General features: G+C 39.3%; 2 protein-coding genes and 1 long non-coding RNA gene across 4 annotated transcripts; 2 read left to right on the top strand and 1 right to left on the bottom strand.

Annotated features, from left to right (window-relative positions):
• The first annotated feature begins 29,986 nt into the window (after window positions 1-29,986).
• LOC124266952 lies at window positions 29,987-51,457 on the top strand. Its single transcript, XM_046701804.1, has 15 exons — window positions 29,987-30,072; window positions 30,462-30,560; window positions 30,854-30,957; window positions 34,229-34,357; window positions 34,642-34,776; window positions 35,015-35,079; window positions 35,441-35,502; window positions 36,272-36,381; window positions 36,806-36,995; window positions 38,391-38,456; window positions 39,063-39,220; window positions 47,843-47,982; window positions 48,461-48,619; window positions 50,885-50,969; window positions 51,422-51,457. The coding sequence occupies exons 1-12, from the start codon at window positions 30,000-30,002 to the stop codon at window positions 47,954-47,956; spliced, it is 1,305 nt and encodes a 434-aa protein (XP_046557760.1). The 5' UTR covers window positions 29,987-29,999; the 3' UTR covers window positions 47,957-47,982; window positions 48,461-48,619; window positions 50,885-50,969; window positions 51,422-51,457.
• On the bottom strand, window positions 33,482-48,235 carry LOC124266953. Its single transcript, XR_006895906.1, has 3 exons — window positions 48,220-48,235; window positions 34,750-34,755; window positions 33,482-33,811 (listed from the first exon to the last, which is right to left on the bottom strand). It is a non-coding gene; the product is annotated as an uncharacterized LOC124266953 (long non-coding RNA).
• A 3,142-nt stretch (window positions 51,458-54,599) lies between the features above and the next one.
• LOC124266922 lies at window positions 54,600-83,728 on the top strand. Of its 2 annotated transcripts, XR_006895897.1 has the most exons (6): window positions 54,600-54,709; window positions 55,631-55,765; window positions 57,402-57,483; window positions 57,959-58,079; window positions 70,667-70,961; window positions 83,618-83,728. XR_006895897.1 is itself a non-coding variant. In XM_046701767.1 (5 exons), the coding sequence occupies exons 1-5, from the start codon at window positions 54,615-54,617 to the stop codon at window positions 70,882-70,884; spliced, it is 651 nt and encodes a 216-aa protein (XP_046557723.1). In that variant the 5' UTR covers window positions 54,600-54,614; the 3' UTR covers window positions 70,885-72,214. The 2 variants fall into 2 exon arrangements, 1 of the variants encoding a protein (XP_046557723.1); XM_046701767.1 differs by lacking the exon at window positions 83,618-83,728 and having other exon boundaries at window positions 70,667-72,214.
• The last annotated feature ends 57,739 nt before the right edge of the window (window positions 83,729-141,467 follow it).

The raw sequence follows: 141,467 nt of genomic DNA, 5'->3' as shown, positions 1-141,467 counted from the left end.
GAAGGCATGCTTGTCACCCCATGGTGTCTACGAGTCATAGCCAAGGTCTAAAGCGCACGTGCATGACACCTTGAAGGAAGAAGTGTGGGTGAGTGAGTTTCGTTTTATGCCGCATTCAGCAATATCCCAGCTATATGGCGGTGGTCTAAATAATCGAGTCTGGACCAGACAATCCAGTGGTCAACATCATGAGCATCGATCTTGGCAATTGGGAACCAATGACATGTGTCGACAAAGGCAGCGAGCCTTCACACCACCCGATCCCGTTAGTCGCCTTTTAATGAAGGAAGAAGAGCAAATCAAACTATTTTATTTCCTTTTTATTTCGATTTCACCTCTTCAAAACTCTAAACTAAAGCACTGACGATCCATTGATCATTGTGTCTCTAAAACTAACTCGCATCTTAGCAGAACGATCAATAGCCAGGAAGACTCAAGCCTATCCACACGCGTCAACTGGTCTTACTCTCCCACGGGCAGATTAATTGGTGGGGCAGCTTACGCAATAATCAAAAGCACGCCAGGCAACATCTGAGTGGCTTTGTCGTGTTTGTCATCCTTGATTACAGGTGTGTGCTCATCATCCACCGCTGGTGATGAAGAGGAGTCACGACATGTTAAAAGGGACATCTGGCAAATTAGAAGAAATGTTCCAAGGTGTTCGTCAGTAATTTATGCTAGCGTCGCTTGCGGTTCTCAGTCCTGGCAGGAGACAGAAGGACGGTGGAGGAGCAAGACGTTTACAGGTGAGTTAAACCCTTGTCTCTGAATCAACAACACGATGATGGCACGTTTCGCGTCTTGCTGTACCCAACATCGTTTGCTGTTTTGCTGTATATACCATTGCATTAGGTCGATTCTAATTCTGCAGCAATTTAATGAAGACACTTTTCATCCAAGTCACTATGTTTTGATACACTGTCTTCCGGCTGATTGGAAGTCGGGTATCTCCTTATAAACAGGGGAATATTCATTATACAATTGGTTTTGAATCAGGACAAGCTCACTTGGAATGTCGACGCTCGGATTAATGGGGTGTTATTGCATTTTCAAATATTTAGTCGAGAATTTAAGTACATCAAAACTTCAATTATTGTTTACCAGAACACGTACTTGCATGGCGACACACTGGCTTTGATCACTGGCATGCAGTTGTATCCCATCCCTGCTGCGTGGTGGGATGGCCTAGTGGGTAAAATGGTTGCTCTTGACGCCGAAGGCCCGGGTTCGATTCCCACATGGGTACAATGTATAAAGCCTATCAATTGTGTCCCCTGCTGTGATATTGCTGGAATATAGCTAAAACGGCGTAAAACCATATTCCTTCATAGTAATATGACGCACGTGCGTAACACGTGACTTCTACTTTTGAGCTGATTATTCACAATGTTTGGTTAACTGTGCAAAGTAAATTGTGTAGTTTTCATGCATGGACACATTAAATATAATCTCCAGCTATATCAAGAACACCAGGCGTACAACTAGCATGCACCCACCGTCAATGCCACCAAGACAATAAACTACATTCGCTCAGTCGTCAAAGCTGATACTCGTAAACTGCATTATCAGCTTATATAGTACAGTCAGTCGACAGCAGACCGGTATTGGAAGCACAGGGAGACACTGTCCTGCCTCTCATTATCGATGTTGTTGAATCCCTTGAAAGATTTCAATTACGCCTAATGTCCAGCGTCACGGTTTTTATACTGTACATCATTCCTCGTTTGGTTTTTACGCTGACAACGGTATCCGAGCGAAACTGACTAATGGCTTTTGTGGTCAATAATTTATACAATGGGAGCACCGCTTTATTAATTTTCCTCCCTATGTATATTTCAGAAGAATTCTTTCTCACACCTTCCTGTGTTTTTTATGTCACTAAAAGAAAAAAACACCTGAAAATACAGCTGATGAATGATCTTTAAGATATATTTGCGGATGTCATCGTGAAGCTCCCGTCAGCTTCAGATATATTTTTGAATGCTTTTATTGATCCGGAGAAAAGGTTTTGCTCTGTACACCTTCTGTAAGTACATACAGTCCGGGAACAAGGCTAATTGGAAATTGGCTAAATGTCCGATGGTTTGTTTCGTTTAAAACATTTTAAACCAAATTATATGAGGATGTCCTTGAACTAAGGGTAGGTAAATGCAGTAAAGTATCTGTGCCGCTACAATATTTACAGGTACTCTGTGAGACAACGTCACGTTTGAAGAGCCTATGCTAAAAAGGGGTGATGATTTTAATAAAGTTTATGAATTTAATAGGTATGCAGCTTGCATAATTACCATGCACAGGGACTTGGAATACCGTTACTGGTCGTCCACGACCCTTTCCTGTTTGAAGGGGCGAAGGAACATATCATGTTTAGGGTAACTGCACCAAAAGATTCACCAGTGTTGGATCCCCGTACGTTTCAGTTCTGCCCGTCTCCCTGTTCTTCCATCCATCTATTTGTCTGTCGTTTTCAAAATATATAAAATCTCAACGTGAACGTGAAACTGACAAGGTGCAATGACGAGTAAAGCTGTGTCTCTGAAGGGTAGGGTAGGGTAGCCTAGTGGTTAAAGCGTTCGGTCGTCATGCCGAAGACCCGGGTTCGATTCCCCACATGGGTACACTGTGTGAAGCCCATTTCTGGTGTCCCCCGCCGTGATGTTGCTGGAATATTGCTAAAAGAGGCGTAAAACCAAACTCACTCATCCAATTTGGAAACTTGTTAAGTTGAATCCCATAAAGGCATGGAAGTTATAGTTTTATGAAAATGGGTGTTTTTCACATACTGTTTGCCCAAGTTCTTGCAAGTTCTGGGGTTGATGTCGCAGCTCATCCCCAATGTTTTAGATAGGGTTCTGTAGAACAGGAAGGTCAGTACTAGGGTGACCATTGACGGGAAACAACTATTGCGATAGCGATAATCTGTTGCAACATACTATTGCAACAGTGATAGTCTATCGCGAGCAACTATTGCAATAGTTTTTTCTCTCCTTAAATTGTCTCATCATAGTCATTTCCCAAATGAATGCATTGTTTATATGAAATAAAACAAGCTGAAGTCTCTTTTAATAACTGACAAGAAACGTGAAACCCAGATCAAGTTTGTTTAAGAGGTAACTGGCGCGGATAACTCTAAATCAAAGTGAACGAATCTTGTACTTCCCGTATTTTGCACTGCCTCCTCCTGTGTCACACCTGACCCTTCCCATCGGCAAACAATGTGAAGCGTGGCTCATCATGCTTTTCCACTGCCTGTGGTAGAATCTGGTAAACCGGGCGGAATACAACCTAAAACAAATATTCCAGAATCCGTACGTTACTAGGGAAGCGTAATCCCAAATATGACACATGTTAGATAAGAATAGGAAAAAAATAGGATTGTCTCCTGGGCAATACTGACGGTCTTCAGACTTGCCCATACTCTCCCCGTGGCTACCTTTACTAGAACTGTTTCTTTGGATGCCAGCTGGAGCGTCCATTACAGTGTTTTTGAGATTAATTTGGCATTGATTCAATGCTGCTGACAAACGGAAACTTCACAAACTGCAGAAAAACAAACAGGAAGGCACAGTCAAACAAAGCAAAGGAATTGAACGATATATATAGACACATACTAAAAGAGAGATTACTGGTATATGTTGTAGATTTTGTTGTGGTCAAAAAGTCAAGCGGATTCCTCTCACAGTCACATCCTGGCAATTCCAGAACACTAATTGTTTTGACTGTAGAGCTAAGAACAACGGAGCTACGGCCTGTTAAAGAGGGAACTATTTCTATGGGCACTGGAAAACCAGCAAGTGGGGATTGTTGCTAGATGTTACTGGTGCTTCCTTCACCTATCTCACCAGCTATCTCACCACTAACAAAATGCGAATGTTCGTGTTTGTGTCGTAATTGTGACGTAATTATTGACTTTTACATGACAGTAATGTGAAGCAGAAATATTTCCTGTTCAATTATCTACAGATTGGTACCTTGAAACATAAAATTCATTGTGTTTTCGCAGAGCTGTGATGTTTTTATGAACCCTATAAAAATGCGTTTTGACAAATTTGACCAACTTTCAAGGGCAATAACTCCGACACTATTCAAGATATCAACATGCCTTGAACAAACTACGTAGTCCGGAGTGTGGGCTTTCTAACAGCATATCGAACACGATTGTACTATATGTCGTTCTGGAGAAGAAGACAGGCACCGTCAAAATGTGAGGAAATGTGAAAAATCGCAAAGTTTGTGTTTGTGTCGTAATTGTGACGTAATTATTGATTTCTACATAATACAAATGTGAAGCAAAAATGTTTCTCATTCAATTATCTACAGTTTGGTATCTTGAAAAATGAAATATAATGTGTTTTCGCAGAGCTGTGACATTTTTATGAACCCTATGAAAACGCGTCTTGGAAAAATTGACCAAATTCCAAGAGCGATAAATCAAAAACTGTTCCAGATATCACCATGCCTTGAACGAATTAAGGTGTCCAGAGTATAGGTTTTCCAACGGCGTATCGAACACGATTGTACTATATGCCGTTCTATGCCGATTTTTAAACACAGGCAGCGTCAAAACGCGAAAATCGGCAAAGATTTCAGTGTTTTCAAAATGGCGGAAAAGCTGACCTGCCGGCCAACTTCCGATATACGTTGAATCGATGGATCATGATATTGTCTACATTGAATGAAACTTTAGTCAATTTAACTCTTATTGTTTTGGAGATATTGAGGTTGAAAGATTTTGACATTTTGGGTTATCTGCCCTTACCGAAAGCCGGAAGTCGGGATTTTTAAAAAATTGTATCAATTTCAGCATACAGGCTATCATCCTTGAAAGTTTCATGAAAATCGCTCCTGAGGTTAGTTCAGGAGACCGGGTACAAAATTCGTACAAATGATAATAATATTCGGATAATAACAGTAGGTCTTCCAGACTTTCGTGCCGCCTCCGTGGTGTAGTGGTTAGAGCGTCCGCCCGGAGAGCGGAAGGTCGCGGGTTCGATCCCCGACCGCGTCATTCCAAAGACGTTAAAATATGGTACTTGTTGGTCCCTGCCTGGCGCTCGGCATTAATGGGTACAACAAGGACTGGTCGGCTCGGAGTCAGTATAATGTGTCTGAATGGGGTATTCATGCTTCACTGCGGCATGGTATCTCAGTGAGCTAACACTATAAAACCAGCTTTAGTCTGGGCTAGTACAAGCAGCCGCACATACACATACACGCGCATGCACGTCGTCATATGAGCGAAATATTCTCAAGCACGACGTTAAACCCAATTTCACCTCACGTCACCTCCAGACTTTCGTCTGAAAACCCGAAGGTTGTAATACAGTTTCCACAGCCCATATGTTTACTCCGGTAAAGAATAATGTTGCTTTGAACTGTTAATGTTAATACATGACAGTGCTCTGACGTCCCGAACGTACATAAAACACAAATATACCCCGAGTTAAAGGTATCGGGACATGGAATTGATTCATTGATAATCTTGTGAAGGAATTTCTGGATTTGAACCAGAGAACGAGTGTGTTCAGTGGTCGAAGAGACGCAACGAAGCAGCTGTTCGAATTGTGCGAAATTTGCAAGAAGCATGACATAGTCGGGGAAGATGACTAGCAATGGTCACTTTTAGAACGCCTCCGACTAATAATCTGAAAACCACCTCTATTCATCGTTCGTTCTGGAACTCGTTCAACATTCAACGCCTCGACGGAAAATGACAAATGGAGAACTATATGTATGCCTCAGTCTAGTACCTCGAAAGTTTCATGGTCCATATAAACAATATTTGGCACTTATGGCGATATATCAGCAATCAAGTTGTAGACCGATACCGTAGTGACAGCCAGTAACGACCCCACGTCAAAACCCAAGGATTTGACAACTCCTCATCGACAACCTCCTTGCAAGACGTCCATCCCGATGTCAGATTTACGGTTGTTGCAACTGAACGGCCCTGGAGGGACGTTTCAACACGAGAACGCCTCACGGTGTTCGAGCAGTACAGCAGTAGCTTAATCGGGGCGGTTGAGTAGCCTAGTGGTTAAAGCATTAGCTCGCCACGCTGATGACCCGGGTTCGATTCCCCGCATCGGTACAATGTGTGAAGCCCAGTTCGGGTGCCCCCTGTCGTGATATTACTGGAGTATTGTTAAAAGCGGCGTAAAACCATGCTCACTCACTCAGGAGCTAATGTATATATTATGTAAACATGGCAGAAGATTGTTGGCAGTTATTGTTAGTTGTGGAGAAACTAATGTTTCTAACACTAATGTTAGCTGACTGGTGCAACTGCAAGCCACAAAGGTGATTTCTTAATGAGCTATGACTTCGGATATACTGTACAACTGACGCCTAACTTACGTCATGTGACCTGCTGTGATATGGTGTCTCCCTGGTATGAGCAGGGCGTGAGTGAGATTAGTGTTACGCCGCACTCAGCAATATTCCAGCTATATGGAGGCGGACTGTAAATGGTCGAGTCTGGACCAGACAGTCCGGTGATCAACAGCATGTGCATCGATCTACGCAATTGGGATACGATGACATATTTCAACCAAGTCAGAGAGCCTGATCACCCGATCCCGTTAGTCGCCTCTTACGACAAGCGTGGGTTGCTGAAGACCAATTCTAACCCGGATGTTCACGGGTCGATGAGCATGGCGGAAAAAGCGCAACTACAGTATGTCGCTCAGTTCCCTGGGATGAGTGACGAAACTGTGAACATCATGCAGTTGTTTGTCAGAGTAAATCAGAAAGTCAATCTCAGTGACCAAGCATCCTAACCTCAAGTACATAACGACAAATGGCCGTCACAGTCGACGTGAAGGGAGTAATTTCAGAAGATGTTAATGAACCTGGGACGATTACAAGTATTCGTCTTCATTGATCACTTGATCATTAAAATCTTATTTTAAAGACGAGCTAAAAAAATGCTGACGTTAATTAATAGATTGCTGTCGATTGTCACCGTCAGTCTAAAAACGTATCGAATCGATATCTCGAATGTGCGTTTCTTCATTTTTTGGGAAGCGATGATTTCGTTCGAGAACATGAATTGAAACACACCGACTGTGTAAGCTATAAAAAAACCACTCCAACATTACAGGGTCAAAATGATAAGAAACAATGCTTCTGTTTTGTAAACAATCCAGTCTGGTTCAGACAATCCAGTGACCAACAACATAAGCATCGATCTACGCAGTTGGGATACGATGACATGTGTTAACCAAGTCAGCGAGTCTGACCGATCCCGTGAAGCATGGGTTACTGGAGACCAATGCTAAGCCGGATCTTCACGGGTACGCTTGAAGATCTATCCATGGGGTAATCAAGTACATACACATATTACTGTGCTCACCTTTTAACGAACCGAGTTTTTGTTTCTAAATAAAATAAAAATGGAATTCTCCTCTGAGTTTTAATCTTCCAAAACGAAACGTCTTTTAATGGAATTGTTAGGAACAGTAGGTGTTCAGTTCACTGAGCTAGTATATGCAGCAGGCTGCCCGACAGTATATCTCCATATATCCATTTATTTTATGAATACACAATGTCATTTAGAAAGTGATCAGTTGTAATATATGTTATATTTTGGATAACACTTTCTCAGTAAAGTACAGATTCTAGTACTTTTGTTGGTTTGAGTCCCATGCAGGATCCGAACCCACACCCTCAGAGTCAGGCACCTAATCACCAGCACACAAAGTCAGCCGCCTAACCCGCTCAGCCACATGGAAGTCGAACAACTGGTAGTCTAGACCACGGTGGAAGTCGCGGTGGCTCAACGGTTATCTCCCATTCTTCAGACAGCTTAAAACAACATTTACGGTCTAATGCACAGCAATCGAAAAAGTTGTTACCTTTGATAGAGAAATTGAAGAACCCAGTTAAGTATTTCAATTGAGAAAGGGAACACAACCACATTGACATATGTATGTATATAATTTATTCATATGATATCATCATGTTGTCATGAATAACATGTAATGAAATGTTCATACATTGTATGGTTTGAGTAGGGAAATGAATTAACTTTTATGCAGTATTTAGAAAAATGTAAAGGTATGTGTAAGAAATGATAATGATGTCTCAGAAACGTTTACAAGCCAGTTAGGAGTAAGACAGGGCTGTATTTTAAGTCATTTTCTGTTTAGTTTCTTCATAAATGAATTAGCAACTCAAATTCATCAAAATTGCAATCATGGCAATCAACTACATCCTGATATTACGCAGCTGCTTTTGCTTTTATTCGCAGATGATATCATATTATTTTCCAGTACTGTTAATGGTCTGCGGAGACAAATTGATGAATTAGAGAATTATTGTGATAATTGGAAATTAAAACCCAAGCCCTCTCATGGAATAGACACACTAAACAGGCAGCCATACAATCTCAGAAGGGTTTTATCTGTATCTATAACCAGTTAAATGCTTTAGGAAATGTTTCATTTAAGCCGCTTTTTAAAATATTTGATGTTAAAATAAGCCCAATACTACTATATGTATCTGAAGTTTCATGATTTATTTATAGAAACTGGACGCTGTACTAATATTAATCGACAAGAGAGACTATGTCAACTATGTGATTTAAATACTGTCGAGGATGAGTACCATGTCCTTCTTTTTTTCTGCTGTACTCAGATCTTGGAAGAAAATATTTACCAAATCATGTTTATAGATATCCAAACGTTATTAAATTTATATCATTGCTAACAAGTACAAACATTTACATACTTCAGAATTTATCAATGTTTATATTCCATGCAACATTACAAAGAAAGAAAAATAATAATATTTGAAAAAATGTAAAAGTTACTACTCGGGCGAATATAAATGTATGTATGTTTTATGTACTATAGGCCTGTGGCCTCTTCAGTACGGAATAAAAGGTTGAATCTCAGTTTAAAAAATCTCTCTACTCTCCTGAGCACTGAGTAGGCTAATTAAGCTGTTCCATTATTGCTGTAGGGTGAGGGTAATTAATACCTCTACTCAGGTGTCTGAAGAATGATCGACTGTCTGAAGAATGGGAGGACACCGCCTTACTCTGAGGTAAAAGTAATCGTAAGTACTAAAATCTGTACTTTACTTAGAAAGTGTAATATAATATATGTTCCATTTATTTTAGCCGGAAGTATACAGTGCAGGTCTACAGAGAACTGCTCGTAAAATGTTGACAAACTGATGGAGCAAATACTTCATTTACCGATCTTTATAACATAAACGCACCATGAATTTCCGTTTTGCGCAGTGGTTTCACGGCATTTCGTCTTCTCTGTATGGCAGAAATAGTATATGTGCCTTTTTATCAGCACTGTATTAATAAGATCAACTGTGTATCTAATTAAACCTGTGAACAATAGACATCGGCATCAGTCCCTTATTAAGGACAGTTCCATTTCTTAATATAAGGCATCAAACAATGGCTGTAAAGGAAAGTGTGGATCATTATTTAGTTGATGAGCCATTAAAAGATGTCGTGCCGGAGAGAATGAAGTCATTAACAGAAATATTACAACTGTGAAAATTCTTCATGTCATATTATCGCACTTTGACATCGCCAGTGCAGGCATATGGTGAGGAGTCTCCGTGTACCGCCCGTCATCCTTTCTTCTAATACTCTACCGAGCATGTTTGTACCGTTTTAACAGAAAACGTTCCCCGGCGAACAGAATCAGAACGAAGTGCATGTTACATATAAGCCTTTACTAATGCTTCGGCGATGATCAAAGGGAAACAGTGCATTTAGATGAAAGGTGAACTTGTTTATCTTATCAAAACATCCCTCAAAGATGGAGAAACTAATTGTAACTAACGTAGTACAACGGACACGTGTTAAAAGGACACGTGTTTGATTCCTTCAGGTAAATGTATACCAAAACAATATACCGTATGTCAATTACACAGAATCAAACCGATGCTTAAGCAGAAATACAATTTTGTGAGTAAATCTAGTTCAGTGAAGATAATCGTTTAGTGCCTTTTGTTACTAATAATGGTTGAACGCATTTATTTGGTGCGCATCGACGGCTACATTTGGTCCGACGTAGTGAGTTCATGCCGTAGTTTAATTGTATTTTACAGAAGTAGTATATTTGTAAAATATCGCGGTGAATAATGCACGTCACTGTCTATTGCATGCAAAAACCTTGTACATAGCTTGAAAACGGTGTAAGAATCTACACCGATACGTCATTCCATACGTAGTATGCTCCATTATTTGGAAGAGTGGGTGAGTTTAGTTTTACGCCGCACTAAGCAATATTCCAGCTATATGGCGGCGGTCTGTAAATAATCGAGTCTGGACCAGACATTCCAGTGATCAACAGCATGAGCATTGATCTGAGCAACTGGGAACCGATGACATGCGTCAACCAAGCCATCGAGCCTTACCATCTGCTCCCGTTAGTCGCCTCTTACGACAAGCATGGGTTGCTGAAGACCAATTCTAACCCGGTCCTTCACGGGTCTATTTGGAAGATCAGCCACATTTGAACTCTTTGGTATTAATCTGTAACACACGTTATATTTGGATCACATTTTCTCAGTGAAGTACAAATTCTAGTTCTTGTGTTATTTTGAGTCCCATCCGCGACTGTCTGATTCTACAAACTACTCAGTACTCATGTAAACTTAAAATATACTACAGGCCTGTTGCCATTTTAAGTACTGAATAAAGATTGATTTGAAATCTAATACCAGATGTGTATGCTATGCAAGGTATTTGATATAGGAGCAAATGATTATCCGATACTGTTATCGATTAGTTAAGGAAACCGGAACGTTGTTCTGTTTTACGTTTGATAATGGGAAAAGTATTGGCTACTTTGTTTGAAATATATATTTTTCTTATAAGGTAATCTTTTCATTGTATGGCAATTTCGAGTTTTTGTTTTTCCAAACTTTACCCTTTGCATCGCATTCTGCTTTTGTAATAAGCTGGTAAAAACTTTGAAAAACACTAACACTACTACCACCGCTACTACTACTGCTACCGCTACTACTACTACTACCACTACTACCACAACCACCACCACCACTACTACTACTACTACCACTACTACTACCACCACTACCACTACTACCGCTACTACTACTACCACTACTACTACTACCACCATCACCACTACCACTACTATTACTTCTACTACTACCACTACTACTACCACCACCACTACTACTACTACTAGTACAGTGATTATTCTCGTCAGTGGCTCTGCGGGTCGTCGATACTGGATCTTGTACACGTTTATCTGTCTGTCTGGTTATAGAACCACCAGGCTCACCTAATGAACTTATAGTTCAATATCTGCATTAAACGATTTCTAGAACTGACGTCAGGGTGGTTAGTATATCAGTTTGTAATCGTTAAGGGGCGATAGGGTAGCCTAGTGGTTAAAGTGTTCGCTCGTCACACCAAAGACCCGGGTTCGATTCCCCACATGGGTACAATGTGTGAAGTCCATTGCTGGTGTCCCCCGCCGTGATATTGCTGGAATATTGCTAAAAGCGGCGTAAAACCATACTCACTCACTGTAATTGTTAAATGAACAGTGCATGTCTTAGAACATGCATTCTTACCAGTGTTGAATAGTTTGTTCACATTTGTTTAACAAGTAATTACATAATTTAACAGGTTTATATTGTCTTACCAGATCCATCATGAATTCTACAACCCCCAAACCGCCTACCAAGTTCGATCTGGGGTCGACGAAGGGAACTAACTCTCACGTCTTTAACTTCCTCGTGCCTGTGCTTGCAGCACTTATAATCATCGCGTACCTCATCATCATCATCATCTTCAGACGTCACTGGGGGAGACAACGAGCACGCTGCCTGGAGAAGGTCGTGGACGACACACAGCTGATCGGCTGTATAGTGACGATGTGTGTGTCATCTCACCAGCATCTAGCCCTGGCCAAGGATTGTCTTTATCGAGACTCTGTAGCATGGCCAACCCCTCCCGATTATTTCGCCATTTCCTTTTAATGCCTACTACAAGGAAGATAAGATTGCCATGTTGTTGAAACCAGAATGGACGCGCACATTCTTGCACTGTCCTGCACATTCTATAATGAACCATCACAGACTGTCGGACAATGTGCGCCAATGCTTGTAGTAGCAATATAGACCCAGTTCTTGAAGTAAACACCCGGTGTTCCATTGTTACAGACTCGACTGAAGACACTACTGTGCTTCATCAACATGGAACAATCTACACCCAGCGTAAGCTGTCACTGTCGCTAGTGCATAAAACCATCAGCTGAATATGTCGAGCGCTATGAACAAAATTTAGCGAATGAAACAATTCTCAGAGTACAGAATTGGCAGTCAGGGTGAACGACCGGTTGCTGTACACCTTATGGTTACAATGATTATTGTTCTAGTTCCCGCTGTTACGTAGCCCGAAAGTAGCTAAATGTGGGCGTTAGAACATAAAACCAAAAATAAACTCGGCCCCGTTCTGAAGGCGATCCTAACTCATTTTCTTTAACAGACTTGTAACAGTCGTAGCGCTACGATCGATTTTACTGAACTTTTACTAAATGTATCCTATTAATTCTGTGTCACTAATTTGACAAAGTGGCAAGTCTTTCTACGTCAAGCAGAAGTGACAATCTCAGTGAAAAGTAAGTGAAGCCGTAGGAATATATTTTTAATGGATCAAGCGGGAAGAAGGTTTTGTGTCGAGTGGTTTCAGATTTCACAATTGTATCGAACACAGACGTATTTCCTGTGCATTTGAAGTGCCTGTGATTCTAAGAAACAAAGTATTCGTGCCAAGGCTTGGGAAATAAACGATTTGTTGTAAAACAGTTGACATGAAGTTACTCGACCCGAAACAATATGTAGAGACGATCTCATTAGAATCAAAGTACCGTTGTGAATAAGCGATCACCCAATCTCCCATAGATCTACGACTGTCGTAGTGTTACGATGATCCAAGCTGTCTTAGATCTACGACAGTCGTCGTTACTATGATCCTAGTTCCCTTAGATCTACGACAGTCGTAGCGCTAGGGTGATCCTAGCTCCCTTAGATCTACGACATAGGTAGCGCTACGATGATCCAAGCTCACTTAGATCTACGACAGTCGTCGCGCTACGATGATCCAAGCTCACTTAGATCTACGACAGTCGTAGCGCTACGATGATCCAAGCTCACTTAGATCTACGACAGTCGTAGCGCTACGATGATCCTCGCTCCCTTAGATCTACGACTGTCGTAGATTTACGATGATCCTAGTTCCCTTAGATCTACGACAGTCATAGAGTTACGATGATCCTCGCTCGCTTTGATCAACGACAGTCATAGAGTTACGATGATCCTCGCTCCCTTAGATCTACGACAGCCGTAGCGTTACGTAAATCCTAGTTCCCTTAGATCTACGACAGTCGTAGCGCTAGGGTGATCCTAGCTCCCTTAGATCTACGACAGTCGTAGAGTTACGATGATCTAACGACAATGGAGCGTCGACATTTGCGATATTGGTTATGGAGATAAATTCGTATTGGTGATGAGAGGAAATAGGTATCGCAATCTCACATTTGTTTCCTACTATGAATATGTTCCCATTAACCATAGCAAAGGAACTTATCCAAACCTAATTTTAACTTCCTATTTGGACACACTGACCACCAGGGACTAATTACCTGGACAAAACTAAACGCAAAAAGAACCACGGACTGTAGTTTATTCATAGAAGCAAACATGGCACAAAATTGACTCATTTTGTAATGCTGATAACTATGGTCGTATGAAGTGAACGTGTGCGGTCATTTTCAAGATTCTGACATACAATCCTGAAGAAATCACATAAGTAACAATAACCAAATGTCAGTATCTTGTGTAACCTCCACCAACTGCAATAAAAGCATTATGCATACCAAGAGCTTGTTATCGTTAAGCATATGAAGAGGCCCTATATTTGCTTATCAATAACAAAATCAATTGATTTTCCAAGTTACTGAACTGTAAGAACAAATTACTGAAACATGATATTTACTTAATGACGGGTACACGTATTGCTCGTAATGGTGGCCTTTGATCGTAGCACGTGAACATCTAATATCAATGTATGGAGCGCCCGAAGGGTCGAAATAGTTATACAACAAGCATAATTATGATATGAATATAAATAGCTAAATGTGGGTCAAAATCTCTGACTTTTATCTGTACATATTCCCCTTGTAGCGCCTTGAGCAGGCATATCTGTCTGGATTGTGCGCATTATAAATGCACATTTATTATTATCATTGTTATTATTATAGGTGTTGCCATACCTTTATTCCGTGTGTATAGTATATCGTACATATCTGTAGTTTTGTGGTGCTTGAACTTTCCGGGCTGGTGCCGGTATATTGACTGCGATCCTACCAGTCCTTGTGCAAACGACCATATATCAAATGGTTAAAATGAACGACAAAATAACGAGGCTTCACAAGAGGTATAATCAGTGCTGTGTAATCATGTTGTCTTGTGATTTTACAAACTACATAATTTATTGATTAGATGAAAATACAGCAGTGCTCGCTTAAATATAATTTGATTGGTAGGAAACGGAGTTTGTACCATGTTCACTGTTTCACTGCGGATAAATAGACAGGGTCCCGATGCACAAAGCGGTCGTAGTGTTACGACCTATCGTAAGTCTATACGTTATCATGGGCTTACGAATGGCGTACGAATACGAATGGCTGGGTACAAAATTGATGACAAACACACACACTTAGCTTACCTTCATTTCTAAAGACAACAATTTTGGATTTATCTAGATTAACGGAAAGGTCATACTCGATACAATACTTTTCCAAAACATTGATACGCTTTTGTAGGCCACAGATAGTATCGGAGAGGAGTACTACGTCGTCGGCGAACAGCAAGATAAATACTTGTGTTAGTTCTGGGTGCATCTGTATACCAAGATAACAAGATGACTCAATTTCACGAGCCAAATCATCTATTAAAATAGAAAATAGAAAGGGGCTTAAGACACACCCTTGACGCACTCCAATATTACACTGGAACATTTCGGAAAACATATTATTTGATTTAACGAAAGATTTGACACAATCATAGATGGATAGGACACAATTCCACATTTTGGTAGAGACGCCCTTCTCATTTAATACAGACCATAATTTTGCCCTATTCACCAAATCAAACGCTTTTGAAAAGTCTACAAAAAAGCATATAATTTCGCTTTCTTAGATATAATTCTGTTAATAATAGTTTGTAAAATGAAAATGTTATCTATAGTCGAGTAACCAGCTCTGAACCCTGCCTGCGACTCGGAGATCTTGCAATAAGCATCAGTCCAAAACCTGAGCCTATTATTAATAACTGACACCTATAGTTTACTAAAGACACTGAGAACTGTAATCCCTCTGTAATTGGACACCTTATTTTTATGAACAGGAACTATTATACCCATAGACCACTGAGCTGGGAATATACCTTTATCAAAATATTGAATAAAATACCGGTAGTAAGATATGGAATAATAACATCCGAAGAGTGCTTAAAGAATTCAGCAATAAGCTTATCATCCCCCGCTGATTTGGAACACTTGAGTGCATCCATTCCCACCATGATCTCATCAGCCGAGATTGGCGAGTCAAGAATAGCAGTGGTATTACTATCAGTAAACTTAGACTCATAACTATTGGCCATACTATCGCTAACTGATGATCTACCAGGTGTCATATACATACTGCAAAAATGATCATGCCTCTCCTGTAATGAAATACTGGGGGTAACTGGAACTGTGGATGAAAAACGTTTTAATAACTTCCAAAATGCCTTATTATTATATAAATTACACGTATCTCTCAAAGCTATACACAATTTATCTTGGTAAGCTCGCTTCTTATCCCTCGTAACAGAAGAAAATTTATTTTTTGCCCTTAGATAATCTTTAAGAGTATCATCAAGTCTACATCGTCTATAAACACACAACAGCCTCTCTCTCTCAGAGCGATAATAGCTACACTCAGAATCATACCAAGGTTGAGAATTTATAGTGCCATCACGACATTTACGTTTCATACATCTACCAGCTTCACATATAGCATCAGTAAATAAATCAACAGACTCAATAATATTATCGAACATGCGATCTAGGCATTCATCAAACATTGAATTGTTTTTATCTGACAATAGATTTTCGCTGAAAAGTTCTGTGTTAGCATCACACCATACATAGCGGTAATCATCTCGGTTGTTTGATGAATCACTATCCTGAGCGTGCTGCACGGGCTGGTCACGTAACTGAAATTGACACGTTAGCGGTAGATGATCACAGTCGGATCGAGAGAAGATGTTGAAATGTTGACAGACATTGAAGATAGCGGGAGAGTGAGTGAGTGAGTGAGTGAGTGAGTGAGTATGGCTTTACGCCGCTTTTAGCAATATTCCAGCAATATCACGGCTGGGGACACCAGAAATAGGCTTCACACATTGTACCCATGTGGGGAATCGAACCCGGGTCTTCGGCGTGACAAGCCAACGCTTTAACCACTAGGCTACCCCACCGCCCCAGATAGCGGGAGAAGCAATAACGTAGTCAATGACACGTCTACCACAATGGCTTATGAACGTGAAGTCACCCAAGCCAGCGTCGAATCCACATCGACCATTCATAATAAATAAGTTTAATACAGAACACCAATTTAGCAATTTACGACCGGCTTGATTAAGAGTTTTATCACAGGAGCGACGTGTATCACTGGGTATCTATATAATTATATGTGTGATGGAGGAGAACATGCGGCGCTACGTTTCTCAATAATCTGAATACATGTATGTAGCGTGAAACCCGCAGATACCTATAGAAGAAAGTGTTTGCCCTACCTGTAACAACCATGTCCCGTGTCTATGAAGGGGATATAATGTGGGAATGAATGACATGTACTTTTCTCTGGGCCCGTTTATGATGATACATATTGCGATCTTTCCCAATAATCTCACTGGCTATCAGATTGAGGGTACTTTTCAAACATAACCGGTATTTTTATTGTTGTATTTATAAAGCAACAGTCTTGGAACTGTCCCCATATACGTCTGCCAGATACATCGCACACTACCCCTTTCTCCCTTGATCTTCTCAAACGACCGTTGCAAAGTTCGAAGAATCCTGGTCAAAGTAGAAAAGTCTTAAGACTGTTCCCTACAAATCTGTAACATACACATTGTACCCTAAATGGGTAGAGCTTCCTTTCGGGGGAATTTCAGAAGGACAGCGATACCATTATCTCCAATGTTGTAGAAAGCACTCCATTTAGGAAAAAAATAACCCACTCAGATATTGCATTCTTGTTGGAATCAATATTTTCGGCACCTATCAGATCTGAACTTGAACATGCGAGGTCTGCGTCTATGTCAGGCTAAAGGTCTGCACGATGTTTAGCAACACTGGGGCGTAATAGTCATGGGCCTGCTCCAAACAACGGAATATATATCTTGTGAGAGGGACTTCTCCAACAGGGAAAATTACAGCAGTGCAACATCACATTTACTTGTGTGACATTTCTTTTACAGAAAATTGTTGAATAATGCGTAAACACAATGATCACGTTTGTATTGTTATGGTCGAGTCAAATGATTGAATCAGACAATGACCAGCCGACTATACAAGACGGTCACACAGATTGTATCCTAGGGCGTGGTTTGTTGGGAATTCCCAAGTACTTCTACCTACTCTTGGAGCAATTGGTCAAACCTATTTTAAGGCCAATCGATATTTGTCCAACAACGAGGATTCCAGTGTATAATGGAAAGGATTTTGTCTTGCCTGACTAAGCAACATTCGGTCAGTCGTGTCAATTACCAGGGTGAACAGACGCTGTTTACCATATGTCCAAGAAGGGGCGTGTTACGACGTAAATTGTAATAAAAACGCAAATTGTAATACTTGCAGCAAATTGTAATAAACTTGACGTAAATTGTAATAAAAGCGTAAATTGTAATAAAAATTGACAATGTAATAAATATTTACGTAAATTGTAATAACAGTCTTAATCACTCGTAAATACGCGGGTGTTTGTTTTTTCGTTGCATTTCAAACATCAAATAAGCTTGTTAGGGCGATAACTCACGAAAGAAATGATGGATTTTGTTCAAATTTAGTACCAAGGTATATTGGCAAGATTCACCGACACAAGTGAAATGGAGTTACCTTGAGATAATTTTCAAGGTCACAGCAAAAATCTGAGGGTTTTGCCAATATAAAGATTGTTAGCGCGATAACCCAAGAATGAATTGACAAATCTTAGCTAAATGACGAAAATGATATTCGTCCTGATATATAATCGATATAAACTGTCCTCTGTATCATGTCTTTTCGCAAATATCTTTTGAGGTTTTGATATGTATACATATAAAGTGGGGTGGGGTAGGGGTGGGTTTCTAACGGGTATATCTAACACACTTGCATGCATGTAGAGTCGGAGAGGTGGGTGGGTGTTCTAACGGGTATAACTACGAGGGACGTTTAAATAGTAGTCAGCCTCACCTAGAATATGATACAAATGCAGCTGTTTTTATGTTTTATTTTTCTACATATTATCTGTCAGCCTCAAGCAAATTGGTTTTGCTATGTTGCAGCCTCACGATCCCCATTTTGTGAGACTTTGTATCTTGGCTTGGTACTCCCAAAAACGTAAAATCTGCAATAAAATGCATCACAAACTTCAGGAAACAAAATATGCTATGTTTGAGATTGGTAGAAGTCGGCTAGAATCAAACTTAGATATTAAACTGCACAAAAAAGCAATTTCAAAACTACAATCGCTTGTTCAAATGACTCCCCATTCTGTTTACTGAAAGAACTCGAGAAAGAAATGATGGATTTTGTTCAAATTTGGTACCAAGGTTTATTGACTGGAGATTGGAGATTTACCGACACCACTTGAATTTAGTGACCTTGAGGTCATTTTAAAAGGTCACAGCGAAGGTGTAACAGTTTTGCACATGCCAAGCTTGGTAGCCGCGAACTCAGGAAAGTATTAATAGATTTTGATCCAATTTTATATCAAGGTGTATTGGCGGGATTCCCCCAACACCAATTGATTGGGAAACTTGTGCTCATTTTAAGTTCACAGTGAAAAGTGTTTTGCACATGTCTAACTTTTAGTGCAAAAAATACAAGACAGAATTAATATGTTTTGCTTAAAGGTAGTACCAAGATGCGTTGGGAGTATCGTCTAACGCCAGTCGAATTCAGTGACCTTCGGATTATTTTCAAGGTCACAGCGAGTATTCTTGCGATATCTCCAAACCTAATGGATGGAATTTGTTCGCATTTTGTATCAAGGCATCAGATGACAGTTTCGGTAACGTTTACATAATTTTCAGGGTCAGACAGAGGATAATTGTGACATTCAGATATCGACATGTGGCGGGGGTAATAGCTATGTCTGTGACAAACGCTTTGTCATTACTAATTTTCAAATTTTTGTTAGCATATGGTTTCTATAATTTCATGTTAATTCTACCAGCTGTGAAATTATTCGTGACACGTCTTAAAACCCCCAGAGATTATTTGTGTATGTTTCGAAAATTAAAGTTAATTGTTTTTCATTATGGAGTTATTTTCGATGTTGACGCAAGGACATATTTTACGAGCAATAGCTTTCAATAATTTAATGTTATTTCTATTACATTTTGAAGTTCTTCATAGCATATCCCAAAATAACAGGATATTGTTTGTTTACGCTTTGAAATGTACGTTTCTTTTCTTCATTTTCGAATTATTTTCAATGTTGACGCAATGACATATTTGAAGTTAATTTAATGTTTTAATCATATGTGATTTATTATGATTTATGTTTCGATCATACATTCATATATTGCGTTGTCATAGTTTAACCTGGTTCGTATTATTTTCTTCATCATATTACTACATATTATTGTATTTTTATGAGAGGGAATTTTAAGTTACATTTGCTAAGGATATCATAAATCGCTGGCGCCTGGTTATTCCTTGCCACATAGCAGTCAATCTGTCTACTCATTTGTTGTATTTGATTGATGCATTTAAAATAAAATGTAGAAATGATATTGAATTGCATCATTTGCTTCAAGGAATCGATCAGATGTGCTCGTTATCAAAGTAAAGTCAAAACTTCTTTCTGTAAGGTATACAGTGGAAGTTGACACCTTAATTGTTATGGGTAGACCAAAGAAATCATTTATTTAGTTTCACCGCTCAAAATACAACAAAGAATTCAACGGGTGGCATTAACCTCAAAGAATGATAATAACAATGCTTATAACATACGAGGGCAAACATATCGGGGATAATTTGTTTTCATGCGATATGCACCGGGTAAAATATCACTTTGTCATGGTGACATGACATCATGAACAATGTTATGACGTCACGTTGCTTCTAAGAAGCCGCCTTCTAAATACAACGATGACGGGGAGCCTGCCTTTGTTGGAAAGTAGATTATCGCGTAATTTCCGCAATTAAAGACTTCGGTAATAAATAGAAAATTATATTCGTGACCATAATATGCTAGGTTAACGACCTAAATATCGGCATATCCCTTCTCTGGTTCCGAAAATACCAAGATTTAGGCAGTTGTGTTGTAAACTGATATTTATCTTCTATAAAGTCGGCTATATTCAAACCATGAGAAATGTCGTCAAATAATGTCTGATGACAGTTACCAACGTCCCAATAGTGTCCATATATTTTAGAAATCTATAACAATAAAGCACAACCTCACTACTTTTTTGATAAATGACAAAGGATTAATCAACCATATTAAAAGGTTTTCAGGCTTGAAGGACGAAGCTCATTAAAATGTATTGCCAGCTCCCTTTTAGAGACTGATAAAAGGTTCGAAAATGTGGGTCATAAATGCATGAAAGTTTTTATTGTTGTTCATACTCGTTAGGCCTCCCGCCTCTACATGTATTTGAGATATAACCGTTAGAACCACCACCACCCCCTCTATGTCTTAAAGTATGCTATATATATAACCGTTAGAACACACCACACCATTTTTCTGCCCATTTATTCAATTGGGCTAAATCATAGTTGAGAGTTGCTTCTATGGATTTTACATATTTCCCGCAACGACGATTGATGTGTCATCGGCCAACATTATTGTGATATTTTGTAAATTTCCAGGTAAATCATTGATATATACAAGGAACACAAATTAACCAAGGGCAGATCCTTGAGGAACCCCTGCAGTAACATTTAGTTTTTTATAATGTTCCATTAACAGAGACACACTGTCGTCTATCAGGGCCCCGGTTGTTCAAAACTCGGTTATCTTTTAACCAGCCGTTAAGTACATTTAACCGACTGTTACCTAATAACAGAGGGTTATTTTGTTGTTCAAAACTCTGTTAACTTTTAACAGACTGTTAACGTGACGTTAAGTTAACACACCTAAGGACCGCCGCTAACGTTTTAATAGTGTGGTTAACTCAAATGGCGTTCATGGCTAACACTGCTTTCATGATGCCAGTTCAGCAAAGAAAGGATAGGGTGTATCGTGGACTGGACTTCGATATTGGAAATTATTCTGACGAAACTGTATCTATGCACATCATAGGAACTAAAATACATGTTGTACAAGTACATGATGCCTACGTTTCATCTTTTAACACTTGTGGAAAGGTTTATATATGCTTTACTACACCAAATGTGTGAATTTCTTCTGTAAATATTATTCAAACAAACACTTTCAAAGAATATAACACGTACACCCTATACCCACGTATGATATGATATTGAACAAGGCTACATGTAGATAATTAAATTAGTTTCATGAAAAAATATCCGAACGATTACATTATGATACTGAAAATGTAATCGGCGGGACATGGTGATTGTGTATACTCTTATTCTACCGACCTTCACCTCAGAGAATTTGCCAAATACACTCCCATTTTAAGATAGAGAAGAAGCCAGAAATGCCGATCATTACCGTTGTCGTTCTGCGTGATTTTGCGTCAGTCATGGCGTCACGCAGCACAGAAACTTAACAGTTTCGTGTAAACACATCACATTCCTGTATTGTATCTATTTTTAATTTCCTATTTCTTGCTCCTATGCTCTTTCCATGCAAATGGGTGTCTTAAAATTTGAGAAAATGCTACACAGTGTAAAGTCTGAAAGCTTCTTTGTTTACATTTCAAAAAGGTGTTGTCTTTCGAGCACAGCGGTTGTTTCCATCTTTCGTTTCACTTTATCTAGACACTTGGTATTGGTGCCAAAGAGACCAGTTGTAATTAAATTCTAAAATGTATGAGGAATTCGGTAGGGCTGGGACGAGTAGGAAACGATGGAATCGAGAACCCGCATGTACCTCAAGCTATTTAATTTACGTCGGTTTAACCAATATAGAGAGTAACACCATTACTTACATTCCTCGTTATAACAACGAACGTTTTGTTCCTGTTGCTACTGTAACTTAACTACTCACTGCACATGCACAGATAAATTACAGTCATTAAAACTATGCTCCATTAATCGGACAATACCAATGATGTAAAAACCCGTGAATTTCCGGGTTAGAATATGGATCTTCAGTAACCCATGCTTGTCGTAAGAGGCGACTAACGGGATCGGGTGGTCAGACTCGCTGACTTGGTTGACATATGTCATCGGTTCCCAATTCCGCACATCGATGCTCATGTTGTTGATCACTGGATTGTCTGGTCCAGCCTTATTTACAGACCGCCGCCATATAGCTGGAATATTGCTGAGTGCGGCGTAAAACTAAACTCACTCACTCAATGATGTAAATGTGTGTTACGTCAAAAATGAAAAAGACAAGCTATTGTCTGCCCTTGTCACTACAGAGCTCTCTCCCTTTTCGGATACTCGATTCCTAGAAATAGGACTCGATTCCAGCTGTACCCGACCCGGATTCGAGTACCCGAGTACCCGTCCCAGCCTTAGAATGCAGTGATTCATTTGTCGCCGCTGAATATGAAATACAAGTGATGTAATTGGCGTTTCAATACCGGCCTTCGCGAAACGTGATTTTGTAAACACTATCCAATAGGGCGCAAAGTGCACTTGGGCGTTCGTGTGAGTGTATTTATGAAAACATTTGAACACGATTCCAGGCTTATCGGCAACGTTTCAGAATTATTAGTGATTTTATTAAACAACCGGGCCCAGATAGGTAGTTAGTTAATTAACTAAGTACGTTTCCACGAACACCATCATTTTCTAATTTGTGCAATAAACCTTTATGCCATGCCCTGTAAAAAGCTTTTGAAATATCACAAAACAGCATACAGTAAAGGTAGTGATTTACTAGGACTGAGCATATATTATGATAAATGTCTATGTTGAGATGTAGTAGAATGACTAGCAGTAAAACCTGACTGGAATTTACTTAAAATGTTATGTTCATGGAAATGGTGGTGCACATGCTTTACCATTATTCTTTCAAGGATATTCCAAAGGATAGGTATTAAACTAATAGGTCTGTAATTAGTTGGGAAGGATGCATTTCCTTCTTTAAAAATAGGAGTAACATTACCCGTTTTCCACAATGTAGGAAATACAGTCACTCAGTGATATATTATACAACAAACAAAGAGGTTCAGCTATAGATGTACAAATTCGTTTTAACACTCTCATGTTAATGCCATCAGGTCCACTAGATTTGTTTGCTGGTAAGGTCTTATCAGATACCTCCTTTTCGGTTACAATGACATTTGTTATACTGTTAACACAGCGATGGCTAACAGGTGGCAAAGTCTTGCCGCCATCAGTAACATTTGAAACAGATACAAAATATTCATTTAATGGTTGAGCTTTATCCAAATCTGTAAAAACTGAAGGTATCCCAGAATCATCAGTGACAAGAAGGGGAATGGGTCCCGATGAAGTAGTAACCACCTGATTGAGTAGACTGAGGTGATAAATAGTTACCAAAAATAGATTAAAAGTTTCCCTTGGCTATTCTTTTCAGATTATTTAAGTTATTCCTTTGCTTTTTGTATTTAAATAGCTCAGAAGTATTCAGAGATCGAAATGCTTTTTTCCTTAGACGTTCTCATTTCTTTTAAGTATGTTACGAGGGGCGTTGAAAAAGTAGTCAAACTAACTATATTCTCGATGTCCAATGTTTGAAAAAAGCTTCCATTTTGTTTTGAAGGAATCATTAGCAAAGTCATATCCAAAATTGCATGTGGGTAATGTGGTTAACGAGATATTAGTCATCACAACATCGGGGTATTATGTTTCTTGCAAATTTGCAGAAAATGGAAAACGATCTCCCATTTGGTATCTAGTAATAGTAATAGTCCGCTTATATGGCGCTCACATCCAGGCACATTGCCTGCTCACGGCGCTACGTACATTACTATCCCCGATCATAGGACACTATCGTAGTTTCCGATACTTTTTCAACTCCCTGGGGACTGTACAGCCATGCTGCCTGTTAGGCGCAATGAACTAAACACTCACATTGCCAGCACATACTCACGGGTACCCATTTTACAGCTGGGTGAACTGAGACAGTGTAGATCTAAGTATCTTGTCCATGGATACTACGCAAATGTGCCCATCCGGGACCCGGGACCCGTGATAGGGAGACGCCTTACCACTGCACTATTGCACTACGTCTTGAATAATGGTATACCCTCAGATAATATCATATAAAATATGTTCAGCATAGTATTGGATGACTTCCCGTCATCATCAACATTTCACAGATTTGAATTGCTTGATTTTCATTTAGACGGGGACTGGTTTTTTAGGACACCCTCATTTTAAATTTTCAAAAACATTGTGTCCAGATATACAACATATTGAGAGGTGACACTTGTGTGACCATTCAGTATTTAGTTTGAACCCTTGACACCATGTATGAATAAGTGAAAACTTTAGGATGAGTTATATCCTTATGATGACGTCAACTGAAAGGGGGTGGGTAGTGTCTCCAAAACAACCCCTTTTAGTAAACATGAAGGGGGAGGCACTTGAACAAGCGATTATAGTTTAAAATTGCTTTTTGTGCAGTTTGATATCTAAGTTTGACTTTTACCAACATACAACATGTTTTTTGCATATTTTGTTTCAATTGGTGTAGGGGGATTCCCGCCAATACACCTTGATATAAAATTGGATCAAAATCTATTAATTCTTTCCTAAGTCCGCAGCTACCAAGCTGGGCATGTGCGAAACTGTTACACCTTCGCTGTGACCTTTAAAATGACCTCAAGGTCACTAAATTCAAGTGGTGTCGGTAAATCTCCAATCTCCAGTCAATAAACCTTGGTACCAAATTTGAACAAAATCCATCATTTCTTTCTCGAGTTCTTTCAGTAAACCGAAGGGGGAGTCATTTGAACAAGCGATTGTAGTTTCAAATTGCCTTTTTGTGCAGTTTAATATCTAAGTTTGATTCTAGCCGACCTCTACCAATCTCAAACATACAAAAATGTTTCGTGTATATTTTGTTTCCTGAAGTTTAATTTGTGATACATGGCATTGCTAGTCAGCTAGGCTATTCCATTTGTCCGAACCACAACATACGGAGACAGATCATTTAGCAGAACGGGTGCTGTATTCTGGAATTGATTACCTCAAAATGTCAGAAAATCGGAAAATATCAACAGTTTCCGATCTTGTCTCAAAACCATCCTCTTCAAACGAACATTCGACTAAGCGCACATGAGCAGGACTCTGGATATGTAGCGCTATACAGTTGTCTTATTTGATTTGATTTGATTTGATATACCCGTTAGAAACCCACCCCCACCCCACCCCACTTTATATTTATACATATCCAAACCTCAAAAGATATTTGCGAAAAGACATGATACAGAGGACAGTTTATATCGATTATATATCAGGACGAATATCATTTTCGTCATTTAGCTAAGATTTGTCAATTCACTCTTGGGTTATCGCGCTAACAATCTTTATATTGGCAAAACCCTCAGATTTTTGCTGTGACCTTGAAAATTATCTCAAGGTCACTCCATTTCACTTGTGTCGGTGAATCTCGCCAATATACCTTGGTACCAAATTTGAACAAAATCCATCATTTCTTTCGTGAGTTATCGCCCTAACAAGCTTATTTGATGTATGAAATGCAACGAAAAACAAACACCCGCGTATTTACGAGTGATTAAGACTGTTATTACAATTTACGTAAATATTTATTACATTTTACCGCAACGTAAATTATTACAATTTACGTCAATTTTTATTGCCATTTGCGTATTACAATTTACGTCAAGTTTTATTACAATTTACGTTTTTATTACAATTTACGTCAAGTTTACAGTCACTGACAAAATGTGCAGTGAGTGGTTATTCGTTTAACGTAGCTCTGTACGTAACTTTATGTACACCACAGTGCGTCACCTGAAGTGATGCTGGCCTTAGACGTGCACCATTTTGTTGGAACCAGAGACCATATACCGATGGTAGTACCCAGGATAATTACGTCGGTTAGGGACCGTTCATAATTTATGGCTAGTGGAGGTGATGATGATATTAAGGGGGGCACCCATTTTGTTCTGGGGAGCTAGAGGGGGTCAGCAATTTTGTACACACGTACTAGGCAATTTTGTACATAAATATATGTTTCAAATTATGTTTAGAAATTATGGGAAGGGGAAGGGGGTCATTCAGTTTGTACATGACATGCAAGGGGGTTCACTTATTTTGTACATAAATTTTAGGGGTGGGGGGGTCATTCACATTGTACATGCTTCTCCATAAAAATCATCACCATCCCCCCTAGCCATAAATTATGAACGGTCCCTTATGACAAACCGAGACACTTATCCTGCAGCATTAGAGTGAGTGAGTGAGTTGGGTTTTACGCCGCTTTTACCAACATTCCAGCAATATCGCGGAGGGGAACACCAAAATTAGGCTTCACACATTATACCCATGTGGGGAATCGATCCCCGGTCTTCAGCGTGACGAGCGAACGCCTTAACCACTAGGCTACATCAGCGCCCTCAGCATTAGAGCCTTGGTCTTAAATGTAACTGTAATGAATCATTACACAAGATGCAGCCAACTTCCATTAATAAATACCACCATCTAACATAGGTGTTTACTTTATGCCAGTCAGTTCACGTCAATATTGAACACATGCAAACATAAAAGAGACACGTTTGATAAGTCACTTGTTCTGTATTTACCATGTGGAAATGATTAATGATTTCATGGATCAGAAAAGTTTTTAACAACGCTAATCAAATATCAAAGTGTAACATTATTTACGATCGAGATAAATCGCGATCTTCAAGGCACGTGTCATCCGACAAACTTCAAGCTATTGTTAACGCTGTAAACAAGAAGGGAATACAATTAACGTGAATAATGAATGTAAATAGTTTGTACTGAAGGAAGTGACAAGAAGGTACAGTCTGCACTGACCATCATCCTGAACTTCAGGGACAGGGGGTGTGGAGTAGCCTAGTTATTAGCAGCGTTGGCTCATTAAGCCAAAGACCAGGGTTCGATCCGTTTGTCACCTTGTACAGACAGTATCAGCTGACAAGGCTCAGTTCCAAGCAGGAGTTCCTTATAAGACTTTGATGATGTTTGATGAGGCAGTGTTTACGGTGCTTGCTCATCATCACTTATGGGGCGGTGGGGTAGCCTAGTGGTTAAAGCATTCGCTCATCATGCCGAAGACCCGGGTTCGATTCCCCAGATCGGTACAATGTGTGAAACCCATTCGTGTTGTCCCCCGCTGTGATAGTGCTAGAATATTGCCAAAAGCGGCGTAAAACCACTCTCATTCACAAATAACAAATACAATGTTTCAAGGGGGCTATCACAAACTTTATGACAATCAACAAATACTATATTCAGATTGTTGTTTATCTACAATGCAAGAATTCAGCCCTACTTCTGATTGTGCTGAGGTTACACTGAATGTCGTTAATGAGACCATTAGGCTCCAAGCACCAAATAATTGATCATGTGTTCAATAGTTTTGCAATCACAGCTGCCTGGTGACATAGGATGTAAAATGAATTGTCGTGCGAATTAAGAGTTTGTAAGCTCAGGCCGAGATTATACATTGATTGCTGCGAACAGCCGGAAAATAGGTACACTATATGAGAGTTGGGCAAATGTGGATGGATGCTGTGCTTCATACAAAGTCTCAGCAAGGTTAGATTAAATCTTCTAAAAATGTTGATCGATCTGACAGCCTGGACAGTGTGACATGATCATTTATTATCTAAAATGGTTATCGATCGCGGGTGGCTCATCGGAGATATCGATTCAAGGAATTTGCGCCACGATGCTTTTGTTAACGACAATAGAGATTTAACAAATGGCATCACAAAACTCCCGGTCGCTGAACATGGTTTGATCTACGTTTCACCAACAAATATCACGGAAGAGGAAATGATTGTTAGTTGTAGCAAAAACATTAGCAATATATTCACCCCTGCAAGACTATAACATTCAACGCCTCGGGGAAATGATACATGGAGAACAATATGTATGCTTTAGTCTATAGGTACCTCACAGCCTGACGTTGCTCGTCGATTCATCATCAACATAAAGGGGAAGTGGGGTAGCCCAGTGGCTAAAGCGTTCGCTCGTCACGCCGAGGGCTCGGGTTCGATTCCCCCATGGGTACAGTGTGTGAAGCCCATTTCTGGTGTCCCCCGCCGTGATATTGCTGGAATATTGGTAAAAGCGGCGTAAAACTAGACTCACTGGAATCCTGAAACAGATCTGATGATACCAAAACGTATATACGTCTTTGGGTGATGCAAGAATCACACGACTTCTATCAAGTAGCATTTAAACACACCCTTATCACCAGCACTCCTTCTTTCGATTATATCATGCGTATAATTTAGAACAACAACAACTTATAAAGACAAACACTCGCACAGACAGAAATAGGAGTGGGTAAAGTATATGGTTATGGGGCATTTCGAGGAACTATATTATGTCAATATGTAATTACTTTCTGCTGTATTAACATGTCACGATTTGACAAAACGGGAGCTCCATCGATTTGATAATATGTTCTAAATCGTGTTTATCGAGGAAAATGTTTCATGTTTGCAGTAAATTAGTGCGAATCCATTATCCGATTGTCTGGTTTGGCGAATCGACCTTAATATCAAAACCTTTGCTATGTAAAGATTGACTGTATAAATTTTTGGGGTTCATTGGGAAAAATCGAAAATCTTAAGTGCAAATTTGTGGTAGGCCTGTCAGTCTCTGCAGGAGGCAAGAAGAACCACATCTGCCAGGAATCGGATCAAGTATGAGAGAAGATTATTACTTAAACCCACATAGCATATACCAGATTCAACAAATAGCTCGGTGAAACTGTAAGACACAGCTAGAAAAATACGAGTTAGACGTTAAGCCAGAAGACATCAAATGTGTGGAACTAGGCAAGCGAACCTGCACCTTTGGTAGCATATTTCATTCCCTCTCGGTATTCGACCTTGAAGCGGTGGGCGTTATCTCATTCTGTGGCCGTGGCTAACTTTTGTACATTTATTTTGAAATGAATACAATAACAAACGTGACGAGTGAGTGAGTATGGTTTTACGCCGCATTTAGCAATATTCCGGCAACATCACGGCGGGGGACACCAGAAATGGGCTTCACACACTGTACCTATGTCAATAATCGAAAACGGGTCTTCGGCGTGACGAGCGAACGCTATAACCACTGGGCTACCCCACCTCCCCACAAACGTGACGAAATCAGTCAATCCGAATATAGGTAAGTGCCCAAAATAGAATGTAACTTTATATACAATGCAGAATCTGGTCATTCGAAGTATGACGTCATTGTATGCGTCATTTCCATATACTTACATGCTAATATTGGTTATCCATAGTTAACGTGGGTTTTACCTTGGTAAACACGGGCGGTCCGGGCTTTGAAATCGACTGCTAGAGCAGTACACGGTCGTAACCAGCTATATTTAACGAGCGCTTCGATTAATATAATAATAGATTAGAGTTGTCTTTCTTGAATAGCTCTCGGGCACGGGACTTACAAAATGGCTGGTTGGGAAGGACGCCACTTTGCAAAATTGGCCACGATTATATTGATCTTTATACTCCAAATATCTGGTATGTCACATGATATCCACACATGTAATGTATAAATGTTGTTTATGAACAATGATATGTAATACAACCATAATCAATGGAACAAAAATCGATACATCTTTATGTTTTATGTAAACAAACTGGAACAATGTGTCGTTTTTGTTTTGGATGTATTGTAAGAATTACCATTCTGATTTTTAATGTATTTGTATGCACGGAATAAAATGTGTCATTTACCATGATATGTAGATATATTTCATAAGTTAATCTGATGTTGTGCAGCTATTTTCACATGTGAAAAGATGTTAAAAAAGGTGCCGCCTAATCTACGATCATTCTTTTACTTTAACCCAAAGATATCAATGGATGTGCCATGGAAAGACACAATTGTTCTGCACTATTTTATACAGCACACAAGCCCCTCTTCAAGGACTTTCCCTCACATGTGTTGCTCCGACACATATCTGTGTCAAGACATCTTCCAGTCTGTGTCCTCTTCCGTAAACAAGGTAATACAAAAATAAAAATAATTTATTATTATCATCACACATTTTCCACATAATCTTTCAATAATTTATAGTGTAAATGCACATATTTACAATGATTTAACCTCTTTTTGCATATATATTAAATTGTAGATACCGGGGTAAAATTTAGCTCAGTTAATGAAACATCTTGAACTTCGAATACATGGTTAGGTTTAAGTGCATGATAAAACTGAAATTCAAAATGAATTGTTAGTAAATATGTGCACAAGATAAATTCTGTGAATGGAAATGATACAGAAAGTTTTTGTTTTCAGAAAGTGGATCAAATCTGGAAAATATTTTATTCAACTTGTGGAAGGACAAAGATATATTTCACAGTTTATCATCATGGGAGATTGGATCATTTACAGTCAACAAGGTACTGTTTATTTTTTGCTGTTAATAAATGATTTTAACTTGAAGTGCTTTTATGATAAATTGATATTCTAGAGACATTCACTTTTTCAAATATGATTAGCTTGTCCTCTGGACTAGTCTTAAAAACAGTGTATTTCTAACTCTGCATTCTCTCAACATTAAAAAAATATAGAGAACGATTCATTTTCTCAGCGATAGCTGGGTCCATAATACGCTGAATAAGTGCCTCCCTGTTTTAACTTAAATTTAAGAATATGTTATATTTTTGTGGTAATAATATAATAAATGTATGTATCCTCAAAGATTTACTGCAATGTCTGTGGCACAGATGGCCTGGTGTTTTACTGCATGCAGGATCCATAGATCTCAGATTTGATCCAGTCATGATCCTCGTTCACTCAGCTTCCAACCATTGCTTATATTTCACTAAAGCAGCATCTGAGCCTTGAGCTTTTTGTGAGACAGAAATGTGTGCCCTGAAGACCAGTAAATGCAGAAAGAATATATTTCATCCAATGAGACATGCAATAATATTCATTGTGGCTAATTCTTGAGAGGAAATAAAAAGGTACTGTATTTAAGGTATTTTTACAGTACAAAACACTACTTCATTTCATAACTTTACAGGACACTGATATCTCTATTAGGACAATAGAAATAAATTATCGGTCTCCCCTGGAACCTGAGTTGGTAGGTCAGGGTAAAACTATAAAGGCCTGTTTCAGTTGAGACTTCCCCCTTTCCAGACATTGACATAAGCTGTGTCTGAAATACTGATGAAAGTGCCATTACACCAGCTCAGTCACTGTATACATTGGTAATGTGTTGCTGACAGAGAACAACAAACAGATAAACAACTGATCATATGAGGTATTTGGGATTACACTTTCTTAGTAGAGTACAGATTCTAGTACTTCTGAAGTCGCTGTGGCTGAGTAAAGTACAGATTCTAGTACTTCTGAAGTCGCTGTGGCTGAGCGGGTTAGGACGGCTGACTTTAGGTGCCTCAGACACTGACGGTGTGGGTTCGAATCCTGAATGGGACTCAACCCAACAAAAGTACAAGAATCTGTACTTTACTAAGAAAATGTTATCCCAAATATAACATACATTACATTTGACCACCTTCTAAATTGCATTGTGTAATCAAAACAACTGATCAGTTTGTCATTCCTTGGCTCCATTCCACAAAGTGATCCTAGCACTCAGACGATCACCACTCCAATACCTTTACATAGACTTACAACAGCAGTGATCCTAGCACTCAGATGATCACCACAATCCAATACCTTAACACTCAGATGATCACCACTCCAATACCTTAATAGACTTACAACAGCAGTGATCCTAGCACTCAGATGATCACCACTCCAATACCTTAACATAGACTTACAACAGCAGTGATCCTAGCACTCAGATGATCACCACTCCAATACCTTAACAATAACAGTGATTAACTCAGATGATCACCACTCCAATAACTTAACATAGACTTACAACAGCAGTGATCCCAGCACTCAGATGATCACCACTCCAATACCTTAACATAGACTTACAACAGCTGTGATCCAAGCACTCAGATGATCACCACTCCAATACCTTAACATAGACTTACAACAGCAGTGATCCTAGCACTCAGATGATCACCACTCCAATACCTTAACATAGACTTACGACAGCAGTGATCCTAGCACAGCAGTGATCGAAGTAGTGCTTTATTTCCGTACCAGGGCACAGTAAATATTTAAATGGCATAGATGAAATATTTTCCACGTGCCCTGGCGGTATGATTAAAATTATAAAAAATATACTCACCATGATTCATTTTATGTCAAATGCGATAAATTTGATCAGCTCAAATGATTCAAAACCTATGTTTACAACCCATTAAACAGTTTAATGGTGGCACTCTCAATCAAACAGCTTAACATTTTAAGTTCCCGTGAGCATAGGAAGCCCCTTTTTTCGTAATAACTTTGTTTGTTGGTTAGTTTATGGGTCCAGGACAAAGCTGAACTATTCTCGCAGTCATGTTAGTGTTCAGGAAATCCAGCTCTCATGGTTACAGGTTTACATAATGTTTACTGATTTATTAAACAATAAACTGAAATGACATAATTGTTTTAAGTTTAATTGGGTCATTAAAAGGTATGGGCATACTTATTTTCACAAAGACGCACCTAAACTATCTCTGTGGTGTAAGGGAGTGATGGGGTAGCCTAATGGTTAAAAAGACCTGGGTTCGATTCTCCACATGGGCACAATGTGTGAAGCCCATTTCTGCAGTCTAAGTAAACCTAGGCTCAGTATTATTCATTACACTGCTATACTGAGTCTAACAAACCCCAGTAGAAGGTTGCGTTAGCTAACCTTTTGAATTGACCAATCAGAACACAGCTTACCAAATCGTGAAAGTTAACATTTGCACATACCGTTTGAACTTTTACCTCGAAAATGTTTGCACTCGAACGATTCCGAATGCTATTTTCTGCACGATTACTTTCGAGTGATACATATGGAGCATGCCATTATTCACAAAATAGTGAGTAAACAGTCTCTGAAAATAGTGTTTTTGTCAATATTCCAGGATGTCATTTTTCGGAAATATAAGCTTACAGTAACTATGTCATTAGAAACCTCTTAAGCAGAGGTTGAGAGATTAGAGAAAATCCATTTTGTAAGTCCCGCCGAACCCTAAATAGTAGCCGTTGTCTGATTGGGTAAATCGGTTCGGCCGTTTTGCATTTGATTGGCCGGTCATAGGTCGCTCAGAGGTTAGCTAATGCGACCTTCCACTAGGGTTTGTTAGAGTCAGTAAAGCAGTATAACAAATAATACTGAGTCTAAGTCCATTTCTGGTGTCTGGAATACTGCTAAAATCTGCATAAAACCATACTCACTCACTCACTCTGTCTGGTGTCGTCAGGCAAATTTGCATTTCCATCACTGAACAGTCCCAGCGTTATGATGGCTCGGTGGGACGAATCCTTAAAACTTAACATCAGACTGACTGACTGACTGAGTTTAGTTTTACTCCGCTTTTAGCAATATTCCAGCAATATAACGGCGGGGGACACCGGAAATGGGCTTAACACATTGTGCCCATGTGGGGAATCGAACCCGGGTCTTCGGCGTGACGAGCCAACCCTTTAACCACTAGGCTACCCCACCGCCCCCTTAACATCAGAAAGGAAATGGACTTCTCAAAATGGATAACTGTGTAAGTGTTATCATGTTTCTGCATTGTCTTTGAGGTTTTGTGTTATCATCAGGAGACCTCAGTGGCTGTGCCAGTCCCACCAGTGTTCCCTGGCCTTCGGTGTTTTCTAGGGGAGACAATCATGTATGACTATGAGGGCAAATCAGCAAAATCCAAAATATCCAGATGGTTTCAAGGATTGGTATGTTAAAGCCACGCACCAACCTTTTGATTTTTTTATTGTTCAGGGAATGTGTATGATTCATATTTTATTCATATGCAAACAAGTCAAATAATTAATCTTTAAGAAATCTGCAAAATGCCATTTCCAAAATAGTAAATCTGAATTTGATAGATTTTTATCATAAAAAGTCTTGGATTGACTAACTGTAACTTGGGATATTGTAAAAACACTGTGTTTTTCACATGTACATCATGAATGCCTGAGTTTTTTCATGTTCAATGTGCTAAATATGCTACTCCTAGTTTTCTCGACACCTGGAGCACCAGCAAGACATCACAGAGGAGGTGGTGCACATGGCTGTCAGGACCCACACCTTCACCATCATCGCCTTCCCCAACATGCACATTCACAGACAGCTGGAGGACATGGTACACCAGGTAGGAAATGCTTTACAAGAATTATGTGCTTTTACTGTGCCCATTTAAGTAACAAGCCTAACCAAAGCAAACCGTTCAGGTTTTCAAGAGGACCCCCGTATTCTAATATTTACTTGTTTTATATATGTTATTACCTAACTTTGCATAGGTTAAAATCTTGAATTCCAGAACGACAACATTTCTGTACCAAATGTTTTGAAGAAGAATTTTGTGTTTCGGTTAAACGTTTTTATTTCAGATCAGCTATGATAGTGCAGAGCACATCAAGTCTCTGATAGTACATCCGCACTCGGAGAGGAAAAGGTAATCAGCTATACTGGATTCCATTCCATCTCGATCTGCAGACAATAGTCGTCAGATTAGTTTAAGACTGACATAAATTTTGAGAGTGTATGGAGTGTTCACACTTTGCATCAATTCTTATAAATACAGTGTAAATGCATTCTAGATCATTTACTCCTGAATAAAAACAATACAAAATCAGTGAGATCGTATTGCAAAATAATGTGACATGTGTTATGTTTTTGTGATCATGTATCAGTGTACTATATTTTGAAACTTTGCAATGATATAAATAGTTCTCAAAGTTACAATTAAACAAAATCATGTGTTATTTGAATTTTGTTGTATAGAGATTTTAATGACCTGTTTCTTGTATTATCAGATACATCCAGGAGATGTTCGGGGTGACCACTCTACCCGCAGCTGTTGTGGTGCACAATCAAGGTCAGTGTGTAGGCAGCCATCTTTCCTGAATCAACATCCTGGGACCAGACGATCTTATCATGAAATCATCATTCTGAAATTCACTTTTCTTTGAAATTCAAAATTCTCTTTTAACTTTGAAATTTGGAGGTCTCTTTACTTTGAAATTTGAAATTCAAACATGAATTTTTGATAGTAGAGTGGAATGTAATAAAGTCTGTAATGTACATAATGACTGCATATGATGAGTGCAATGTAAAATTGGTGATGTCATATTCATGTCATTGTAGCATTAGTAACAAATGTGTCCATTTTATTACTGGAAAAGTTAGAGCCTATGTGATTCAGCTGTTCATCATGGTGCCATTATTCACTGTTCAGAGTTGCTTCCCTTGGGCATACCAAAAGCCTATGATCGTTGGTTTGAATCCTGATATTGATTCCAGATTTGTCAGCACTATACCCATGTTCTTTGTTTTCACCAAAGTGGTAAATCCTTAGACCTGCATTACCTCAGTGTTTCCTCTCCCATCAAGATGACATGCACTGATGTAACTGGAATATTGTTCAAAGTGGCATAAAATGCAGCTTACTCATTGTTAAACAAAGTTGTACATCTAATATTGATTCATTTGTCTGTTTCAGCAAGGGGTGGTATTTACCTGTCATGATTAGAGTGTTCTATCTTTAGATTGAAACTAGTGTTTTGTTGATATGGGGGCAGGCAGATGTGAGAGACATTACCATTGCTGAAAGTCCTAGTGAAAGCCTTAATGTTTGATGTCTTCAGATGATGGATCTGACCCTGTGATAAAAGTCTTCCCTGAGATTTCCCTGCGTAGAGACAAAATGGAGACCTACATCCAGTCCCGGAGAGTGCCAACCACTCACTTCACAATGGTAGGTTGCTGGGCAGAGTTACATCCCTTTGGCATACCAGAACCTATGATTGTGGATTCCAATCCTGATTTGTACATATAACATTTCATACCCATGCTTGTGGGTATCAATAAGGTGTTTCATGTCTGCTTTATGAAGAAAGATGTTTGGTAATTAGCAGTCTAGCTGCAGTTACATGCTGACCAGAGGTCAAGGCCATCAAAATACCTGGTGGATATCATCTCCCTAAATAGGATCATGGCTCTTTTAATCTATAGCTGTCATCTCCAGCTCAAACACTAAACTGATATGTCATGACACAGCTAAAACTGCAGAGGATAGCACTTAAGAGGTTAATGAACATTCTCAAACCAAGTTTGCTTATTTCAGTTATATCCCAAGGTTTATGGTCCCTATTTGTATCAGTTCTTGTTTTAATCCACAGGAGTCCTTCAATCAGTTAGTCCGGGACACATCTGATGAGAGTTATGTCCCCTTCTTGATTGGCTTCTACGCCTTCTGGGCACCAGGGGCCTTGACCTTCCTACGCTTCATGTCTCTCACTGTGCAGGAGTTTGACGACCTGAGTGTAGCCTTGAGATTTGGCTTAGTTGACCTGTCTGAGCAAAACCAATGTGAGTCCACGACAGGTGACATGTCAAACAGTCACTGCATGCAGTTGATATCTTTTCAGGTCTCATCCAGTTTGTTTTGAATCACTAAATCATGGTAATGGTCTACAACTTATTTGTCTACCTATTTTGCTCGCTTGAATAACATTTGAAATAAACTGAAGAAGAGAATTTAATTTTTTGTGTTCACAGTATAAGAGATATGAAAAACTGAGTAAAAAGTGCTTTCTTAATTAAGAAATTAAGGGTTAGATTTCTTCCAGTTTTTCTTGCTTTGATCATTTTTTCATTACTGATATGTCAATGAGTATAAGAGCGTCCACCCAGAGAGCGGAAGGTCACAGGTTCAATCCCCGGCCACGTCATACCAAAAGATGTTAAAATATGGTACTTGTTGGTCCCTGCCTGGCGCTTGGCATTAATGGGTACAACAAGGACTGGTCAGCTCGGAGTCAGTATAATATGAGCTAGCACTATAAAACCAGCTTAAGTCTGGGCTAGTACAAGCAGCCACACATACACACGCATGCACGTCGTCATATGAGCGAAATAATCTTAAGTATTACATTAAACCCCATTTCACCTCACCTTCATGCCATTTTCCATTTTCCTCGTGACACTTGAACTGTGTAGGATTGATATGTGCCTAAATTCCATGCATTATGGTTCCAAGTATGAAAACTCACTGATGTAATGTACAATCATGTCAGCCTTAACCATGGCGTAACAGCTGTACGTTGATACAACAGCTTTCAATGACACTGTAGAGATGGGATATCTGGTGGTCAAGAAAAGCAAGGCTATCCAGTTAATATGTAAAATGAATATATTAAATCAGTCCCTCTTGGATTCCGCGATTCCGTGGTTGCAGAATAAATCATGGAAATTACCGTTTAATGCAGAAAAACGTCTGGGCCGTAGAAAACGCATTTTCATGCAGAATATCGGCAGAATTTGCCATTTTTCTGCCGATGAATTTTCTTATTTTAAAAGTTGAATGAAGGTTGACTATCAAATGAAACAATATTTTGTAAAGTTTGTAATGTCATTCCTGGTCACACTCGTAAGAGTACGGATTCAGATCATCTTTCTAAATCTAAAAAACATCTTGCAAGAAAATACAATCTGTCGGCTGTACCTTGAATGTCATGAAGCTCTAAAACAGTTACAGCTTTGTGTTTCAGAATAAAAAATTGAAATTCTTTATCATTTTTGGTTGTTTTTTCAAGTATTTAACTGCAGAATCTTTTGCAGAATTTTGAAAAATGGGATGCAGAATTTACTTTAATTTGCAACGGAATTCGTAAAAAAATTCACCATGGAATCCAGGAGAGACTGTTAGATATTGACTGAAACAAATAATATATTCTTGATATATTTGTCTTGCTTGTATTTCAGTGGTCAATAGATACATTGACCCCATGAAGGCAAGATCGTTTCCTTTTCTCATCCTGTTTACAAAAGGTAACTATATACATATAAATATTTAAAGTGTATGGATTCACATGACTGCCTTCATGGTAACCGTTTGTCACATAATCTGTGTACTTGTGATTGTGGGTTCAACTGCTGGTATACCCTGTTTGTGTGTAGAGGTTTGTCATCACTCAGGGTTCAACGTTACGTCAGCTGCCTAACCAACTCAGCCACCGCCTCTTCCACAGAAATGGAAGTCTGACAACTGGTAGTCTAGACCATAGACTTTGTGTATCGCTCTGATGAGTGTAAATTGTCACGGCTCCCTTGGTTGAAAGCTATGAATGCACAATGCCATTTAGAAAGTGGTCATATGTAACAAATGTTATATTTGGGATTACACTTTCTCAGTTGGTTAGGCAGCTGACTTTGTGTGCTGGCAATTAGGTGCCTGATTCTGAGGGTGTAGGTTCGAATCCCGGAAGGGACTTGGCCCAACAAAAGTACTAGAATCTGTACTTTACTGAGAAAGTGTAATCCCAAATATAACGTGTTACATTTGACCACTTTCTAAATGACATTGTGTATTCAGGTAGACATCTATTTGCACTATTTGTAGACAGACAGGTAGACATCTATTTGCACTATTTGTAGATAGAGAGACAGGTGAGCTACAACAGACTCTGCTGTCTGAGAAGAGACCGAGTCCACAAACTGTGTACACAGAGATCCTGGGGCTTGGCATCAACATCTCCACCTACAGTGGGGAGCCATTGCTGTACCAGCCATATGGAGTAGAGGACCCCATGCAGGTAGGCTCATCAGGGCTGGCTACAAGTGAACACTAACCATACTTGTACCACATGATATAGGTGTCTAGTGTGTTTGAGGGTCCGTATGTGTTCTACAGTCCACCATAACCAGACAGGACCTAATCACTAATCACTAGTGAGTGAGTTTAGTTTTACGCCGCACTCAGCAATATTCCAGCTATATGGCGGCGGTCTGTAAATAATCGAGTCTGGACCAGACAATCCAGTGATCAACAGCATGAGCATCGATCTGAGCAATTGGGAACCAATGACATGTGTCAACCAAGTCAGTGAGCCTGACCACCCGATCCTGTTAGTCGCCTCTTACGACAAGCATGGGTTACTGAAGATCAATATTCTACCCCGAATACTAATCCCTAATCACTAGGTACTGGCATGTGTTGGACAGGTGTCTAGTGTGCTTGAGGGTCCGTATGGACACATGTGCTCTCCAGCCTACCATTACAAGATAGAACCTAATCAATAATCACTAGGTACTTATACTCCCCATCAAAAGTTGAGACTCACTAGTGTAAATGTAGCCATTTATTTAAGTAAGCTGTTCTAAAATAAATTTTGCAAAACTTTCCATACTGTTTAAAGGTACTGTTTACACATAAACTGATGTATTGTAAAACACATTTGTAACGTTGAAATGATTATTGTCATGAGTTCAATAAATGATGAAACTCAGTGAAAATTGACGAATTCGTAACAAAACTTTACACCAAAACGCAGCTGTTCACATGCATGATATTTGCACATGCTTTACAGCAATTTGGTGCATGATCCTCGTGCAATTCATCTGCATAAGGTTTTAAGTTGGTTCCCCCAAGTTAGTGGAGAAATTCATCTTCGATGTAACCATACATACATACATAACATATAGTGAGTGCTTTAAGTGAGTATACACACCTCGGTTATGTTCCCATTCACTTTGTATTGGTTCATCCTCATATCAACCTCTTATGACGTCATTAGCGGTTGTTTTCAAATATCCCCCTTGGGGATTATCATATCATTCAAGGGTCTGACAATACCAATGTTTACTCAGGCGAATATGGAAAACCTCAGCGTCGCCTCGGTTATCCATATTCTCCCTCGTGAAAAAACGACATCGGCAATTCTTGAATATTTCTCTCGACTTCCGTCTCGAGAAATATTCAAGAATTACCTCTGTCAAAATGACAAAAAGGATGAGCAAGTTTACTGTTTATTACTTTTTCATCACAATATGAATGACACAGTTAGTAGTGATAATTGCGCCAGAATAGTTGAAGAAAGCACGGTCTCCTGTGTAGTTGTGTCATGAACTTCTGACGTATCCACAGTCGGATCTTCTGTTCCATTCAATATGGAGCTGATGGCCTCCTTTTGGTCCTCCCGAAGGCGTTCGTTTATAGGTCCAAGACCACACTAAGCCCATTTCTGGTGTCCCCGCCGTGATATTGCTGGAATATTGCTCAAAAGCGGTAAAAAAACAGAATGTTTGACATGTACACATTGTATATATATTTGTGTCGTGCAAAAACTTTACTGTGTTCACAACAGTGAGTGAGTTGAAACCGCCAATGTGGTTTGTGACGAGATGAAACCTGCGAGCATCGGGTGGAACTAGCGAACCATGGGTGATACTGCATTGAAATCTTTTACTCTAGTGACGTCATTGGGCTTTGACGATGGCGTAAAATGGAAAACAAATCGACTTTTAAGACCGACACTGTCATAAATCAAAATATTGGACCTTCTACTAAAGACATCATTCAATAGTTTTACAATTACTATTATTTTTATGTGCATGTTAAAACCACCTTGTTTTATTTTCAGATTTTTGATTTAATTTTAGAATTTAAACAGTTTGTATAACTCACCCTCAACACTGCGGTGTCCCGTTCGCTCCATAATCAGTTGTTCCGGTATTCCTTCTCATACAGTTTCGTTGCTGTAGTGACCCTTGTCATATGTCCAGTTATGCCTGCTTTACGACAAAGTTCGGGAACCACTTTCTGCAATGTGTTGTGGCCAGTTGGTTGACGACTGTACCAGCATGTATCTGTAGGGTGCTGTAGTGGCGTCAGGTAGAACATCTCATGCCTTCCATCTGTGGGACACAGGCTCATGTACTTCTTGTACAGCTCCACGTGACAACGCTCCTTACATTCACTTGCATGGTGTGTTACTTCTTTAGGAGCTATTTTGCGATGCTTAAGTCCACCTTGAAAGGTTTTTGAAATATCCTCTTTGTACTTAAGGTATGCTCGCTTTCCGGTAGGCTCACACAAGGAAACTTGAGATTGGTTGAAACGAAGGCTTCTGTGCTCGGATCCACTTCTCAGGGAGAAATGTTTACCATTTAGATACACCATGGTGTTTACAAGAACTCTGGCGTTTCCACAGTTTCCACAGTTGGTTCTCTTCGTCGTCCCTGATAGGCTCAGCTTGTTTCTTCTTTTGTCCCAATCCAGTATTAGTAATTCTCTTAAGCTCGCCATCAAAAACTTGCCTGAATTCCTCGAATTCTGGAGAGTTCAGAATGTTCAGATCTCGCTTAGAAGTAAGTCGAATGTGCGACTGAAGTCCCATCACAAGAGACACAAGAGAAGACGGCGGGTACATCTCTCCATTCTTCTTTCTCACTTCCAGTACAAATCTACTCAACCAGAATGTTAATTCTTCCGTATCCATATTATCCAGAGTTTTGATAATTTTGTTCTCATTAAGTCTGTTATTTCGCCATATTGCCCATGTGTTATAAGTCTTCATGGCCCATTTGTTTCTACAACGAGTGTTCACGGGTACAGCAGTGCGGGCTTGGTCTTCGATGTCTGTATTAGACGAAACAAACTTGAATCGCACGTTCTCATCGTTTTTTGCGGCATTACTTTCATCTTGTTTGAGTGGCATTTTCAGAAGTTGAGACGTACAATATGGAACACGTTTTTATGGATAACAACTTCTTCATTTCGAGCGTGAGTGCGACGTTTCGATACAGATTCTTGTACCGTTGTCAAGCAAGAGTGATACATGAAGTGGAGGAGCTGCGTATATATACTGTATACATGTATAACAATGAAACAACATACATTGTAATTGACAAAGGAAACAACATAATTGCCATAATTGGTTAAGCATGGTGGACAACCTCCTAGATGACACCTCAACCTACAAAAGGATGAAGAGGGATCCGACTACAAAGCTCAACCGTCAGCATAAGGCCACGCTAAAAACGCTGCATGATAAATATGAACTCTCAACAGATCTGTATCGTAAACTCACAGTATCTCACCCCCAGCCACCTTATGCCAGAGCAACAGTCAAAATCCACAAGAACCCCGTTAAAACTCGTCTACTAGTCTGTTCCCGTGACACTGTGTTCTACAGTACTACCCAGCACCTTACCCAAACACTCCCCCCACTAGGTAAATCTGCCAACTCCTTCATCAATGATTCAACTGACTTCTGCTGCAAGATCCGTGACATCACCAACCCAGGTCCCATCATCAGCTACGACGTTGTGGACCTATTCACCAATGTACCTCGGGAAGAAGCCCTCCAAGCACTACGCCAAAGAATTGACAACCTCCAACAACCCCTCAACACTAGCCTCTCTAACGACTCTATCATCAGCCTCACCACCGCCTGCATCAACTCCACCTACTTCACCTGGGGCGATGCCATCTATGAGCAAATCCACGGACTTCCCATGGGCTCCCCACTATCCCCCATCCTAACAGAAATTTACATGACCGACCTGGAAGATAAGGCCCTAGAAACTGCACCCTTCAAAACTTCCTGCTGGTACCGCAAAGTGGATGACACCTTCATCATCCTCCAACCTCAGCTAGATCCAAAGCAGCTCCCAAGCCCATCTCAACAACCAACATCCCCACATCAAATTCACCATAGAAACAGAGCAGAACAACCAACTACCTTTCCTTGATGTCCTTGTATCCGCGACCTCCTGCAACCAACTCCAGACCTCCCGTGTACAGAAAACCTACCCATACGGATCAATACATCCACTACAACTCCAACCACCCCCTAAAGTCAAGACCGAGGCGTCATCTCTACATTGACCAGAAGAGCCAAAAACATCTGCTCAACAAACCTACAAGAAGAAATTGAACACCTAAGGAAAGTCTTTGTAGAACGCAACCACTACCCACCTGAAATAGTCAACAGAACCATCGAAGCAACGCTTTCACCCCCTGCCAAAAGATCTAAACCAGAATCAGCCCCCATCAAGATATCCATTCCCTACATAGGTAAACCATCACATCAAATCAAATCAGCCGACTCCTGAGACAACAGGCAGGCATAGACACAACCTTCTCAGCGTCCTGCCTCAACAACCTTCTCCATGCCAACGGAAGAAAACAACCCACCGTCAACAACAACAACCCGAAATGTGTTATTTATAAAATAAACTGTGATTGTGGACAAAGCTACATAGGTGAAACATCCCGACCCATCAACATGCGAGTCAAAGAACATCGCACCTCTGTTGCTAATTCAGACACAAAATCAGCTATCTCTGACCGCATCAAAGCAAACCCCAATCATCAAATAGAGTGGTCAGACTTCACCATTCTCGCCAACAACCAAACGGACTTCACTAAACGCAAGCTCACCGAAGCCATTCACATCACACGCCATAAGCCCACCATCAACCGTGACCAAGGATACTTCATTCCATCAGCTTATGATCCACTCCTCCACCAAGCCCAATCTATTGTATAAACATCGCACCTATTGTATAAACATCTCCTTCATTGTAACTACTTCTGTATTTATACATCTCTGGCTTCCATTACTATCCTTTGTGTACTCACTGGCTTCATCAGCTTACTGCTTAACCAATTATGTATGTTGTTTCATTGTTATACATGTATACAGTATATATATGCAGCTCCTCCACTTCATGTATCACTCTTGCTTGACAACGGTACAAGAATCTGTATCGAAACGTCGCACTCACGAAATAAAGAAGTTGTTATCCATAAAAACGTCGAAAACTTGTTTGAGTGGCATTTTTAGAAGTTGAGACGTACAATATGGAACAAGTTTTTATGGATAACAACGCACTCACGAAATAAAGAAATTGTTATCAATAACATGAAGGTGCACTCAAATTAGAGATACACTAGGTACATAGGTATGGAACACAACAAAATGCCCGGAACCAAGTTATCACACGAAGCCTACGCCGAGATCCGATCAGTCGTTTGTCTCTTCGGGAAGCAAAGAGGAAGTACCACATATCGCAAGCCCGATACACACGAATCCGTGGCGGCTCCGAGAGAACTCCCGACATGGCCAAAGTCTTCGAGAGACTGCTGGAGAAGTGTCCCCACGTATTGCATTCCGACCGAGAGAAACAAATCCTGGAGAAATCTGGACACACCTTCTACGAGCGCTACCAGATGCCTCGGAAGTTTCTGGAGCTGTATTTGCTGTACTTTCGCCAATTCGTCATAGACGGCAAAATAGTGGATTTCGTTTACCTCTACCCACCCAACCAATTTCGCCCTGCGGTGGGCAAACTCCGCATTGTTCTTGCGGACGACTACTGCCGCCCAGCAGAACCCAAGGACAGAAGACATCACCGATGCACCGACTGCCTGGCCGTCATATCGGAACTCCCCACTCTCTTCGAGTGAGACAACTCTACGTGCAAGTGTGGCGTTATCGATCACTGCGTCGACAGCAAGAAATGCGTTCTGTGGAAAAACAAAGCGATAGAAGACTACACACCACCCCAGGAGGATCGACTTCCACTCGAGGTTCCGGAAGAAATCCCAATCCACTACTTTCTCTCAAACATAGAGAACCTGCACAACGACGACTGCCTCTTCTGGTGCCTGCGCTACTAACACCTCGTCGACGAGTTGTCGGCCAATTGTCCATGCAGCGAGAAAGAGTCTTGTATCTTCCGGCAGCTATCGGGACAAGCAGATCTGCCAAGGGGACGGGGACTGCATACACACCCCTTTGCCCAACTACGGCGGGCCCAAGGATATGGAAGTGGCAGCCCCTCCATGCAGCGAACACCGAAAAGCCACAGACGTTCCGGAAGGAATCTACACGTGCCAAAACTTCATGCCATATCGAAATCTGAAGGAAGAACCGACTTTTGCTGCTACTGGATTCACCATCGACTGGAGAAGAAAACAATTCTGGTGTTCGGCCAATTCGCCATAGACGGGCAAAATAGAGGATTTCGTTTACCCTCACCCACCCAACCAATTTAAGCCCTGCGGTGGGCAAACTCCGCTGATTGTTCTTATGCCGGCTGACTACTGCGTCACCAGCAGAACCCAAGGACAGAAGACATCACCGATGCACCGACTGCCTGGCCATCATATCGAACTCCCCCCACTCCTCTTAGCGAGACAACTCTAATGCAGAAGTGTGGCTTATCGATCACTCGCGCCGACAGCAAGAAATCGGATTCTGTAATGGAAAACAAAGCGATAGAAGACTACACACCACCCCAGGAGGATCGACTTCCACTTTCGAGGTTCGGAAGAAATCCTAATCCACTACTCACCATGCAGAACCTGCACGACTGACGACTGCCTCTTCTGGTGCTCTGGCGCTTACTAACACCTGCGTCCGACGAAGTTGTCGGCCACAATTGTCCATGCAGCTTAGAAAGAGTCTTGTATCTTCCGGCAGCCATCGGGACAAGCAGATCTGCCAAGGGGACGGGGACTGCATACACACACCTTTGCCCAACTTCGGCGGGCCCAAGGATATGGAAGTGGCAGCCCTCCATGCAGCCTAACAGCGAAAAGCCACAGAGCGCCCGAAGGAATCTACCACGCGCCAAAAACCGCCATATCGGAAATCACGAAGGGAAGAACCGACTTTTGCTGCTACTGGATTCACCATCGACTGGAGAAGAAACAATTCTGAATTGTGCACGGCTGGGGCTAAATTAGTTGGGTGGGTAGAGGTAAACGAAATCCACTATTTTGCCATCTTTGTATTTCTTGGACTTGGCCTTGTGACACATCTTTTTTTAGGGCATGTTGAAATTTTTCCTATATTTTTCCTACTTCCTATATGTCTATATGAAAATCCCAATCCTATCCTGCTTAATAGCCACACACGGAATTGTTTTCTCCAGTCGATGCGGCGAATCTAGTAGCAACTTAACAAGTCGGTTCTTCCCGCCATTATTCGATATGGCGAAGTTTTGGCGCAGTAGATTCCTTCGGAGCGATCTGTGGCTTTTCGGTGTTCGCTGCATGGAGGGGCTGCCATATCCTTGGGCCTGCCGTAGTTGGGCAAAGGGGTGGTATGCCTGTCCCTTGGGCCCCATGGCAGATCTACTTGTCCCGATAGCTGGCCGGAAGATACAAGACTCTTTCGCTGCATGGACAATTGGCCCGACAACTTCGTCGGCCGAGTTAGTAAGCGCCAGGCACCAGAGGCAGTCGATGCGCCGTACAGGTTCTCTAGTGTTTGAGAGAAAGTAGTGGATTGGGATTTCTTCCGGAACCTCTCGAGGCAGGAAGTCGATCCTCCTTGGGTGGTGTGTAGTCTTCTATCGGCTTTGTTTTTCCACAGAAGCGCGTTTCTTGCTGTCGACACGCAGTGGTCGATGTCGCGCACTTGCACGTAGAATTGTCACCATTTCGAAGAGAGTGGGGAGTTCCGATATGACGGCCAGGCAGTCGGTGCATCGGTGGTGTCTTCTGTCCTTGGGTTCTGCTGGGCGGTAGTAGTCGTCCACGAGAACAATGCAGAGTTTGCCCGCTGGGGGCGAAATTGGTTGGGTGGGTAGAGGTAAACGAAATCCACTATTTTGCCATCTTCGACGAATTGGCGAAAGTACAGCAAATACAGTTCCAGAAACTTGCGAGGCGTCTGGTAGCACTCGTAGAAGGTGTGTCCAGATTTCTCCAGGATTTGTTTCTCTGGGTCGGAGAAATGTTGAGTGGAGGTGCACCCTTTGGAATTTTCCTGCTTATTTTATCATTATTTTTGCTTTGCGGTCCTGTACTGCTATTGCCTATACTACTCATCTTGTTTCAAGGGGTGTTTGCGGGATTTTGTAAGTAAGACTAAGTAAGACCTAATCTCATTTTTCAAAACAATACTGTATTTGTTTAAATAATTTCAAAATCATTTAGATTAACTTAACTTAAACCTCCGTTTTACCTGCGTGTATTTTAACAAAATAGACCTCCTTTTCCGATGCGTGTATGGCAAATAGCAACCTCCCCTCGGTTGATGTAGAAATGAACTTTGATGCCGAGCTATTTGGACTCGATGTTCAAACAGAGGGTTCAGCGTGTTCATTTCTATATCAACCTCAGGATAAAGTTGTTATTTACCTAAACTTTTCATGGGTAGTATATATGTGTTGGACAGGTGTCTGGTGTGTTTGAGGGTCCATATGGACACATATGTTCTCTAGCTTACAATAAGCAGACAGGACCTAATCACTAATCACGAATCACTATACACAAGGTACTTGTATGTGTTGGACAGGTGTCTGGTGTGTTGGAGGGTCCGTATGGACACATGTGTTCTCTAGCTTACAATAAGCAGACAGGACCTAATCACTAATCACGAATCACTATACACAAGGTACTTGTATGTGTTGGACAGGTGTCTGGTGTGTTGGAGGGTCCGTATGGACACATGTGTTCTTCAGCCTACCATAACCTGACTGACAATACACCCAGGAAGAAGCCACAGGTGAAAAAGAAAATGAAAAACTGAAAAAGAAAAGAGACTGGCCCAACAGGGTATGTTTTACAGCATTTTCATGATAAATATTTATACTGACATGTTTTATACTGATATATGAAAATAAATAGAAATATGTTAATTTTGAATTCTTTGCTGTGTAAAAGTACAAGTGGAGAATGAATTTGTCTGTTTTGTGTTATGATGAGTTTTAATTGCACAAGGGGCGGTGGGGTAGCCTAGTGGTTAAAGTGTTCACTCGTCACACAGAAGGGTTCAATTCCCCACATGGGTACAATGTGTGAAGCCCATTTCTGGTGTCCCCCAACGTGATATTGCTGGAATTTTGCTAAAATCGGGTAAAACCATATTCACTCACTCATTTAATTGCACATATAAAGGTGCAGTGGATTTTCCTAATAATTATACAAATGTAGGCCCTTTTAATTTATACTGTGTATATTTCTGTGTGCGGTAACTGAACCAACACACAGTGAAATAATACACTGTAAGACAAGCTGTTAATTGTTTCCACAGGACATTTTTGATGAAATTGATGCCACCCTTCCGAAGGATCATGGGATACCAGTTGTGTCACACGTGACATGGAGTCAGGTGGTGGAGAAGTCCCACGCACCACGACACCCGTTCCTGCCAGAGGGCCGATGGGCAGGAGAGTATACCAAGGTGGCCATGGTAAGCCAATATCTGTTAATTATTTGATGGCCAGACATTTATGTCAGATTTTATCTGGTGGTGTCACATGCATACTGCTTATAAAACATAACTGTGTTTTCATGTTGTTTATTCTTGTGATGTCATGTAAGGGCAATGGTTGGGCTGTAGTCGAACACTCATTTGGTTCAGGTCAGGTGAGGTGAAATTAGGTTTAACGTCGTGCTTGAGAATATTAGCTCATATGACGACGTGCCTGCGTGTGTATGTGTATGTGCGCCTGCTTGTACTAGCCCAGACTGAAGCTGGTTTTATAGTGCTAGCCCACTGAGATACCATGCCGCAGTGAAGCATGAATATCCCCACTCAGACACATTATACTGATTCCGAGCCGACCAGTCCTTGTTGTACCCATTAATGCCGGGCGCCAGGCAGGGACCAACAAGTACCATATTTTAACGTCTTTTGGTATGACGCGGCCGGGGATCGAACCCGCGACCTTCCGCTCTCCGGGCGGACACTCTAACCACTACACCACGGAGGCAGTCTGGTTCAGGTCCAACATATATGATCTCACTTAGTACTGGGAGGAATCCATATTGAGAGTAGTTCCATGCCTGTGACGCTCCCATGACACCACACATACTGAAGGCAGTAGCAAACCTCATGCAACTGTTCAAATTATTTGTATTTTCAAATCAAAGTCGGTATCAAGTTTCTGTTCGGCAGAAAATAACAAGTCTTCAAAAGACGATGTCATGTCATATTAACTATATATATAAATTCTTTAAGTGGCATTTAGAAGCTAGTGTGATGAAGAGGAACTGTAGTTATGGATAGACATCTTCTTGATTGCAACGGATGTGACGTTTTGTTGTAGATGCTAACAGTGTTATCACTTGCTTGCATCTGTTGCAATACAGTAGTTGTCTATCCATAAACACTTGATATGCATCAGGATGTAATGTAACACGGTTTACAGTCAAATCACACATCTGTACTCCAGTGCTTCCCAAAGTGTTACATACATGGTGGAATGAGCCAGATTAATCTGGAACGTCACAGCTCTGGCAAACTGTAGCAAATAGGGCTGCGCAACAGAGAGAAAACTGTGGAATTAAATATATTTTAGGGGGGTAATTATTAAATATGAAGTTGGAAATCTGAGGTGAGGTGAGGTGAAATGGGGTTTAATGTCGTACTTGAGAATATTTCGTTCATATGACAACGCGCATGCGTGTGTATGTGTATGTGTGCGCCTGCTTGTACTAGCCCAGACTGAAGCTGGTTTTATAGTGCTAACCCACTGAGATACCATGCCGCAGTGAAGCATGAATACCCCACTCAGACACAGTATACTGACTCCGAGCCGACCAGTCCTTGTTGTACCCATTAATGCCGAGCACCAGGCAGGGACCAACAAGTACCACATTTTAATGTCAGCAGCCGGGGATCGAACCAGCGACCTTCCGCTCTCCGGGCGGACGCTCTAACCACTACACCACGGAGGAAATCTGAAAGCACAACCCTGTGAGGGAAAGGGTGTCTACCTTTGATGGTGGCCATATATTATGTTGATGTTAAAAATATTTTTCGAACCGAAGCGAGGGAAGTATATTGCCAACCTTTACTCGCTTCGCTCACATATAGGAAGATTGGTCATTTTCTTTTTGTTGCGCAGCCCTATTTGCGCTACAGTTTGCAACTTGCTGAGCAGAGTTATGTCCCTTAGATGCCCTTGACAGTCCAGTATAGTGCTGCTATTGGGTTTCACCAAAGTGTCAATATCTTGGAATTTATATAGTCCTTCGCAGATGAGAATATTTGACCCCAAATCTTTCCAAATAGGAATGTATTACACATGGTGTTTGTTTCACCTAATTTTAACTTAAATGCGATGGTTTGGTTGACATGACTAAATGGATTCTACTGATAACAGAATCTAAGGAAGGAAGTGACCTAATTCTTTAGAGACCTTACATAATTTTATTGAAGGCAATTTTACAATGCATTGCTAAAATACCTCTGAAAATAACGAAATTAAAATGAAAAAAAAAAATTGAACAAAATAAGAATGTTTCCTAATTTACCTGCCCTAGGGCTCCTTGAATCCTTGATAAATCCACATTTCTGTGCCGGGTAACCGTTACATAGCCATGTAGTGATTTGAAGGAAAATGTTCATAAACAGTTCTTAACTTGCCCACTAAGGATTTTACAACTAGTCCAGTGGAACACATCATCCTATCACAGTGGTGTTAACCCAGCGACATTTTCTGTCATGCAGATTGTGTTCCTGATCGATGGATGTGGAAGCTGTCGACGTAACATGGATGTCTTTCGTGAACTGCACGAAACAGTAAAGTATATAGGTTAGATATTGTCTTCCCTCACCAATCTGGCACAGTAGATAGTGTGTTTGAGCTCAGTGGACAGTGACTTCAGCTCTTTCCATTGCCGCTATGTAGGAAGCTCAAACTGTGCACCAGAAGTAGCTTTTTAATTAGAATGGTAAACAATTCATTTTAGGGATGAATCATACAAAATTGTCAATAGAACAGAAATGAAGAAAGTTTCATCCAAGGGTATCACAAAGGTGTCACAGGCAGCGGATGAGGTTTGATAACAGTGCCAATCTTTTGTTTCTTATGGGTAAACATGGTTGCATTACTACTTTGAAAGGTGTAAATAACGTGTCTTTTAAGATGTTTTAGACAGTTTGCCATCACTCGAAGTATTTGTCTTTGGCAATTATTTGATCTTTTCTGAGATCTTGTTAGTGATATCATTTCTCTTATACGTGGAACTTTCTCTGCTATTTTAGATGGTGGCTCCCTCTACCTTGCAAACTGTACGCGGGATAGGCAGTTGTGTGTGGACCATGGCGTGACAGGCTTCCCCACCATCCTGGCCTTCCGTGGGTTTGGTTGGCTGGGTGACGGTCTGTGTGTGTCGTCACAAGCTGAGAGAGAGATCGCCGAATCCATCAGGATGGACTATCATGGCGTCATACTGGTCAGTACTATCACTGATACCATGGTAACGTGGGTCATTATTTGGAAGTATGCACACATTTTAGACCAGTCTGCATGAACAGAATGTCTCAAATTGATAGCCTGTGTCATTCTGCAGGATTGAAATTCAGGTGGTGCATAGCTGTGCAGAGTTACTTCCCTTTCCAGTAGAGATGCTGTTATGGGTTTGATTCCCTCATTCACTTTCATCATGATCTTGGTTTCAATTATTACATGCTTCATGATGGGCATCTCACCCAGGACTGAATGTCAGGACATTATTAGCTGACCTCCGAAGATTCGGGTTAGAAGTGGCCAGTAATTCAGCAAACCTTTCTTGTCCTAATACTATTAGTAAGAGGCGACTAATTGGATAGGGTGGTCAGGCTTGCTGACTTGGTTGACAGTCATGATTGTATCTCAGTTATGTTGATCGATGCTCATGATGTTAATGGCTGGATTGTCTGGTCTAGACTTGATCATTTACAGACCGCCGCCATATAGCTGGCAGCGTTAAACAACAAACACATACAAAACATGATTACCGTAGGTGTTTAAGTAGCCTCATGACATGACATGACATCTCAACTGACAGTTTATTTGCTCCAGTGTTCTTCTCCCAGCAGTTTACTGACGACCGGCAGTTGATTGACCACTGGCCTTGGAGTGATTCAAATGCTGTTAGTTCTGTTAGTTTTGCACCTTTGGATTATCAAAAACCAAGCTACCATGGTTAGGCAAGCTTAATATGTATCATACAGATTGGTAAGTCATTTGAATTATTTTTAATTTTCAGGTAAAACATATCATGGAGTGGTTCTCCTCTGTGGCAAGTCCAGCTGTGAACAACGTCAAATTTAGGCAGCCTCCTGTCATGGAAGTAGTGGTAGGTATACAGGATATAGTGTGTGCAGTATCGCACATGCTTTGATGAGACTTTTGGAATGACATCCCATAATAATTGTGTTTCAAGTCATGGACTGAACAGATATTGTCCAGTGATAGGGTAAATTTAAATAGATGCTAGTTTACTTTGTTTTACACAGATGGATTGTTTAGGAGTCAATCTAGCTGCAGTGTTTCTCACATTTGTGGGTGTAGGAATGCTGATAATATGTGAAAAGATTTTAGTTTTATCTAATATTAAATATGAGTTTCCTGATAACTGCTTTCATTTGTGATAAAAGGATAGGTTGGTCTGCCTCAACCTGTTTGGCTTGATGGGAAATAAAGGGTCAGTTGGGTACTGAGGACTTGCTGTTCAAATGCTTTTTCCTGACAACAGACTACTTTTTCTTACTGAGAACTTTTTAAATGAATGTGGGAAATTTGTTTTTGATATGGATTATATGACCACATGCTACTGCATAATATTCTCCAGGGCACTACAACAGGAGCCAACCAGTACAAGACAAAACATAGCCTGAGTATTTACAGCAAGCACTTCACTTTTCAGGATGAAGATGTTCGCTTGACTGCGACTCTCATGCCGAAGTATTCCCGCTACCTGCCCAAGTCTATGCAGACAACTCCTGACATGTTATACTCGTACCAGTGTTATCGCCTGGCGTGTGAGCGACTGTACGGCCAGTCCAAGTGCTATACTGTGTACAACACCCAGGTTCCTCCAGAGGATTATGAGGAGAAGGATCTGGATGTGGTGGTCATCAAGGTAGGTGCTACACTGTGTACAACACCCAGGTTCCCCTGGAGGAGTAGGAGGAGAAGGATCTGGATGTGGTGGTGATCAAGGTGGGTGCTACACTGTGTACAACACCCAGGTTCCCCTGGAGGAGAAGGATCTGGATGTGGTGGTGATCAAGGTAGGTGCTACACTGTGTACAACACCCAGGTTCCTCTGGAGGAGTATGAGGAGAAGGATCTGGATGTGGTGGTGATCAAGGTAGGTGCTACACTGTGTACAACACCCAGGTTCCCCTGGAGGAGAAGGATCTCAAGGTGGGTGCTACACTGTGTACAACACCCAGGTTCCCCTGGTACAACACCCAGGTTCCCCTGGAGGAGGTTCCCCTGGAGGAGAAGGATCTGGATGTGGTGGTGATCAAGGTGGGTGTGTACAACACCCACACTGTGTGGTGATCAACACAACACCCAGGTTCCCCCTGGAGGAGAAGGATCTGGATGTGGTGGTGATCAAGGTAGGTGCTACACTGTGTACAACACCCAGGTTCCCCTGGATGTGGTGGTGATCAAGGTAGGTGCTAGGATCTGAGAAGGATGTGGTGGTGATCAAGGTAGGTGCTATGCTTAGTACAACACCCAGGTTCCCCTGGAGGAGAAGGATCTGTATGTGGTGGTGATCAAGGTGGGTGCTACACTGTGTACAACACCCAGGTTCCCCTGGAGGAGAAGGATCTGGATGTGGTGGTGATCAAGGTAGGTGCTACACTGTGTACAACACCCAGGTTCCCCTGGAGGAGAAGGATCTGGATGTGGTGGTGATCAAGGTAGGTGCTATACTTAGTACAACACCCAGGTTCCCCTGGAGGAGAAGGATCTGTATGTGGTGGTGATCAAGGTGGGTGCTACACTGTGTACAACACCCAGGTTCCCCTGGAGGAGAAGGATCTGGATGTGGTGGTCATCAAGGTAGGTGCTATACTTAGTACAACACCCAGGTTCCCCTGGAGGAGGAGAAGAGGAGAAGGATCAAGGATGTACAACACCCAGGTGATCAAGGTAGGTCAAGGTAGGCTACACTGTGTACAACACTCAGGTTCCCCCTGGAGGAGAAGGATCTGGATGTGGTGGTGATCAAGGTAGGTGCTACACTGATTGTTGATAGAAATCTGCATCATCAAGGTAAGCCGATGATCTGAAGTTGATTCTTCTGAAGTTGATTCTTCATGTGAGTACATTGCTTAAAGATCCTTCTCGGTACCCACTACTTGGATTTGGCAGGAATATTCCTGAAATAGTTTAAAACCCAACTTCCTGCATGTGTTATCTCCTGTCCAGGTGGCGCTAGAGAGGAGTGATGGCATGAGGGTGAACATCATGCAGACTGGACGATATCTGCACCACTCCATCAGCGAGGAACTCGGGCCCCACCTCCACACCTTCCATAAACCCCACAGGTAGGCCTCACCTCCACACCTTCCATAAACCCCACAGGTAGGCCTCACCTCCACACCTTCCATTAACCCCACAGGTAGGCCTCATCTCCACTCCTTCCATAAACCCCACAGGTAGACCTCACCTCCACATCTTCCATAAACCCCACCCACAGGTGAGGCCTCACCTCCACACCTTCCATAAACCCCACAGGTAGGCCTCACCTCCACACCTTCCATAAACCCCACAGGTAGGCCTCACCTCCACACCTTCCATAAACCCCACAGGTAGGCCTCACCTCCACACCTTCCATAAACCCCACAGGCAGACCTCACCTCCACACCTTCCATAAACCCCACAGGTAGACCTCACCTCCACACCTTCCATAAACCTCACAGGTAGACCTCACCCGGGATCAAACAGGGAAGTGTCTGTATTTGTTTCTTGTTGTATGCTGCTGTCATTATTGGTGGCAGTATCTGTACGGCACAGTAGTTGTGGGTAGTTGCAGTAGCCCAGTGGTTAGTTTCAAGCATAACTTGGGGGTTTGATTCCCTCCATTGGTTCTATTCAGTGTTTCCATGGCAATGAGGCCTTACTGCATAACCTTGTGGCACTGTAACAATGAAGTCATGAAGGTATTCAAACATCGGCTTCTCCGCAGTGACTACATGATCCATAATAAAAAAAGTAAAATCAGTTCCACAAGCTAGAAACAATTGCTTGGATTTTTGGTTTGAATAAGTGCATTACAAAGGAGATGGGACTGATAGGAACTGAATGCAAAGAGCTTTTAGATGTGAATTAATCATGAAAATTTTTTCAAGTCGTGGATGTGCTTAATTCAGATTTTAGTTTGCAAAACATGTATGTGAATATATTGTTCAGTCTTATCTAGAAGGGCAAAAGATCCTCTTTGTGAGAAATATATATTTCTTGTGTAGGTATAACCTAGGAAGCAGTCAAAAATGCGAGGACGATCACAGTGCCTGTACAGACCTGATAACGTCCTTCACGCGAGACCACGCCCGCCTTCCCGTTACTCACCTCACCGCCATGTCCTTCCACACCAAGAACAAGTAAGAGACCAATATTTCATATTCTTGGGGTGGCAAGCAAATTTGGAAGATGAAGAATTTTTTGTTGTGAACTGCTATGGTCTCTATCATTTCGCACAGTCAGTTTTCTGAAATATATGTTATATTTGTGGCAGAAGTATTTCCAGTATTTTAAAAAAATATTGTTCTCTCCTGTGTTACAGAGTCTGTAGCAATATGTATTCGTAAGCCTATGATAAAGTTACGACTTAAGATGGATCGAAACGTTACAAACGCCTGGGTGGATCGAAACCCTGGTGACATGTCATAACCTCAGTTTACATTTCAGCCAAAATATCCCCAAGAAATGCGGCATAAAAACGATGGTTGATTATCTAAGTGTTATAGTTGAAACTTACTTTTAAATTGAATTTATCTATTTTTCATGGGATTGGTGCCAGTTTTAGGGAAAGTTTATTAATGAGAAGAGGTACATAATTGATTAAAGGCGCAATGTCACACCCCACTTCTCTAAAAATACATGATGCATTTCTCTCAATAATACTAACTATCAGCCCTCAGGGCAGCTACCATATAATTTATTCCAAAATAAATTACATATTTAGATTTCAGTTTTAAATTAAAAAGTTCGAATGATTTAATGCAACATTGCATTAAATCGACTCTCGCGCCCTCTACTGGCTGAACATTATTTCAAGCAAACCCCATAGAATTATTAGTGGCGTGATGATTCATCGATACGCATCGATGCATCGATCCATGGACCACTGATACAGTGAATCGATACAAAGTTTTACATTGTCGTATATCCCGATACGATACTTCAAAAGGCCACAACACATCGATGTATTACTTTGAATATTGACTAATTGCGATATCTGTCAAGAAAGACTTACTTTTGTTTGGTGATTAAAATATATGCATACTTATTTTCCCTTCATAAGTTTCTCGGACATTCTTGCGTCAGGAACTGTGTCAAACATAGCGCTCGCATTTCATTAACATTCACAAAGTCTGTGTATAAACTCATTTATCTCATTTCCGAATGTCCATTGAAAAACGCTGTGGGAATTTGACGAAATACTTTAAAATGGTATTGTTTTGATCTTAAGGTGTTTTATAGTTGGTGTTAGAATTATAGGTTTTAGAATTGTGATATGTGTCGTATTGTCATCCTTGTATCGGGATTCATATTGTATTGCAGCTTCAGTGCACAATACTTTAGCAATATATCGTCATGACTAAAATTTTAGTATCGTGATGTATCGTATCGCAGGTTGTATGCCAATACCAGCACTAAGAGTTATGTCCCTTGGAGCGCTCTTTATGAATATCCACGACAACGTGTGATTGAAACCAGTTTGGCAAACTCCGACAAAACCACGTGCAACAGTTTTCGATGTATGGAGCAATTGTTTACATTCCACATATATGGCAAGTGTTACCTGCTTGGAAGCTGTTCGCTTCGAAGTTTCAATTTCACGATTTTAGGCAAGACGTAAGGGACAATAAGTATTTTATTGCATTAATAGGAAGCTAAAGTGAGTACATATACTCCCAATACATAAAATATAGGTCAAAATATTGTTGAAAATGTGTGACATTGTGCCTTTAAAGTGTACTCATCATAACGTATATTCATCACCTGTATGTGCAGCCCGCTGTTTGAGGAGGATCTGCCAATACTCCTCAGTCTGGTCCATCAAGATAACATCACACAGGATGCAGATTTCATGCAGGTAAACCACACACAATCACAAGTTTATATATTGCTGTCTGTAATAAGCAACAATGCATATATATCTGTACCTCAGGTGTCACCCATTTTGTTCTGGGGAGGTAGGGGGGGTCATCAATTTTGTATAAATGTACTTGAGGGGTCAGGGGGTCAGCAATTTTGTACATAAAAATATTTGAAACATACGCTTAGAAAGTCTTGGATTGGAAATGGGGAGGGAGGGTGAGGGGGTCCTTGATGTTGTACATGACATGTGGGGGGGATCACTTACTTTGTACATAAATTTTAAGGGGGAGGTGTCATTCACATTGTACATGCTTCTCCATAATAATCATCATCACCTACCCAAGCCATAACTTATGAACGGTCCCTTACAAGTATATCTGAAACAAGGGACATAACTCTTGCATGCTTGTCGGCTGAATGTCTGCAAACATTATAACCCAAATTCTGTCAAAGAAAATGATTCTATTCAGATGTTGATGGAAGTGGGTACCAGTCTGTATCAGGATGTGGCTGTGATGACTGTGGATGTGGATCTGTACCCAGACTGGGTGTCACGGTTCGTACCGGCAGGGTATCACAGGAAAGCAGCAGGTGGGTGCCATTTTATTATTTTTTAACAGTTGATGAAAAAGAATAGTTTTCCTGTCTGGTTTGCATCAAAGTTATCCTGTTAAATTTTTCCTGTTCCTGAGAATTTTTGTGTGAATTAAGCATCCTTTTCCTCATTTTCCTTTGTTAACAATGGAAAACCAATATGGATGGATGAAGTTGATGATGAACATAATTAAATCTTCTTTTGCATATCTTATTCTTCTTAATATTTGAAGTCCACTTCCCATATTATTGAAATATTACCTAATTCAAGTACAGGGATTGGGATAGAGAACTTTGACAATGGGCCATTTTCAGGATTATTAGCCATTTTCTGAATTTAGAATGGGCCACTGCCCTTGTATTAACAGAAAAATTTCAAAATTTGAATAGGCCATTTATTTTTAATGTGCAAAATGACCCATCATGGCCCCTGCCTTTCCCAATCCCTTGAAGAATATACCTTGTTCCTACTTCTTATAAAGAGGGGCGGTGAGGTGGTCTTGTGGTTAAAACATTCGATTGTCACGCTGAAGACCCGGGTTCGATTTCCCACATGGGTATAATGTGTGAAGCCCATTTCTGGTGTCCCACGCTGTGATGTTGCTGGAATATTGCTAAAAGTGGCGTAAAACTAAACTCACTCACTCACTCTTTTAAAGAAAGATAATATATTGCCTCTATAAAAATGGCATATATGTTAGTAAGGTTCAGTAGGAGTACCTGCAGTTTGATTCAGTCCTGAATCCTTGGATATCATGATATGTGTCACTGCCTATTTGCTGGTTGTGATAAAAAACTGAAATATACTTCATTAAAACAAATATGACATGAATCACATTTAATTGTTAACAATTGTTTATTAGTCATTTTATGATTATTTTAGTCACGATATGGCTGAAATATTTCCGATGTGACTTTAAATCTTAACTCACTCACTCACTCACTATATGATTATTTAAATTAAAGTTTTTGAAATTTATGGAGATTTTCTGCTCTTTTGTGTCAAGAGCATTGTTTATGTTATGTTAGATTTAATTTAACATCCTTGTTTTGTTATTTGTTGTGTAATGCCACTCTCAGCAACATTCCAGCTATACTGGTGCCCTGAAGGTAATCTAACCTAGACCAGACAATCCAGTGATTGATATAATGAGCAACAGTCCATGCAGTCAGGGTACAATGACATTCACTCAACCAAGTCGCTGAGCCTCGACCACCTGATCCTAGTCTGTCTCATAGTCCCTGATATCCGCGAAGATCTGGGATAGAATTGATCTTAAGCAGCCCATGCTTGTCGTAAGAGGAGACTAATGGGATCGGTGGTCAGGCTTGCTGACTTGGTTGACACATGTCATCGTATCCCAATTGTGTAGATCATGCTGTTGATCACTGGATTGTCTGGTTCAGACTCGATTATTTACAGACTGTTGCCATATAGCTGGAATATTGCTGAGTGGTGCATTAAACAACTACCAAACCAAACCACAGTCTCTGAACCGCATCATTTGCCCCTAAATGAAGTAAGTCTAGATTTCCTCAGGTTCAGGACCTCCCATCTCACTGACTCTCCATTCAATTTAAAAGGAATTGTTAGTTTGTATCAAAATTCTATATCTTCAGAGACTTAGCAATAGTTTAACCTGATCCGTTTGTCACCATATACAACCAGCATCAGCTGCCAATTGCAAGGCTCAGTTCCAAGCAGGAGTTCCTATACGACTTTGATGATGTTTGATGAGGCAGTGTTTACGGTGCTTGCTCATCATCACTTATGGGGCGGTGGGGTAGCCTAGTGGTTAAAGCATTCGCTCGTCACGCCGAAGACCAAGGTTCGATTCCCCATATGGGTACAATGTTTGAAGCCCATTTCTGATGTCCCCCGCTGCGATATTACTGGAATATTGCTAAAAGCGGTGTAAAACAAAACTCACTCACTCATCAACACTTACACTGAAACTGATCTTCTGGATCGATGGATCCTAGGTTACATAATACCTCAGTACGTACATTGCACCCATTTCCCTCACTCATGTCAGGAAAACAGTAACCTGTCACAGTTATCTCCCTTTGTCCATTCTTGACAAGTACTTTGAAGTGACACTGTGAAGATTTATAACACATTGTGTCTGGTTTGTTTTATTTCCTGACAGGCATTTTAGATAATTTCCTTGATAAAAAGAATATGTCCAAAATGCGATGTCATCTGAGACTGAGAATGGGTGTTTTTTGTTTCTGATGAGACAGCTGTATTTAAAATAACACAATGAACTTCTCCCAGCTGTTTCCAACAGAATGTTTTGTATCCGTGTACCACAGTACCTGCTGTCCTGCATCTGGGTGGCAGTTGGGAGTGAGTGAGTGAGTGAGTGAGTGCATGAGTATGGTTTTACGCTGCTTTTAGCAATATTCCAGCAATATCTGGGACATCAGTAATGAGCTTCACACATTGTATCCATGTAGGGACTCAAACCCAGGTCTTTGGCATGACGAGCGAACGCTTTAACCACTAGGCTACCCAACCGCACAGGGTGGCAGTTGTATTACTTAACCCAAACATAGAAAACTGAAGTGGTCCTATTTGTTTTCACCTGGGGCAGTACAGTGGCCTAGTGGTTAAAGTGTTCGGCAGGAGGCCTGTGTTCGATTCCCCACTCGTTGATTAAAGTAAATTTCAAGCCTGGGATATTTGTAACTTTAATCAACTTGTGTTGATATATTTTATATCAGAAGACATTTGGGTGACATTCTCTATTATTGATCTTGTTTTGAACACATGGAACTGATAATATTTCAGTTCCTTATGTTATATTCTCTAACTCACTCAGATAATGAATAATACTGGCTGATGAATGAAAATATCATTACATTATTTAGTTTGAAATACAATGTTAGTCAGTGGAGCAGGTGATCATTAGTAATGTTTGGTTGGAAGTCAATAAACCCTGACAGTGGGGATTGTTGCTCATTACATTGATCACTGGATTGTCTTGTTATTTACAGGACACCTTCACATGGGTGGAATACAGCTGAGGGCTGTTGAACAAAAATTAAATAGAAGTGTTTTTATGTGATATTGTTAAGCTGAAAGAGGAAGTTGCTTGAGATTCCTCCATGATGCAGGAAGTACATGTGTACGTGTGATACCGTATTTGCCATATTAAGTGTGCTAATAATTAGGGTTGGGCATTGCCAAAATTTTCTTATTGCGATATATTGTGATATGTGTTGGCCTATTGCAATATGTATTTTGATATATTGTGAAAGTGTAACACATTATTTAAGTTCATGAAATTATTGTTTAATGCCACTGGCAGGAATCAGATGTGATTGTACAAGAGATCAATTGAAAATGTTTCGAAAATGAAGACTTTGCTCTAAAGTTTGGAACTTGAGAAAAAGCATCTGCAGTGGCGCCCACCATTTTGGTTTGTTTATCAATACAGCAAGTGCCGGTACCAACCTATTCTTATATTTATATGATTTAAAAGTCATGCAAATGCAATTATATGACCAATAAACATTCTCAAAACTATTAATGTATAATAATATAAAGGAAATGCAAATGTTATTAGTATTTTTCGAAAATTACCGATCATTGTTACGGAAATTGCTGATCGTATCGGGTGAACCAGTTCGTGAAAAGTGTACCAGTTATATCAGAAAAGTTGTACAATATAATATATCGTATTATCACCCAGTTCCTACCAATTGCAATATGACAGGTTTTACAACCAATCTCTTAGTGTTAAAAAGGCTGCCCCAATTATGAAAATTTCCAGGCCCTATTTTTTGTGTCAACAATTATTGTCACACAAAAAAATATATATAAGGTAATCATCAATCCAATCTCTTATCGTGTCACATTGTTACCGAATAAAGGTAGTTTTTCTTGTTAGTTCACATGAAGTGATATGGTGGGTCCAGCCTAGTTTGATGAAAGTTCACAAAGCAGGGGTGGTGGTAGCCTAGTGGTTAAAACATCACGCCGAAGACCCGGGTTCGAATCCCCACATGGGTACAATGTGTGAAGCCCATTTCTGGTGTCCCCCGCCATGATATTGCTGGAATATTGCTAAAAGCGGCGTAAAACCATACTCACTCACTCACTCACATAATCTGTCTACTTTCTACAGAATTTATTTGGTTCCTCAAAATTCTAAAAGTCAGTATTATCTAAAACTTTGTCTAATATAGCACTGTAATGTATAAAATAGTTACATAATATGTAAATGAGCACCATAATGTATAAAAGGGCACTATAATGTATATACTATTGATACAATGTGTATGATAGACAAATGCTTAGCCTCTGAATATGTATAATTTTAATAGTAACAATTAATCCCATTTAAATTAAAATGAGACCCAGTGAGATGGGAGACCTGTGGAAATCTAGACTTGCTTCATGTAGAGCTTTAACACTGCTGCTAGGGCTAGGCAGTAGAGGAAATAATGTGGTACAGGGACTGTGAGACAGACTGTGTGTATAATAACCATGTCATGTATGAAATAGCACTAAAATGTGTAAAATAGCCATGTAATATATAACCCCGACCTAACAGAGACTAAGCGTTAGTCTATGATGAACTGAAATATGCTCAAAGCAGGGTGGAAATAACAAAGCAGGGTGGAAAATTGCTAGTGTACACCGGTACAGTGGCACATGTAAAATCACTTGACCTGATAATTTTTCCTCTTTACCGGCCGATGTTCTTGTTGATTGTTTAAATAAACAACATAATTAACATTGGAAAGTCAACCTGGACATTGGTACAGCGTGATATACAAATTTGCTTGCCCGACTGGGAAAAAATGTTGCTGGAATAATGCTGTCAGCTTATTGAAAAGATCTCTCCTTCCAATTTATTCTGTAAAATTTAAACTCAGTCAGTCAGTCAGTATTGATGGCAGTTACTATTCCTGGTTTGAAATAGTAATAAAGGCAAGGTGTTGCAGGACATAATGTATTATAGTGTACATACTGTTGTATATTGCCATGAGAATAAACAGTTGGATGTCAACAGTTGCTTCACTTCACCAGGATATTTCTGAAAAATGAAAGCGCTGATGGATAACTATAATATCAAAGATCAAACAACCAGATCTCGTTTCCTCAAGGTTGGGAACAATCGGCCAATACATGTTCCACTTGAATCAGTCGGCCCAGTGAAGTGCTCCCACCAATTATTTACATTTTAACTAATAAAACCCTTGTGGCAGCTTCCCGTGATGTTACTTTGTTGTGTGGTTGCCGAAATTATTGTTTTCAGAATTATAATTATTATTGATAATATGTGAAAAAGTGTTCTTATTTAATTCCTGGTTCTGCTCTGATGCATATCTATAGTGCAGGCCTGTCTTCACAAAGTGATCATAGCACGACATAGCTGCCATACTTAACACAGGCTTAGTTGTAGCTAGGGTTTGTGGAAAGACACCCTGCACCATAAACCTATAATTATTGTGAATAATTATTAATAGTTAATATTCAGAAAAAAAAATTCAGCTATTTTCATCCAGTCTTGGAGTTTTGAATATTTATCAACTTTTGTTGATACACAGTAAACTAAAGTTCCAATGAACTAATTATCACTATTTTCCATTTATTATAACTGTAGTTAATTATGTGCATTTCGAATAGAATATACACAAAAGCGCTGTGGCCAAAAAATGTTCATTACATCTGTCAGTCATTTTAAGCATGTTAATTATACATGTAGTTTACTGTGTTTTGTTGTACAGAAAGCCCTGTGGAGGGTTTGTCTGTTATTGCCTGTATCTCAGGCTGATACTCCCAGGTCCTCATAAGTGGGTGGCAGCAAGGATTTCAGGGGGGTGTTATTATTAAGCGAAACAGACAAAGCAGTCATAAAAACCTGTTTAATTTAAATTAAATTCACAAAATCTTTTTCCATGACAAAACAGAAAAATGATCCCTTGTTTTGCACCATTACATGAAGGCAATGAAGAAGTCCATAATCTTCGCACGCAGACGCTTGAGTGATGCAATATTTGTTCACACTGTTGCCGTAAGTGCATTCTGCTGCTGTGCAGGTGATCTGTCTCACATGCAGTTGACCTGTGCATCTATACACAGGTTAATTGGATCCAGTGGAGAAACACATTATTTACTGTGCAGGGGATGGATGTGGTGTGGCATTGTGGGCGCAGTTGCACTTTTAGTTTCCACAGCCTGCATCAAGGCGCAAGTTGAATTCATTTGTGTGTTTATTTGATGAAGGATGTATAATGGTGATCCTTTATTTTGCTTAATGTCAGGAATAACTGAAAAGGTTTGGGCTGAATATAAGGTGTGCATTTTTTAATCATTTGAGGCAAGTTTTTTATTTCTTTGTTATCAAAACTACATCCTGGTGTGTTTTGAATAGTGTCGTGAAAACAGTTGTCCAGTTTTTTATCTGCTCTTCAAATTGTCCAATGAGACATGCATGTTGTTTACACATTATTTTATTGTCAACAATCAAGTTTGCGTTTGACACTTTTTAAATTTGGTGTTTTTCAGATAGTTCTTTTTACGTTTGACTTATTTATAATTGTTAGATCCATCCTTAATTGTGCATGATTGGAGTTAAAATGTCATCTTGAATACTGTGCAGTTGGAGATTTCAGTGTGATTGTATGACTGATGATTGAGTGTATATACCTCCCTGTCTGGAGAAGTGAGTGAGTTCAATTTGACGCCACTTTTAGCAATATTCCAGCAATATCACTTTGTGGGACGCCAGAAATGGGCTTCACACATTGTACCCATGTGGGGAATTAAACCCAGGCCTTTGGTGTGATGAGCGAATGCTTTAACCACTAGGCTACCCCACCACCCCTCTGTCTGGAGGATGAGCACTTTGGTATGATGTGGCCTTATAAATGTACAGATTCATTAGACAGCATCCTCGTCAAAGAAAATCTGTGTTGGCCGGGATCGGATGGTAAGACTCGCTGGATTGGTTGACACATGTCATCGGTTCCCAGTTGCACAGATCGATGCTCATGCTGTTGATCACTTGATTGTCTGGTCAAGACTCGATTATTTACAGACCGCTGCCATATAGCTGGAATATTGCTGAGTGTGGCGTAAAATTAAACTCACTCTGAGTCTGGCATTTTCTTCTCAAGCTAGTTTACGGTATATTAACTCATATGTTGTAAATTTATTAACTAAAACTAAACGATATATATCTAAAATATATTAACAGTAAGAAAAATATTACATGAATTGGGCATTGGTGCTTAGCTATGGCCGTGTTAGCTTCTTCACACAAAAATTGTCCTTCCTTCAATGCACAGTTCATAGAATGACAGTGTATGTTACCCTCATGTTAAAGACTCCAGTGGGGCGGTGGGGTAGCCTGGTTAAGGTGTTCGCTCATCATGCCAAAGACCAAGGTTTGATTCTCTGCATGAGTACAATGTGTGAAGCCCATTTCTGGTGTCCCCCTGCTGTGACATTGCTGGAATATTTCTAAAAAGTGGCGTAAAACCATACTCACTCACTCACTCACTAAAAACTCCTGCAGACTGAATTTCTTTACACTGTAAATGTATACCACTAAAGATAGTTCAGGACTGCCTGATTCTTTCAAATTCATACAGGTTATATGTTCTGACATTAACAAAAGTAATATAAAATAATTGTCTTTTCTTTAACTAACTTAAATAGTATATTCCACTTTCTTTATGATGCTGTTTTAGTTGAATTGTCAATTCATTACTGTCTTCCCATACCGCCTTCGTGGTGTAGTGGTTAGAGTGTCCGCCCGGAGAGTGGAAGGTCGTCGGTTTGATCCCTGGTCACGTCATACCAAAAGACGTTAAAATATGGTACTTGTTGTTCCCTGCCTGGCACTCAGCATTAATGGGTACAACAAGGACTGGTCGGCTCGGAATCAGTGTAATGTGTCTGAGTGGGATATTCATGCTTCACTGCGGCATGGTATCTCAGTGAGCTAGCACTATAAAACCAGCTTATGACTGGGCTAGTACAAGCAGCCGCACATACACACGCATGTCCTTCGTCATTTGAGCGAAATAATCTTAAGTATGACTTTAATCCCATTTCACCTCACCTCACCTCATTACCTTTCCCCAAAGATTTGGTTACAAGGGACTAAATAGAAGTTGCTTCTTCAAATATTGGCTATAAAACATTGCCCTAATGATATTGGACTACCCACAAACATTAATTAATGTGAACATTAATGGTCGTGCGTTGTATGATGAATCACATGCTGCCCTGACTGCTAATTTAATGTAAGGATAGGTCCATTAATATGAGGTTTCCATATGCTAAACTCACTGAACAGCCATGAGATGCATATCAACATTTCATGTTCAGCATCACAAAAGGTAGAGTACTTTGTAATTCATTGGCAGATTAACACTAAGGTTATCTTTTTTAATTATATACAACTTCAAAATAAAAGCTTAAATCCAAACATGAAAGAACCCAAAGCTGACGAGACTTGCCAAATCTTCCAGAACTGAATACATTATCCATATTAGTTTTATTCTTTAGTCTGGGAGAGCTTGTTCATTGCATATGCTGGTAATTGGCCTGTTTAAACTCAGATCCCTGAGTGAAATTTGACTAATCTAAGTCAAGGATGAATTGCATTTTGAGCAAATCATAATATCAACATTGAAATAGCCTTTGTTTTGACATTTGCAACTCGGTACACTGACTGCTGCCTAGAAATAAAGCCTTATTCACATGTCATGGCCTCCTGTGGCAGTGTCTTCTGATCTTTCAGCAGAAGTGTGTCTTATTCAGAGTAAATTATGTGATTGAATTATTTTGGGTTTGTTTTCAACTATTGATATTTGATAATGACTGACTGGTTCCTATTACACTGTGTATTTTCCAGAAATTTCAAGACAGATTTTCATCCTGATTTGAAATTTGAGAAAGGTTATTTGTTCAAGAAGTGTTTCATTGGCTAGTGGTCAGTGATAAATGAATTCATATGTCTAATCTTGTTTGACTATTTGGATACTGAAACCAATTAATGTTTTGTTTGACTGATTATTGATGATTTGAATGCTATATGACTCTCAAATATGGCCTAATCTTAAATTAGATTTAAGCAGACAATCCCATTTTGAATTTAAAGATTGCCCAGGCTTATATGAGATTCATCATAACAGATTAGTGTCCCATTCAGTAAAGTCACCTTTGTGTGTCTACTTTCATAAGCTTGCGTTGAGATGCTTTTGGGTAGTCTTGTTCTCAAAGACCTAGCTAGTCATACTTGAGTGGGTGAGTGAGTGAGTGAGTGAGTATGGCTTTATGCCGCTTTTAGCAATATTCCAGCGATATCACAGCTGGGGACACCAGAAATGGGCTCATGCCTAAGGTCTAAGTACAGTTCCACACCTTGGTACATTGTGGTGCCCATTTTTCATGTTATTAGTTTCGTGTTAAGTCCTATGTTGAAGAAAGAAAGTATCGGAATTGATAGTGCAAAGATCCCAACCTTCCTGGACAACATGGAAGTCTGGAATGAGACAACAGGGAATATGTACACTTTCTCAGTGAAGTACAGATTTTGGCACTTTGGGTTGAGTCCCTTCCAGGATTGGAACCCATACTCTCAGAATGAGGCACCTAACTGCCATTGCACTACTGCAGCAATATCCCCCACTCAGCCATTACTGCTTCCACAAGAATGGAAGTCAGGTGACTGGTAGTTCAGATCAGATGCTTTCTTTACCACTCTGACAAGTGTAAATTTTGTAATTTAATGTCAGAAAATTTGATACATGTTTATTGGGAATGTGAATGTGTGAAAACGTCCTGGTTGAAACTGAAGGAATATTTTGAAGATAAATCATCAGAAAATGTTACCCTGACAAAATATACAGTCTTAATTGGCGGAAATAATAACGACCTTATGAACCACATACTTCTTGCCAGTAAAAACTACATCCATGTATCAAGTATTAAAAAAATTAGTTATCACTGGATGCATTTGTAAAAATATTGAGTGATATTTTCAAGACTGAAAAGTTTATTGCCAATAAAAATCAAAACATATTACAATTTGACAGAAAATGGTCATCTCTATTGCACACATTCCCAGCTTAATACTAATGAAGATTCCAGTATGTGTAATGCCAACCCATATGAATTTCTGTTTTATTGGGGGCGGTGGGGTAGCCTAGTGGTTAAAGCGGGCTCGTCATGCCGAAGACCCGGGTTCGTATCCCCATATGGGTACAATGTGTGAAGCCCATTTCTGGTGTTCCCCGCTGGGATGTTGCTGGAATATTGCTAAAAGCGGTGTAAAACCAAACTCAGTCAGTCAGTCAGTCTGTTTTAGTGTGTACAAGTTTTGTTGCATCATGTACTTTGTATATTGTATCTACTGATTTTGAATGAATAAAAACAAAAGAAGTGTAAACTGGTGTGGATTCCATCAGCATGGAGTATTCATTGGGAAATGTGTACATCTGAAATCCCACCACAAATGAAGTGAGCAATCCACTCACCCCCACAGTTGACAATACTTTTCACATTTGACTTGAAAAATACTTTTATTTAAATTCACCTCAGACAAATAGATGAAGACAGAGCAGTTTTATGGTTTTATGCGATGTTTACCTGTATGTCTGCTGTGGGAAGATGACTTTGCTTAAAGTAATTTTGTAATTTGTATGTAGCTCAAGATGTAGATGTTACCCACCAGCAGGTATTCTGTTTATGTATGTTATCTCAGTGGCAAACATGTCATGGAAGTAGATGAAGTTGCCTTCAAGCACAGTTAAATACAATTGTGATGGATATAATTTCTATACGTTATTATTTGTGAAGTTGTCATTATGGTTTAAGTGTAGAGCATGGTTTGCATGTGTAGTAATTTACTTCTGTTTTGATGTGTTTTGCTCACTGGAGACCATGTTTTTCTGTATCTGGGTTGAAATGTACCACCCTGCCTGGTTATTTTAACAAAGCTGTTTTGAAGAAGGATGCTTTTATGTTCTCAACAAGCATCCATACATGAAGTCAGCTCTGCATTCTTAAAAGAACCTTGTATTGTTGGGCCTTGTTTATTTGCAATATGTAACTTTAATGTTGACATAAAAATGTTTATAAGTATAACTAATAGGTGCGGTGAAATTGGGTTTAACGTAGTGCTTGAGAATATTTTGCTCATATGACAACGTTCATGCGTGTGTATGTGTATGTGCGGCTGCTTGTACTAGCCCAGACTCAGGCTGGTTTTATAGTGCTAGCCCACTGAGATACCATGCCGCAGTGAAGCATTAATACCCCACTCAGACACATTATACTGACACCGAGCCGACCAGTCCTTGTTGTACCCATTAATGCCGAGCGCCAGGCAGGGACCAACAAGTACCATGTTTTAACATCTTTTGGTATGACGCGGTCGGGGATCGAACCCGCAACCTTCCGCTCTCCGGGTGGACGCTCTAACCACTACACCATGGATGCGGTCAGGATAACTAATAAGGCTTTTGGGCTGAACATAACATCATTTTGGGAATTTTTCAGTTGTAAGGATAGTCAGATTGTAAAATGAGTGGGAATTTCTTGACGGGTGGGTAGCCTAGTGGTTAAAGCGTTAGTTTGTCACACCGAAGACCTGGGTTCAATTCCTGTCAATATACAATGTGTGAAGCCCATTTTGGTGACCCATGCTGTGATATTGCTGGAATATTGCTGACGGCTGCTTAAAGCTATACTCCCTCCCAGCTGTAATATGACTGGTTCTGAAACATAATTAAATGGAATAGGATCCTGGAAATGTTTCAAACCTGTCACTGTGTATGAAAACATCTTTGGTCAGTATATTTTGTTTCTTTACTCCAAGATAAGGAAAATATGTGTCTTTCAGCTTTGAGAATGGATACCACATATATAGTTTGATCAATATGTGTCTGAACTGTTTCTTTCAAATTCTGCAAATAACTAGCATATGATATCATATATTTAAGCATGTGATATCATATCATGATGTCATAGTGTTCTAGAGTTATGTTCCAGGGTTATATCTTTCCAGAGAGATACCGTGTTTGTTTCACAACTGTGAGGGTTCTCATGGACGAGTGAGTGAGTGGAGCAGAGCAGTGTGGTGTGGTGTGGTATTTTTACGCTGCACTCAGCAATATTCCAGCTATATGGCAGTGGTCTGTCAATATTCGAGTCTGGACCAGACAGTCCAGTGATCAACAGTATAAGCATCGATCTATGCAATTGGGATACAATGAAATGTGTCAACCAAGTCAGCTAGTCTGACCATGACAAGCATGGGTTACTGAAGATCAATTCTAACCCGGATCTTCACAGGTGACATGACAGAGACAGGACTTGGGAAAGTACCGATAATCTTGGTATTGTACAATGCCCACAATGTTGCACTTTTGAAAATCTCAACAGCTAACTCCCTGGCTTCCAGATGACATTTCCAAGCATTAAATACTCTCTTTCTCTCTTTCAAAATCTGTGAAATTGGCAGCCCCTTGCTGTTTTAAGCAAAAGAGTCCACCTTTAACTTTCTCTCATTAGTCATTGTCATTTCTCAGATTTGCATGATGTATGTTTTCAGTGGAGTCAGATGTGCCTCGTCTGTTTCACTACCCACGCGTCTGTTTGGTCCTCCCCCGCGACCACCATCATGCAGCCTTCTACCCTCCTGTCGATGCCGCCGACGATGTGGTCAGCACCCACACACACTTCACCTACACAACTGATGGATTGTTGGGATTTGCCCGAAACTTCTTGCAAGATCCGGCATCCCACCTTATACAAACAGAACACTTTTAATGTTGTAACAATTCAAGGTCAGACAGAAACTGTTATTTGGTACTACCTTCCACAGAGTGTTGACAGTTCTTCTTGGGGTAGGTAAACATATGGTCATCACACATGATAAATATATGTAAATATCTGTTACACAAAGAGAAACAACAAAAGAAAAACAGTTAATAATCTAGACATATTAATTACTTTATGATGCTATGATTCAAACACAGAAGGTAATCTTTATTACTGCCTTGGCTTTAAGGTCAGCGTTATCATGTTAAGGCTATACCAATGTCTTTATGTGTTTTTTGGACTACAATGTCTTGTTCAGTGTTTTAAGGTAGGAGGTTAAAAGACATTTGTCAGCTTTGGTTCAAATTTTGTGCCCTAAATATACTGAGTGGATGTATAATTTGTTATTGAAACAGTGCATATTGTCCATAAGTATTTTCATTATGAATTTGATTCAAATAATGGTATGACTTGTCTGTGGAACAAATAGTTCAGTGAGGCATGACCTAACATAAAGATAATAATTTATTTTACAGTATTAGGTTATGCACAAGATGACAAAATATGTAACTGAATCAAAATTTGTTAATGAAACAAGCTTTGTACACAAGTTATGGCCTATAGTATCCTGACTGATAAGGAAGATGACATGTACAGGTGCAGTTTGATGCTCAGTGGAATGTCTTGTCTAGACTTGATTATTTACAGACTGTGGACATATACCTGGAATTATGCAGATTTTTGTGTAAAAGAATAAAAGATATAAAAAGGAGACAGGAAAGCAAACACCTGTATCACAGGGAGTGTTGTGTCTGCCGAAGATTGTGTTGTGTCACAGATGACGTAGAGGATGTAGTCGTGAAAATGTACTAGATAACGGTTAGTTTGGCTCTAGATGAAGAGCTGTGTTAATTGGAACTGTGTGCAATGTGATATGTATGAATTTATTTATTGAATATGAAAGTTTGAGGGAAATCAAAAGTATTTTTGTAGATAATGATCAAAACATTTTGCATTTATTTTGAAATATTTACATATATGAGCAGCAATCAGTAAGCTATAGCAAGTTCTTGGAAATAACGATGTCAAATATTACACTTTCTGTGATAAGCAGTCAGCTTAAACAAGTCCTTGTGTAATTCCAGAGCAACTATTTTGGGACATATGCTGTATCATATTTAAATTGTTACATACTGATGATCAGGGAAGTGAAATACCTGGACCATGTTGACAATGGAGGTCCTTGATAAATCAGATGAGTTTCGAGTTGGTATTCATTTTGAAGATCCGGGGTAGAATAGGTCTTCAGCAACCCATGCTTGCTACAAAAGGTGACTATGCTTGTCGTAAGAGGATCCGGGGTAGAATAGGTCTTCAGCAACCCATGCTTGCCACAAAAGGCGACTAACGGGATCAGGTGGTCAGGCTCGCTGACTTGGTTGACACATGTCATCGGTTCCCAGTTGAGCAGATCGATTCTCATGCTATTGATCACTGGATTGTCTGGTCCAGACTTGATTATTTACAGACTGCCGCCATATAGCTGGAATATTGCTGAGTGCGGCGTAAAATTAAACTCACTCACTCACTCATTTGATATGATGCTGTGTTGGGACGTGATATAGTTTACATATGTGCCTGTATGTGTAGCTGGAAACTTAAACAAGGACATGATAGATATCGTTTTTTTTTTATCAAATCGAAAAGGTCAGAGGTATAACTCTTTTGTTTCCTGTTTCCATGGTTACTTTTCATATTCAATGCTAGGACCTATTCCACAAACTCTCCGGTGTAATTTTGTTGTAAAAAGTATCTTTAAGAAGTATATTGTTACAGTATGTGGCATCGCTTTATGGAACAAGGTCGAGGTATTCTCCACTGGAATCATAACTGCTTTTTCATACCTTAAAAAGAATAATAAACATGTTATGAAAAATTGTCCAGACTAGAAAATTGGACATGGAACACTTCTACTTCAATCTCGCATGAAATAATATGTAAATTAGTGAGGCACTAATATTTGGCTGAACAGTAGAACCTGTTTAGTATGGACACATTGTCAATCTGTGTGTCTTACATTGTGAACAGTAGAACCTGTTTAGTGTGGACACATTGTCAATCTGTGTGTCTTACATTGTGAACAGTAGAACCTGTTTAGTGTGGACACATTGTCAATCTGTGTGTCTTATATTGTGAACAGTAGAACCTGTTTAGTATGGACACATTGTCAATCTGTGTGTCTTACATTGTGAACAGTAGAACCTGTTTAGTGTGACACATTGTCAATCTGTGTGTCGTACATTGTGAACAGTAGAACCTGTTTAGTATGGACACATTGTCAATCTGTGTGTCGTACATTGTGAACAGTAGAACCTGTTTAGTGTGGACACATTGTCAATCTGTGTGTCTTACATTGTGAACAGTAGAACCTGTTTAGTGTGGACACATTGTCAATCTGTGTGTCGTACATTGTGAACAGTAGAACCTGTTTAGTATGGACACATTGTCAATCTGTGTGTCTTACATTGTGAACAGTAGAACCTGTTTAGTGTGGACACATTGTCAATCTGTGTGTCTTACATTGTGAACACTAGAGCCTGTTTAGTATGGACACATTGTCAATTTGTGTGTCTTACATTGTGTACAGTAGAACCTGTTTAGTGTGGACACATTGTCAATCTGTGTGTCTTACATTGTGAACAGTAGAACCTGTTTAGTGTGGACACATTGTCAATCTGTGTGTCTTGCATTGTGAACAGTAGAACCTGTTTAGTGTGGACACATTGTCAATCTGTGTGTCTTACATTGTGAACAGTAAAACCTGTTTAGTGTGGACACATTGTCAATCTGTGTGTCTTACATTGTGAACAGTAGAACCTGTTTAGTGTGGACACATTGTCAATCTGTGTGTCTTACAGTGTGAACAGTATTGTTTGGATGTCTGTGCTCATCATGTAGAAATACATATATTTTAAGTGTGAGGGTCTGTGACCTCCACCGTACAGTACTGAGAGGACCCTCCACCATATAGTATACTTTCATTTCTTTGTATTTTGTCAGATTGTCTTCTATATATTTTGACCGCCTCCGTGGTGTAGTGGTTAGAGCGTCCGCCCCCGACCGAGTCATACCAAAAGACGTTAAAATATGGTACTTGTTGGTCCCTGCCTGGTGCTCGGCCTTAATGGGTACAACAAGGACTGGTCGGCTCGGAGTCAGTATAATGTGTCTGAGTGGGATATTCATGCTTCACTGTGGCATGGTATCTCAGCTAGCACTATAAAACCAGCTTAAGTCTGGGCTAGTACAAGCAACCACACATACACCCGCATGCACGTCGTCATATGAGCGAAATATTCTCAAGCACGACGTTAAACCCAATTTCACCTCACCTCACCTTCTATATATTTTGTATATTTATGTATTGTTGAGCAGCTGGCTGCTACTATTTATTACAATTTTTTTATTTTGTATACTTATTCTAACTGATATATGACTTATGTATCTATCATATTTAATCATTCAGAAAGTTGAACTGATTGCTGTTTTTTCTTTGAGCAAGATAGAATGCTTTACTTGTGAAAACCACAGACATTTGCTTTTATGTAATGGATGTGATGTTTCAGTGGAGATGCTAATGCAGTTATCAAGCAAGTGAAAATGGTGTAGCATCTTCACCAAAATGTCGCATCCATTGCACCAAAGAATTTTTCAGTCCAAATAACTTGCTCCTCTTCATCATACCAACTTCTAAAGTGCCACTTAAAGAAGTAATACTTAATAACAGTTGAAAACACACTATTCTGTCATGAGGCTTGTCAATCTGTCCTGCTAACGTGCAATAGCTTAACTTCAGCAATAGGAAAGAATCAGGTGTTGCTGAACTTCTTTTAAACAGTATAATATGACATGGAATATTGATCACCACTTCATTATTGTATTCAACACAGAACAAAACTCTAAATCATAACATTTGTAATTTATATGTAGGACATTCTGGCTTCACCGTTAATGTCATTAACACAGATCTTTTGTGCAGATAGGATACCCACAGGGCTGGGAGATATAGAAGCAGCAGATCGGATTTTAATGAGATTGGCTACATTGATCTAATATCCCTAAATTGCAAAGCTCGTGAACTCATTCAACAACATCAACATTTCTCTTTATGTGAAAAATGTTCATTATCCTTTGATGAAAGAAGACACATCCTGCATGAAAACATTTAGCTAAAAATAGATCATGCATTCATTTGGTGTCCATTCTTGAAAATTCCTCTTGTGCAAAATGTTAGACAATAATTGTACCCCAAGCCTAGATTGTTTGAGGGGTGTTGATACCCCTCCCTGGTATTGAAACACAACCCGCACCTGTTGAGGGTGCTCCAATGATTAGTCCATGTGTTGTGGACAAATTGCTGTCAAGTATTCAATGGAAGCTCTAAAGAGTGTACTCTATGTGTGTGTAACAATACACTTTAAAGCCAGATAGCGCTTTAAAGAAACATTATCTGGATCCAGATGATCTGATTTTCTGCTGATGTGATTTCATGTGAAAATATGACACTTTCCTTCGTGTGATTGTGTGATCCCCAGTATAGTCACAGGTTGTCACACACACCTTTAGTGCTTGCTTTGTATGTGCAGGTCATTTCCAAAATGTTTTTGGGCATTTATTTTTATAGATGAATTTTAACAGGCATGCTCTAGTTGATCTGTTATGTTACCAACCGTAACCCAGGGTGTGATCAGAGGTGATCCATGACAAATTACAACTTCAACTCCGTGACATCAAAACTTGATGTATTTTACTCAATTCTCTTTGATTTTATTATTTCCAAGTTCAGAAATCTGTGATAAAAACTGAATCAATTGTACGATTCTGACTTTGACATGAACATGTGTTTGTGAATGACTCTCATTTAGTACTTGGTGTTTGCAAAATGTGAGTGCATATTGCCTCACCTGTGGCACCTGACACAAACACATGAGAAGGCAAGTCAATTGTTCACCTGAAAAAGCATGGGAGCATATGGGTACAAATCAGAGTAGGGAATTGCATAGGACAATTTTTGTCACTGATGCATTAAATCTGGAAATGTCACCCAACACTCTTGTTCTTTAAGAAGTCCAGAGACCATATATTGGTTTATGGCCTCTGACAAAGCTTTCCATTGTTATGTTCAACTTCATTATGTTGATTTTGGGTTAAGATTTCAAAATGATTTCAGTAAGATTTATTTAAATTTGGATCAAATTATGAGCATGTGCACTGTTACCTACTAAGATATACCCAATAATCTTAATTGAAAAGTGTTCAATCCAGTATTCAAGATCTTGTGGACACCTGTTGACAAACATGAAGATCTGCAACTACTTATCAATCTGGATTTTATTCTTATCATGTGCAACTATAAGTGTCCCCCTCAGGTGTTCGCAGGTGTGTGGTGCCAGGCAGTGCTCACTGTACTGTTGTCCCCATCCCATCAGGGCCCCATTGTATTCCCCCTTCCCTCCATCCCCCCTCAGCAGGCTGGACAAGAGGGGGAGACTCACTATGCAACCACGCACAGAGGACATCTTCTACTGTAATGGGGTCTTGGGAATGGGGTCAGCATACTCCAGTATGTTAATAACTGACATCAGTATGTGTGTGCGAACTGCTTGACTGGTCTCTGTGTGTACACATCTAATGCATAGTCCGGTTATGGGTTCTTACAGAAATATTTTTGTTTGAAGAGTAAATCCGTTTTTTTGTCCAATAGGATCTGATTAGAATTAGAATAAGTATGTTTTTGGTACTGTGTTTAAGGATACAGTGTGACTTGGGTTTAGGTCAACTCCGATCGTATCAACATACCACACATACAGATTTTATCAACTTACTGATGTCCTGTTTAACACCTGTGGACTTTTTGTTATTCGACCTAATTCCCCTTTTGTCAACTATTTTCTTTTCAAATAACTGAACTAGTAATACGAATTTTGTTGAGATCTATGCACTTTATATTTACACATTTTTTGTTATTAAGACTTTTTGTCATATTTCTATTTTGTTTTCAAATATCGAAAACAGCAGTAAAGGTTCCATTCAGATGCATTTAGTGTTTATACCTTTTCGCAGCTAACAACTTTTGTCAATTATTTTGTTTTCAAATAACTAAACCAGTATATTCCAATGTCAAGGAATATCTTCACATATATTGAGATAACTGGTTCTCTGTATTTTTCCATACCTGTATTTTTCAACGAGGCTTTAAAGCTAGGGTGTAGCTACCATTATGAAAAAAAGCCCGGGCTTACACATGATTTTTGCTATGAAAGTTGTGCAGGCCCTAAAACTATCTACATATAAAGCGTTGCAACCTACCGGGCTTACACGAAAAACGAAAAAAAATTGGCATGCTACGCTCCTGAAAGCAGCTGATGTTATTGTTCTGTACTAACACGTATGTTGCCACGTCAGTGGACACAGTGGACAGTCCGGTATTAGTGTATGATCTGATGAGTTTATAGCTACACAGATGGACAGTACAGGTGTTTGACACACCGTGTGTAGCGGGACGAAGCGGAAATACCCGCACAGCCCGGGAAGTGGAATGTTCAGTCACTGTAAAGTCTCAATGGAAATCTACCCATTATACTGAAGAGATGTGCATATTTTCAATTTCTATACATTGACGTTTATATTACATTTTACATACCCATTGCATGTGAGTTCTAAGATAATCTCAACACATTCATATGGTGAGATTATTCTTACCCAATTCGGAATATAAAATTTCAAATGCCACCAAACACATTCGTATATTGCAATTAATCTGGACTTTTGCCGAACAGAATTTCAAATGTTCCACTGAACACAATCGTATGTGGTGAGTAATCATTACCTTTTTCGAATACAGAAGTTCAAATGTTCCACTGGAAGTTCTTGGAGACATGTGCTCCCATAAAACACCTTCTTAACATAGGTTGATTTCCTATCAAAGAAGAGATTTCAAAACTGAGTTATTATCAACTCCTGAAACAAGCAGATTCTAATGTAGCACCGACATTATGTAAGACGTGGTAGATCATATTTACTCTTGCAACTTCTTCACATATTCTTACCATTTCAGCATTCCGTCCACATATTTATCTCATATATGCATATATATTTTTGCACCTTCTAATAAACCTTTATCAAAGTATGTATGTTTCATCGTTTTCTTTTAATGGCATCTGTATGCATTTTATGAACTAAAATTAATGTCTCTGTTTTATAACAAAAGTATGACTGAAATTGCAATGAATGTTTTAATAGTGTAATTTATTTGTAATTTAAATATAGAATTTAACAACCATATACGAACGCAACGCTTTCCGTTTTTCTATAAATTATGTTGTGTTTTATGTGAAACATGTCTTGAAATCGCACGAAAGAATATCCCTGAAGGAGTATTTTGATTAATACGTCCCATGACAATATTGAAACCGCGTTGTATTTAAAGTAAAATTTGGTAATAACGTGATTAAAAAGTACACAGTTATCGTTTTATTTTAAGTGTCTGTTGTGAAAACAAAGCATGATAATTTGCAATTTCAGAAAAGTGGTATTTCAGTTCAACGATGTGAATTACGTTACCCTGTGTATAAGTTTAACTGGTTCAGTGCTGCCTTCCAGAAAAGCCAAAGTCTGCAAGCTAAATGTAACGAACCAAGCGATCACCGCCTCCCTTTATAGCAGGCTAAGTTTGGACGTATTTGGTGACAGACAATAGCGCCCGGATGACAATTCATTGCCCTGCTGGGTTTAACTGAACGGGAAAAGATACGCAAAGCTTACGAATTAGATTCCAAGCAAACAAATCTATTGTAATTTTATGGTCTATGCAACACAGTGAATAAATCATTTTATTCAGCGGGGTATTATCTGGTCGACTTTCCCGCTTATCTTACGAATCCATCGTACATATATATACATAAATTGTGACCATTCAAGGTGATTCAAGCGAATATATTTGGATAAAAGTCTCGTGTTATGATACATAAACCTCATATTTTAAGTATATGGCCAGTGTGTAATGTGGAGCGTTTTCTGCAGGTGTCAGGAATCTAAAGATTACCGTTTACTTGAGTTTCAGCAATTACGTGGAACGTCATGTGAATATGTTAACACGTGACATCTCAATTCACGTGTTTTAGATTTACGATGAGGGTTTTAAAAATAAAATCGGTAATAAGAAAGCAAATATAGCTATAAGATGCATATCATCTTAAAGGTGCATAGGGGTGCATTGTGATGATAGACGACGTGTCAAAGTGGCTGCTTGTGTATATGCCGCTTGTGTATCTCGTGAGTTGTTCAAGGTTGCGCATGCGGTGTCGCCGTGCGGTCGCTCTTACCGAGAAGGGAATGAAGTCCATTTTTGGGTGTTCCCATGTGTTCCCATAATGCTGCAATAGGAGTAGAGTACTCACTGACATTAAACATTTAATAACGGCTAACGAAATAATCCCGCCATATAGCTAGAGTGCGGCGTAAAACTAAACTCACTAATGAAATAATCGAAACTCTGCATAAAATGGGAGACCCCGTAACGCGAAAAATAAAATGTCTTAAAGAATTGCCAAAATATAACAAAGCCAAAAAAAATAAATACACAACACACGCACACGCGCGCACACACATCTCCGCCACACAAAAAAAGAAAAAAGGCCAAAATGTACATGACATTTTGAGCAGTATCATTCTACGAAAACTTGTCAAGTGTAGTTTACAGCCCACCAGCCGAAGTGCGTAACTGACGTAGATACAATATAATCCGAGGCGGGATCACGGGCTGCTGTTGTTGTCATCCCTGTTTACGGATGTGGCTCGGACTTCCACGTCCTGTCTCTGACTGTTCTACTGTGATGTAGGAACTGGTCGCCTAATGACAGGCTGGGTGAAATATTTGCGGGGGATGTGTGAGACGATGGATTTGTCAATGCCCCTTCCGTCGTCATGTAGTGTCCGTGAGAACTTGACCAACCCATAGACTGGCTGAATGCGTAAGACCATAGTATTATATTCCAGCTATATCACACAGTAGATCTTGACCCCCATAGGATAATGATCGATAGCATGAGTGTCGATCACACCTTAAGGGAACGGTGACACAACCAGCAAGGTCTGATACGAAGCTGGACAAGCTTTTGCCCTCTCTGTTCCAAATGTTCATGGGCCCTTGAAGATCCGGTATAGAACTGGTCTTCAGCAACCCATGCTTGTCATAAGAGGCGACTAACGGGATCGGGTGGTCAGACTCGCTGACTTGGTTGACAAATGTCATCGTATCCCAATTGTGTAGATCGCTGCTCATGATGTTGATCACTGGATTGTCTGGTCCAGAATCGATTATTTACAGACCGCCGCCATACAGCTGGAATATTGCTGAGTGCAGCGTTAAACAACGACCAACCAACCAACCAAATACTCGTGATGTTCATCACTAAATTTTCAGCTCCAGAGTCGATTATGTACAGACAGCCGTCACACTGCAGGAATATTGCGGCGATAGACAACTTATCTGGGGATCTATTTCGCCCTGGAATGGAAAACACAGGGTGACTCGTAACTGGCCGAGTGAACATAATATTATGACGGCATCAGGAGTATGTCATCTAAAGCGTCAGCTTGCGCTCTCTGCGAATGGTTGGGTATGTCGAAATACAATCACCGCTGAGTGTAGTTTTGTCTTGCTACTCAATCGTTCGAATACAAACCGTATGCGGTAGTCATTGTGTTCGCTCATGCCAATTTTGATTGCCAAAAGTACCCACGGGATTAATAAAATATATTTACATACCGTTTAAAAGATTTGATAAAGACCCCGATCCTTCCCATCGCTACCGTGTGTCTCCTGAAGCCAAAGCCGGACTGCTGTTTGTTAATGATCGGAGATGAAGATCTACATTTACCAAGGATTACATGCGTTTGGTCAGTCATTTGTAGTTGGTCTACCGTTTAGACATACAGTTAACACGAATTAAATGCGGTTATTGAAATATTTGTAGTTAATCTACAGTTATAACCTACAACAGGGATTGCACGTTAGTCAGACGACATTTCTAGATGAGCAACGGTTAAGATTTACATTTAACAAGAATTAAATAATGACATTTTAGGATCCTGCATAGGGTAACCGCTTTCTTCATTATGAATGAACCATTGTTCCAAAAAGCGTTCAATTATCCTTCCCTAAAACTCTGTAATAACTCCCGCCTCCCTCTTGTGTTGCCTACCTTTAGAAAGCAAGCGTGTCTCCCGAAATCATATCGGCAATGGAACCCATTCGTTATGCAATTGATAAGCATCTATGAAAGTGAAGTGTACAACTTTCCTACTATTTCCCATGCCATTAATACTGAGGCACAATGCGTCTCTAAACTCTCTGGCTGTACATGCTGATACAAGGTAAACTTCAACCCGTAGGGGATGATTTATTGGACACGTTAAGATCTGCATGGAGATACAGAGATGACGTCTGTCATTTTTCAGCGTGACACGCGCGGTGCACGCACCTCATCACCAGCAGACGACTCTCGAAGCAGACGACAAACTTCCCTCATCTAATTACTCTGTAGAAATATCCTCATGTTCTTTGATTCCAGTATCAGGGGGAGTCTTTGTTTGAATAACACACTTATCTTACGTTTGATGTTAAAACCCAAAATATTTTGCCTCAATCAATGTTTGATTTACTAAAGCAGTTTTCAAAGCACCGACGACGGTGAATTATAAAGGACAACCATTACTTCTGTATTACATAAAATACGTTGTTTAATTATAATTACGGTTTTAAATTCAATATCCACAGAAGAGAGACTAAAAGAGCATGTGAGATCATAATAATCAAGGAAAGAATGAAGAAAGATGAAATATTACGAACCATGAATTACTCTGCAATAATAGTTGGGATAAGATATTAAAACGCATGCATGCACAAAGAATCTAAACTAAACAGTCTCTCCCCTGCCGTTTACGAAAATAATTCAAGCGTATGTTAAATCTGCATATTTAATAGAATGTTCTGCAGCTGCAAGAAGCAGGTGGGATAAAATGTTATCACACAGGCCGATGTCAAGGTGCAGTTTTACAACCGGTTCTATATCAATGTTCTTGTTTGAACTCGCACACGATGGTGGTTTTCGGTCGTGGTAATAAACAGTCGACATACTTTGTATGCTTATTGTTCTTGTAGACGACTGACGGTCTCGGATGACCTCACCGCGTGATCTCTGACACTGGGTCACCAGTAAACGGGCTGTCTCAAAACCGCTTTTCTCAATTATTTTCAAGTTTATTTTCATAATTAATTAAGGACAACATAAAACATGAAACGTGACAAAGAAACAAAAAGAATTAGAATTTACCTTTTCAAAAGTCGGAAAATGGTTTTAATATTCTGAGAATCCGAGAATATGATTTCCTAAACATGTTTTTGACTTTTCCCCTTCTTGGCATACTGGTCTTAGATTGCGTTTTCTAAGGTGGAAATGACGACCCGTCTATCCCGATAAAGCTGCGTTTTGTCTTTTGACAGATAACCGTATTTCTTTTACAATCGAGAGGTATTCGGTGACCAATAATTTTTGGGTGGAACTCGAAAACGTCAATGTATTCAGCATTCACCAGCGGTATGATGTATTCAAAGCTGACACAGTATGCCCAGAATATGTATTTACTAATGTAATGTGCATCAAATTAATATGTATATTTTATGTCTATATAATATTTGTAATAATTATATTTCTCTTCTAATTCTAAATATGGATCACGTTTTTTCGCACATGTCTAGATATAACAAAATCTGGTTGACTGTGCAGGACTAAATATTTCTTTTATGCATGTGAATTTGAACAAAATATTTGATTATCAAATACGATTATATGCACTTCATAAAAGGAGTGAGTGAGTGAGTTTAGTTTTACGCCGATATTAGCATTACTCCAGCAATATCACGGCGGGGGAGATCAGAAATGGGCTTCACACATTGTACCCTTGTGGGGAATCGAACCCGGGTCTTTGGCGTGACGAGCGAACGCTTCAACCACTAGGCTTCCACACCGAGCCCACTACATAAGGAGTTCCTTGTGCATGGTAGTATGAATACTACTCAAAGGAAGCTTAAGAACTCCCGATTATTTTCAGTACTATTTACTTCTATAGTTAATTTGTCATAACATGAGAGACTAACTATAGTAATATGATAGTATTGGGCGTTAATCTCATCTGACTAGTTGTGGCCTACTAGTTAAAGCGTTCGCTCGTCACGCCAAACACCCGGGTTCGATTGCCCATATGGGTACAATGTTTGAAGCCCATTTCTGGTGTCCCCCGCTGTGATATTGCTCGGACATTGCTACAAGTGGCGTAAAACTATACTCACTCACTCATCTGGCTAGTATGGAAGTGAATAAAACATATCTTCTTAACACAGCACAACTGTCGAACCCCCCTCCTCCAAAAAACAAACAACAAAAAGAAAAAGAACAAAAACAACAACAACAACAAGAGAGAGAGAGAGATTTGGGTCATCTGGTTCATTAATCATGGACCAACAGTGATTTACATTCCCAAATTACAAACGAAGACCAACATCAAAGTTGTTTACGAGGAAGCTTGTAAAAACTCGCACTCCTAAACCTCTATCTTCGTATGATCATAAACCTGATACAATTCAGTCCACAAACATTAAATTTGATAAATTAATTTTCAGACAAGCAAGTGTTTGGGGATCTCGTAAAGAAATGGACACGCAACACATATTACTCTGAACTATGGCGGTACAGACGTCAACAGGGGCGATAATACAGGTAACAGACTGCAGATTTGTTTAAAGGGTGAGCGAGCAAGTGTCCTTATCATCTTCGTTAATTGATATATCACTTGCTGTCTGACATTTAATATAGGGGAACTTGCTAGATTTTGTAAGACGTTTGTGATATACTCGACTTGCATAATTAATTCAGATGTGTTGAGATAGTGTGGCAACTTATTGGCGGAATGCCCAAAAGAAACACCAGCTAAATGACAGCCCTGGCGTGGAGTATTTATTTTAGAAAATAGATCATTTATTGGTTGATAAATTAATGTGGTTTGTGATCATCTTCTGTTTATGTAAGATGATACAATGTGGCTTTGTGCCGTTTGAAGTCATTCAGAGAAAATTGTGTGTCGACCATAATTGTATTTACTGTAAGTGTTGGAGCATTATGAATTTGTTGATACAGAGAATGATTGATTTGTGATTTGTGAGAGTATCATCATTATTCTACTACCTACATGGTCTAGTGGGTAGGGTGTTTGCTCGGTGGGCGGCATGTCGGTGGTTCGATCCCGTGCGTCATCAAAACAAAAGACATAAAAGATCGATTGTCGGTCACCTTGGAGTCAAAATATTGCATGGCACACACACACACACACACACACACACACACACACACACACACACACACACACACACACACACACACACACACACACACACACACACACACACACACACACACAGGCGCATCATGCAGGCCGCTTCAGTAATCTTAACCGCAACGTTAAATCAAATTTCGCCACACCACACCTTACCCCGCCTCACCTCACCTCACCTCACCTCACCTCACCTCACCTCACCTCACCTCACCCCTCAAAGAGTTATGTCCCTTCATGGTTATTTCTGTCCAATTGCGTTTACAGATTACAGATTCGGTTCCACTATACACAGCTTTATGAGTTTCAAAATATCCAGTTCCCCACCGTGATATTGCTGGAATATTGCAAAAAAAGCGGCGTAAAACTTAACTCACTCACTCACTCAAAGTATCCAAGTGTTTACACTCAGGCATTCATACTTACACCGTGGACAAAACAAGTTCAGGATAAGCGTGAAACCTAACATTTCGAATTTATTTGGTGGTTTGTGTTACCTGTTTCGAATTCTTGTGATTATTTCTGAGGGGTATTTCTCAAGAAAACCACTTGGCTTTTCCGTGTTTATTTTAGAACGCGACCGTCATATAGTACAGCTATTTAAAGATCTGCGCATGTCCCATCAATTGAGTGTATATTGATTTTCATATCGACCATAACATAAGCTATAATAAACATAATAGATGTTTAAGTCGCAGCAGCTGGTACCATGTGCTGTATTGTCCTTGGTTATACGCAACTATCAATACGCAGCCAATACGCACTGGATGACGTCCATCAACTGACCATCTCTGCATCAATACATGCACTGACGCATACTATTATTTGGAGTCACATGGCTGTTAACCTTCCATCGCCTCACGGGCAGCTTAGGTTATCCGGGGTAATAATGTGTTAGACTCTTGAACATGAACAGGTGCGTGGAAACAGACGGTGTATAAATAGGCATTATTATTGTGTCGTGATCTAACGTTTTCGAAGAACTATGTACTTCTCTACCCTTTTAGGGAATTCAGATGAAATAGGGTGTGAGTTTGGTTTTACGCCGCTTTTAGCATGATTCCAGCAATATCAAATTGGGGGACGCCAGAAATGGGCTTCACACATTGTAACCATGTGGGGAATCGAACCCGGGTCTTCGGCGTTAGGAGCGAACGCTTTAACCACTAGGCTACCCCACCGCCCCTCACATGAAATAATACTTATTGGGATATATGGGTGAAGCGTTGAATTGTATGAACTGAAATTTTTAAGTTTGGAATGGGATGGAATTGCATGGAAATGCACGATCCTGGCACTTAGCAATATTCCAGCTATATGGCGACGGTCTGTAAATAATCGAGTCTGGACCAGACAATCCAGTGATCAACACCATGAGCATCAATCTACGAAATTGACATGTGTCAACGATATCAGCGAGCCTGACCACCCGATCCCGTGAGTCGGCTCTTACGACAAGCATGGGTTACTGAAGATCAATTCTTACCCGGATCTTCAAGGGTCTCGTCCACAAGAAACCTTCACAAAGATAAGAGTCTAAAAATGTGGTTCAGAGACATACCAGCAATATATGAACAGTGTCTGGGGATAACTTCGGGGTTATCCGTCTTGAGGGGACTGTCTCAGTGATAGGTTACCCATGGAGCGGAAGATGCCAATATGCAACATCGGAACTAACACAATAACTGAACTGAAAAAATATTAATCTCTAACCCGCCTCAGTGGTTGGACTAGTGTAAGTTACCTTTAATATCAAAACTAGATGTTGCAATTAATCTCTCATCTCGGTTCCTAGTTATACTTAATCACTCGAATTAATTGCATAATTAATTACCTTAATGCTCCAGTTTCGGAAAATGTTCAAGTATAATGTTCTTTCAATTATTATTATGCCAGGTGGTTCAAGGGAATCAAAAGTTAGACCTGGCATATCACATTATACGCCCTGTTCTGATTGTTTCATTGTCTGACAATCTGGGTAAATTGCACTCATAAAATATCAAGGTCTAAATGAGTACAGTTTTGGTTTAAGATTCAATATTTGGGAGACCCGTGAAGATCCGGGTAAGAATTGGTATTCAGTAACCCATGCTTGTCGTAAGAGGCGACTAACGGGATCGGGTGGTCAGGCTCGCTGATATCGTTGACACACGTCAATTTCGTAGATTGATGCTCATGATGTTGATCACTGGATTGTCTGGTCCAGACTCGATATTTTACAAACCGCCACCATATAGCTGGAATACTGCTGAGTGCAGCCTTAAACAACAACCATCCAACCAATATTTGAACCCGTAGACCCGTAGAGCTGTATTCTAAGCAATCTGGAAATGTGACACATAGTGTTTGTCGTTAGATATATCTGAATATCGGGGCGGTGGGTAGTCTAGTGGTTAAAGCGTTGGCTCGTCACGCCGAAGACCCGGGTTCGAATCCCCACATGGGTACAATAATGTGTTGATATTCTGGAATATTGCTAAAAGTAAAACCAAACTCAGGCAGTCAGTATGTCATTGAATATTCAGTACTTACGTCCTGTTCGTGTTTTGAATTGTTGTCCACTGTGCCGGTTCATTTCCTACTTTCGTCCTTTTTCGTTTATGATCAAATCCTTTACTTTGTTTTTATTTGTTGTTAAACGTCACTGACAACAATAGTCTGCTGTTTGAAACAGACAGTTTGAAAGTTAAACCATACACACGTGGTCGAGTGGATCTCACGTAGCGAGTTAAGTCCCCGATGTCTGACCACAAGGTGCCCCCTCGTATGACCGGCATTGACTGCAGATGATCGACTCTAACCCTGCCACAGAGGGATATCACGTGATACCGTAGTGTCAAAGATTGTGCACGTAATATAGTGTGTGAGTTAATTTACTTTTACCCTGCACTCAGCAATATTCCAGCTATATGGCGGCGCTCTGTACACAATCGAGTTTGGACCAGACAATCCAGCGATCAACAGCATGAGCAGCGATCAACGCAATTGGGATACGATGACGTGTCAACCAAGTCAGCGAGCCTGACCACCCGATCCCGTTAGTCGCCTCTTACGCCAAGCGTGGTTTGCTGAAGATTACTTCTAACCCGATCCTCACGGGCTTGCACGTAATATAATTGTTATAAAGAATCTATATGTAATAACGTCGTGTCAAAGACTGTGCACGTGATATGATTGTTCCGAAGAATCTATATGCAATACCGTCGTGTCAAACAATGCGCACGTGATACAGTTCCCCAGTTAAAAGGTTGAACACATGTATTACTGTTGTGTATTTTACAATCTCTATGTGCTGGAGAATCTACATCTAATGATGTTGCGCTGTAGAATCTAAGTTGATAAGTTCAAGCTGTAGAACTGTCTGTTGTGTTTGGAATAATCTACATGTAATATAGTTGTCTGTTGTAATGTGTTGGAATAATCTACATGTAATGATGATCTACATGTAATGGATGTCTCTTGTGTTTGGAATAATCTACATGTAATGATGTTGTGTTTGGTATAATCTACATGTAATGATGTTGTGTTTGGTATAATCTACATGTAATGATGTTGTGTTTGGTATAATCTACATGTAATGATGTTGTGTTTGGTATAATCTACATGTAATGATGTTGTGTTGGTATAATCTACATGTAATGATGTTACATGTAATCTACATGTGTTGTGTTTGGTATAATCTACATGTAATGATGTTGTGTTTGATATAATCTACATGTAATGATGTTGTGTTTGGTATAATCTACATGTAATAATGTTGTGTTTGGTATAATCTACATGTAATAATGTTGTGTTTGGTATAATCTACATGTAATGATGTTGTGTTTGATATAATCTACATGTAATAATGTTGTGTTTGGTATAATCTACATGTAATGATGTTGTGTTTGGTATAATCTACATGTAATAAAATCTGTTGTGTTTGGTATAATCTACATGTAATAATCTATAATGTAATGATGTTGTGTTTGGTATAATCTACATGTAATGATGTTGTGTTTGGTATAATCTACATGTAATAACTGTTGTGTTTGGTATAATCTACATGTAATGATGTTGTGTTTGGTATAATCTACATGTAATGATGTTGTGTTTGGTATAATCTACATGTAATAATGTTGTGTTTGGTATAATCTACATGTAATAATCTACATTGTGTTTGGTATAATCTACATGTAATAATGTTGTGTTTGGTATAATCTACATGTAATATGTTGTGTTTGGTATAATCTACATGTAATGATGTTGTGTTTGGTATAATCTACATGTAATAATGTTGTGTTTGGTATAATCTACATGTAATAATGTTGTGTTTGGTATAATCTACATGTAATACTGTTGTGTTTGGTATAATCTACATGTAACTGTTGTGTTTGTATAATCTACATGGTATGTTGTGTTTGGTAATCTACATGTAATAATGTTGTGTTTGGTATAATCTACATGTAATGATGTTGTGTTTGGTATAATCTACATGTAATAATGTTGTGTTTGGTATAATCTACATGTAATGATGTTGTGTTTGTATAATCTACATGTAATACTGTTGTGTTTATAATCTACATGTAATGATGTTGTGTTTGGTATAATCTACATGTAATAATCTACTGTTGTGTTTGGTATAATCTACATGTAATGCTGTTGTGTTTGGTATAATCTACATGTAATAATGTTGTGTTTGGTATAATCTACATGTAATACTGTTGTGTTTGGTATAATCTACATGTAATGATGTTGTGTTTGGTATAATCTACATGTAATACTGTTGTGTTTGGTATAATCTACATGTAATACTGTTGTGTTTGGTATAATCTACATGTAATGATGTTGTGTTTTATCTACATGTAATAATCTACATGTAATGATGTTGTGTTTGGTATATAATCTACAACAATAATCTACATGTTGTGTTTGGTATAATCTACATGTAATGATGTTGTGTTTGGTATAATCTACATGTAATGCTGTTGTGTTTGGTATAATCTACATGTAATGATGTTGTGTTTGGTATAATCTACATGTAATACTGTTGTGTTTGGTATAATCTACATGTAATACTGTTGTGTAATCTACATGTAATAATATACATGTAATGATGTTGTGTTTGGTATAATCTACATGTAATGCTGTTGTGTTTGGTATAATCTACATGTAATGCTGTTGTGTTTGGTATAATCTACATGTAATACTGTTGTGTTTGGTATAATCTACATGTAATACTGTTGTGTTTGGTATAATCTCTTGTTGTGTTTGGTATAATCTACATATGTTGTGTTTGGTATAATCTACATGTAATACTGTTGTGTTTGGTATAATCTACATGTAATACTGTTGTGTTTGGTATAATCTACATGTAATGCTGTTGTGTTTGGTATAATCTACATGTAATACTGTTGTGTTTGGTATAATCTACATGTAATGATGTTGTGTTTGGTATAATCTACATGTAATACTGTTGTGTTTGGTATAATCTACATGTAATGATGTTGTGTTTGGTATAATCTACATGTAATACTGTTGTGTTTGGTATAATCTACATGTAATGCTGTTGTGTTTGGTATAATCTACATGTAATGATGTTGTGTTTGGTATAATCTACATGTAATACTGTTGTGTTTGGTATAATCTACATGTAATGATGTTGTGTTTGGTATAATCTACATGTAATGACTGTTGTGTTTGGTATAATCTACATGTAATGCTGTTGTGTTTGGTATAATCTACATGTAATACTGTTGTGTTTTGTATGATCTACATGTATTGCTGTTGAACATGTAGAATATACAAGTAAAACTGTTGTGTGTGGATATAAAACTGTTCAGGTACATAATTGTAATGTAAAACTGTTGATGTATACCCCTGCACCTATGCCTTAGTATAGACCTGTAACATCTAATGTTAGATGTTGCGCTAGCTTGCTTAACCCCTATCTCTTAAAATGCACACATTTATCTGAAGCAACCGGATATGTACAAATACAGTGAGCACTCGCTATCCAGTGATAAGTATTGTCAAATCCGTGGAATACATGACCTGTGATACAATTCGGAAACAGTAACTCCAGTTCCACCGATTGAGAAAATATATGGTTTAGACAGTAATGTACAGAACGGCATTGAGAAACTGAGCAAAACCTTGACACGAATCACGAGGGGTCAATTCGTTCATTATGAGGTTAAACAGTTCGAACCGTTATTAGCCACAGATTCCAGTAATTATGTATGCTACAATCTCACGCAGAGAGCCTTTTAATGCGTTTATCGAATCTTATAACTGATAGAGTTACTATAAGGTAGCATAGCATGCGGACACTGGTGTAGTATGGTAGGATATCTTGTTTGTATGGATTTAATACGGGGACGTATGGATGAATGATGCACCATGATAATGACCTTTACATCGGGGGATAGAGAAATGATGGATTATTCAAAATTTGTCAAAATTTCAAAATGCATACATCGTAAGCCGTACATATACACACGCATGCACGCAGACACACGCAGCACATATTCGTGTGCTTGTGAGAATTATTCGTGCCGTGTTATTATCTCTCTCTCTTTCTCTCTCTCTCTCTCTCGTCTCTCTCTTTCTCTCTCGTCTCTCTCTCTCGTCTCTCTCTCTCTCTCGCTCTCTGTGCGTGTGTGTATGTTTACTATTTGGTTTACAAAACATAACTTATATAGTCTCTGATATGAATGTCCATAGCCACGAGTGATGATTTTTGAGAACAGGTGGTTATGCAAGGCTGACCCCTTTTCCCTATTATATTTACTACGTAAAAACAAATTACGCGATGTGTGCCCCGAGCTCAAGTCGCCACACTGAACTGAGCCAGGGGTGCTATTATTGGTAGGCACGTCAACCCGTGTTTGCTGAAACCGTCTGACCACCACTAAACTTTACCTACTAACGCACGTACAACATGTTTTCATCAACTGGGTGACCCATATCCATCCTTGTTACAAGCTACATACTTAACAGGTCTATTTTAGCTTGAATTAATTAACACAAATGCTCTGAACAAACAGTCACTTCAAACCAAACGCTGATTGTTTTTGTATTGCAATTCATGACCATGTTTACCGACTTCAGTGAACAGTTAGGTAGAATAGGTAATTTTCCAGGTGGAAATTCGTTACGCATAATCCCGATACTTCCTCATTAATTCAGGTATGCATGTATGGCTATAGACGACGGTGATCCTTTTTCATCATGGAAACGTGTGGTCGCATATAATTACACTATTTTATAGTGACATGGCTTCGGTTTGTTTTGTTTGCATGGAATCTAATACTTCCTTCACCTACGCTCACATACCTGGCGTCCAGTTTGCATTCTTCATGTCAGCCGTTGTAAACGTGAACATGCATATGGTGACACAGATAGATGCAGCAGATACCCAGCAGGGCACATCTAAGACTGATGTATGCTGATTCTATCTTTCCAAAACTATACATGAGAAATTTTATATCTAATGATCCTTTTGAGTTTTTCAGGAATAGTAAACGGTGTAAAGGAAAAAGGAGTGTGAGAAAGTTTGAATTAAAAAGTTAGACTCCTTAACGGAGAAAAATATTTTTTATGTTTAAGCAGACATTCAAGCCATGTGTTAACACATGACACACATATGTCCCTGTACCAACATATCTAACACGTTACGCTTATATTCATCTACGGTGTGGGTTTAATACGTACCAGTAATATATACTGCCCATCAAAAGTTTAGACTCACTTAAAGCACTCGCGGTATGCTTTGTATATATACATGTATATGGTTACATCGAAGATGAATTTCTCCACTAAATTGGGGGAACCAACTGTAAACCTTATGCAGATGAACTGCAAGAGGATCGTGCATCAAATTGATGAAAAGCATGTGCAAATATCGTGCATGTGATCAGCTGCGTTTTGGTGTCAAGTCTTGTTAAGAATTCGCCAATCTTCACTGAGTTTCATCATTTATAGAACTCATGACAATAATCTTTTCAACGTTACAAATGTGTTTTACAATACATCAGTTCATGTGTAAACAGTACCTTTAAACATTATGGAATATTTAGCAAAATCTATTGTTTAGATCAGTTGACTGAAGTAAGTGGCTACATTTACACTAGTGAGTCTAAACTTTTGATGGGTAGTTTATAATATAAGAACCATATACTTACCTATTATCATGCTCTCTAAAAACATGGTACTGACAATGAATAGCAAAAGTAGCTACGTTCTGCTCAAACTATTATTTTAGAAAAGAAGATGGTAAAGGGAATATTATCACATTCAAAATACCACTCAACTCTTAATAAGGATACTGTGTTGGGAGTCAGTGATATATACACATGTTTACCCGTGAAGATTTGGTCTTCTGATTTGATCTTCAGTAACCCATGGTTGTCGTAAGAGGCAACTAACGGGATCGGGTGGTCAGGCTCGCTGACTTGGTTGAAATATGTCATCGTATCCCAACTGCGTAGATCGATGCTCGTGCTGTTAATCAATGGATTGTCTGGTCTGGACTCGATTATTTACGCCGCCACGTAGTTGGCATATAGCTGGGTGCGGCGTTACAACAGACAAAACATAATTTAAAATGTTTACTTTTGTTTTGTTATAGCTTGACATCAAGCTCACATACATCTGTGTCATGCCTCCTTCACATTCTGTTCCTAAAACATCTCCAAACAACCGTTATTCCCTTAACCAGGATACTTAGAATATCCCTGTTTAATGTTGACTGACATATGCATTGTATTGAAATACAATATACATATGGTTCTCCACGACACATTTTCACACAGAAAAATTATCTGTGCACTCGCGGTTACATTTGGAAACCAATCTGCCTGATTGCCTGTACAGTACAGTGTTGCTAACTGAAGTGTACACCACATTTCAGCAGTGTGATTGAAAAACGTCTCAACATAACTCCTATCATGAAATCCCCCAGAGCGGTCTTCAGTAAAGATTGTCATCGAGTCTCACTAAATGACTGCAGGACCTAACGTGACACGTGGCCTACGTCACAGTTGAATCGCCTTTCACACACGTCAGCAGTACAACATATATATTGACTAAGCGTACCTCGCATACCAGTGTGTGAAATAGTTTCCAAATTTTGTTAGCCAGTCGGGCAAGCTATGCCTGAAGTTTACTAGCCCAAAATTTGAATGTTGACAAGGGTTTCATCATCATCCTGAACATATTTATCAGGCCGTAATCTTGCATGATTTAAAAGTGTATGATAACTTAACAAGTCGGAGAGAGTGATATATTTTTAAAATGACCCCATGAAAATTCACTAGCCAGTCTGCCAGCCAATGACTGGAGATTTACTGGCTCTACTGGATTTTTACTATCCACGGGCTAGCGGGCCATTGGCTCTTTCGCACACTGCCAGATACACACACTGTGAAAACGCACATTGGTTTACCATGTAGTTTCGCTACACTTTGCCGGATTGGTAAAATATGTGAAGGGTAAAATATGTGAAGCCAATTTCTGGCGATATTGCTGGTATGTTGCTAAAAGCGGCGTAAAACCAAACTCACTCACTCACTACACTTTGCTGCACCAAGTTGTTTATCAAATAGCATGTTTGTGTTTACCGTGGTTATTAAGCTGTTTGTGGAGGACCTGGATTACGACACAGGCCTTTCTGTACTGGTATCTGTGCGCGTCATGCACTGTAACAAAGCAGGAACCGATCCACGTCGCAGATCACTCTATCTGTCAACCCGGGGCACGTATCAGTGCAGTAAAGTGAGTCTGGTGTCATCTTGTAAACATGTCTTGCTCGCTCCCACACACATACCTCACAGGCTGTAAACACACATACCTCATAGGCTGTAAACAAGTATTGATTGAAGCTTTTTAGTGTATCCTTATATGTCCATAGCTTCGTGGTGTCTCAAATGATTGTTTACCGTGTGAGAATTTGATGACGTTTCTTCCATTTAATCGTCTCTTTATGAACCTACCTTTTAACTTTTGATGTGTCAGTTCACAACTGTTTATAGTGGAGCTCCTTTAATCTGGGATATTGTAAAAACTCTAAATTCCGGATTATGGTGGAATCTTTCTAATCCAGATAACAGTAAAAGTGATTTAATGATGACAGTAGAATCATGCAGTCTGGAACTGGAATACTGTAAGGCATTATATTAGGTCTCGGTTCAGATCATGTGATCCACAAAAGAACTGAACACATTGTTACGTTAAGTAAAATGAGTCCAAACAGTCTGGATAAATGATGTTCCACAGATCTAATAAATAAGCAGCGAGGCACTTCAAAACAAACTTCAAATTACTGAGAAACTTTAAACTACTTAGAAATTCCCCGAAGCAAGATCGTCAGTGATGCATAACACCCACACAGCAAAGGTGACCTGTTTTTACAACTACCATGCAATATGCAGTGATAATAAAGAGTGTATATGCTCTGATAGTATATGCATTTAGCGCCAGAAGATATTCACCCCACAACTTGTTTTATCAGGCGAAAATAATCATGACCCTGGTAAAGTTTTAATGAATTTCCCTGGAAATACGCTCGTGTTGTTTTTCAGGTATGTTGTTGATTTGCCTTTGCGTGTGTTTGTGCCTGGTGCCACCTGCCTGACAGGTTACGGCCATCTTTTCACATTGCTGTGCATTGTAGGTTCCACTACACTAAATCAGAATCACATGTTCCTTGAGCGAGAGCCGTATGTAAAACAACTGAAGAGACAGAGACATGTGACAGCTGTGACTGGATGAAATAGTGTGAGATGTTTATGCTTTTTAAAAGCACATCCATCCAGTTATTAAATCTGACCACAATTTTAAGTATTTAGTGCTGTCATTTTCATCACCATCACCTATGCTTATTGTGTGTACAGATATTTTCCAGTAGGTGACATTTGGTGCGGAACTGGGGTTGATGTGTTCCGCTTCCTGTGCTGGGAAAATGAGCAGGACAATTTGGCCAGAAATTGTGTTTTATTGTAGTTTAAAGGCCTGACTGTACCCATGTGTACCTGGAATGACTGTTGAAAGCCTGGTTAATTTTAAAAAAATAAAAGGTTACTATAGAAATCTATGGGAAAACATTTGGTGTTGTGTAATCTGTAGCGTCCCTTGGACACACCATTGCCCCGGTCGACAAAGCGATCTTAAGCCACTGTCAAACTATGAGATTTACGATCACATTAACGCTGAGATTGTTTAATGGAACGGGGCACACAGATTTGATCAACAAAATGATCGAATCCCGGTTCGTTCCGACTATTTTTCTAGGTTCAACAGCACCGCGCCCGCGGGTTTCACAAAGTCCGGAATTCCTTGGGCTCTCCTCCCATATTAAGGTACAGGCCGTGATTAAACCCAAAGCAGCGTTAAACCCAATTCACTCACCCACTTAATGTCAAGGTTGCACTCCAGGAGCGCCTCCTGTTTAAGTCACATCAGAAACTCGACCTCAATATAAATAATGAGACGTCTTGTATATTCTCTTGCTGAGCATATTGCGGTTCCATCGGGAAGTCCTCTTCAACACCACAAGTGTACAGTGATGATGGTTTCAATAGAGGTTGAACGTTTTGTCCATTTAGCATTAATTGTATAGCATTTAACGTGAAATCTAAAATTAAAAATCAAATGTTTATACACCATCACTGAGCAGAAACATGATTCAATCAAACATCTAAATATATCGTCAATGCACACACTTTGGTTTCACCTTAAGGAGCTGTGTCAATATGAGGTGTAAGCTCGTGAACGCTCTCAACTCCATTGGCTTCCTCCAAAGACGTCTTAATGATAACAGATTAGGTTTCTAACGATCTAATAAATCTGTGTACTTGTCTACCAAGTATTTATCCGATTAAGACACTATATTAAGTTAAAGCGTATACCTTCCTCAGCTCAACTTTTGTGCGGCATAATTTTAACTGTTGACATATTCATGATTCGGTGACTTCATCCCTGCTACATATACAGGTGTTTAGTGTGAAGAGTTGATTAAGTCAACAGGGCCTATGACTGATACATAAAACCTTGGGCTAACGTTGGCGTGGGATTCGCATCATTCTCACCGCTTCCTTAAGCAGCTGTAATCGTACATATGAACGTGTCCATACAACCGTGGAATCGTCTCTGAAAAAACAGTGTATCAATTTAATCAGGACGATACGCGACCTGTACTTTCCCTTTCTTGGAAAGCTAACCATATGTTATCCATTGAAACACCTACGACACTGTCATACTTTACATGCATGCTTGAACGCGCACTCGCTGGAAGAAAGGAGCGATTGTAGGAAGAGAAATAACTACAGACCAACCGAAAACTATTTTTACAATAGAAATCGTGAGAAGCGATTCTATTTAAAGGTGACACATATTTTGCGCGAATTTATTCCCACTTAAGTATTGCCTTGGTTGAGTGCATATGAAAACGTCATTGAATGTTCTACGTCAGAAGATGATACGGCTGAGAGTGAGTCGACAATTGAAATGTTATGACTTGCGTTTTAGAATTTGAAATACCTTTGGTAATTTAGAAAGAAAGAAAATATTTTTTGACTGTCAGCATATTTCGTTGATTACTCATAAAAGATGCACATGATGCAGCGTTTTCAAACTGAATTGTTAACAATGTTTCAAATTATTGTTAAACGTTTCGTGCGTTAATGTTCACTTTAATGTTCATATTACAAAAATTGAACAATGTCATCGACGAAGTAACAATGAACAAAGCCATGAAAGAACAAAAATTTGATTTTGTTACATTTTTCATATTCAAATTACTTATACAGGTTTATCTGCATGAAGCATTAGGTATATATGCATTTAAGGGTAAACTGCATGAAAATATAAACAATTCGCTGGTTTTGTTTTGCATAAGTGATGAACATGTCATTGATGTCTGAAACTTACAAAATCTAAGCTAAATATGTCTTTAAAGATGCAAAATAAAACAAGATATACCTAGAGATGGATGTGTGATTTAATACTGGCCCTGTCGTTTGAGGAAACATTATGCTGAGTTGAAGATGCTAGGCCCGCCAGACACCTATGGTAGTAGTTCGGATCCCCGATTGTGGTTGTCGGTTTGCCAGCGCCATACCCGTGGTTGCACCGAAGTGGAATATATTCAGGATCTGACTAGTACGGACTTTCCAATGAGAGGTGACTATATGTCTGAAATAAATACTAAGTTGGGTTAAACTCTCAGTAATGAAAATATGTCGATTATGTACGTGGGGGTTCGTTGCGCATGAGATCTGGGCTCAAACTGCTACGTGTACAATGTGTCACCTTCTTGGTGTCTTTTCTCCGATAATGGTGCATACCTTAACTGTTGCATTCTGATTAGATAAGGACTTGACACCAGCATTCGTATCTCGCACCTGGTTGTATGGTGACATGGCATGGTGTTGAAAACCGCTTGTATAGTGTTTCTGAAATAAGTTCAAGTCGAACTGTTTTTGTAGTATAACTGATGATTTTCCGTTCCTGTGTTTAAATATTTTTAAACTTTGTGTTTCTGTCGTATAAGAAGCTACTGATAATGTTAGTCGCATCATGTGCATGTGGTTGTGTCCCGGTATCGGTGGCACGGAGACACTGGTTGTGTGATGATATAGCTAGTGTATTGATAACACCGGGAATGTTATCTGCTGAATGTTTGAATACTTTAGTTGTCGCACATCGACACCTGTTCGAAAGGAGATACTGCAATAGAACCTGGACGAGATCAGATTATGCGTATGTGTGCATGTACGAGCGTGGGTGTTATTTGTAGGAAAGGGGTGACCATGCACAAAATTAAAGTTCATGCAGCTGGCTTTAAGAAGTTATACTGATATTTATTTGAGTGAGTTCGTGAATGTTTCCTAATGCTGCAGGGCGGTGAGGTAGCCCAGCGGTTAAAGCGTTCGCTCGTCACGCCGAAGACCTGGGTTCGATTCCCCACATGGGTACAATGTGTGATGCCCATTTCTGGTGTACCCCGTCGTCATATTGCTGGAATATTGCTAAAAGCGGCGTAAAGCCCAATTCATTCACTCTTACTGCTGCAATCAGCAATATTCCAGCTATACATCTACAACCCGCAAATCATCAATCTAAACGAGTGATTAAGAGCATGAACAACGACCAAGCCATCAAGCCACGATAATGACACCGCATCAGCAGTCATAAAAAATGGCCACCTGTTCAAAGGTTACAAGCGGGAGTCATCATTCGAGTAATTGTCTTGACGCTTATAGAGGATTATTAAGATATTGACATTAATGTAGTGATCATATAAGATGATATTTATATGACTCATATTTTTTTATTTGATAAATATTTAGGTACTGTATATATTTAGCCATATTGTTTTCTGTTGATGGCGTCCTACATATTACAATGCGTGCAAACAGGAACTACATAAGCAGGGAGAATGGGTAAATATATTCCTAGACGAGGAAGTGTAGTAAACACGAGTGGGCCGTGTTGTGTGTCCACCATTTTGGGATGATTTGTAAAAAGCAGTTTCGAGTGACCAGTTGGAATGCTGTATGTGAATCAATATAAAACATCGCCATGTGAATTGCAGCCCGTCGTGTAGGTAGTCCCAACAGAAAATACTGTAATCAAAAGCCAGAAAATGGGGTAGGAGATCTAGAAGCATTAGCAGTAGCAACACCTGATGGTGTTTGGTCCAACACCTTCAACAACTCAACGGCCGATAAAAAGGCTAAAATATTTAAGTATGTGAAACAAAGACTATTCACTCGGGATATTGTGGCTATATCGAGTTGCACACACCAACGAATGTTTAAATGTCACAAGGCAACGTACAACCACAGGTGGTGGTTACACTGTACAGCAGACCACGTAGTTCGGGAGTTTATGGATATCGATAATCAACGTTGATATTACTTAATCCGCCTTCTATATATTAAAACATTCCCATCTTATGATGTGTTACAACACATGGTGTGAACATGTTATCCCGACCCCTTAATTTGCCCCCGACCGAGGATACATATCACGCTTTTCTTACTCTCGTCTGCTCCATGTCGTCTGCTCGTAGCAGTTCAGTTATCGTCTGTTTCCCAGCTTCTGGCCTCATTTCGCTTATATACGGGCTAAATTTGGGTGAGGGCAAAAGTCACGAGGTAGTCTAGGGCTGTTGGGTGCATCATTATGATGTCACTACCGCCAGTGAGCTGGAAGGCTGCTGGCGCTAGACACGTACTGTGGAAACCGTACTCACTCTTTGTAAACATATGTAAACATTGATTGGATGTTCAAAATAAGATAAATTAACACCGCGTGGTTAATTACGTAAGTGCATGCTCCCCCCGACAAGCCCTTTCTATCGTTAAAGACTGAAAGTGACTGTGCTGTTTAGTGAGTGAGTGAGTAAGGTTTTACGCCGCTTTTAGCGGTTTTACGCGGCATGTCAGGTTGATGTGGAGGGAAATGCTGCTTTAGAAGCTGACAACACACAGAACGTAAGAGTGTGAGTGACATTCTAGTGAGTGAGTTGAGTTTTACTTCGCTTTTAGCAATATTCCAGCAATATTACGGCGGTGGACACCAGAAATGACTTTCACACATTGTGCCCGACGTGACGAGCGAACGCTTTAACCACTAGGCTACCCCACCGCCCTGCTGTTTAGTATTGGCACAGTTAGTGCGTTAGTTGCACCAATATGCAAAACATGGGATGTATATATGGGACAAGTACACAAGGGTGGGAGAAAATCGATATATCTTAATTGTGTTGATCTCCAATTTAATGAACAGAACCGATGTACATTCCTCGGGGGAAGTTATTCATGGTGATCCTTTATAATGAAGGGACCCTATGGCCTAGCGGTTAAAGTATTCGTGCGTAAAGTGTTCGTACGTATCGTGTACGAGCTTTCTGGGTTCGATTCCGTTGGTACGATATGGGAAGATCATTTCAGATGTCAAGCCTCCATGTTATTGATGGACCACTGCTAAAATAATAATTATATGGCGCTCATATCCAGGCACATTGCCTGCTCACGGCGCCACGTACATTACTATCCCCGGCCATAAGACACTATCGTACTTTCCGATACTTTTTCAACTCCCTGGGGACCATACAGCCATGCTGCCTGTTAGGCACAATGAACTAAACACTCACATTGCCAGCACATCCTCACGGGTACCCATTTTACAGCTGGGTGAACTGAGACAATGTGGATCTAAGTATCTTGTCGAAGGATACTACGCAAATGGGTCCACCTCGGGACCCAAACCTAGGTGCCTCAACCGGGGATCGAACCCGGGCCTTCAGCGTGATAGGCGGGCGCCTTACCACTGCACTATTGCGCTCCACTTCACTACCTAAGATGTGCTTATTTAGAGTGTATAACTAGCGTTCACGTACACTCGAGCCTCGTCACCCGTCGTTATGACAAACCATTGATATATCGAAGTGGAAAACTGTTTGTACTGTATTTATGAAAACATATTAAAATTTCGACACCTCAATAACTCGTACACACACAAGGCTAACAATTTGGATAAATGCACTTTCAAATAAAACAAATATTCTTATAACAACTGAGGAACACCTATAGACACCTATAACATATAGTTAACTACGGTTATAGCGAACTCAAAGGGCCTTAGTTCGTTACAACCGTAGTCCGTTACACGCATTTCGACAAAAATGTACAGCAAGATGCCGGGGTATAAACTGGGCTAGCCTATAGTTTACCCCGGGGTATAATCTGGTGTGTGTGTGTGTGTGTGTGTGTGTGTGTGTGTGTGTGTGTGTGTGTGTGTGTGTGTGTGTGTGTGTGTGTGTGTTCTGGGCTGTCTACACCGGGACAAAAAGACCCAGTTCGTTATATCTGTCTTATCGTTATAAGCATGTTCGTTATAAATGTAGTTGGTTCACTGTCATGTGTTCTGAAACATGTCTCCGTACGCTCGCTGTAGAAACGGTGCTCCTGCTGACTTCAGAAGGAACCTTTATAATGGCTCATTTACGGTACAGACTTAAAGATTCATACGCCTCCAGCCATGTGTAAGACTTCGCGTGTGTCTTGAATCCACGGGACCTGTGAAAATTGTTGTAGTTAGTCTGTTCACTGTGTGGGAACTCAGCTCTGACAAGCGATCACCCACTATGCCGGGGGTAATTTGTAGGCAAGTAAACCGGGAGCAGAGACGAACGATCTGACTGGGATATATGTGCAGGGGTGGGGGTGTTTGATCCTATGAGAGGTCAGACTGACCGTTTTTGGCCCAAGTGGACTCTTTGGACCATGATATGCTATAGGTACATATAGAAAGAATGCATATATGGATATGAACTACATGCTAAAAGTAACAACCCAAATTTGTGAACTCAATAATCAAATTGATATATTTATATACAATTTTCGTTAATTTCAATGTACAAAATGTAACATTTGTTTATGAATTTAAATGTTTGAATGCTTAGATATACATGTAAAAATAACGAAATTAGTAATAATTTGTAAGTAACTGCATACACACACATATGTTTTATAGTTTTAAGTATGTATTAGTTTCAATTATGTCTTGTATTAATCTATATGCTCTAGCTTTAAGTACCCATTCACATGCACTAATTTGTATACATATAAATTCATTAAATACTGTATAGGAACATACGCGATGATTAGCAAGTATATTTAATTGTTTATGGAAATGAATGAAAGAAGGAAGGAACGAATGAATGAATGATGTATGTTGAATTACGCATGTTGCATCACAACAGAGATGTCCGTTCCCGTACCCGTCACGTGGATGACGCTTAGATCAAACGTAAACACACAGGATGTGTACAACTCGTCAACTACTAGTGAGAAGGCAAAATAACAATAAAAACAATTTTTAAAGGAAACGCATCATATCCCGTTCTTGAAATATTGTTGCGTCAACCAGAATATGTATTCAAGCAGTGACCGGAACAGGTGTTCTCATGATAGAACGTTTGTTGTAGCGGCTCTGACAGGCAAACAACAGACAAACAAAATTTCATCATCATCGTCATCATCATCAGTCAGGCTCGCCGACTTGGTTGACACATGTCATCGGTTCCCAAATGCGCAGATCGATGCTCATGCTGTTGAACACTGGATTGTCTGGTCCATTATTTACAGACCATCTGGATTGTTTACAGACCGCCGCCATATAGCTGGAATATTGCTGAGTGCAGCGTAAAACTAAACTCACTCACTCACTCATCATCATCATCATCATCGTCGTCGTCGTCGTCGTCGTCACCACCATCATCATCATCATCATCAACCTTAATCATTACTCATTTGAGTCTACATACAATCATTCATTATTATATAAAGCGACAAAACCCTTTCCACATTCATAAGAGTCGATTGTACAACTGTGACTCTATCATGAGCAGATATTTGTTTCAGCAGTATTACAGCTGTACGATGTCGGATGCTATATAACCTTTGTTTTGCATGAAGCTTGAAACCCGTCCTGGGATGGCTAGTTTCAGGTGGGCGGGAGTACAAGTGTGCTCTATCTAACGACAATTCAGACACCCTTAAAGATTTTATTGCCACTCTCAGTCACAAGATTCGCGAGTCTGTGGTTTTATGATCTATTGGAGAGTCGGGACGATTGACCAACCAACTAGATTACACTGTCAACAAGATCAAATCTTTATGAAGTGCCTGCTTATACATCAAGGGACCCGTTAAAAAGCATAGTAACCTCAGCCCTTTAGGCTTAAATACATACATAAGTGGATTTACTGAATAATGTGAACTCCTAATGTGTATTTATACGTCATCGTCTTATATGAAAATTGTGATTGATTACAAATCCATGAAGAACCTAAATGGAAAAAATTAAAACTAAAATGTATAAGTGGCAGCAGCTCTAAAAATGTCCATCCAAATTCTAAAATGGACATTAAAATAAAAAATAAATTCTTAACGGACGTACTGTACTGAAAAAAAATTTAAAAATGTTACCATGGAAATGAGATAATTTTTTTCCGGACTGTCATTTGAAATAGACTTCAAATAATCTACCAGCGAAATGAAAAGGGTATTCCAAGGATGATATTAATCTATATAATACACCCTTTTAATATTGACATGTGTATTAGTCTAAGTTTATCAAAAACCGGGGAAAGAAAAGGGCTGACATCATCCATCAAATGTACGTATATAACTAAAAACCCTAATCTCTTGATACGTGATGTTTGACTTTTAATTTTTCAAGGTATTATTCATGATTTTTGGAGAATGACTATTCAAATAGGTAATTTGCATATTAATATATGCAAATTTATATTAAGTAATGTGGTACAGACGGTCAATAATTAACGCGGCAACTGATCCGAACATAAAGTTTATTGTTGTTTATATACAGGGTACTTTGCCTTAGGTTTGTCATGTTTGGTGGACAGACAAACACGGTATTTATGTCGTGTTACGCTTTTCATACGCGATTAATTCCGAAGTTATTAGGTATTGGGTTTCTTCTTGTTATTTGTGAATAACATGCCCCAGAGTCTTATTAACTTTCAATATACAATGCCTGTGTTATTTTTTATGAATTTATCGGTATGCTTCGTTACGCATGGAAAGCACGTGAAACGAACCTGTATGTTATCAATTACACAACCGGGAACATATGCGCTGTTTTGCATATTTCACATCATCGGTGTAGATATTTTGATCAAATATAAGAAAATTTCAAACATAGCTTTTTCTTAAATCTGAAAAATATTGACCAAAGGGAATATCAAAATATGACTTTATTTAAATAAAGACAGTTATTAAAACTCACATTTATCTCGTTTTGATTAGTTTCAATACAATGTATTATGTACGTCAATGCAAATTCTTTTTTATAGGGGTGTCAGATGGAACGAAGATCAAGGCCCAGCCAATAATGTGTTCGTACAAGTTGCGATCGTAGCTCAAAGGAAATACCAATTGCAAATAACTTGTAGAAGCGCTCAGACATGTTACGAGTCCATGAACTTGTTATATTGTGCCATCTTCAAATTCAGTACAACCCGTTTCAATGCTTATTGAACAGCCTTCAGTATATCAATACTTCTTTCGGCAAGTCTTTTTATTCACTTCATTTGGATACCAATACAAATAGAATCACATAAAAAGTGGGGTTTTTAAGGGAAATGTGTGACACTTTCAAATGTTTGTGAAAAGAGCTTGAGTTCCTCTAAAGCCCGCACAGAACGTTTTTCTGTGATATCTGACTGTTGATACAACAACGTATTGCCATGTCACTGCGTACGATATGAAGCTTTATGTCGAGAAAAACCGGATCATTTAATTCGTCATAGAAAAAAGAATCATGCGTTTTATATGCTAACTATTTGAGCTTATAGCGCCCCTCATAAGCCCATCATTCAAATGTTTATTGCGAAAAGTGTATTCATGGTTAGAGGTGAAAATTTGATGTTAACATTTAAGTCGGTTGAGGAGTTTCTTTGAATACCATTCAGGCTTTATATCGTACTGTTGTTTTTTATGTCCATACGTATATGCGTTCGTGGTATTTCTCTTTATATGACTTCTTTTGAATCGCGTTCGTCATATATCCCTGTCTGTGTAGAGTATTTCAACAGTTGACGCACAACACATGTTGCGTTCAATAGGAGATGTTGGTATATTAAAGTCTTGACATAAATGTGCCGGTTCAAGAGCTTACACGTACAGTTTCATATTGTGATCACATTTGCCCTTGACATCTGTATGTTTTTCTCAAGAGATGAGCCTTCTTCTCACGAAGGATGCATTTGTTAATGGTTCATTTTTTATCATATGGTGTTGTGCGCACTACATCTTTCACAGTACGTACTATGGGAGAAAAACGACAAAAATTGACAAATACAATTTTTATATTGTTTGAATTAAATATGAACATAAAAAGATAGAAATTACTGATCGACGTCATTTTTGTAGAACAACGGTGCAACGTTCGTTTATGAAAATACAAAAATGTCAATGACAATGCTTGTGTAACCTTTACATAACATCATAACAGAAGGCCTCTATGAAAGGTATTGGATATTCCGATTCTCATTAAAAATATATTCAACCCTTATTCATTAGCTCAGAGACACTACAGCTAATGCCTCAAAAACAACTGTTTTATTTTGTGTCTCTAATTTCTTCACGAAACATCAATATATTCCAACACAACAAAATAATAACATTACAAGTCGGAAAGGGATGAAATTAAGAATATGTGTTTTTCAGAAGTATATATTTCACTTCCAATTAGGAAACTCAAAGAAGGTACCGTCCGGCCGCTCCCTCTAATAATGACGACTCAACACAGGCATGTTGTGGAAGAATTGATCCCGGAACCTTTCCGATAGATGCTTATATACAGTCAAACGCCATCAGTACTTTTCATCGTGCAAATGTACTGAACATGATAGGGTTGAGTTTCTTAGCAGTTGTAAACAATTCGGAAAAAATTAACGATTTCTCTTCATAATTAAGAAGGCGGTTCCTGTAATGAATGAAATACCATCAGTCTAGTATACATGTGATATAGAATGTTCTTTTGTTTTTGTCAATAATCATTCTGTGTGATTAGCTCAAATAACTTAATAGGTTTATTTGTGTTCGTTTGGTCGGGATTTGTCTTTGCATTGTAGAAAATAAGTATGAGGCGTGGGGTGAAGATTGCCTTAACATTATGCAAATATTATACAACTCAGAACAAGGGGGCTACTGCATATAACACATTGAAAACGATTTAACAGGTACAGGACATTTAAAAGCACCAGTATTTATTATCAGTATTCATACGTAGAAAAGAACATATAGTATAAATTCTTATTAGTTGGTGCTGAACCGCTCAGACTTTGCAATGTCAAAAATGCATGTATATATAATTATATAATTAATAATTTTATATTTTGATAGTGATTCACAAACACATTGTAAGTTGGCCCTGATTTTGGCGGGGTTTTCTGATGGAAGTAGAAAGGGTTTTGACTCTCGTATGTTTATTAATAATACCCCTACTTTATAAAAACCCTAAAACAACCAATGACTTTAATTAATATTTAAACTAGTTTTAATAACTGCCCTGCTGATTTAACCTGGTTTGATCTTAGCATAATCGGATTTTTAACCTGACCGGATAGACACTGCCAAACACGCATTCAAATTAACAATTGTTTATAGCTATAGGCTCTACTTGCAACAATACAAAACACATGTCAACTTATGAAGGAAAAACAAATCCGGTCAAATCGGCGAGGTGTTTCTGGGAATATCTGCAATAATAGCCAGTTATCGGTGGAATTTCCCCAGGCGTATTTTTTTGGGACCACAAGAAACATGTGTCAGCCATATGTAGCTGCAAAAACAAGGAATGTGTGTGGGAAACGAACTAGGAACTAAATATACATGTATTTGAATGTTATGGCTAAATATAGATGCATTTAAATGCCTGCATTGCTGTTGTAAACTCCGGCAGTGTGATGTTAACAGGCTTGCAGATGGAACCAATACAGATGACACAAGACTTGCAGACATTTAAATTATTTTACTCACGATTATTAATGTATTAATGCTTGAATTTTAGATTTAAATACAAATGCAAAGTCAAGTAGGACAAAAAAAACCTTTGTGAGAGTTTTTAATCTTATAAATGAATATTTTATACTTAATATTAATTATTCGATTCTCAGGTTTGGATGAATGTCTGTGGTATTATTCAGGCACTAAGTACAGTTATTGTTGGAAGTGTTTGTGTGGTTGACAAAAGCAAACTTAATTAGCACTTATGAATACATTATAAATGGATATAATTCAACATAATGCATATACTGCTAGAGCAAATATGGCAATACCAATGGAATGTCTGTTGTTTTAGTTAACATTTTCAATAATGGAGCGGTGTGTTTCTCCTTGCGGGTGGACCCCTCACCGAGCGAGGGGAAGATATTGTTTTAATTTTAATAATGTCGTATTGACGTAAAAGTGGGATTGGGTTATCCAACTACGGGGGCGCTTTCCTTAATGCACATATACAGCCACTGCGTTTTAGAGATAAAAAGTATATTACAAGGTAACAGACAGGAATATATTTACTTTACACACACGCGCGCGCGCGCACGCACGCACACATACGTGCCTTGTGGTATGGCTCTTAAGCCATAAATTATCCCTGAGAGGAGCACCCCGTTTATTCCTGAATCACATGGAATTATATCATATATAAGACTAAGAACATATATCCCTGCAGACTACCTCCGTCTATCCAAACAACAGACGCTGTACAGTGATAAGGAACTCAGACAAACGACGGTTCAGTGAAAACCGCAAACTCAGCAAATACTTCTGTACATGTGTACAAATGATGACCATTCTCGGTCACATCTCCATGTATGGAGCTAGAGCTGAATTAAACGGTTTTTACGTCAGCCATAAACGATAAGTAATCACATTTATTATTAAATATTAACACATTGGATCTTAGTTGAGGATTAGAAGACCCACATCTCCTACAGGTCTACAGGGACATTTCTCTACTGTTGTGAGAGGAGTTCACTCTAGGAAGGCTGGTAACAAGAGTGTGTGTTTTAAGATTTCTCTGCTTTATATACGGGCTATATTTGGCGAGATGTAATCAAGGAGGTTAGCAAATACGGATGTCACCCGAACTCTCGCTGCTCCTGTGACATATTTATTACTTTAAACACTTGTGCGAGGCTTTGATCTTGTGCTATTATAATGATGCCGGTTGCTGGCTGCGAGCACATGCCTGTTATGGAATGGAATGGAATTTTCAAAATTGGTTTCACTTGGCAATACATCCCTTGAATGTGTAACTAAGATATATTTCGTTTCGTTTAGACAAACACTTTTTGTTCTTGAGAAGGGTATTTTGATACAAAACATTTTCTGTCAAACTACAGGTTTTTTATTATTGAATAAAGGTTAACGGTTTTAAATGTACAGAAAACTATGTAGATATTCTGCGGAGAATGCGTCGATAAATATGTTATTTTATGTTATTAGCCTATATTACCGAATACATCTATGTTTGTTTCCGTTTAAATTGACTTTTTTCAGTTTAAAAAGTAGATGAATTGCATTTTCAAATATGTTTTACTCAATCAAAGGTCCAAATAGCTCAATAATCTGAAGCGTTTGAAATGAGAACGAAATGTAAAGTGCAATTCTTCAAGAAAAACTCTTTGTTTTGGTTGTTTGCTCAGCATCATTAAAAACGGAGAAACAATTACAAATATTTAGTGTTTGCATTGTGCAAAGGACGACCTGAAAAAGAAGAAATACGATAGCGACTGTGGCGTATTCTTTGAAATACAAGATTTTTGTTTAATCAATATAAGAAATGTAGCATAATCTTGCTTCTGTTCATGGAGAGCACGTCGCAAATGCCCATGTGACGGCAGTTCGATTCCTAATATGTACATTTGTAAGAAACTATTTGAGGAATTCAAACTGAGATTTCATAGGGGCATTATTCATAGAACCATGCAATGCGATTTAACCACAGAGGAATAGTTGGACAATGGTATCATGAATCTTTAACAGCATATGTAACATAGAATGCAATAAGTAAACAATATTTTTCTGCATTATGTTGAATAAGAATGAAATAAACAATATGTAGTATGCAATTGATTAGGACAAAGAGGTATAGAACCGGAGTGAGTGAGTTATAGTGACGTCATAGCCAAACAGTTGTAACGTTGTACGTTGAACGTTTCTGATTAGTTGCGTCATCTCGTTAATTGCAGTTTTATATTTATTTATAAAGTTCACAAAAAGTTCATACGAAATTGAATAAAGCAATAAACATGAACGTCGAATGTAATTTGAATTCGTAATATCCGATGTTAATCATGAGTGAGTCTTCGAGTTCGACGGAGTTTTCCAAAGAAACATGCATGTTTAAATGTATGTTCTCTTTAATTAAGTTCAAAGTCGTGTCTAACTGGGGCTCCTTTCACGAAGCAAACTAAGGTTAACCATAACTCCCATTCTTTACCATTGCACTAGCATTAAGGTTACATTAATGACTTACGATCACCTTAGTGCTTTGTGAAAGGAGGCCCTGGTCTTCAGTAACCCATGCTTGTTGTAAGAGGCGACAAACGGGATCGGGTGGTCAGACTCTCTGACTTGTTTGACACATGTCGTCGTATCCCTATTGTGTAGATCCACGCTTATGATGTCAATCCCTGGATTGTCTGGTCCATACACGATTATTAACAAACTGTCGCCACATAGCTGAAACATCCAGAGTGGGATTTAACACACCGGTTTGTTTCTAAGTTCGGCTTTGAGCAGCACTTCAGTTACGTCACAACATGCCAACTTGACCCGTGAAGATCTGGGTTAGAATTGGTCTTCAGTAACTCATGCTTGTCGTAAGAGGCGACTAAAGGGATCTGGTGGTCAGGCTCGCTGACTTGGTTCACACATGTCATCGTATCCCAATTGCGTCGATCGATGCTCATGCTGTTGATCACGTTAGAAAACGTCCACACCAAACCAAAACATGCCAACTTGACGTTGGGGGAAAACGGTATCCTCCCATTTGTCAGACATCCCAATAGTCAGACAGATTAAAACAACAAACCATCTGGTTGAGTGCACAGCTAATCCCCCGCCTGTTACCTCTTAATGAAATTGGAATGGCACATAAAATAAATAAATAAATAAATAAATAAATAAATAAATAAATAAATAAATAAATAAATAAATAAATAAATAAATAAATAAATAAATAACAGAACAGAACTTTATTACACGTCTTCGACATTTGACACTTAGCTGAAAACCACGAGGAGGGGTATGGTGCTGTTAATTTAGACATGTCACAAGGGCGAACCGGATTCGAACCCTCAATTAAAGGTTTTACCAAAGCTGTAGGAACGCATATGTGTACAAAGAATGTGGGTTCTTGCGAGACTTTGTCACTCATGGCCTGCCTTATTACACTAGGGTCGCCCGTATAATGTGAAATATCCTTAGCTGAATGTACCGTAGAATTCCCAAATACACGCCCCGACACACATATACATGTCAACGTTTATTTCGTTTACTCGGCGTTGTTTGTCTACATTCGAATATGGCGGTTCATGTGTACACTGTACTTCAGTTATCTCGAATAAAAATATGCGTGAAAACGTCGAGACACAGATACGTTTGAATGGTTAATTCAGATTCTTAAAAAGGGGGGGTGGGGGGTCTTTTAACATGAGGAAACGAACTATCAAAGCAAGGATCATACACCGGTACTATATTATATGTACTATGTTATATATAAGGCTTTTGTAGTATCTTCTTGAGATGGTCTGGGATTCAATAATGCTGTCACTCATGTTTACAGTTTCATAAGCGAAAGGCCCTGCTTGTGGTCTGTTAATGGCGCCAGTTATGGCTTATCGGGTGAAATAACTCAGATAGTCAAACATTGTCAAGTATCGTCACAAATCACGTGATATCAAATCTGCCAACGTCATGTAAGGTCATAGGTCAGAGGTCAAGTGGAAGCAATTTCTGGCCTTCCACAAATGTATCGAATATTTTCGTCTCGTATCGCCCTACATTCTTGCAGTGGTAACCAATCAATTCAAAAGCAGACATCCACAAACCCGAGCTTAAATAACATGTGACGGTTTATCAAATACTAATAATGTAGCTCTGTTCAAAATCGTAGGTTTCAAGGAAAAGTTGGGCCTGGCGTGGTCACAGCTTGTGGGTTGTTTTCCCTGTTAACAAAACAAAACTGTCTGGTTGATGTGTCTTTTGTGATGTCATCTGTGTTTTCCTGGACATGTAGTTGGTTGGTTGTTGTTTAACGCCGCACTCAGCAATGTTCCAGCTGTATGACGGCGGTCTGTAAATAATCGAGTCTGGACCAGACAATCCTGTGATCAACAGCATGATCTCGATCTACGTAATTGGGATACGATGACATGTATGAACCAAGTCAGCGAGCCTGACCACCCGATCCCGTTCTCTTACGACAAGCATGGGTTACTGAAGACCAATTCTAACCCAGATCTTCACAGGTCTCCTGGACATGTAATTCTATGATGAAATGACAAACTATTTCATCTCTTTGACTTATTTGTATTGTGCGATACTGAAGCTATGACAGCGTTACCTAAACAGTCGAATCCAGAGCAGGCAATCCCGTGATTAATGTTATGGGCAACCATATAGTGAGTGGGTACGATGACACACCATCCCAACCACCTGATCCATTAAGTCACCCTGGCTTGTAGTCTATTGACTAGTATATACAACTGGGGATCACTTCCATCCTGAACTACACACATCTTGTTATACGTTTGACTGTTTTGGTGGGTATGGGATGTTCATGAATAACCATACATTGGAAACACATTACTCCTTGTCCACCAATCCTTGATATTCCGGACACTGTACAATCACGATAGAGTCATCTCCTAACACGTTGAGTTTTTCTGTATTGTTAGGAACTGTTTGAGACCGTTTGTTTGTTTGTTTGAAATAGTTTATTCAGTATTGAAAGGGATTGGGCACAAGTTATTCAACTTATTGACGCCCGCGGAATAAACTGTGCCCAATCCCTTTCAATAAGAGACCGTTAGCTATTAATTGTGTTGGAAGTTGTCCGCCATGACCTTGTTATTCCGGACGTGGCAGTATTCTATAAATAGATGGACACAGTTGTTGTAGGCTATACAGTTCTATGTTTTGTTACAAAGGCAACTCTGTATTTCGTCCGGCAACTTAATAGGGTTTCACAGCTTAATTTCTGAATGCAAAGTCACATGTTAATATTCCTGAATCTGGTAACCATGAAAGCATCATTTTACACATTTCTCAATACAATTGTATTCCAGAGGAACGCATTTCCAATTATTTCATCCGAAAGGTTTTTTATTTTATTTTAAATTCTTTTCCTGATCCTGCTTGCTACAGTGAGGGAGCCAGTTAAGCAGTGTGTTAATTTTATGCGCTTAGAGCATGTCCGTGAGGCATGGAGTTCAGCGCTATATAATTGTCTTTATTGTTGTTATTTATCTAGATGTAGTCTCCATATCGGAGGTTATGAAGTCTGTCTGTTTTCTCTTCTACAGCTAGCAATATTTCAACTCTATCACAGCCGCGTGTAAATATTTGAGTCGGAGCCACTCAAACTAGTTTAATGTGGCCACGGTTCCGTCGTGTGGGCAGTGGGCACCCAATACAGAAATTCACCGACATTGACCATCCGATCCAAGTTAGACTCTTCTTAGGAGTGAGTGAGTGAGTTTAGCTTTACGTCGCTTTTAGCAACATTCCAGCATTATTACTGCGCGGGACACCAGAAATTGGCTTCACACATTGTACCCATGTGGGGAATCGAGCACGCGTCTTCGGCGTGAGGAGCGAACACTTTAACCACTAGGCTACCCCACTGCCCCCTTAACACAGGTAAACGCACTGCACATTTTTTGCACACCTGCCGAGAGGTGTTTAGGTGCAGTACACTCGTACCTGTACAAAAGTTCAACTTAATTCTGGAACATTTACATATGTCAATTAATGTCGCGGTAGATATATATTCTCGCTGTCACGTGTGTATATGATCCTGGCTAGATAAAGCGAGACATGAAGTTATTTTTGTCATGTTGCACAAGGGTACGGAAAAAGATTGAATAAGGAATTATGAAGGAGAAAATGTTGAAACTATATTAAAACTGCATGTCAATGACAACATACACTTGAAAATTGGATTTGGAATCGGACCAAATAATTACCAACTTTGTTAAATAGAAGCGACAAAACCCTTTCAGCATCCAAAGAAATATCTACTAAAAGCAGTCGATTGTACATTTGTGACTTCATCATGAGCATATATTTGTTTCAGCAGTATTACAGCTGTACGAGACTGAAAACGATCGACGAGACAGTTCAAAGTTAAGGTCCACAACACAGGTATTAAACCCGTATCATATACCCCATTATCTTAAAATCATTTCTTGAAGGTTTCATATACTTTATTTTGTCCAGTTGTTTTACCAGGCACGCATCATATGAAATTTCCATATCTTAAAATTAAAGATTTTGAATAAAAGGTAGGTGAGTTTCTAGACTGACAGTGTGTAGGAAATATGGGAAGGGCTTTACGTGTTGGTAGCCAGAATTAGGACCATCAAGATACAACCCCTTTACCCCAAACTAGGGCAGGCAGTCAGCCACGTATGTAGACGGTATAGCCGGGTATCCTGTATAGCGAGGTTCTTGGACTCACGAGGTTTCAAGCTGTTGCCATTCAAATTGAGGCATTCCATTTATTCGTTATCTCTAGGTCAAGGATGAGCTGATAGCATTCCTCTTAAAGAGTTTACCAGCCACCCCAACAGTCGTCAAAACACGCCAGCTTATTACCCGTACTTCAAAAATAGTCTATATATGTCAGCTGAACTTCTGGCTTGTTTACCTCCATAGATAACGGCAACAATGACTCGCGTTGCTCCGCGGACTGTTATATACGTTATGATAACAGGTAGACTCAATGTTTACCATGTAGTGTTTAGCCGTCTCCAACACCTGTCGAGATAAGTCTGTGTGTAGAATATATATGCAGTTATCCTAGTGATTGGATAGGCTCCCGTTTCTTCACACCCCCGCCTGACCCAGTGGGAACCTAGCCATGCCCTGGGTGGTAGTAATATGGTTGTGTTTCAAAACAAGCTAGAGGAGTAACAATCTCAAGTTTATTATGTGAAGTTTACGTATTCGAGGGAGTGAGTGAGTGAATGCGTGAGTGGATTGGGTTTAACGCCGCTTGGAACAGTATTCCAGTTATGTGACGGCGCGTGAGGTTGATGGGGAGGGAAACACTGCTTCAGAAGGTGACAACACATAGAACGTAAGAGTGTGAGTTAAACTCTAGTGAGTGAGTGAGTGAGTTTGGTTTTACGCCGCTTTAAGCAATATTCCAGCAATATCAAGGCGGGGGACACCAGAAACCGGGCTTCACACATTGTACCCATGTGGGGAATCGAACCGTGGTCTTCTGCTTGACAAGCGACGCCTTAACCACTAGGCTACCCCACCGCTCATTATGATTATTGAACCTCAACGGCTGGTCAAGATGTCCTCCAAGGGAAAGACAAATGAAAATGAAAACGGCTGTACAGATCTGATAAGATTATCTGAGATGCAATGAGGCTATTTAAAGGTGGAATGATTCTGTGATCACAGTGATGCGTAATCAAATCCGATGACAATCTACAGTTCATAAAAAGTCGGTTAAAAACTACATATAGGTGGGTCAATTTTTTAACGTCTCATCGGTATTATTTCAGCGGGGCAGTGGGGTAGCCTAGTAGTTAAAGTGTTCGCTCGTCACTCCAAAGACCCGGGGTCGATTCCCTCATGGGGACAATGTGTGAAGCCCTTTCCTGGTGTCCTCCACCGTGATATTACCGGAGTATTGCTAAAAGCGGCGTCAAACCATACTCACTCACTCATTATTTCAGCCCTATAGCGATATGATTATGGCAAACCGAAACATAAATTCTGAGCGAACAGGAATTCGTACGCACGATCGTAGATTTCTGGAGAACCCAATGTTGCCCAACTATACACAACGAATTGACCACTTAGACTAAGTCATGATAAGATATATGGATGAACAATTTCTTTATTTACAATGAGGAGCGACGTTTCGGTTCAGATTCTAACACCGTTATCTAGCAAGTGATGTACAGGGTAGAGTAGCAAGGCATATATATACAGATATGAAGTAGTGTTTTACAACAGAGCAGGGGAAGCCTGTTAAATATACACTGTAGATCAAAGATACATCGGGTTCTTGCAAAGGAAGCCAGTCCGTAAAACGCACAGTAGGGATATACCTAATTGGAGTCTTTGATGAGTTGATGGTAAGCTAGGATGATAACTAGAAACTATTTTTCTCCGAAACCTCATAGTGAAACGAACTTGGATAATGGGAAACTATTCTTTCTCCGATTCCTCATTGTGAAACGAACTTGGATAATAGGAAACTAAACTATTCTTTGAAACGAACTTGGATCCGAATCCTTATAGTGAAACGAACTTGGATAATGGGAAACTTATTCTTTCTCCGAATCCTTATAGTGAAACGAACTTGGATAATGGGAAACTTATTCTTTCTCCGAATCCTCATAGTGAAACGAACTTGGATAATGGGAAACTTATTCTTTCTCCGAATCCTCACAGTGAAACGAACTTGGGATAATGGGAAACTATACTTTCCCCTTATTCCAATACTGAGAAAAGCATGAAGTGTTGGAACTCTGTTCGATCCCAGAATACCCAAGCTCTGAGGACACTTGGTGCATCTCTCCAACGTCGTCAACGCCATGCATTCACCCAGTGCTCCAAGTTATGCACGGCTAAAGAATAATTACATCAGTGAAAAAAAACATCTTGGTTTGTCATACATGAAAATATATCGCACCTGAGCTCTTAAAGAGATAGTGGTGACATAGAATATCCCTTTATACTGATATCTAGATCTGTTTAGCTGCTTTGTAATTGGGGGAGGAGCCGAGGATCTGTGAGAAGTATAAGAACATGCACACTGTCGTTGAATGCTGTATTGATACCGCAACAATGCTGTCTGTATAATGCATGGATCAATGGGTGAATGGGAGATATTACTTAACGCAGAAAGCACTTCTTCACGTCCCAAAGGCGATCTTAGTGCAAAAGCTGTCATTAAAATTCATGGGCCACTTTGAAAAGGCCATTATATAATCTGCAGCAGATTTGTAATGTAATGATTATGTAATATTTCCACTGTATATGTTGTCAGGACACCTTCAGGCCCTCTATTTGCAGTGATATCGATGTCTGTTGTTTTGTGAATTATTTATCCACTTTATATTTACGTTGTACACGCTTGCGGTCATCAGGTTTTGCAAGCGAGTGAAATCTCACACTCTGCGAGTAATGATAGCGACTTGTTGATTCTCGAGTTTGTATGGTATGTGTATGAACGTGAGGATTAAACTGTTTTAATTCGTCTATTCTGTTTACATTCATGGATTATACGAATGCATGAGTGCCTGTGATAAAGGGCAGTATGGCATCCCAGTGGTTAAAGCGTTCGCCCGTCACCTGGAAGCCTTGGGTTCGATGCCCTGCATGGGTACAATGTGTGAAGCTCGTTTCCAGAGTACCCCGCCAGAATGCTGCTTAAATATTGCCAAAACGGCACAAAACCTTAAACGTTATGTTTAGCCAGACATGCACTTAAAGGATGAGTTTTATATCGGCTTTACTAGTCAATATACATCCAATATGGACCCATGTTATTATTGGATCATGTCGTTAACACCCGGTGTTATTACTACCATTGCAGGAAGTCCCGTGTTGTGTCGTTCTTGTAGCACCGGACGCTGCTGAAAGCGATAGACATATACGTTTCAGTGTCTGAAGGGGGTTACCATCAGAATTGACTAAATCAGGTCATACGATGTTTTCACGGACATAACTATCGACAAGTGCCGTGAGAGATAACAGCTATTATTAGACATGTCTCAGATAAAAAAAAATAATTTACTAGACTGAAATACTTTTCAGGGTGTTTTTTATCGTCCAGCATCCACATATTTTCTCTGCTCTATATCACATCCATTCCAAGTTCAAGTCACGAACCCGTGAAGATCCGGGCTGGAATTGGTCTTCAGTAACCCATGCTTGCCGTAAGAGGCGACTAACGGGATCGGGTGGTCAGGCTCGTTGACTTGGTTGACACATAAATCATCGTATGCTCGATCGATGCTCATACTGTTGATCACAGGATTGCCTGGTCCAGACTAGATTTTTTACAGACCGCCGCTATATAGCTGGAATATTGCTGAGTGCGGCGTAAATCTAAACTCACTCACTCACCCAAGTCCCGAATGTATAAGTGCACATGGCAAGCATAATTATTTCACAATTAAAAGGAACATGGGCATAATGTATACAGTTTCATTTTAGAAAACCTTTTGTGAGAAACCAACTATTGATAAGAACCCCTTTGTCGTGATTGAAAGGATTAAGTTAATATTTTGGAACACCTAGAGATTTCCAGACACAAAGTCTACTTTTACGAGGTTGTCTATTCAATAACATCTCAAGGTTTGTCACAGCTAACGATCACATTTATAACTGTATTCTTCTGGAATTACATATTCCAGGTATATGCATAGGTATTTGCAATGGTCGTTTAAAGCCTTTGTTATGCTTTTATTGTTGCTTTGAAATGCACAATGACCTACTTTTACCATTATGCAAGTATGATTTATGTGAATGTGTTTCATACATATGTCTCTGCTGTCGATTTCACAGTGCCACGTGCAGGTATAGCTTGTAGTAACCACGTGATAAACCTCATGACTTGGACCAACCACGTATATAGGTTGAGTCAGTTGACCTCCGGGTTCCATGTTTACCTTAAGTGGTTTCAAACCTACTTGTCAGGACTTAGAGAGTATAAGTCAATATATTGAAGAGGTCACGAATTTACTACAAGCGCAATCGCGTTTACGTTTTTCATGTAACATGTATGGTATGGTCATATTAATAGTGGTCCGTCGTACTCCACCGTTGTAGGTACGTCATGTTTGAAATGTTTACTTTGGGATGCCTCTGAGGTTTAGCATTGTGAGTATCGATGCAGTGCTACCTGGTTAAGTCGAATTCCATTAAACATTAACTCGATATCGTGTCACGTGATGGCGTCTGATGCAATCTGCATTATCACGTTACACGAGGTGCCATTAAATTATATACGAATCAATGAATTTTCATATCCAGGCATATACTCTATTATATCTGTATGTCGACACATCAAAATAACAATCAGCTGACCTATGCTTTCTTCACGATATACAACATGATCGAGAGATTTAATCATAAATATATTTTCTATGTATAGACCGAAACATGGGTGTAATCTTCAGTACCCACTTCGTGTGGGAAAGAATATTTTGTGAGAGCAATTCACATCATACATTCATTGTAATTAGCGTTAAGTAGGGTTCAATAGGAAACCATAGGTGTTACACTGATGACTCACAATCGCCGATAGTTACACAGCTATCAGTCTAACCGCCTTCGCGTGTATGGCCCCACTAACAACTATACTCGCTTTCCTTCCTTTATAAATACTCTACTATATTTAGACATGTCATGAGCTACCTTCAGCCAATCAGAAGCCTTTTCATATCATATCCTCATCATCAAGCTGTCAAAATGATTGTTACATGTCAACGTTTTCCTTTGATCAGTTTCACCGACGAGTCTGATCACAACTAGCGGGAAAATTAGCCATGTGCTCGATACACGGTGCATTTAGTTGGCGGGATGAGTTGCCTACTCGGATCAAAATGTCAAGCACGTGCAATAAATTATTGTTTTTATCTTTCCGTAGCTTGATTCTGGTGTCATGAGAATATGGAGGGTTTCCTAGGAGATCACGTGTCACAAAATAAACATTTATGTATTATCGAGTATTTATGAATGCAGATATCTTTTTATCAGTATATTATCGCGAAGAACAGAGTGAGTGGAAATATTTCAGAAGAAGTATTATGAGATTGTCATATCTTTAGTAAACAAATTGATACACGTGCTGGTGAAAAAATCGGATGGCTTGTGTGTATTGAACAATATATCATGATTGCAATTTCATTGCTGACATTATTTTCACTAAGTGGTATAAATACGTATAAGTATAACACATGTTACATAGTATAAATACGTATAAGTATAACACATGTTACATAGTATAAATACGTATAAGTATAACATATGTTATATAGTACACTAATATATATTTTCAATGTTTTGGTTTTAATATATGCTGGGTGTCAATAGTGCAAATTGGAAAGCATAATTATTTATTGTGTATTGAGGTACTTTGCCGTTGGTCAAACTACGATCATTAACTTAATTTAATTTAATTTTATTTCAGGAAAAATAAAAACAAATCCAAAAAACTAATTGTCAGCGATAATCTGACAGTACGCCCACAGATGAACCAGTGGTCCCAGTCTGGACATAATACAGTTTAAATATTTTGTTGAATAACTCTTTTTAATACTCCATATAAAACTATAAACGGGGTAAATAATTGAGTCCAACAAGGCTTATGAAACATAATTGTCAATGAGATTAAGGCATTTCAGTCAATCAATCTTTGTTTGCACTTAAGAGGCCACAGGCCTATAGTACAGGTATACAGGCAATATTACTATTAGGCAGTAGAGAGTACATTTTTTCTGTGTAAGGTTTTTCAAAACATGTTCAAGTAGCAAAACTGTTTTGGAGGTTCTTCTTGTTTCCTATTTTTCTGTGTAAAACTGTATACCAGTGCTAAAAATGCTACTTAAAACTATAAAACTGAACTTAAATACAGGAAAGCCTATGAAATCGCCCTTTTAAATGATATTGAAAATTGGTACGATGCATGTAAGAATATGAACAAGAACAAGCTCTTTGCATGTAAAAAATAAACAGAAAATATAAGTTTTTGAAACAATAATGTCTCTGTTCAAATAGTTTGCTCGGATGAATCACTGACGAAACCTATTACGAAATAAGTGGTACAAGAACTGTGAAATGGGATACATATAGGCGTTCTCTTCCGCAGTCTGACACATGGACCAAATGCTAACATATATGGTATGTTCTTGTAAAGGCTCGTCCCATTGTTTCATACGTCAAATGTAGTAGTTAGAAGGGCGATGGAGACATCCTGATGCTGACACACTGACGCATGAAACTGGGAGTTATACATCCTTATTTTCTGTTGAATATTTAAATATTTAACTTATTTGCAGATTTCTTTGGGTTTCAGTCTCCAAAAGATGCTTCATAAATAATGTGCACAATTCTACATGACAGATACATTTGTCTTGCATTTTGCGAAGAATCATGACACAAAACATTATTATTGACAGAAAATTGTATAATTTAATAAGTCGGTCATGCAGAAATTCATAAGATTTGAAATACATCTTAAAATTAAAGTAAAAATTAAATTAAAATAAAATTAAATTAAAGTTTGAACATGTGGAGAAACAGACGTGTTAATCCAAAAATGTTTTGTGCAAATTACATGTAAACAAACATACAAGAAATCTTGTTACATCCAGTAGGGGAGTAGTGGAGTATTAGTACGGGGAGAAAATGTCTCATTGCATGCAGAAATATTCTTTCACAGCCGCAATATATTTTGTAAATATCTATGTTAAATTATTTTATGATATTTCAGATGAAATAGCGATATACATGGCATTGGGCGAGTGAAATTAAATGAAACAAGGCCCGAAAATATAGCATCAGCCCTATTTTAAATCTGATGACTTTAATGCTTTTACATGTGTGGACAGTTGTACCACATAGGTTTGAGTATGGTCGATGGATTCCCCTCAACAGAATAACACCCGATTTGTATATTATACTTATATATCATATCACACGAATTGAATCCATTGCTATATGAATGTGCAGGATTTGGGGGTTTATTAACATGCCTTTGTGGAACAGTGTTATATATATATATTGGCTAAAATATACACCCATTTTTGTAGCATGTTACGTTCGAAGGCTAGTCCTTTTAAACCACTACATTCATATCCAGGCGAGGGGAACTTGAGGATAGATGAAACATTGTAAACGTAAGTCTTATGAAGTGATGGCGGTATGTTCGTGTTGATGCGGGTAGTCTACACATGGTGTATGCAGCCCTCTACAGTTCAAATCAATGCTTTGACAACGAATGTATATTGGCCTTTGCGATGACTGAAAAGGGCCTGGGTGTTTTAGGGGACAAAGTACCCGATTTACATCCATATTGTTTTCGTTTTGATGCAGGTAGTCTAACAGGGTATGGTGCATGCAGCCCTCTACAGTTCAGTCAATGCGTTGACAACGAATGCATATTGGACTTTGCTATGACTGAAATAGGCCCGGGTGTTTTATAGGACAAGGTATACCCGCTTTACATCCATATTAAGAAAGCTCGAAAAGAAATTCCACAATTGTGACGTAAGACAGTTTCACCGTGACGTCAAACCATACCTTCGTTCCCACAGTAGTAAAAATAACCTCAGTGTCGTGACGATACACCCGCTTTATAAAAATAGCCCGTGTTTGATGAGGCTCAGTCACACATATATGACATTGACATTTAAGTGTTGTTGCTTTTTGGGTCAATACCTGAACAGAGAGATGCCAGCATTGTCAACAAAACGTTGACCCCTCAAACACTACCTCCGCTTGTTACGGTTCTGAAAGGTAAACAGAGGCCTTCGGAGAAACCCTCTCAAAGACCTTGTATTACACCTGCTGCAGAAGACCCGCGCTCGCCAGGAAAACAATGGGAAGCCTGGTTTAACCTGGCTTTTAAAACGCTCCAGGTGTTCAATGGGAATGAGACAAATTCCATTTTTTACTATTTTTGTTTGTGAACAAACTTCGGTGGATCGATAAGATAAAAAACAGAATATAGGGTCAAAGCCAGATTTGAAACTGAAATAACCGTTTGAAGTCTTGTGGGATCTGTTTGGAGTCTCAGAAAGGATTTATTGGAATTCCCCATTGTGTTCAATCTAAACTCTTTTGGTAAATACGCTTTCTGGTTGTTCCATAAAAATAACCTACTTTCAAGTGACAACAATGCAGTAGTACTTAACACTCTAATGCTTTTTAAACAGGTCGTGAATAAAAAATTGTGTAGATGCGTCTCACGTAGATCTATGAAAATGTAACTATTAACAAGAAATGAATATTAAATATAATATTCAACAAGTGCAATCTAACAATACATTCGTGGTGTTTTAAGGAATATGGTGAGTTACAGAATACAATACGTCTCAGAACGGTTGCCCTGGTTAAAGAAATTCTATCTTAGTACACTTTGTTACACTTCAAACCGAAAACTAAACTGTCACTAATATGAATCTAAATTTGAATTAAGTTTTTGGTAAAGTGTAAAGCAATATTACCATTTGAAGCACGCAGCGGGCAAGTGTTTTTAACGTTTCGGATGGTGTCATACAGCATTAGATGTCTGTTAATGTTATTCCATTAGTTGATGGAACCTAGTTTAAAATGCATGCAGCATGGTGTCTCCTCTTTGCATGTGTTCGTGGCGGGTGCCGTCGACTGTGCAGGATGAGTGAGTGAGTTTAGTTGTACGCAGCTTTTAGCAATATACAGCAATATCACGGCGGGGAACACCAGAAATGGGCTTCACACATCGTACCCATGTGGGGAATCGAACCCGGGTCTTCGGCGTGACGAGCGAACGCTTTAACCACAAGGCTACCCCACCGTCCCTGTGCAGGATGAGCTCACCTTAACCCGAACACAATATCAACGTAACATCCATGTTTAATAGTGAGTCATTAAACATGCTTATGATATTGGAGTCATACAATGCCTTCTCCTTTTTGCGGAGATGTATTATGATTACGGAAAGGGTTCTGTCGCTTGTCATTACCGGTATGGCTATAGTCTTGGAACTGCTTGGAATGATATAGTGCGCAGCTGTTGAATCAAATATCTGCAACAATGTATATTCACAACATGGTGCATATTCGCAACTGTTTGTTTAAATTTAATAAAACAAATTCGAGAAGAAAATAAATTGAAATATCGCATGATAATGTGTGGCGTGAGGCTGTGTTACTCGATTATTTAACAAACAAGGCAAGACTGTTACATTATGTAAATAGTTGGGGATACGTGTTCATGGCGACATCTAAACAATCAGTTATAACATTACTGCTATTCAAGTATGTAATAGTCGCAGTGTTTACGATACATTCAGGCGACACAATCGTATTATGAATGTAAACAGCGTAACGCTGAATTGAGGCTACGTGATTGGAATGTTTTGAAAACACTTTACGTCGAGTGATTCACGTATACATGTATGAGACAGGTTATGGGTCCGCATTGCGTTCGTAGTCATGGGCAGCAGTCAAAATACACACCGACGCTGAATGCACTCCTCTTTAATCGAACAGTCATTTGTCAGATATCGGCAGCGATCAATGGAATTCCTGCGATGGAAGTGTGTCATGGCTTGTGTGACGGTCACATAGTAGTATACTTTATCTGAATTGTGACGTACTCTTAACACTTAACGCTCAGTCCTCGTAAGCCACAATCTACATGCTGAAACTCTTTGATTTTTTCAGTTCTTTCCCATCACCATACTTACAATTACTACGAGACAGACGTGCTGGGAGATATGTTTGCGGGCAGGGGAGGGGAAAAAGAAGAGGAATCAAGAAAGGTCAAGGGCGATCTCGATGCACGACCTGCCGATGACGTCACGAGCTTAGGTCTTGCATCAGAGGATGCTGAATGGAAGATAAAGGTTCTGGGAAGCTGTCTGAGGATGGGAATGAATTTGTAACCGGTACTAAGTCAAATGGGGTTATCAATAGCCATTGCGTCGTGGACGAGGAGCAGTATAATCCTCCGGTATTTGCCCTGCCTTAACGATGTTATCAGACAGAATGGTGACGAGGCCTCTGCCTGCCGTTCACGCCGCGGTTTCTTCTTGGTGTTGGGTATTTTATCACTCTTCAGCGCAATATGGATTCTTGTACGTGTTTGGAATCACATGTGCATAGATAAAGCTCATATCTGTATCACCCGTGTAATGGGAGGCGTCGTAATGATTGCATCATTGGTATTAAATCATCTTAATACTGACAAGGCCATGTACTGTGTAATATAAAAGGGCGGTGGAATAGCGTAGTGGTTAGTGCGTTCGTTGCCCGGGTGGAAGGTCAGGGTTCGATTCCCCGTACTTTTACCAGACATTAAGTAAACTTCTGGTATTCCCTGCCGGAGAGTTCTTTGAACATTGCTTAATGCGGCGTAAAACATTCTCACTTCAATACTTAGTTGTTTATTAAGTATCAGGCAAAAATAAAATCAACCTGTTCATATTCCAAGTGTACAGTAGTTGGCCATAAGTGAGTCATCATTAGTGAGATTTCCATAGACTTACATGTTAATTAACTGTTGCAAGAATAATTTTCATAAATTGAGTAGAAGTCATTCTATTTTGATATTTTGCAAACATCTGTGAAATCATCTTTAGCTACGTGTACATAATTTTCTTTCATCTTTTCTTGATATAATTAGTTATCAACTGACACCTGATTAAGCACCATTTATAAGTACAACTTTTGATCTATCCCATAGACAGCCATGTTTAACATGATTGGTATGTCTGATATATGTTGTTTAAATAGTTGCAGTTTTCTTAATAATAAATTGAATAGAAATTATGTGTATGCAGCTGAAATATTTTCCCAGCTGGTAGATAAAGATAAGTATTGAAAGCAATTCGACCGAAACTAAATTCATGAAAAGTATTCTTGCAAGAGTTAATTAACATGCAAGTCTATGGGAATTTCACTAATGATGACTCACTTATGTAGATTTCGCCTTCTGAGTATGCTTGTATGTGTTTGTTATTTTAACGCTGCAAACTGAAATCTTCAAACTCTATGACGTCGGTCTGTAACGTAGTCTGACTAGACAACCTAGTGATTGGTGTAATGAACATCGATCAGCTGGTACTCGATGATATGCATTAACCAAGTCATCCCTGACACACGCTCACACGTGTAAGTTGCTGGTGATTCATGTATCGTCGGGACCCCCGCGGGGAGGACAGCTGCATGTATCAACTGAATACCCCTATAGGGTGATGTTTCGGACCCACTGGTCCATGTACCACTATCACTCCCAGTACAGTTTCTGTACACCAAATGCAGGTGGCAATATACACATGTACAATAATACAGTAGTTTACTGATTTACCGACCAATGTTACAAAATGTGGATTAAATTAAATGTTCATAAGAATTAATACCTCACCCGACCCTCGAAAAGGGGCATATTTCCGCACCATAGTTTGTACTTAGTTACCTTTCGTTTCTTGCTTCGTCTTCACGTTAAATCTGGAGTTTAAACTTTTATTAAATTTTTATTCACATTTATGATCATGATTATGACCCTATGGTATAGTGTTTCATTTGAACACGCCTCTACTGTCGCTGCTTGACACGGGTGGGTACCTGGGCAGCCCACGCTTCAGCAAATCAAGTTGTACATTTGTATATAATGACGCCCCAGGTTTATGGTTATAACTGCTTCAAGTTGATGTTTTTACCGGTAAACCCAGACTAAGTTCGTCACACCTGTAATGACGTCACATAAACACCCGACCTTAGTACCCCACGCTTCAAATTCTAATATGTGGACGCGATAATGTTGTAAAATGTGGTAAAACCCATATTGTGAAATATACATCCATATCACGATTCTGTTTATGCTGGTTTAGTCCTTAGAGAAGGCGAGGTCCGCCTGTGACAGGTACCCGTTACCTTCTCAAACAGCATACAGTGTGGTACAGAGGCGTCCTCACAGAACATTACTTCAGTGACACAACATCAAATACGAGCCGGTCGATTTACATGTAAAGTTAACAATCTGGTTTAACGAGGTCCATTCATGTTAGAGGTTTCACATGCGCTTGAAAATGCCACTGTTAACTACGAAGGGAAATTTCGGTGAGTCGGTTAATTATCAGGATAATTATTACCTTAATATTTACATCTAACGGTCAGGAAAAACGAACTTTCCATTTCCTGATGCCTGAGTTTATCATGCAAGACATGCACTTTGAATCTTATCTTCTTTGGTGGGTGGGGTAGCCTAGTGGTTAAAACGTTCGCTCGTCACCCTGAAGACCCGGGTTCGATTCCCCACATGGGTAAATGTTTGAAGCTCATTTCTGGTGTCCACCGCTGTGATATTGCTGGAATATTGCTAAAAGCGGCGTAAAACTAAACTCACTCACTCACTCACTCTTTGGTAACATAAATATAATTTAAAAGCTTATTTAATCCTCTTTTTCGTTAACCCTAAAAGAGCTTACGGGTTGTAAATTCTACTCTCGTTAATAAACACCATGCAGCACAACTATACACGTTATTAAAGTAACAATAACTCTACATACTTTAAGATTATATCATAGTGAAAAGTTATAGACACTGGCTGGACTTGTACATGCACATACGTAAATACGCTTTTGTGTACTGTCGTGGAATGATTTCAATTATTTCGCTTTTGTCGAGTACCAGTGCCCTGTTACAGGCCACGAATACCGGAACTACGGCTGCAGAACTCTGAGTCAGACCCAGTGTATGCGGAACCGATTTTGGCAATGTTTCAAAATACATGGTATTCCAAAAAAAAAAAGGGAAATATGTCGCCTAATACCAGACTCTTCCATACTGTGATGGCCCTGGATTCATAAAAAAAATAATTTCACTGTTTGCTGATAAGACCCGAGCAAGCAGTCGCATTGTAACACGCGTTACTTTCAGCATCGGGGCTGCAGCCTTTAGTTAACCGACTTTTCGTGACATGATTTTCTTCTGTAAATCAAGAATTGATCCACATGAAGATTATATATGCACATTACACAAAAGCTACCGGAACCTGGGCAGCTGAGTCTTAAATTCATCACTAAACTAAGTCTAGGTATTGATATCAATCGGATCTAAAAAGAAGTCAAGGAAAATCAATAAATTCATTGTTTAAGGAAATGTCGACATATAAACAATAATTTATATGATTTCCTCGATTGAATCAGATAAGAAAGGGTTCAGGATAACATACTCATCCTTTTGCATATTAATCTTCTTTTGTTGCTCTTGATATCAACCACTGGCTTGACTGGATCATACACGATATTTAGTATGCCATGTGATTTGATTGTCATATTAAAAACACAACGAAACAAAATATTACCTCGTTTCATTCTGCTTCATCGCTGCAGTTTCAGAATCATAATGGAATTCTTCCAGGAATTATTAAAATATATGTCACAATATCATATGCTCATTAAAGAGAAGAGTGGTTGACATAGGCCATAACTTTTATAACTATTTTTCATTAAGTGTACCAAATAATATTAATAGAATAGAACTAAGACTAAAAATTACTGACTCGAACGATTTAAAGTGTTGCACCTAATTATTTTGTTTTCAGCTTGTTATTGTTACACAGGATAACAATTACCTGGATAATACCTGAAAACAGCAGACGTTCTTCGAGACCATTCCGTGCATAGGTATCAAATTTAAGTATCAAAATAAATGCACTGTCCACAATTTCTCCAATTCTAAACGTATTGACACAGGTTAGACAAAGCCAATTCTTTCTTTCTCACTTCTAATCAAATATATTTTCGTGTTCGTGATCCAACCCAGTGTTTACTGAGCTTGGGTCCTGCTAAACAGCTATCGTGTCGCATACAAAGACATTCGCAGACGGAAATTGAAAGCCAGTTGTAATTAATATGTAGGCCAGTTCCGTAGTTAACACTTAAATCCACTTACAACGCTTCTCATGTGGAATATGGAGCACCATATCTGAACTAATAATAAAGGATAATAATATACACATAAGGAAGATAGTTTTATGGATGTCAGCTTCTTTATCATGCGGAACTCAACATTTCGGAATATATCCTGACTCCTTCATCACGCGATTGATCATCATTCGCCTGATGAAAGGAGAAAGTATATAGTCCGAAACGTTGTGTTCCTCATAATAAAGAAGTTGATATCCGTAAAACTATCTTCCTTATGTGCATATTTATAATTTCACGCACTACGGCCTGTTCAAAGCGTGACATTACTATGGTGTTAGTGCTATTTTCATTACACTTTCAACTGTTGTATATCAAGAACGAAAAAACAAACAAACAAACAGGCAATGAAAAACAAAAGTAAGTGTATGTTATACAAAAATATGGATAAACTGTAATAAAAACATATTTATTTATGATCGATAAAAATATAATAATGAAAACACGTTTTGCATATCTACCATAACTATTATAAGACATTTACTACATCACCTGAGGACGATGATTAGTTATCTGCTGTCACAATTAGGCATGGAAACGTTCATACATGATGTCAACTTTGATTGATTGAAATCGAGATCATTGCGTGAATTGACATGACATATATATGACAGGGGAAATAGATCCTTCAAAAACCTTGTCACCTGCTAAATGTGTCATTATCAACGCAAACGAAGATATTCTCACAACGGATACAATGTGTCATTTCGAAGCGCATACAAACTTTGATAAACAGTTACACAGATAAGAACCCTCAGATAACAGTCGATTGGAGCCTGTTCCTGTTCAACGTGTCACTTATTAAAATTCCATCATCGAGAGGGGAATAATGTTCTTGTGTTTGTTGTCATGTTGATATGGGAAACATTGACGCCGTTCGCTGAAGGTCGTCACCAAAGCAAACTGTTGCAAGGCCACACTGGAACGCCAGCACCAGCCTCAGCCAAAATAGACGGGGAATGCGGTCGTGAAATCTGAAAGGCGCGAAACAGCGTCCGCATCAGAAGCGGGGTTAGATGCCAGTTAAATTTCAATGTCAATGTCAGTTTGAAAAAGTTTTTTTGTGTGTGTGTACTTTTTGCGCGTATAAAAGTTAAAAGTTAACTTATACGATTTAATAATGTATTCATGTAATCAGCTTCTAGAATGTAATATAGCATTTCATACAGTAGGTATATGGGATCTTAAATGAAACATGCACATTTATGGACGACAACTTCTTGCTTATTGCATAGAGCGACGTTTCGATGTAAATTCTTACATCGTTATCTAGCTAAAAGTGAATAGAAATAATTCCTCCTGGCTATCCATAAAGTTGTATGCTTCATTTTTGACTCACCAACTTCTAGAATGCCGATCAAACAACATGTGGACTTGTGTTTTGTAATGAAACGGTTGCTTGAGAAAGATGTCCTTGTAGATTAACTAGTGTCATAGTAATCACAGCCAATCACGCTGTACATCAACCTACTCTGCTTAAATCACTAATCAGTAATCCAATGTACAATTAATATTGTCAGCTGTATATACTCACTATGCAGCTATGTATATATTCTCCTTGTTTCAACTCTTGCTTGATATAATGGTGTTAGTACCTACCCCGAAGCGTCGCACTCATTGCAATAAAGAAGTATCCATAGAGCTTGGTTTTCCTTCATCTTTACAACTTTTAAAATACCTCTCAAAGAAGCGATGTAGTAGTGTCTTTCAGTTACAAGGACCTGACAAGAGCACTTTGTATTGTGTATAATGTATATAATGTACATACTTGAAGGATGTTTTAAAAAACGGCCAGGTGAAACTTGTATATATCTTGATGTTTTAAAACTTACTTGAGTGTGTGAATGTTTTAAATACTGAATGATACATAAAAATTGGCTGACTGAAAATTGTGAACATCTGAACAATGCTGGTTGAGTGAAAATTATAAATGACCAAATGTTGTTTTAAAAATCGGTTGAGTGAAATTAGTTTGTATCATTTCTGTTCTAATCACTTGTTAGTTTAAGTACCCCAGACAGGTGTTGTGACTGTGACATACTGCAGTCAAATCTCCCTGCACACAATGCAAATATGTTCACTGGATTGACACAACAGCACAATGTTGATCTGAATGAGGTCATTGGATGGGGAGACGCATTTAGACTTTGGTTATGTCTTATGGCATCAATATACCAGTAGTGACCTAGATCTTGATGTAGTCCAGATGGCCCACAGATAACCACATTGTGACCCGTTGACCAGTAGAAACCAACACGCTGACATAGGCATCCGTGCCCTTGCTCTGCGTAGATCCAAGGTCACCTCTAGGCATTATCATTGTAACCATGGTGTTTATTTTAAGGTGACCTCCAGGCATTCATATCGTGACCTGACTTTCGGTTGATTCAAGGTGACCTATAGGCATTATCATTGTAACCATGGTGTTTATTTTAAGGTGACCTCTAGGCATTCATATCGTGACCTGGCTTTCGGTAGATTCAAGGTGACCTATAGGCATTATCATTTTAACCATGGTGTTTGTTTTAAGGCGACCTCTAGGCATTCATATCGTGACCTGGCTTTCGGTAGATTCAAGGTGACCTCTAGGCATTATCATTGTAACCATGGTGTATATCTTAAGGTGACCTCGGTAGATTCAAGGTGACCTCTAGGCATTATCATTGTAACCATGGTGTATATTTTAAGGGTACCTCTAAGCATTCATATCGTGACCTGGCTTTCGGTAGATTCAAGGTGACCTCTAGGCATTATCATAGTGATCATGGTGTAAATATTTTAAGATGACCTCTAGGCATTCATATCGTGACCTGAATCTCGGTAGATTCAAGGTGACCTCTAGGCATCCATATCGTGACCTGACTCTCGGTAGATCCAACGTAACCTATAGGCATTGTTATAGTGACCATGGTTTAAATATGTTCAAGTTGACCTATAGGCATCCATGTTCTGACCTCGGTCTTGATACATTCAAGGTCAACTATAAACAAACACATTGTGGCCTAGGTCTTCATATATTACAGATGACCTATTGGCAACCGAATACGTAGGTATGCTATTTCAAAATAATAACCAAATCAAGAACCTCATCAGACATCTATATGGAGATGAAGCAATCCGAATCCTCAACTTCATGCACCTATTGGGGCGGTGGGGTAGCCTAGTGGTTAAAGCGTTCGCTCGTCACGCCGAAAACCCGGGTTCGATTCCCCACATGGGCAAAATGTGTGAAGACCATTTCTGTGATGTTGCTGGAATATTGCGAAAAGCGGCGTAAAATCAAACTCACTCACTCACTCACTCATACACCTATTAGACTCATTGGCTTCTATCATTTGCTCACTTAATCTACTGTAACAACACCATATCTGCTTTTGTATATTTTAGTCTCTTTCATCTTACAATCCTCTTATAATCCCCTATTTATTGTATATACATGCTTAAAATCACTCTGGCTTCATGTACATTACTAGTATATATATCCTGTATATCTGTTATTTAGCATTCACCTGACGAAGGGGCAAGGAATAGCCCAGAAACGTTGTGTATAGAATAAAGAAGAAGTTGACATCCATAACATTTTGTGTTATAATAACCAAATCGTGATCCAGACCTTAGCATATGAGGCATAAAGATATTTCAAGGTGATAACCAAAGGTATATCCAGATCTTGGTTTATCCAACATAAACATATTTGAAAAGTAGTAACTAAATAGTTATAAAGACATTGGCATATGAGGCATGATATTATTATCAACGTGACAACCATATGGAGCTCATTCTATGACAGGAACGTACATTCCAAAGTTTCATCATAGTTATTATTGGTTCAGATTGAAAAACCCACACCTGTCATTCTTCATCTGGAAAACATACAGTATGGATCTTCAAATGACCTCAAGATTTAAATTTGACGTCATCAATGCTGACCTAAGTTAAAGCATTTTGTTAGAGTTATGTGATCAGGAACAAAGCATTGAAATGCCCGGTGCTATCCAGACAACTATAACGGCGTCATCAAGTTGACACAGTCAACGTTGTAACCACAACAAGCGATTACAACGTTGCCCAAACAGCGTCTTCGCGGTTGGCTTTATAATACACATTGTCACTGAATGCAGGGACCGTAAACCCTCTTAACTTAAATCCAGGTTGAGTGATATTCAGCTTACATCAGAGCTAATGGTTCTCGTTTATGTTTCTTTTCAGCGGGTAGAGGCTGTTAAAATCAATTATTCACTTTGGGTATTCCTAGCATAATATTTGGTTCATCCCTACGATACGGGTGCAATTCGATTTAGCGGGTTTATGGTGATATGCATGAATGGATTTAATTGCGATAATCATCTCACGCTATGGCCATCTTAGCATGAATTACAGCGTAGTACAATCATTCCGTTTGGATAAACGTTCCACATTTCTCATTTTTCTGCTTACCTTCCTATCAAATTCAAATCTCTACTCCAGACTGTTAATGTTATTTTGTAGCGCCTTGAGCAGGCTTTATCTCTGGATTGTGCGCATTTCTCATTATGATAATAATATTAGGATGTTTCTATGCATATTATCAATCACTGATGAGTGCGTCTTTGACTGACTCTTGACAGCTGAAAGATTTAATAAACATTTCTTGTGTCTTCGTTATTTTTCATTGTGATAAAATATTGATACATAAATTGTTTCCACCGGATATGGCAACTTCAAAAGCAGCCAAGCATCATGGTAATCACAGCAGTATTTAAACATTAATATCTAAGGCATATTTGAAGTATCTCTGATATTTGAACAAAAAGTCAAATAAATATAGACACCCAAAACGTCTTTTTACGATTGACGCTTAAAAGAAATTGTCAAGGTTTAATTGTTTATTTTAAAATGTAAATGTTTAATACATTTAAATTCTGTGTTAAAAATGTAAATGTTTAATCTTTCTAAATTGTGTGTTAAGAATACAGTTTGTAGATTTTAATCTGCGCTTATCCGACATGCACACGGAGACTTTGAAGAACAAGCTATTTGTTAACAGCTGATGTTCAAAGCGGTTGACCTTGTGGCGACCTTCAGAAGAATTTGACATGGAAAGAAAGGGTGACAAGACACGTTGATTAATGAATTGATTTGGCATGATGACAAATTGTTGTTTCCCGCAGACATAAATTGCATATCATGAGAATCAAATTATAAGTTAATTTGTTGAGCGATCTGATACGGTGTTGTTATGTTGGGATAATAAGTAGTTAGTCATGATTGCCTTCAGTGTCCGTGCCAAGTCTTTGTCCACATCAATCACCTGATTTGGAGACGATATCGCCAGGTGTGAAATATGGAATGTATAGGAATGGGTTTTATGGAATAATTTCAAACTACAATGCGCGTGTTAAATACATATTCATCTCATCAAACCTTCAGTTACATAACTACTTGTTTTAAGTGTATATCACACATATTCTCCTATTGAAACGTAATATTTTATGAATGTACTGTAAATCACGAAACTTTTGCGAGGATGATATTTTTGCGAGAAATTTGTTATACTTATATTCAGACGTTAGAGACCGCGAGATAAACATTGACAATCTCGTTTGTGTATGTAGTATTGTACGAGACAGTAAAGTACGGAAATAACGAACTCAAAGGGACCACTCATTATAGCTCGCTATAACCGTATTTTGTTATATACGCAAATAAAATACACATAAATAACCGGCAAGTGGTCGGGACCAAAAAACACAGATCGTTATACCCGTCAGTTCGTTATACCCGTCAGTCGTTATACCCGTCAGATCGTTATATCCGTCAGTTCGTTATACCCGTCAGTTCGTTATACCCGTCAGATCGTTATACCCGTCAGTTCGTTATATCCGTCAGTTCGTTATACCCGTCAGTTCGTTATACCCGTCAGTTCGTTATACCCGTCAGATCGTTATACCCGTCAGTTCGTTATATCCGTCAGTTCGTTATACCCGTCAGTTCGTTATACCCGTCAGTTCGTTATACCCGTCAGTTCGTTATACCCGTCAGTTCGTTATACCCGTCAGTTCGTTATACCCGTCAGATCGTTATATCCGTCAGTTCGTTATACCCGTCAGATCGTTATACCCGTCAGTTCGTTATACCCGTCAGATCGTTATATCCGTCAGCTCGTTATACCCGTCAGATCGTTATACCCGTCAGTTCGTTATACCCGTCAGTTCGTTATAAGCGGGTTCGTTATTAACGTATTTTACTGTTACTTGATTGTTAGATGTAAGATTTTGAGATAGACATTTTTGGAGACAGACGAACGGTTAACATTGGTCACAGCATGTCTCGCTATTTCTCACGATACATACAAATGCAATATACTACGGTTACAACGAACGCAAGGGGACCACTAATTCTAGTTCGTTATAAATGTGGTTCGTTTAAGCATATCGAGTTTTATATGATCAAATATACAGCAACTTGCCTAAATGGTCAAAAGAGGCGACTTAGTGGATCGGGTGGTCATTTCAATGATTTGGTTCATCGCGTGTCATCCTTCCTCGAAGGCATGGGTCGTTTCTCACAGTACCTATCACTGGATTGTCGGGCCCACAGTCGATATTTACAGCCCGCCATGATAGCTGGAATGCTCCTGGTTGCTGAACGTGGCGTTAAACAAGGACATATTAAACGTCATCGCCAGAGAACAGCCAGCCTGGATTATCCGCGGAAACAGGTTCTATATGGGCCGTAAAATCGGTAAACGTTACATGCATAGATTACTCGAAATCAGGGATGACACCGGGTGTTCGTCAAGAGGATAAATGTGTCCTATCCTACCTGTATCAATCGCAGCTAATATCATTTGTATTTGTATTTTACGCCGTAAAAGCGGTAAACGTTATATGAATGGATAACTCGAAATCAGGGATGACACCGGGTGTTCGTCAAGAGGATAAATGTGTCCTATCCTACCTGTATCAATCGCAGCTAATATCATTTGTATTTGTATTTTACGCCGTAAAAGCGGTAAACGTTATATGAATGGATAACTCGAAATCAGGGATGACACCGGGTGTTCGTCAAAAGGATAAATGTTTCCTATCTTACCTGTATCAATCGCAGCTAATATCATTTGTATTTGTATTTTACGCCGTAAAAGCGGTAAACGTTATATGAATGGATAACTCGAAATCAGGGATGACACCGGGTGTTCGTCAAAAGGATAAATGTTTCCTATCTTACCTGTATCAATCGCAGCTAATATAATTTGCTTTAAAAAGGTATGGGCTTATCTGCTGCCTGGTCTTCTACGTAGGCCTGAACCAGTGATGGACCCGATTTTTCACGTATAGTATGCCTGTTTTGGTAAATATTGGTTATAGTAATTCAGACACATTACATACTGGCGGTTTCAGTTTGTTCAGTTCGGAGTATGTTGGTGGGTACTCAGCGTAACGTGGCCATATGACCTGTTTGGACAGAATATGGTCACGAGAAACTTTCGTTCACTAATCACGTGTTTTTTTTCACCGATTGATCTCAAATTGAAGAAACATTTTGCTTAATACTTTCACGTACGAGATAAAGAAATAAGTGTTTATACTGCATTCGGGACACACCAGTGTCATCATATTTTCCTCACACACATTCGCATTAAAATGTCTAAAATGTAAGTCACTGTCTTCTTGTCCTTTAAAATTATAGCCTTTTTACCATGTTATTTTATTTCGCTGTAAAACATATTTATGCAAACATCTTATATTAATTTTGGTGGAAATATATTTCATTACTTTTCTTCAAAATTTCAATAACGGTTATAGCCATACATAAACTGCTATACCTTTAAAGAGATCAAAGAAACTATTTCTAGGTATAAAATCTTAGTGGCTGCTGTGACCTCACAATAACGTCAAAGGCACTGTGATGCGGGTGGCCATACCGACCCGGACAACAATTCGTAACAGTCACGTGGAAACTCGTAAAAACCACAACAAACTTCAACTTGTCATACTCAACAGAGAATCCCAGTCAGCGAGGGTCTTCTTACCCTAAACCCCCAGAAACGCAGTTCTCAAAAGGTTGGTCGTGGTTGCATTTCAATAGCGGTGTTTTAAATAAATATACATAACACTGCTAGCGCTGTGACATGGTGTCGTTGAAGGGCTTGAATGATGTCTATAGCTGCCAATTAACCATCTATGGATGTTGGCGGAGGTGTACATTTCATCTGCTAACCCTTCCGTCACTATTCGTCTCGTCGCGGGCTGTTACAAACCAATTTCGACTTTTCTCCTTCTTTTAAGTGTTTGGGATGTACAATAGAAGGCTAATGCTACTTTTGTGAGTTAAATACATCCGTGCGTCAACCCTGAGGTGATTCGTCCACACTGGGGCGATATATTCCCGATACCAGCTGTAGCGATAATGTATACGAAGTCCAGGGTATATTTAGTGCTATATTGATCTCACTTGTTGTATTTTCTGTGAGCCTCACAATGCTATAATTGTTCTCACTCAATGAGAAATATGCGCCTTTACGTGTAATGAATCCTTTTGAAAGATACGATTATCGAAACGGTATATGTACTTGTCTCGCAATGGTATCAGCTAAACATGTCAAAATAACCCTGTCGGCGTTGTTAAAAAGTCTGCTAATACCTTATAGAAATATTTCAGCTAATGTATATGAAATGTCAGCTAAACATGTCAAAATGCCCTTGTCAACAGTGTTAAAAAGTCTGCTAATACCTTTCAGAAATATTTCAGCTAATATATATGAAATGTCACATATGTGACGTGTAGACGCTATTCACTAAAATGTATACAGACGCTATTCACTAAAATGTCTACAGTTTTTTTAAGAAAATGATTGTTAGAGGATTAAGAGGAAATGCTTTACTTATGACATGGCTGGTAATAGTTTGTCTTCTGTGGTAAATATACGCAGAATTTCGTAAAAATTCTTTTGACATTTACTCCTATGAGCTGAGAAGGTAGGTCAAATGACCTTGTCCGTTTACAATGAGTGAGTGAGTTTGGTTTTATGCCGCTTTTAGCAATATTCCAGAAATATCACGGCGGAATATGGGCTTCACACATTGCACCTATGTGGGAATCGAACCCGGGTCTTCGGCGTGACGAGCGAACGCTTTAACCACTAGGCTACCCACCGCCCCAGTCCGTTTATAACGTCTAGTACGCTTTCTGTGGTGTTGTGTCTTGACTCTTGCGCATTACAAGCGATCAACTGTCATTAATACAGTTATTGTTGCTGTTATCATTACGGTTTTACGGGGTACTCGGGGTGTAATTAGAAACAAGTTCGCTTCAGTCTTTTTTCTGCAAGTTTACAGTAATCTGACGAGAGAGCGATGATATTCTATAAACCATTAGACATGAACGCTGTATTATACTGACAAACGGCTCACAACAACGCAACACATGTAATGACCAAGAGTCCGTCCTCATACAATGCTTCGCCACAAGCCTCTTAATGACCATTTTGGTTTATTTACAATTGATATGTCTCCGACAACTGGTATTTAGTTATTTCTCCAAATGACATTTACAATCAAGCGAATCCACGCACCTTTACGCTTAATAAGCCCACACAAACCCGGCTTAAGCACGAAATGTAAACATGGCCGTCATTCGAGGTCACAGGTCAATATTGTTTTGCGCATGCGCAGTGACCTTTGTTGATGCTGCTTTAGACAGTCAAGTATTTCTGTCGGCAATTAGGATCAAAACGTATGTGCATACCCGACACCTTGTACCTTAAATTCGAGACGATTAAACAAAGGTATTTTGTCAATTAAACGTTATCAGACAGAGGACACGGCATGTTCACAGCGACCAACCAAAGCTCACCTGGACAAATGAAACAAGGGCAAGGATAAGGGGCAAGGTTACAATCTCTAAATCTAAACTTTTTTCTGACATAGCTGCTGTTTGATCAATCGAAAAGAACCAGTAAACTTAAGTTAAGTGAATCAACATCTGTGAGCAAATGGTTGAAACTGAAGTTTCTTTGGCAAATACCCTATTTGGGGTGACCCTAAAATACGGAACCTGATGTGGAAGAATTAGTAGAAGTTGTGTAAGTAGCAGATGTAGTGTTGGCGGTATGTGGTTGTAGGGTTAGCAGAAGGGAATAAAGTCAGGCCTACCAGTAGAAGCAGCAGCAGCTTAAGCGATACATGCCAAGCAGTCGCTTCTATAAATCAACACAATTCTAAAACGAAAAGAAAAATCCCCCAACAACAACAACAACAACCCCAACAACCCCAAACCAAACAGAAACAGTGGTCTCAACGGTGCTTTTAAAACCAACGGCAGCAACAACAGTCATAGAAGTAGTAGTAGTAGTAGTAGTAGTAGTGGTGGTGGTGGTGATGGTAGTAGTAGTTGTAGTAGAAGCAACGGCAACTTTAAACGTAACAGCATCGGCAGTAGAAGTAGTAGCAGCAACAGGAGCAGTGGTTGTAGTGGATTGCAGCAGCAGCAGCAGCAGTAGTAGTAGTAGTAGTAGTAGCAGCAGCAGTAGTAGTAGTAGTAGTAGTAGTAGTAGCAGCATTAGTAGTAGTAGCAGTAGTAGTAGTAGTAGTAGTAGCAGCAGTAGTAGTAGTAGTAGCAGCAGCAGTAGTAGTAGTAGTAGTAGTAGCAGTAGCAGTAGTAGTAGTAGTAGCAGTAGCAGCAGCAGTAGTAGTAGTAGTAGTAGCATTAGTAGTAGTAGTAGTAGCAGCAGCAGCATTAGTAGTAGTAGTAGTAGCAGCAGCATAGTAGTAGTAGTAGTAGTAGCAGCATTAGTAGTAGTAGTAGTAGCAGCAGCAGTAGTAGTAGTAGCAGCAGTAGCAGCAGTAGCAGTAGCAGCAGCAGTAGTAGTAGTAGTAGTAGTAGTAGTAGCAGCAGTAGTAGTAGCATTAGTAGCAGTAGTAGCAGCAGCATTAGTAGTAGTAGTAGTAGCAGCAGCATTAGTAGTAGTAGTATTAGTAGCAGCAGCATTAGTAGTAGTATTAGTAGTAGCAGCAGCATTAGTAGTAGTAGTAGTAGCAGCAGCAGCATCATTAGTAGTAGTAGTAGTAGCAGCAGCAGCATTAGTAGTGGTAGTAGTAGTAGTAGTAGGGGGGTAGTAATAGGAATAGAATTTAGTAAAGGTAGTATTATTGAACCTTAGCTGGTGGTAGTAACAGAAGTTGCGGCAGTAGTAACAGTAGTAGTTGCAGCCACAACATCAGTTGTACTAATAGTAGTAGCAGCAACAGCAGGGGCGGTTGTAGTAGTATTTAGTACAAGTAGTGTACTAACAACATGAGTAACGAATGTAGTAGAAATTGTCGCGGTAGCTGCAAAAGCTACAGTTGCACGTCAAGTTTATTTACTTCAGGATTGTCATACCCCGTCCATGTGACAGGTCCCTGGAGGCCCCAGCTACGTCCCCGTTTCCAGTCACGAGTACGTCCCACACGATCACCTCGTCTCCCGCCCACGCCGGCTCCTACGCTGCGGTTTGTTTGTTTACATACCTGTGGCGCGCCGCGTTACCTGAGTCGGGTGACCTGAAGAAATGGGGTCATCTACCCGTTATATCAGCTCAGCTCAGGAACCCGGGATGCAGCTCATACCCTGGCGACAGAGTGGGCGGTAGATCGTGCTTAAACCCCGGGGTGGAATATGTTCCATGAGATTTTGAACTGTATTTCAGACATTAATGAGTGTTGTAAAATATAATAAAATGGAAAACAAATCATGGATGCCAAATACGTTTGTTTGAGCACAGGTATTTTAAAATAGAATTATATTTAACGTCATACAAGGTACTTTCAAAGGTGTTTGTTGAATATGTGAAAAATAGAAATTGGTAAGGTGAGCTAAAATTTGGGTCTTAAGTCGCGTTGTGTCAAAGATTTTTGCGCTGATATGACGACCTGCATGTACCTGCGTGCTTTCGTGCGTGTGTCTGTGTGTTATACTGGTTTTATCCCCTAAAAGCTGAGTGACGAGAAGAGTAAACTCTATATTTAAGAGTAAACTTTCGTTGCAACCCTTGAAATACCCGAAATAGTTAAAAAGGTATTTGTGTAAGCAAAGCATTATCGTTACTGAAATTCAATTAATTAACATCGAAAAAACCCTGACATTCCACATTCAGTCTCATTTGCAAATTAGTAAGTTTTCAAATTGAAAAAAGAAGTAAGTTTGTTGTTATTGTCCAAACAAATAAATGAAATCCATTCGCAGTCAAATTATGCACTATTAACTATCAACATTGGCTTAGGGTAAACGCTAGGTAATGCATACATTTTACAATGAAGTCAATTCCTAGTGTACGTAGTACTAGTACTGTTATGACTCCACGTGAATTTAAAAGCATGAACACATCAAGTGACACCAACCTTCGAGACAATAAAAGCATAGATAAAATATGCCCAGACGGAAATTATGGCATGTTGAAGTGATGCCAAGTTATTCAAACATTATACAAGGCAGTTTAAGGAAGAACCATTTTATACATATTACTTAATTGGGGTCACAGTGTACAGGCTTAAGGTGTTATCGTGACGCTCGTCCCTCCATTAATTGCCATCATTCATGAACTTTATTGTGTGTCAGTGAGAAGTATAATTTTAACAGCAACTCTTTTCAGCATCATTTTCATCATTCTATAGTCTCTTTCTTCAGCTTATTCAAGATTGCTACTTCTGTGTATCAAGTATTATCTATAATATATATATATATATCTACATATTGATCTCTGGAATTATCAAGGTTTTCCATCATTTAGCTTAACTTACTTCATGCATCAAAAAAAAAAAGGGGGGGGGGTAAGGTTTAATATATATGGTTTATGAACTATGAACATATTTTTTCAGATGTTTGAGTGAAATGTGAATCAGAGAGGTCCGCTTCCTCACATGCTATATCCCGTTCAACGAGCCATCATTTAAAAATCATTTTTGAAAATATGTATGTTGTTTATTTCAACATGAGGTGGCTCCCACCTTGTGGTCACGATTAGAACGTAAACAAGTGTATCCAGGGGTGTAAAAACAGCTATGTTTACAGCCTTCTTCCTCGCAACGTCCCAAACCGGTCTCTGCCCGTCTAGCTAAAATAAGATCACCAACATGGCTTTAGCAGGTCTCGCTATTGTGTGCAACAGTCATCTTTCATGTCCATCACGGCACATAGCCGTTTTTTGTAGAAGAAAATAAGGAAATGAAAATGAAACATTACGCAATTTTGAACAATGTCATGCAGACACTTTAGGTTAAGTCGCAGTTTTAGGCGGAAAAGTGATGACCCAGAATATGCTTACCAGCAGAATTGCAGAAGAAAGGGGATGTATCCTATTAAACACCACGTTTAATCGCTTACGCTATGAAATGCAAACGATCAGGAAATTTAGCTAATATTATTGAAAATTTATCAACAGGACGTATTACTCCTCTTTATCAATTATTATGCATTTTTACTCAATTATTTAAAGGTCAAATTGATATATTCTGATACAAAGTTAAATTCAGCATTATATTTAAATGTCACAAGTTGTTTCCTTAAATTTTGTTAAAACAAACCGACATAGAAGACACCCTTGCTATACGCCTATGTCTGTGATTTACAATATGGCATGTCTCTCCATAACCTACATCTATGTTCCAACATCATAATGCGTACTGGCCTTAATAACACAAATC

The sequence above is a fragment of the Haliotis rubra genome, unplaced genomic scaffold, assembly GCF_003918875.1.
Source record: "Haliotis rubra isolate DU_JTF1 unplaced genomic scaffold, ASM391887v1 Scf129, whole genome shotgun sequence".
Classification (NCBI taxonomy): Eukaryota; Metazoa; Mollusca; class Gastropoda; order Lepetellida; family Haliotidae; genus Haliotis; species Haliotis rubra.
This window is presented reverse-complemented; position numbering and strand designations above follow the sequence as displayed.

Bases quoted from the DNA above. Each gene is read 5' to 3' on its own strand.
- LOC124266952 (XM_046701804.1), top strand. From the start codon at position 30,000: ATGGCTGGTTGGGAAGGACGCCACTTTGCAAAATTGGCCACGATTATA. The intron at 30,561-30,853 runs GTAATACAAAAA...TTTTGTTTTCAG, and splicing joins TGTCCTCTTCCGTAAACAAG to AAAGTGGATCAAATCTGGAA. The intron at 36,382-36,805 runs GTAGGTTGCTGG...TTTAATCCACAG, and splicing joins CAACCACTCACTTCACAATG to GAGTCCTTCAATCAGTTAGT.
- LOC124266922 (XM_046701767.1), top strand. From the start codon at position 54,615: ATGAGGGTGAACATCATGCAGACTGGACGATATCTGCACCACTCCATC. The intron at 54,710-55,630 runs GTAGGCCTCACC...TTTCTTGTGTAG, and splicing joins ACCTTCCATAAACCCCACAG to GTATAACCTAGGAAGCAGTC. The intron at 57,484-57,958 runs GTAAACCACACA...GATTCTATTCAG, and splicing joins AGGATGCAGATTTCATGCAG to ATGTTGATGGAAGTGGGTAC.